The sequence below is a fragment of the Neolamprologus multifasciatus genome, chromosome 17, assembly GCF_963576455.1.
Source record: "Neolamprologus multifasciatus chromosome 17, fNeoMul1.2, whole genome shotgun sequence".
Lineage (NCBI taxonomy): Eukaryota > Metazoa > Chordata > Actinopteri > Cichliformes > Cichlidae > Neolamprologus > Neolamprologus multifasciatus.
The window spans coordinates 38,952,115-39,071,891 of record NC_140455.1 but is presented as its reverse complement, the minus strand read 5'-3'; the positions used below and the strand labels follow the sequence as shown (position 1 = coordinate 39,071,891).

General features: G+C 42.5%; 1 protein-coding gene across 3 annotated transcripts; it reads right to left on the bottom strand.

Annotated features, from left to right (window-relative positions):
• Positions 1-14,633: 14,633 nt before the first annotated feature.
• lmo3 (LIM domain only 3) lies at positions 14,634-62,169 on the bottom strand. Of its 3 annotated transcripts, none has more exons than XM_085138462.1 (4): positions 61,912-62,169; positions 57,593-57,806; positions 23,751-23,876; positions 14,634-16,109 (listed from the first exon to the last, which is right to left on the bottom strand). In XM_085138462.1, the coding sequence occupies exons 2-4, from the start codon at positions 57,796-57,798 to the stop codon at positions 16,004-16,006; spliced, it is 438 nt and encodes a 145-aa protein (XP_084994588.1). In that variant the 5' UTR covers positions 57,799-57,806; positions 61,912-62,169; the 3' UTR covers positions 14,634-16,003. The 3 variants fall into 3 exon arrangements, with proteins under 3 accessions (XP_084994588.1, XP_084994589.1, XP_084994587.1); XM_085138463.1 differs by lacking the exon at positions 61,912-62,169 and adding an exon at positions 60,436-60,554; XM_085138461.1 differs by lacking the exon at positions 61,912-62,169 and adding an exon at positions 59,947-60,278.
• Positions 62,170-119,777: the final 57,608 nt, after the last annotated feature.

Here is a 119,777-nt window from a genome sequence, read left to right as displayed (position 1 = left end):
CCTGAACCATCAGTAAAGTAAATAAAGGACAGGTGACCCTCAACCAATCAGAAACGTGTGATGTAGGCTGTAGATGATCAAAGTCCCAAAGAAAACCCAGAAAACTGGCAGTCAGCTCTGAAACATGGGGGCAGTTCAAAGCTCGTCTGCAGCGCAGTGAAACACTGATGTTGGGATGTTTACGGCAGACAACAGAGACCTAATGTTTGACTCTTCATGGCTGAGCATTTGCTCGGTGGGCCGATGGGTCAGTTGAAGAGCTTCTGCCTATCGGCCCTACAAGCACTGACCCACTCATTCGTTATCATTACCAACACTGTATTGCTCCAGAGCAGCGGCCCTCCCCTACCTTGGCTGTGTGCTCACTCAGTTTGGTGTGAAGAAGTGGACAAAGGTGGAGCTGTAAAAAGACAGTAACAACAGATGCAACAAAAAGGGTCAGTTTGCCTGACATGTAACAACCAGAACCAAGTCCTCGCAGTCACAGGAGGCTGCTGCTAGCATTAGCTGTGCAGAAATGCAGGGGCAGAATCTGCAGCACCAACACAGAGGAAGCTGAAATTTACACCATAAAGACTCGAGTGGAGGAAACTTACAGACGAGACGGAGTTGGTAACAAGTGTGAGTGTGTGCAGGGAGAGTGCTTTCCACTCCCGGGCTACGGAGTGAGTTATAGCAACGATGGTAATCACAGCTAAAGCAACATTAACTCAGCATCACTAACAATAACAATAATGACACTATTATAAGAAGAATATAGAAAATAACTCTCCGTCATGCTAAAGAACTGTTGGCATGTATTTGTTGTTTTATGCTGCACAGTTGGTTTGTCTCATGTTTGTGTTTCGTCCTTGCAGCACAGACGTGCACTGCAGCGTCGTTTTAGATTCACACTGCTGCACTCAGACACCAACATTAACAGAGAGAAGCCCGTCTCAGGAGCGACGATCTTCCTGGACCGCTGATGGTCCACGACGTCCAAAGCTCCTATAAGTTTAAATGCTTGATTATCTTATAAGATGATTCTGAAAAACGACCTCACTCGCCGCTGTCCTGCCAACCTGCTGCATGATCAGATGAGTAAAAGGTGAATTATAAGTTTGCAGCTCTCATATTCATGTAAACATCAATCACACGTTTTTCTGTTGCTGTAAAAACACAAAAACACAAGTTTAAACTTTTTATTCTACAATCTCATATTTTGCAGCATATTTCCATTCATAAACAAACAAAGCTATATAAACAGTGGAGAGCAGGAGTGATGCACCAATAATTAGTGTGGGATATTATTGTGACACATAATTGTGTAAATAGTTAAATAACATCAAAGCCTGAAGCATTGCTCGTAATGATTTCCATATAACATTGCAAAATTTGTGCACAAGTTTTTGAAATTTACAATTTCTATTTGATTTTAATGTTAGAAAATAGTTTTTAATACTCAGATGTTTTTTGTCTGTAATTTTTGGTTAATTGTGTGAATGCAGTGTGTAAATTCAGACATGTGAGGTTGAAAAGACACCAAAAAAGCAAGAAAAGCATTTTTAAAGGTGAAATAAAAGCATAAAATCAAACGTCGTTTCCAGCAGACTCCAGTGTGGTAAAGCCCTGAAGCACATCTAAGGATTAGAGCTGAATGTCTGGACTTCACTGTTGTTAACTGATGAACACAATAAATCCACGTGTAGTCAGGTTCAAATTTAGGAGATTTTAAACCATTCATTATAAAAACATAAAATCCCTCATTGTACTACAGCTTGCATTAAATGGAGCTGCTGGAGACGTTGAAAGGAAAATGTAAAGAGCAGAAGCTGCTGTGGTTCCACTAGAGGGAGGCATTTTAAAGTCAACCAGCTGCTCCGTGTTAGACGTCACGTGGAGCACATGTAGCTCATGAATGTGCTTCAGCTCAAGCAGCTTTCTTCATTAGATTTCGTGAACTGCCACAGTGCTCCTGCTGCATTGTGTCCTTCACTGTAAGTAAAAACTCGTTTGTTCCTCCAGGGTCTGTCGCTTCCCTCAGACCAGAACAGGCATGTTTATACCAACAGCCTCAGACACGCCCACTACAGCATAACTGGGACTGTGTTGACATCATCAGTTCAATTCCAGTTTTGTTTCCTGTAGCTCATCAGTAGAAATCCTAAAAGGTTGAAAACTTACAATAAAAAAAAGAAACATTAACACCAAAACAACGACAGCCATGAGCAGCACTTATAATTCCCAGTGTTCCCAGATAATATTTACCCATTTTACCCAGTGTGTGTGTGTGTGTGTGTGTGTGTGCGTATTGTATGTTTCTTTCTTTTTACTAACAAATGACTGAAGAGTATTTTACTTAAAAGCGCCTCAGCTGTCAGCCGTTGTGTTCATTCTGTGTGGAAAACAGTTAAAGTAAAAATCTCTTGACTAAGTTAATATTTTTAATTGCTGCCATATTTTCAAACTATCCCTGACAGAATCTGATGGATTATTAATTTAATATTTAAGACTAAAGTCAACAAGTAAATAAATAATAGATATTATTATTATTATTATAATTATTATAAAATATGTATAATTTTTATTATAATAATAATAATAGATATTATTATTGTTATAATAAAAATTATACATATTTTTTTAAAAATAAGTATTTATTGAATTCTGATTAAATAAACACTAATGTGGATGTTTCCCATCCATCTGTACGTCAGCACAATGTGAGGGTAACACAGACATACATGATCCACTTCATATGTTTTAGTTGACGGCAGCGCAGAGCCAATAGCTTGTGCTGATCCCAGTTATGGGACTATAGGTAATTACCATCGGTAATTTAAATATTATTGATTTGCCCTCCTGCATGATAGAATTGAACACTTCAGCCAAGCAACCAGTTTTAATCATCCATCTGTGAGTTAAATAGAGTGGCGGGTGGGAGATTGTGTGGGTGGCAGGCTGCAGACAAAACTGATTTTTTTCTTTTTTTAAGAGTAATTTTCTGATAAGTCCACTCTTCAAGAGGCCGTCATTACTAATCAATCAGTGTTAACATAAAAGCCCCATTTTTAACTTAATTACAATTTTGGTGTTTTTAGATAACGAGGACTTTGCGCATTGTGTGTTTCTGTGCACACAGTGGGATTGGCTAAAAAAAACGATACTGGCAATTCATTCATTAAAATATTTGCAAATCTCTTTCATATCTTCTTAATTATACTGAACCATAATGGAAGCCCAATTAATAAAAGCAGAAAACTCCACCTGGGAGACACGCTTGTGCATTCTTCACTTTTCATTAGGTCATTTCTCACAAAGGATCGCTATTTCTAGTTTTAATATTTTAGTGTTCTAACTTAAGTTTTAGAATTCTCTGCAGGTAGCGCACTACATCATTTTGACAGTTCAAAGTACTGAAACCTTTGGAGTAAAGTGTTTTTTATTAAATTCTATTAACATAATTTATGCTTGTCAGACACCCAGCCTTAGCAGAAGCTGTGTTGGAGCTGTGGTGAAATTCCAGCTCAATATTTCATCCGCTGGTTCCCTCAAATGAAAGAATGGGCTGCTAAGATACATGTGACAGAGCGGTGATGATTAGTGCCAGAGACAAACTGCCCAGCGCTCTGTGTCATCTTTCACTTATGGCATAAACCACAGAAAGTGTCTAAGATGAATATGTAACTCTTAATGTACCCATCACGTCAAAGAATTCATCAAATACATTGTGCTCTCCACGTTTGTCTTTTGTAGCAATATGATCGATATTTCAAAATTAAGAACCAAAATCCGTCCGTCCGTCCGTCCGTCCATCCGTCCATCCATCCATCCATTTGTCCGTCCGTCCATCCATCCATCTGTCCATCTGTCCGTCCATCCATCCATTTGTCCGTCCGTCCATCCATCCATCTGTCCATCTGTCCGTCCATCCATCCATCCATTTGTCCGTCCATCCATCCATCCATCTGTCCGTCCATCCATCCATCTGTCCGTCCATCCATCCATCTGTCCGTCCATCCATCCATCTGTCCGTCCGTCCATCCATCCATCTGTCCATCTGTCCGTCCATCCATCCATCTGTCCATCTGTCCGTCCATCCATCCATCCATTTGTCTGTCCGTCCATCCATCCATCCATCCATCCATCTGTCCGTCCGTCCGTCCGTCCGTCCGTCCATCCGTCCATCTGTCCGTCCGTCCATCCGTCCATCTGTCCGTCCGTCCATCCGTCCATCTGTCCGTCCGTCCGTCCATCTGTCTTTCCGTCCATCCATCCATCCGTCCATCCGTCCGTCCGTCCGTCCGTCCGTCCATCCATCTGTCCGTCCGTCCGTCCATCCATCTGTCCGTCCGTCCATCCATCCATCCGTCCGTCCGTCCATCCATCCATCTGTCCATCCGTCCGTCCGTCCATCCATCCATCCATCTGTCCATCCGTCCGTCCATCCGTCCATCCATCTATCCATCCGTCCATCTGTCCGTCCATCCATGTATAATACAATACAGATACATAAAAACTCTCCCAAAACAGAATAAATTATTACAAATAAAAATCTTTACTGCAGACACTAATTTTGTGTTGTAAGATTTATGAGTTTCATGCTTCCATAGTGGTACTTGGGTACTTCACAGGTGGTACACACTGTAAAAAGTTTAAGAAACACTGATAAGTGTCTGTGTGCTTTTGGAAAACATTTAAAGCTGCTGTACAGAATCTTTGAAACAAGCTTAAAACATTTGTAGAATATAAACAGAGCATCTGCTTCTCTTTACAGCTCCTCACTCCACCAGGGCTGTTTGGCTCTGATAGTGTGCAAATGTGATGTATGTACTGCAGCAGTCATACAGACAACTGGACGGTCCAAACGTTGGCCTACCTATGACTGGCTGAGGTTTCAGTAGAGTTGTGGCTGAACCACATAAACATATCTATACTTGTGTTGTTAAAATGTTATGTCTCAACCAACTACTGTATAATTGTTATATTTTTAGCAGTGTGTCATTAACAGCAAATATTGTCAAAAAAAGTAAGAAATCTTTGGGGGTGCTTTGGGTGCTGAAGCACCCAAAATGGGCTAAAATCGCCCCTGAGATAAGCATATATGCCTACATTGTATAACTCACAAACCTTCTGACAACATTCACACTTAAAGATAAACTCTCATCCATATCAGGCTGCTCATCAGCTGGCATAAATCAACAGTTCTGCCTCCGAATTGTAATTTTCAGAACGCATCCAGCAGTCGATTACAGTCAGGTATCATTAGATGCTTGATGTAACCCTAACCCTGAGTCTGGCGGTGTCCAAACCTTGGCCCTTGAGGAACATGGTCACAGCAATGACTAAAAGGGAGCTGTAGGGAGGGGAGAACCTTTGGTCATTGCTGCGGTTCTTCTTGCTAGAACTGCTGAAGAAGACAGCTTAAAAACAAAACACAGTGTCAACATTCATGCCTGTAAATTCTAAAGACCTCGAAGAATTATTCATCAGTTAAAGACTTGCACCTCTAAACTTCACCCAATCCCGACCAAACTATTCAAATCTGTAGCCCACACTGTGTATTTTGTCCCGTCTTTACCCCTCACCCCTAACTGGTTGCAGCTGATGGCTGTCCTTCCTTGAGTCTGGTTCTACTGGTGGTGTCTTCCTTTTAAATTAAGGGTAGATGAGGGTAATTAAAAGAGCTCCCTTGATCAGAATGATCTCGCTAACTTTAGACCCATTTCCAAACTCCTGTTTCTGTCTAAAATCCTAGAGAAGATTGTTCACTCCCAACTTCTTCTTATGTAGATGCAAATAACATTTGGGAAAATTTTCAGTCGGGTTTAAGCAACACCATAGCACAGAAACTGCATTACTGAGAGTCTTTAATGATCTTCTCTCAGTCGCTGACTCAGGGCGCCCTGTGGTCTTAATTTTGCTTGATTTGTCCTCTGCTTTTGATTTGGTGGACCATAATGTCCTTTTAATGAGGCTTAAGGTGGGCATCACGGGCAGTGCCCTTAGCTGGTTTAAATCTCTCAGAAAGGTCCTTTTCTGTCACCATGGGTACCTGCTCCTCCTCCATTGCCCCTGTTACCTCTGGTGTCCCCCAGGGCTCTGTGCTGGGTCCTATGCTGTTCTCTTTATACTTTTACCCTTGGTCCGAATCTTTGATAAATACAACATTTCTTTCCACTTCTATGCGGATGACATTCAAATATATTTTGAACTAGCTGAGGCTTTCTTCCCACTGGAACTGACTCTTTTTCTGCAGTCAGATTTATTCAATGACTAACAACATTTTAATTGTGCAGTTTATATTTAAAATCGATCAGTGCAATTATTCCTGCCAGATAATTGTCTGTACATGTTAGCTAGAATCAGGAGTTTATGTAACATGTAGATCAGGGGTGTCCAACCCCAGGCCTCGAGGGCCGGTGTCCTGCAGGTTTTAGACGTGTCGTTGATCCATCACAGCTGATTTAAATGACCTCCTCAACATGTCCTGAAGTTCTCCAGAGGCCTGGTAATGAACTAATCATGTGATTCAGGTGTGTTGACCCAGCGTGAGATCCTGCAGGACAGATCATAGCTATAACTTGTTCCCTGTATTGCAGTAACACTAAGTTCCCCTTGGATAAATGATAAATTATAGAAGACAGTTTGGCATCCATCCTGTCCCTGTAGGCTGTCCCAGGTAAGTCTGGGGCCTCATTTGTGCTGTTCCAGGTTGGGAGAACCTTTAGCGGAGCCTCAGTTAATCTCTTTGGCCGAGCTGCTCAGAGAGAGTCTTGCTCAAGTGGTCTGCTTCATCTTAAGACAAACACTTCAGCCTCCACCAGCAGCTCTGCTTTTCTCTGCTTTCTCTCAGATTCAGTCTCTTTCCTACACACAGATTTTAAAACCTACAAATACTGCAAGAGGTGCACGTGAGGTTAAAGGCTCGGTGTTGGAGGTCATAATCTCCTGTCACCAAATAAATGTTAGAGTGGAGGCACAGTCATGTCCTTCATCATGTTGCACATTTAACAGCAACACAGTGATCTTTCTTTATTACACTGCCCGGAGCATGCCTCGCTGTGACGCGGACAGGAATCACAAAAACAACATTATGCAACATACATGTTGTGTATTGAATAGTCTACAATACACAACAAGAAACAAGATGGTTAAATAGTTAAGTAAGGGCCATATACTATGATATAGTGCAAGAATTAGTATATTTACAACAGTGACAAAAAGAAAGAAAAGTAAAAGTGAAGATAGCGTGGAGCGTTTGCTCAGTGACTTCCTGTCCCCGACTCAGACGCCTCCAGATTCTGCAAAAGCAAAATAGCACTTTGTACCACAGGCTGAAAGCATGTGCACACATTAAAGCGTCTGAGCTTCCTTAGAAAGCATCACAGCATCACTCTTAGTCCTCCAGTTAGGTCTATTATTCAGGTGCATGCCCAAGTACCTGCAGCTGTCCACTCTTTCTTCACCTCTTCACCCATGATGTCTTCAACCACCATCTCCTTTTGTCTCGCTGACATTTAGACAGAGTGGATTTCTTCCTGACCACTCCACAGCCGAGAGTCAGGACGCTGCTGCAGCATCACCCTCACGAGAGGCTGATAAGCAAACTGAGGAAGAACCAGTCTCATCAGCACCTTCATGACATGTGACGTTAAGGCAACTGGTCTGAAATCATTAAGGTCAAAAGGGGGTGGCTTTCTTTGGTACTGACACTAAATGTGATGTCTTCCGTAGCGTTGGTACCTTTTCCTGCAGCAGACTCAGGCCACGCCCACACTGATGCGTTTTCGTTTGAAAACACATCGTTTTCTCTCCGTTTTGGCTCCCGTCCACACTGAGACGACGTTTTCCCGCCGCTCTCGAAAACAAATACATTTGAAGACGGTGTGTTTGTGTTGAAATGTGTGGACAGCGAAAACGGAGACTTTCGAAAACGATGACGTGTTTTAGTCATGTGATGCAGTCATGTGACCAATTAACCAAAGATAGCAGAGGGCGTTATACAGCTGTTGTTTTGTTTGACAGCCCAGTTAAAGATGAATATCAGTCTGTACATGCTTCTCACTCGCTTTTGCAACTTTGTACTTTGTGTCACTCGCAGCAACAACTCCACCTCATTGTTAGTCCATTTAAAATACTCGGTGTTTTCCTCTGCGTTTTGCCCCGACATTTCAACGAACCAGAAAGTAAATAAACGGCAGACAGAAATGAGGCAGGCCGAATCTTCTTGCGTTTCACGCATGCGCAGGACTGGAACATCAGCGTTTTTGGCTGTTTCAATGTGGACGCACAACTCCACTGTGAAAACGACTGAAAACAATAGTGTGGATGTAGCCTCAGATTGAAGGATGTGAGAAAGCTGGGCAGCACAGGACTTCAGGATGCTGGAAATGACATGATTAAGGCCTGCAGCTTTACCTTGGTGTAGTGGCCCCAGTTGTCTCCTCACAGTCATTTATAAAAGGGAAATTTGTGAGGAGGGTGTGGATGTATGGGGGAGGGAGCATGTAGTGGTGCATTGTTTGGTGGCCGAGGAGGTGTTAAGGTTGGCAATGTGTGAGGACGGCAACAGGAGGTACAGATTCAGCTCATTGGCTCTGTCCAGGCTACCCCCCCGACTGCTGATCTCTTCAGTTCAGTTCAATTTCAATTAAATTTTATTTATACACCAAATCACAACAACAGTCACCTCAATGCGCTTTATATTGTACAGTAGATCACACATTAACACATACAGAGAAAAACCCAACAATCATATGACCCCCTATGAGCAGCACTTTGGCGACAGTGGGAAGGAAAAACTCCCTTTTAACAGGAAGAAACCTCCAGCAGAACCAGGCTCAGGGAGGGGCGGGGCCATCTGCTGTGATTGGTTGGTGTGAGAGAAGGAAGACAGGATAAAGACATGCTGTGGAAGAGAGACAGAGGTTAATAACAGATATGATTCAATGCAGAGAGGTCTGTTAACACACAGGAAGAATGACAACCCGCAGGTTTATTTCGGAGGTCTTGAAGGCCACGGCAGAGGCCGATACTTCAGAGTATGAATGTATGTTAGTTAGAAAGCGCTGACAAAGCATAGACAACAGTGCTTGCATGAAAGCGTGTGTATGGGTGAATGTGGCGTGTTGTATAGAGCGCTTTGAGCACTCCAGGAGAGTAGAAAAGCGCTCTATAAGAATCAGTCCATTTACAAAACTTACAGTGTTCACAGGTACTCAATGTTTCCCCCTCTGGGCGCATAGCAAATGTCCACACGACAGTTGTCCCATAGTTTCTCAAGCATGTCTGGAGTCACGGCAGCCACTGATGTTGTTATGCTGCCAACTGGCAACCATGGGAAACTCATGGAAACTCATAAATCTCCTGTTTAACGATTGAAAACAAAGTAGGTGTTTTCAATGTCATTATCAGTGAACAACTGTAGAATTCAAACGCTTTGAAATCAGATTATTCTTTGGATACACACTGAACTGTATATTCTGCTGCCAGGACCTCAAGAGCTTTAAAAGTAAGAAATAAAATCTTAAAATCAACTCTAAAACAGATGGAAAACCACTGTAGAGTCATTAAACTGGTGTAATATATGGAGAAGTCCTGCTCCTGCATTTTGAACAGTGTGAAGTCTATTGATGGGTATTATTTGATATTGCGTTCAAATTATTTAAATCTTACTCTCAGCTGATTCGTCCATTGTAACCATCATCATCTGGCCTCTTTGAAGAATAGTGTGTGTGTGTGTGTGTGTGTGTGTGTGTGTGTGTGTGTGTGTGTGTGGGGCTTGCTGTAATTTTCCGTTCATGGTTGAATTGGTAGGCTGGGGCCTAAATGGACATCTGGTAGAAGTTACGCTGCTACATCAAAAGAAAGACCCTGAGACCCAACAGGCTGAAAGTCTGCACAGTCCTGCTTTCACTGATCGTTAGTTTGTTTCTATGTATCCTCATTGAAGCTACTGACAGTGGTAACTTGTGTAATGCTTTCCCTGAACACACACACACACACACACACACACACACAATGGTAGTAAATAGTGCAAAAGTTTGCTTATACAGAAATAATGTCTCCACAGATAGTTTGAGATTAGGATGTGAGATACTTCTTTAAAGCAGAGGAAATCAGACAGATACTACTTGGATACAAAGAATCAATTTTATGTTTGTCTTTTCTTTTTACGAAGCAAACATTGTGTTGTGTTTTGTGACCTACTGATTCTGCATTTTGTTGTCCGACAGCAGAGCTACGCTTTCGCTAGAAAACCCAAATCCCACACAAACAAAAGCACATTATGCCTACAATGAAGCGCTAATGATCCAACAACTGGGATATATTTTCCAGGATGCCTATCACAATGCAGGGGCCAAAGGATAAGGAGCCATTAAAGCTGTGTTATCTGTTCCAGATAGCGTTGGTATGTCTGTAAAGATCATTATTTTTGCCCCTGCAGCCACTTGGCAAAGGGAGCAGGGCTATCCACACACCCAGGATCAGCTGTAAACCGTGGATGAAGATGCTAACAATATGCAGGCTCGGAGCTAATCTGTTTTTGAAGGCTCCTAATAGCTGTTAAAGCTCACGAGTGAAGCGTTCTGCATCGTAGTTTCTCTTTGTAAGGTCAGTGAAAATGTCAAGGACATGTTTCTACTGCTCTCAAGGTTACATGTCTTCAGGAGGAGGGAGGGCAGTGCAGATCCCACTGAGCAGCGTCTCAGACTGTGATTAGAAAGGACAGCGTGGTTGTGTTTCACAGCTCAGTCTTCTCTGGAGTAAGACGAGCTGTTTCAACAGTCTCCAAAAAAGATGCTACCTAAAGTGTAAATAACAGAATGCAGACGATGGTACAGAAAACATCAGTCAGAAATTTTACTTTTTGAATTTGATAACAGCATCACTACAGTCTTATGGCACAATAATCAAGTAATAACTATCATTTATTTCTTTATCTTCAAACGCTTTTGTCTTTAAACTGCAACAACTCAATCCCTCACTTAGCGACACTGTTGTCAAAAGAACAGTTTTGCTCTAATATGTATACGTCGTCTTTAGGTTTAAAACAATTTGCAAATAACTTTAATTTATTTTATTTGGTTTAATCCAAACTTTTACGACCCCCTCTGCTAGGCGTCAGGGGAGGAGTAACATACACAAGCCCCCAGCACAAAACTGAGTAAAGAAAAAGGTTTTAATTACAAACTTTAAACAGAAAACCGACAGTTCTGTTCAACAAACAATTATTACATAATAATTAGAGATTTGAGCTAGCAGCTCAAATCTCTAATCAGGCTGAGTTCAAGCATGCACCAAGGTTTGACAAAGTTCAGCAATATGAACAAGTTCAACAAAGGTTGAAGAGGGAGGCACGAAGGGCAAACTGCATGTTCAGTCCTAAGCAGCAGCCGCTGACTGAAGGACCTCCAGCCTTTTGTAGCCACAGGTGGGCACGATCAGCCACTGATTGCCTCTTGGAGCATCACAGAAAATATGCAAAAGACACAAGTGACTTTATCAAGGTTAACCAAGGGGTTGTATCCACTCACAAAGAAGCTGCGTGTTGCACTGTGTTAGTGGTTACACTTTCCTTAGAGGGGCTGAAGCTAAGGAGAGAGAGCAGGTCACCTACTGATCGGTGGTTCGATCCCTGGCTCCTCCAGTCTGCATGTTAAGTACGGGCAAGATACCAACCCCAAGTTGCTCTGCAATGCGTCCATTGGAGTGTGAATGTAGTTAGAAAAGCACTACGTATAGAGAAAGGACTTGTGAGACTGAGTGTGACTGGGTGAATGTGGCATGTTGTATAGAGCGCTTTGGCTACGTTCACACTGCAGGCGAAAGCGCATCAAATCCGACTTTTCTGACCCTCTGCGACTCATCTATCCGATCATGGTGTGACAATGTGAACGGCACAAATCCGATATTTTCAAATCCGATCTGGGTCACTTTCGTATGTGGTGCTGAATCCGATACATATCTGATGTTTCAGAAAGCTGCTGTTTGATGGTCATGTCGCATTAAATCCGTCTTTTACGTCACTGACACAAGACAGACGCCGATTATCAGCGCCGGAGAAGACATCGTGAACGCTTCCTGACCATCCGGTGTAGATGTCAGTGAAACTGTTGGGAAGACAACGTTGGAGAAACGTGAACATTTTATTTGTACTGTATAATCTGCAGATTCTGACAGAAATCTGCAACTTAGAAGCTCCGCTCCTCTAAAACAGCAATAAGGATCATTATTAGGCCAAATGTAAATAACAAAATAACTTAAAGCAAAGTTGGGAAACGTGAAGTCCGAAGCAAGCTGTTATATTAAGGTCATCAGTCAAACATACTGTTGCTCTGGGTCTAAACAGAGCGCGTTGTGTGTGACGTCTTCTTTTGCGCATGCGGCCCTTTGAGCGTCACACTAGAGCGCGTTTGCTGTCACATTTTATTTGTAGTGTGAACGAGCAGACAAAAAAATCGGATTCGAGCATTCAGACCTGCAGAGTGAACCTTTGAGCGCTCCAGGAGAGCAGAAAAGCGCTTTATAAGAATCAGTCCATTTACCATTTAAGTTGTTGCTATTGGTAAGTGGTGATTGGTTGTTTAATTGTGGTTTTAAATGTTTTTATTTATAATGATGATTAGAGAACTCCACACCAAACCTTCCCTGAGTTAAGATATGACATCATCACAAAACCAGCATTCATCAACATTTGAATGGTGCAGACCATCACTGAGTTCCTCTTCATCATCACTGACACAAACAACATAGACAGTCCGATAATAATCAGCATCAAGATTCAGGGCTGAACATCTGACTTCAGATAATTTATTTATTTATTTATTAACCTTTATTTAACCAGGAAGATCCCATTGAGATTAAAAACCTCTTTTTCAAGGGAGACCTGGCCAAGATAGGCAGCAGGTGTCTCACAGTTACAGAAATGACTCAAACACAGGCAACTGACAACAGTTACAACAGTAACGTAACAGTTACAACAGTAACGTTACTGTTGTAACTGTTACGTTACTGTTGTAACTGTTGTCAGTTGTTGTTGAGTAACAACAGTAACGTTACTGTTGTAACAGTTACGTTACTGTTGTAACTGTTGTCAGTTGTTGTTGAGTAACAACAGTAACGTTACTGTTGTAACTGTTACGTTACTGTTGTAACTGTTGTCAGTTGTTGTTGAGTAACAACAGTAACGTTACTGTTGTAACTGTTACGTTACTGTTGTAACTGTTGTCAGTTGTTGTTGAGTAACAACAGTAACGTTACTGTTGTAACTGTTACGTTACTGTTGTAACTGTTGTCAGTTGTTGTTGAGTAACAACAGTAACGTTACTGTTGTAACAGTTACGTTACTGTTGTTACTCAACAACAACTGACAACAGTTACAACAGTAACGTAACAGTTACAACAGTAACGTTACTGTTGTAACTGTTACGTTACTGTTGTAACTGTTGTCAGTTGTTGTTGAGTAACAACAGTAACGTTACTGTTGTAACAGTTACGTTACTGTTGTAACTGTTGTCAGTTGTTGTTGAGTAACAACAGTAACGTTACTGTTGTAACTGTTACGTTACTGTTGTAACTGTTGTCAGTTGTTGTTGAGTAACAACAGTAACGTTACTGTTGTAACAGTTACGTTACTGTTGTTACTCAACAACAACTGACAACAGTTACAACAGTAACGTAACAGTTACAACAGTAACGTAACTGTTACAACAGTAACCTTAACCTCAATGGGATCTTCCTTTATTTAACCAGGAAGATCCCATTGAGATTAAAAACCTCTTTTTCAAGGGAGACCTGGCCAAGATAGGCAGCAGGTGTCTCACAGTTACAGAAATGACTCAAACACAGGCAACTGACAACAGTTACAACAGTAACGTAACAGTTACAACAGTAACGTTACTGTTGTAACTGTTACGTTACTGTTGTAACTGTTGTCAGTTGTTGTTGAGTAACAACAGTAACGTTACTGTTGTAACTGTTACGTTACTGATGTAACTGTTGTCAGTTGTTGTTGAGTAACAACAGTAACGTTACTGTTGTAACAGTTACGTTACTGTTGTAACTGTTGTCAGTTGTTGTTGAGTAACAACAGTAACGTTACTGTTGTAACAGTTACGTTACTGTTGTAACTGTTGTCAGTTGTTGTTGAGTAACAACAGTAACGTTACTGTTGTAACAGTTACGTTACTGATGTAACTGTTGTCAGTTGTTGTTGAGTAACAACAGTAACGTTACTGTTGTAACAGTTACGTTACTGTTGTAACTGTTGTCAGTTGTTGTTGAGTAACAACAGTAACATTACTGTTGTAACAGTAACGTGTAAAAGAAGCTTTGTTTTTTCTTTTGCTCCATAAAACATCATCAAAATAGAAATAATTGACACAAAACAAAACAAAAAATCTAAGTGGAAAAATGTAACTGTCAACCAAAGCTCTCTGCTCTCAGGTCATGTGACCCAAACATCAGAAGGAGCAAAGACAACAAACTGATAACTGCACCTTTGATGACTCATAAGCTGTAACACAGAGAACAGCTGCTTTACAACTAAAGCTGCGTCTTTGGGTTTGATACTGAAGCCTCACTGCTTCAACAAACACTGTAAACAATCAAATCAATAGGAAACAGAAGAAAAACACCACAACTGCTGGTTAGACAATAAAACTTTATTACATTTGTGTTTAAAATTATTACAATTATAGTATTTACAGGCATCGTCCTAAAAATAAGATTCTCATGCTGGATGACACATAAAAAGAAATCATTGTACAAGCAAGCAGAAATGAATGTACATCCACAATTTACAGATCAGAGAAGCTGCTTCCTGTCCTGCTAACATGAGCTCAGATGGGGTTCAGAAACACGAGACGTTTTCCTCTCAGCTGACGAGGACAGCGTCCCGCTGTGGGAGGACGGCGTTGTGGCCACGTGTGAGTGCAAATGACTGAAACTATCCATGTTCAAAATTCTACAAACCACTTAAATATCCTCGGTGACCGTGAGTTTTTCACTTTGACTGCAGGTTTTTAATAAAAGAGAAGCCGTCCCACCTAAAACAACATAACAACCATCACAGAATCATAGTGGCAGCGTCCCAGCCCAAAATACTGAAAAGACTGCATTTTTAACTCTCGTCAAACCATGGAAATATCTGACACGTATAATCCTGTAACACTTAGTTTCTTATAGAGTTTTTACACACTTGCGGGCTGCAGAAGCTGACATGCTGTACGATTCCCCAATAAATCTTTTGACTGAGGTGTTAGCAAACAATTGCTTATTTACACATGAGGCAACTTCAGCAGCTGGATGTTTGTCCACCTTATTCAAAATGTCCAATATCAATTTCATTTTTACCCTGGTTAAGTCTGACATATGTCCCTGTTTGCTGTTCATGCTGCAGGGGCAGCACAAAGTTTAGTGTTTCTGTTTGTCAGGTTTGGAGTTTCAGGTTTCTGGATCGCCCGAACCATGCAAAGCCTTAAAGTGTGACAGAAGTCTTTAGCCTGAAAGGACGTCCATGGACCGACACACGCACTCCCAACAGTATTATTTTGCCACATTTGAGACAAAACAGATGGATTTTATACTTTTATACTCAGGTCTTTAGCACAGTTTGAGTGATTGACAATATCCAGGTCGAGTTCAGACTCAATCACCGACTGTTGAACTGTGCAGTGCAGTTGGTAGGTGGGACGAGTCTTTTTTAAAAGAGCAAACAAAGCCAGCAGGTGGTTAAAAATTCCTTTTCAGGCCAGTATTTGTTGGTTGGGTGGGAAAAGGCAGCATCCACCGTTTGCAAACAAAGACAAATCCAAAAATGTTTTCACACGATACATTTTGTTGTAGGCTTCCAGGGCTCGTCCCTGCCACGTCGCCTTTATGGCTATTCTGTACAACAGTGTGTTTGCCCCCTCAGGGAGTCTTTCTTACGTATGTACATGTGGGGAACATGGACAGGAAGGCATTAGCACTTTTTCTGGAGTTTCTCTTCCTCTTCTTCCATGTTGGCCTGTGAAGGTCAGCGCACCTGGGGAGCATAGCCCTCCTTCATTAGCCCCTCTTCATAGTCTGTCTGGCACAGAATCATGTTGTTCTTCAGGAAGAACTTGTCTCCAACACAAAACCTGCACGAAGAGAAAAGAAGGAGAACGTTTACATCAGAGTATCAACGTTTCATTACCTGCAGTCAGCTGAGACTGAAGAAGTCACCTGATGATGACGAAACATTTTTAGGAGATGTACTTAATGACTGAGGATGCATCAAGATGCATATGTTTATATTTACTAATGGAGTGTTTAGTGTGTCCTAACTAAATCATCTGGGTTCCTTTACCCTTGCAGGAGAAACAAAACCCCACTGACACAGGCAGCCCCACCTTCCTGTGTCTTGTTGTTATTTTTGTGCCACTATTCTGAGCGCAGTAAAAACTATTTGCAGGTGCAAGTGTTGCATTCTGAGGAGAAATTTATTTTGAGCGAAGAAAAGCTGAATTTGAATGAACAAACTTTATTGCTGCGTGCAGAAAATGTATTTCAGTGTTTGCTATTATCCACACACACGCGCACACACACACACACACACACACACACACACACACACACACACACACACACACACACACACACACACACACACACACACACACACACACAACAGCCCCTCTCGCTCAGTTTTTGCATTTGCTCGCGCTCTCAACATTTCTCTACATCATTATATTTGTGCCACAAAACCAGCCAATCACAGACTTGATGCAAAAACATCTGTTTTGGTCTCCAATCAGCTCGAAATGACGAAATGCAATATCCCAGAATGCATTTGTCCAAAACTCAAACGAGGCAGTGGCGGAGGAACGCAGAGGGGCGGAGTTTGAAATATTACTCTGTCTGGGTCACAAATAAACTTTTAAGATATTTTCATGCGAGAATGTTTCTGTGTGAACAACACATGGCGAGCGAGTGTGTGTGTGTGTGTGTGTGTGTGTGTGTGTGTGTGTGTGCAGCAATGAATTTTGTTCTCTCAAATTCAGCTTTTCTTCGCTCAAAATAAATTTCTCCTCAGCATGCAACACTTGCACCTGCAAATAGTTTTTACGTTTTTCAGAATAGTGGCACAAGAATAACTCCATATGTTGTGAGAGGGAATGAAGGTTATGATGAACATGTAAGAGCAGCACGTTTGGTTGTGTTGTCCTGAGGGCTGCTCATCTCCCTCAGTGTGCAGGCTCACCAAAGCCAGCAAGCTGCAGTGCTGTCTTTACCAGGGGGGAGTGGAGCTGGGATGTGGGGGGGCTTCTTGACTTCCTTTAGTGTTAAGACTGCTGAGTTCATTGCTGGGACCTCCACACAGTGAGTGGAGCTCGGGTACCTGACGTGACCCACCTGTATGCAGGAGTTATTCAGGGCACAATTTCATCCACCTCAATGGTAACTTTAGTTACAGTGATTCAAACACACTGTACGAGCACAAACTACAACAACGACCCCCACTCCCCATCCAAAACTGCCTTTTTAAATCCACCCTGATCACCCTTCAAGCCAAATAAACACACGATGGTAAAATGAATAATATCGATTTTCAGAAAAACAAAATATTTTGGAATAGTTCAGTTCCATTCATACAGCACCAAATCACAACAACAGTCCTCGCTTTATACTGTAAGGTAGACCCTGCAATAATACATGCAGAGAAACCCAACAATCATATGACCCCCTATGAGCAGCACTTTGGCGACAGTGGGAAGGAAGAACTCCTCCTGAATGCTGCGGGGGGGCGGGGCCATCTGCTGCGGCCGGTTGCGGTGATTTCAGTTATAAATGGGAGGGCGGGTCTTCCAGGAAGCAGTCAAGTCACTAAGGCTGCAGCAGCTGGATCAAAAGAAACAACAACTGGGCAACGACCAGTGAGGGGTGACAGCTACGATGCCAGATGTTGCTGTTGAGACCTCAGCAGCTTGAAGACAGAAGACTAAAGATGGAGAGATGGACCTGACAGCAGCAGTGAAGTGGTTACCCACGTCTCGTTCAAGACAGCAGGTAGGAGAGCGGTGCTGATTACTCACCTGATTCAAACCCTACAAGCTCTAATTAAAAAAAATATTTTATGACGGTCAAACTGTTACCTTTCGTTACCTGTTACACTTGCAATTATTTCATTGTTACGGTCGTTTCAGGTTTTTCCTTCTGCCAGCATCGACATATTAAACACTGAATTGTTTTACACACTGGCTGCACATGCCCAGTTACCAGCACAGGCACAAAGTGACCTCTTATTGTCTGTTAGGCTGTCTCACATCAGAGTGGAGCCTCCCCCTTTATCAGCACTGGCTTCTCCCACACCGTCATCAGTCCTGCACTCCTACCACCTCGCTAACTGTAACCTTCCCGAGCCTCTCTGAGCTGTGGCCTTGACTTATTGGAGAAACTGGGCCAGCACAGGAGAGATGATGAGACTTGACAACAGCCCCATTGATTAGCTGTCCCCCAGGGCTGATCTGTGGCTAACTGCTTGCTGGATGAAGTCTCATATCTCCTTCCCTATTCTTCACACCAGTATTGCCAACATCTTTTCTCTCCTCAGAACCAGCTACGTGTCTTGTTAGCGCTAGGACAGTGCTATTGCTCTCTTTCCCAGCGAACAGGTCTGGCTGGTGGGAAGGCCTCAATCACAGATTTGTCCAGTGTAACAGAGTAAGTCCGCAGACATGAATCATCAGATCCACTGTGGGGATCCTTTGTTTAACTGATAGACCTCGTACTGGATCCCCTTCAGTCCCTCAGCTTAATGTCATTTTAAAGAAATTACTTTTCCTTGTGACAAACATGTTATTCCTGAAGTGGGTTCAGCTCCAGATCCTTTTTTCATGGAAAGTGTGGCTGTCAGTTTAATAATGGTGGCTGTTACCGCCCAGCAGGACCTCCTCCTGAATCTGCCTGTGTGGGCGTGTCTTTTTGCACAGCTGACTCCCATCAGCAATTAGAAGTATTTAAGGCCAGAGAAAGGTGTGCTAACGGGGCAGAGAGCTGTTGGTGGTTGCAGCTAGTGATCTGTGTGTTTGGTGGAAACAACAAGGAAATAAGATTAATATTAAATAAGTTCTCTACATGTTTGCTCTGCACTAACAGCCCATCACAAGCATGGCCCTTTAACAGTGAAACATGGCAGTGGCCATTAGAGTCCTGCAGTGAGATGTGTATGAAATCAGAATAATGACTGACTTTGAGTTTTCTGTCTTTAATCTGTGGGCTGGATGCACTCACAGACCTACTAATGGCATGAATACATGCCTGGATGACTGGATTTATCCAAACCCGGGTGCAGGAATTCAGCTTTAAAACTTCAGCTTAGCCTCTAACTAACCAGTCTGCAGGACTGGGAATAATTAGACTTCATAACCTGAAATGATGTCGGTGTCAGCGCATTTATTTATCAGATTTCACATGTTCTGATGCACCACTGAGACATTTCTGGGTCATTTATAAGATTAACTGCTTTATTGAAGGGTCCGTGGGTCGAGGGGGCTTTCATGTTTGATGGAGGCGATAAAATTGATATAAGTGAACATCAGATGAGTTTGTTAGACACACAACAGTAACATCTCCACGCTAACAATGCAACGAAACTGTTCAGAGAAACTTCAGTAAGATGTCAGGACAGATCTCAAGCTGAATAAATAAAAGGTCTCCCAGTTAATCCAGGTTTATGCTTCAGAGACCAGCTAAGACCAGACTTTAAAATGCGTTACCAGTTAGTGATGACCTCAGCATTGTTGCCTTATAGACAGAAATCACAACAACAGACAGGCAGGTGCTCTATATGTAAGGTAGACTCTAAAGTAACACTGCAGGATCTACAATGCATCTAAATTGTTGATGCTAAAATAACAGCCTACCTGCAGACGGGTAGAATATTTTTGCTTTATCTTTTTATTTGTTTTATTTTGGTAGTCTTTCGCCTTCAGTGTCTGTTTTTAGTTTTAATGACCTTTTTTCTCTTAATTAGTTTTAGCTGTGCTGCCACCTGTTTCCTCTTCTCTTGATTAGCCTCGTTGTGTCTCGTTGTGTTTTCATTCATCCTGTTTTACATCAAACTGTTTGTGTTTCTGTGCTTCTGTTACTTTTATGTTATTTTTTCTGTTATGTTTCAGCCAAATAAACGGGTCAACTCTTGTTTTATCAAGTCTGCCTCTGAAATTTGAATTTGGGTCCTTTATTCTACACACAACATGAGAAGTCTACAACATATATGAGACACACTACTTTTATTTGACAGTTTATGAACTGACTAATATAAAGAGGAGATATGTACGCTGGCTTAAATGTATTTTAATGTGAAGGGCTGACCTGCCCGGGTCTGCTGACGTCTGAATGATGTCCAGAAAGTAAATGATCAGGAAGCTTTCTGCAGAAAACCTGGTCTCAGATCAATCCCACTCATTTCTAAAGCATGTTAAATATCCAGAGTTGGGACCAGGATGCAGAGTCCTCCCTGCTGTCACCCCCCCCCCCCCCCCCCACAGAGACCATTAAAAGACAAACCTAAAAATCAGCAAAATAAAATAACTGTAAAAACAGAAATAACACTCAACTGCATTAAAAATTAAATTAAATGTTGTGTGCCGGGTTAGTGTCCTGTATTTATGGGAAAGCAATCGATTTTTAAAACGTGCTGGAGAGCGCCCCCACCACGAATGGTCCCATTCACACCACTATGAGTTTTTTCATCTCCACTGATCGTTAAGTTGCTGAGGTGCTTTTTCTGATTTGGAAATATTTTACAGCGTTTGACTTTTTGGGTCTGGTCGGTTATTATCGCTGTTTTTGTCGAAACTTCTCAACAGTGGTTGCTCCTCGGACTGATTTGTTGAAGGCCAAAGTAAATTTTTTTTGGTCTGCAGCATGCTAGCGAGCTTTTTGGGATGTAAAAGCTTTACTGTGCTCTGAACCTGTGCTCTTAGCACCCAGTCTGGATCAGCCCTTCAAGCTGTATGTGGACGCCACATTGGTGCAGGTGCTGTTCTAGTCCAAGCTGACAAGCAAGGTACTGAACATCCAGTTAGTTTCTATTCCAAGAGGTTCAACTCCCATCAGCTGAATTATTCAGTCATTGAAAAGGAAGCTTTGGCATTAATTTTGGCCTTGCAGCATTTTAGGATTTGGATTCTGCTCGGCCAATTGAGGTATTTTCTGACCATAACCCTCTCACTTTCTTGAACTCATTGCAGAACCCAAATCACAGGCTCTCTTTTTGCAGCCTTACACTTTGGATATCCAGCACATTAAGGGCAAAGATAATGTCTTTGCAGATGCTTTGTCCCGTGCCCCTTTGTAACCAGCAGCTTCACTCCTCATATGCTTTAAAGTATGTCCTCTCCAGTATCGTTTTCCTTCCTCTTAAATTTCTCCTAGGTACCAAGGTTGCTGAGGTTGGAGTTGAGCTGAAGATGACTTTTGAGCATACAAAAGGTGTTGAAAGTGAGGTTTCATGTGTGTGTGTGTATATGTTATGGATTTAAAATGTGCATGTTCTTCTAGTTGCAAATTCATAATGTAAATGTGTTTGCCAATTCAGGGTGAAACTGTTCTATGGGGGGGAGTGTGACAGCCAGTGGGCTGGCCTTGTGTTTTGCTTTTTCTGTTACCTGTTTCTTGCAGGTAGGTGGAGCTGACCCAATTATTGATGCAGCACACCTGAGTAGGCCAGTCCCAGTGTATATAAAGACACCTTGACTGAACCAGTGGGGAGTCTGGCACTCATCATGTTCATTTGGAAGTTTCAGTTATGGCTGTTATGTCCTTGTATTTAAGTTGCTTTACCTAATTTCATTAAATATGTCTTACAGCCTTTAAAAGCCTGTGTGTGGTCTCCCATTTGTTTGTCACTTCCTATGAGCCGGGTTGTGACACCGCCCTAAAGCACCAAATCAGTGTCTTCACTCCAAACTTTATTATTTTATTTACTGGAGGGGCTGTTTGAGGAGCTGCACTCAGAGGAACTAGAGCTGGGTTTGGGGCACAGCCTTCTCGTGTTGCTACAGGACGTTGACTGGACTTTGAAAGCACAGTCAAGAAGTTGTAGTTGTTAAAAAACAAACATGGCATCTGGGTGAGCAGTCTCGTGTTTGGTGATAACATCAGGCTACTGCAGGATGTAAACAGGAAGTATAGACACAGCGCTGAAGTCAGTAAATAAAAAGGTCTGCACTTCACCATCATTTTGATGTTTGCTCAACAATCTCCAGCACCTGAACATCCACACACCATCTCTCATTAACAAACTGATGCACCTTCACCTTTATTTGTACTCAAGTGTGTAGTCTCCACAGTGTGTGGAGTGGGTCTGTCGATGGCTGAGTCTGGCACACTTGCAGCAGGTTTTTGTAAAAACAGGACAACACTGATTCCTGTTGGCATCTTTCCCTGGTTCATCTTGTTTTTGAGAGAGCGGACATTAGCTAACAGAAGGCTACAGGCAGCGGTGGTCATGTGGCTCTCGTGTGGTTCAGCATGTAGCCCACCTGTTTGGCCACGCCTCTGTCTTGGGTGCTGTTATTGATGGCTGCTCTGTGTATTTGAGCTTGGAAGTGTTACGACCCGGAGACCGCTCCCTGAAGAGTTGTGATCGATTGTACGAGCGGCTTGTACTTTTGCTTGAGGAAGATTAAGTTGTGTTGAGATTTCTCCAGTGTGGGGGGAGCAGGCCCACGTTGAGATGTCTGGTCTGTGCTTTATGGGCTCCAGGCCCTTTGAGCCCCAACACTGGGAGTCATCTGCACACTCCAGACTCACCCTTTGTTGTGGGGGAGGTGTTAGGCTGCAGTGGGTAGGGCAATACACATGGCTTTGCTGGCTGTACTGCATGGTGACCTGCCTCTTTTTAATTACAACGGTGGTTCTACGGCCATGGAGGGTGGGGTTGGCCCTCCCCATCATTCCCTGTTGGATGCTGCTGTCCTCCCTGGGATGTTTGTTGGTTCCAGGGCACGTGGCTGGATGTTCTGATGTGGCTGTTGACCTTGGGGGTGGTGGCTTGGGCCTCTTCTGCGTTGGGGAGGGTTCTTGGGCACCTGGAGTCTACCCAGCTGTGGCTGAGGGTGGTGTGCAGGACGTGGGCGATGGCGTCCTCTGTGGATCTGTTGGGTCGGTAGGCGAACTGCAGCGGATCTGTGGTGTCTGGGATGGAGGAGGAGATGATGTTCTTCAGCAGCCTCTCAAACACCTTCATTACTACCGAGGTCAGTGCAACTGGCCGGTGATCGTTCAGGGATGATGGTGGATCTTTTGAAGCATGTGGGGACCACAGACTTCGCCAGGGACTCGTTGAAGATGGAAGTGAACACACCTGCTAGCTGGTCAGCGCAGCAGTGCAGCAGACGGCCGGCGATGCCGTCTGGCCCCGCCGCTTTCTTTGTGTTCACGCTCCTCAATGCCGCTCGGACGTCACGCTCTGCGATGCTGGTCACCAGTCTCTCGCTGATGACGTCACTGTCCTCGGTAGTCAGGCGGTAGATAGCATTAGCCGCCTGGCTAACCTCGAAACGGGCGTAGAACTGATTCAGCTCGTTGGTGAATGCAGAGTCGGCGTTGATCGGCGCAGTGTCCCTGGCTTTGTCCCTGGCAAATCTTGAGCATCATGATGTGTTGCTTTTGTTCCTTTTTGTGCATCTTGTACTGAACTGCAGCACATTGTTCTACAGTGCCTTGCTATCCTGACCAGCTATTTGTATGAGTACAGACATGAGAAAAGAGCAGAAGTTTGGTCCACTCACCTCTGATTGCAGAGCTGGCACGCGAAGCAGTCCAGGTGGTAGACGTTTTCCTTGGCCCTCATAACCATCTCGAAGGCTGGGATTAGCTTGCTGCAGGCTGCACAATTCCCCGTGACACCAAACAACCTGAGGCACAAATGAACAGATGCAAACAAAAATATGTGTGTAAGTTATCAAATTAAGGAATCAGTGGAAAACTCCTTATATATCTAACTTAGCACTTGGCCTCAAAACTGTTTTCTAATTCGTACCTGCTTTTATTTTTCATGCTTTGTGCATTAATTCAAGGATAATTATAGTGTGAGAGTGCTGTTGAGCCAAGCAAGTAGTAATGACTTCATGAACTTCTCACAAATAAACTTTTAATCATTACAGAAAAAAATTAACCGTCTCACTGACACATTATTACTCACAGCTACTTTCAATACCACTGACATTTATTTATTTCCTCCAAACCATCAATGTGTCTTTTAGACCCCATTCCTACAAAACTGCCCAAAGAAATCCTGCCATTAAACATGACAGTCTCTCTATTAATAGGCTACATATCAAATGCCTGGGAGCAAGAATAAAACCTTTACTCAAAAAGCATCTCTAGTCCCAGCAGTCTTAGCTAATTATAGGCCAATCTCCAACCTTCCTTTATATCAAACATCCTTGAAAGAGTAGTTGTCAAACAGCTAACAGATCATCTGCAGAGGAATGGTTTATTTGAAGAGTTTCAGTCAGGTTTCAGAGCTCATCACAGCACAGAAACAGCTTTAGTGAAGGTTACAAATGATCTTCTTATGGCCTCTGACAGTGGACTCATCTCTGTGCTTGTCCTTCTTGACCTTAGTGCAGCGTTCGATACTGTCGACCATAATATTCTATCCGGTCTTTAAATCTGATGTCAGTACTTGTCTGCGCCCAAACTCCGCTTCAGGTCCCAAAGTCAAACGAACACTGCAGCATCACTGAGAGTTAAAAACTGTCTAAATTCTTTCATCTTTAATAAAATGATCAGCGTTGCTGCTTTACCAGGTGTAACAATAAAATTTAACATCCATGAAAACAGAATTTATTACATTCAAAGTTAGCAGGAAGTTAGCTCGCTAGCTTCCACCTAAACATGATATAGCATGTTCTGACTGAGAGATTTCTGAAAAATTCAAACGTACAGCTCTGCTATCACTTCCAACATAAATGGAGACAGAAAACTAAACAGCAGTGATGTTTGTAGGGTTACTGAAGTTGGGCTAGCTGGTATATAATGATGTGCTACGTGATTGCTAGCAACACAGCTATGTTAGCATAACATAAACACAGTGAAGCTGGAGGATGAACGTGTCCCCGTTAGGTAGGTACTAAACAGTACCTGGTACTATCACCTAATTGAAAACTGTCAGGCTGGTACTAATGGAAAAGGGCTAAGTGCTTTACACAACATTCATCATTAGAAGACATAGCATACATTTACACTGCTATGCAGATGACACTCAGCTCTATCTGTCCATGAAGCCAGATAACACACACCAATTAGTTAAACTGCAGGAATGTCTTAAAGACATAAAGACCTGGATGGCCGCTAACTTTCTGCTTCTTAATTCAGATAAACAGATAAATTGTACTCGGCGCTGAAAAGCTTAGAAATATGGTATCTAACCAGATTCTTACTCTGGATGGCATTACCTTGGCCTCCAGTAACACTGTGAGGAACCTTGGAGTCATTTTTGACCAGGACATGTCCTTCAATGCACATATTAAACAAATATGTAAGACTGCTTTCTTCCATTTGTGCAACATCTCTAAAGTTAGAAATATCCTGTCTCAGAGTGACGCTGAAAAACTAGTTCATGCATTTATGACGTCTAGGCTCAAGTGTTATACCGACTCGCTCTGCTGGATAGTGGTATATCAGGATGTCCTAAAAACTCTTTGAAAAGTCTTCTGTTGATCCAAAATGCTGCAGCTGAAACACTGACAGGGACTAGAAAGAGAGCATGTTTCTCACAAACTGGGTTCTGTTCATTGGCTCTATGATTGTAGGCTCTTTGTCTTCAGGAGATCAGGGAAACTAACAGCTACAGTGATCCAACGACCTGCATCGGTTTGGAGAGGCCTACAGCTCATCACCCTCCACAGAAGTCAGTACCCCCTGATGAGAATTTCAGACTGGCTGATGGCCTCAACCACTCATACCTCCCATCTACTCACCCCAAACCCACAGAAAAGACTAATTGGAGTCCTCCTCCCCCTGCCCCTCTGACCCGCTTCCTGTGAGGAAGATGTGTCTGCTCTTCCAGAGACAAAGACCTGAAAGGGTCCAGGACCGGTTACTCTCATGCCTGTAAGCCTGTGTCGACCGACTGGCCCCTCATCTTCAACCGGACCTTTAACAGATCTCTGGAGCTGTGAGAAGTTCCTTCCTGCTTCAAACGCTCCACCTTCACAGGATTAAAGTCCTACAGGCCTGTCAGCCTTACGTCTGTGGTCACAAAGTCCATCGGAAGAATGGAAGCTACATCACAGAGCGCCTGCTGGGCCCCTGCAGTTTGCCTACTGGGCAAACAGGTTGGCTGAGGATGCACTCAGTATGGGATTGCATCACCTCAACCAGGATGCTGTTCGTGAACTTCAGCTCAGCCTTCAACGAAGTAATCCCAGACATCTCCATCGCTCCCCCAGCTTACAGTGCCCGCCTCCACCTGTGACTGTATCACGAGCTTCCTGACGGACAGGCAGCAGGTGAGGCTGAGGAACGTTACATCATCCCCACTGCTCTTCTCCCTCGACACTAACGTTGCACCTCAGGAGAGCCATCTGTGAAACTTCTGTTCGCAGACGACAACAACGCCATCGGTCTGATCCAGAACGATGGCGTTGACGAGGAGTCCACGTACAGAAGAAGGACCAGCTGAACTGCAGTCCAATCCTTCATTAGTGTGCACAAACTAAAGAGGATTCTGATATAGAGACGCCTTCAGGTGACTAATGTTGAAAGGTGGTACGATACAAATACGATTTAAGAATCGATATGTTTGTGAAGTGTGTTTGGAGGACACATGCATCACCTTATGTTTGTTCTGTGTTACAGTGGGAAACACAACTTCTTATATCACCACTAACAGTAGTATTCAGTTTAAAGACAGATTTTATTGTGACCCGAGGCTCTGAATGTGTTCAGTGCTGAACCATCTGGAGAACAGGAGGAGCTGCTCTTCATGAACTGCAGCTCATCACTCAACTCCATAATCCTCAACATCCTGACCACGAAACTGGACCACCTTCAGATCCCCCAGCTGGCCTCAGTCAGGCTCCACCCCCCGACTGTCACGCAGGACCGGATCCCCGCAGCGCTGTCCTCCTCCCCCCACTGTAGCCCCTGTTTACACATGACTGCACACCAACCCACTCAGCCACCGTCATCGTCAAGTAGGTCGCTGGCGCCATCGTGGTTGGGCTCATCTCTGACAGGGCAGTGGTAGAGAATTTGTCCCACTGGTCCTCCGAAAATAACCTGATGTTGAACGTTCTTGAAACAAAGGAACTCATCATGGACCTCCTCCGTGTCCTGACGAAGAATAACTAGAACAGGAGCTGCTGCTGGCCTCGTACCAGCGTCCACTCTTACTGCTTCGGTGTTTGTTATGCAGGGACAACTGCTGAGAAGCTGTGCAGAAGGTAAGAATGGCTGCCCTCTGCCAGCCCTGCAGGATATTGTAAGCCTCTTCTGCCTCAGGAACACCAGCGGCATCACAGTTGACCCGTTGCATCGCACCCATCCCCTGTTTGACTCGCTGCCCTCTGAACGGCGCCTCAGGTGAATCGGTCCACCTCCAGACTCACAGCTTCCTCCTCTGGGCCATTCAGATTAATAACAAACATCCACCCATCTGAGCCACGGTCGGAGTAACCTCATCGCTCGGGCCACTCACTCACTCTACTCAGACCAAATCATCTGCATACTTCCAAGATCTTTCCCACCTGCGCTCTAACACGGGCCTTCCTGTTGTTTTGTTTATTTATTCCTGCTGTCTTATTCGATTCGATTCTGGCAACAAATCACAAACTTGTACGTAAAATATTTGTATGCACAGTTCATGCTCAGATTTGTTCTTACACCCTGTTTATAAATGAGGCCTAATTATTTGTCTTCCCTTTATTTCCACATCGTTATACATCGTGTTTAGTCGTCTCATAGATGTTAGAATATCTGTGAAGGTTCTCAGTCATCCAGCTCATCGTCGTCTAAGGAGCTTGGAAAGCGTCTGGACTTCTTTAAAGTGCTTGAAGACGTTTCACCTCTGATCCGGATGAGATGACCATGGATGTTAAACCAGGTGCAGCTGAAGCGGTCGGTTCATTGGTGAACGTGTTCGGAAACTGAAATTTCTGCTTTGAGCTCAGGATTAACTTTCACCGTTGAACAAGTTTGACTCCATCTGTATCTCACATGTATTTTATTATTCTGGGAGATTCACTAAAGAGAATTATGGAGATGCAAATACTTCTGTTGCTGTTGGTGAACGAGAAGGAGAGTGGCAGGCGTCAGAGAGGATCTTTCCACTGAGACATACACGGCCCCTGCTTTAGTCACAAAAATACGCCACAGTGAAAAATAGCAGGGCCACAGCTTGTGCCATCGAAATAGACGGACGTGGCCAGCTCTGTTGCCCAGGGAGGACCTTATTATTGTTCCCTGCTCCAGGGACATTAATGTGAGGATTCGTTACCACACAGTGACCAGGACCAGGCCAGCAAGAGCAAACACGTATCTGATAACAAAATCATATCACAAAATAACCTATTAGGCGAGTTCTGGAGGCACTTTCAGCCTCCATTGTTAAAATGATAAACCAGCATGCCACTCAGTCTGTGAGAGACCATCTGATGAATGAACTCGTGCAGGGTTGTTTAACCTTCAGAAAGGATGTTTCCCAGAGGCAAAGAAGCAGATTGTGCTCATATGAATATCTGCAGGACTAAGGGCCACCGTCAACATACCTTCAGACAGTGAAGCATCTGTTTGTTACACAGCAATTGGGTGAAAAACAAATAGGACCTATTTGATGGATTAGTGTTGCCTTAATTAAAGGAATTTTGCCTTTCCATCGGAGAAATGAAAATTTGGTGGCATCTCTTCTGATTTGGTTTTTTTCCTTGCAGAAAACTGGATTCAGTGAAAGCTTTTGCTGATTTGTCCACTTGCAGAGACACTGAGTGTTTGTGGACAGCAGCTTTGCACAACAACTGTTTGAACCTTAAGTTACACTGTAGCTTCCTCACACTGCACATGCGAGGTCTTTGTCATTCAGCAGCTGAATCAGTATTTGGATAATAAATGATCGCCCTTCAAAATAAATCATTTAGGACTCTGTTTGAATCTAAATGGTATTCAGTTTGGCCATTTTCTGGGTCTCTCCACGCTCTCTTCTCACCTCCTGAGCAGCAGCCTGTGCAGAGGAACAGAGCTGACACCGGACTTTGCTTTAGAAAACTTGAGGTGAAAGTCCTCTGGTGGTTTGATATGAGGGACGGTTAAATCGGTAAATAAGCCGACGACTTTCCTCTGAGATTGAATTAAAATGTAACACGAGAGCACAAAACCTTCACATTAGTTTCATTTTATCTCACGTGATGCAGAAGTGATTGCAAACTGTGCACGATCGTATGCTACAACAAAGCCAAAAAACTCCCTCGTGATGTCTGCACAAACATTAACATGCTGCACAGACAAACCCAAATATGACCGGCTCTTGTCCAAGATGTGTGTTTTGAACAAAACTTTAACTATAATCACTCAAATTTCAATAAAAAAAAGGATTCATATAAAAAGTTGCACTCTTTGGGAATCTCTCCTTGTGCTTTACCTGGTAAACTGCACATTATAAACAATGAATTAACTATACTATAAATTAGCTTTCATTGACTTTTCAATCAGCCGAGTGCAACAACTCATTAACGTTTGTAGACGGTGTTATCACAACAAATGAAAATAAATAAATGTAATAATTAAATGTAAATTTAATAAATTTAACATAATTTTTTTCCAAATGGGAAAAAATCAAGTTAATCAGATTCGAGGAAAAAACAAAAGCGTAATATTCATCTATTAAACTAAAATATTTGTCTTATCAAAGATTTGTTTAAATTCTACAAAATATAACAAAAAACAAATCGTTAACGTTTGCCCGGGGCTGCACTTTAATCGGCAGCTCAGTGTTTTATAAGAGTATTAGTCTGAATGAAAACGGCTAATTTTTAAATAATGCATTAATTGATTTTCTACACAAAAAAATGTATTTAAAAAACTTAAATGTTTCAAAAATGATATGCAAACGTCATCGCCTACCTTTCTGTATGACTTCAACCTTCTAAAAACCTATACTGGGAACATATTCCCAGTTTGAACATATTCCTGGAGTCTCTTAAAAAGCTGAGTCTAAGCAGGGTTCAGTCTTTGTTGTACTGTTGGCTGTTCAAACAGTACACAGTAGATCTCGGCTCACCCAGTGAGGAAGGAAGATGGATGAAGTTTACCTGCTTGACCAGTTGTACCAGACCCCGGGCCTGATGGTACCAGACGGTCACTGGTAACAGATACAGCAGTAAAATAAGTCCTGAGGTGCTATTCACATAAAGTTCTCCTCACATGTCAATAACAACGAGTGCAAAGAAACCAAACCATTGATGTCCATAAATGATGGATAACAATGACAGAATGACGGGTAAAAGTGATTGAACACGTTTACTGGACTCTATTTAAGCCGTGATGAGCGCTTCACGACGCCTCCTGTTTGGTGAAGCTGGTCGCACAGATTATTCGAGTGATTTTGGATTTTCTTCCACACAAAGTCCCGAAGGTTCGTTGACATTTCAGCACCGAGTCTTGCACGGTGAGGGTTCATGCAGAACGTGGCGGTCAAATGCAGAACCTATCGTTTTGTTTGAAACAACCATACCTGCAGGTGCTCCTCGGCTCTTAGACAACTTCTGACCATTTTTCTGACTCTGTCTGAAATCTTGTGCTCGCTGGAACGACAGGAGATTATTGTGCGACCAATGCCACAGTATATTTGGCAACCACAGGTTTGTGACAGTCGTACGAGAGCTCACCATGACGTGCTTCTTGTGTGACACATTTTATAGGCCATCAGCTGTAAATGAACCAGCTGATCTTAATTTGCACTAAGTGGCAGGACTCTAATTACTGATACTGTCATGACTCTGCATGCCTTTAAGCATCTGCCTTTCTTCATGTGTTCAATACTTTCCCCTGTGTCATTACTTTTAACTTAATTATGGACATAAAAGGTTGGATTTCTTTGCATGTGTGGATCAGAAGGGTTATTACTGACATCTGGTGAGGACTGAATATAAAATTGGTGACGTGTTTATTTTACACACAGATTTGTCATCTTGTGCAGACTGTCGGTGGTACAGCGGTTGGACTTGTGCTTTAAGAGAACACCAGGCATCACATATGCTTCATACCCGAGAATAATAATGTATCTTTAAAGAGGTCAAATGTTTCTTTTTCTTGATAAAACACGTTTTTGCTCATTTATTCAGCTTCCATGACTTCACCATCCCTAGTCCCACAATGGTCGAGTGACACAGCGGCTGTAGTGACGGCTTCTCTGTCGGTCGCCATGTGTATTTCTCAACCTGCTCTAAAAGATATTAAGTAATTTAAGTCCATATTAAACCACAGGTCTCATCACAGTTTTCCCAGTGCTGCACTAGGTAGTCATAGATAAATAAATAGCATAAATACAGGTGAAGAACTTCTAATGCTTGTGTGCAAACATCTGTGGAGCAATAATGGAAAAGAATAATAATAGTTTCTACTAAGTGGTCGTTAAACATGGCTCCAAATATATCTGTCATCAGGTTGCTGTTGAATGTTGTCTTATTTTATTTGCACACTGGAGACAAATATAATATGTGACCAAATCTGATCTGCAGGCACAGTTAAATAAATAAAGAGACATCAGCTGACCCGTCTATCATTCATTTGTCTGAGTTTTCCAGCACAGGAGAACAACTGGATTAATCCAGCTTGGACAGCAGCTGCTGATAGCAGCAGAGCTTCAAGCAGCATCTGAAATGCTGATAGCAGTCTTGCTCTCCACTTCCTTCCCTCTTATCACATCAGTTGCTCCAGCCTCAGCAGGCATTCATCAGCTGCTGGATTAGAATTTGTTTCCTAACAAACCATTGATCATCAGCCTATTACTAGGCAAATGACAGTTAATTACCCACTACATTAACCACCGGGACCTGGGGACTGACTCCCCGTGCCATCAGTCAACATGATGAATGTGGCAAGTTCAGTAATGCACAACCATTCCCTCATCCGCCTGTCGCGCTGAGAACAACCCCTGGATCTCACTTCTAGGCACCCAGAGAGAAATCTATGGCAATCTGCATAATTACAGACCCCGGGTTAATAACAGCCAAAGGATTTCTAGCATCTCGCCACAGGATTGTTAATGGGGTTGTTCTTTGTCCAGTTTTGTCTGATTTGGAATTTAGTCACAAGTTTAAATGCTAAAATACAACAAAAACCAGCAAAACAAACGTTGAGAGGCAGAAGACGGAGAACGCAAACAGAAACATGGACCTGCTGCAGGTGCTGATGTGAAGGTTAAGATCTCATCAGACTCATGCAGTTTACATACCCTGCATGTACGACTACTGATTGTTATTAACACACTTTATTTCATTTACTGTGGGAATAATCTGGGATAAGACTCCTCCTGGAGTCCTGAGGAAGTCCTGAACCTGCAGCTCTATCAGTGCTCATCTGGACCTCCTAACGATGAGTTACTGCTTGCTTTCAGAGGCTGGAGCCACCTGGAGGAACACTGACCTGTATGTCCAGAAGAGAAGCCACATTATTACTTATTTACTGAAGAATTTGCTTAAAGAACCAATGAACTACTGGTGGCGTCAAGCTAAGTTACAATGAAACCCTTAAAAAAACAACTTGTGTTTATTTCTTGTTTTCTAACCTTAACCCAACTCACCTGGAGTTCAACCCAGCTCTTAGTTGGTAATGTTGTTTTCAGCGTTTGTACTGAGAGGCTGTCGCCTGCCACACACAGACGGTGGTTTTATTGAAGAAAGCTGAGAAAAAAGTTCAGAAAATACATTTCCAGTGCTGGAAGAGGGCGGCTGGTGCAGCAGCCATCAGCTAATCAGGTTTCCTCTAAAATAAAACCAGTAGTGTGCTGGAACCAGTATCTGTGTGTAGAGTAAGCTGGATCGAGAACTGAGCAACACTGTAAGCTGGGCGCAGAGTAAATAAACAGGCTCACAAGCTGAACCACAAACTGTGCACGACTACGTGCTGGGACCTGGTGGCAGCTCGGTGCTATACTGGTGCCTAACTTTACCTCATATACAGGACTATGTTGGACCCACAGCCAGTGCCAGCTGTGGTGCAGATGTTGGTGCAACTGGCTGCCATACACCAAGAGCCGAACCACCACCAAGAGCCGAACCACCACCAAGAGCGGTTCGTTGCAGCCAGTTGGAGGCACTGCAGGCTCCAGCCAAATGGTACGCGAGGGCGCCTGAAAGCCTCGTGGGCCAGTCTGGGGCCATGGCATAACAGCCGTCACTCCCCAGACGTCATAGTGGGGGGGCAGACGACCCACAGTCATTACTGGATATCTTTAAGGCCACGAAGCCACCGGGTGTTAACGTTCTAGGTAGCTCATTACAAGCCGATGACTGGTCACATGGGTACGATAAAACAATGGACTGAATTATGTCTCAATTCTTATTGGCTACACATCTGTGTGTGTCTGTGGAGTCAATCAGCCAGTTAGTGAAGCAGCCATTTACCATCAATGGAGGAACCATGAACACTTTTTCAGGACTGCCTCGGACACTTTCCCCAGATTGTCGGGATGTTGTTTATTTTAGTGGATTAAGCAACATTAGGCAGTGATGTGCAGCATCTCTGTGCACTCAGGAGCCTGATGAAAGACCGTTTAGATGTTTACTCTTTCACAGAATACTTGTTCTGGGTCCAGCCAAGGGCTGCCTGACAAACAGGGTGTAGGCCTTGATTGATCTGAGGCCCCGACCGGAGCGCAGCGGGTCAAAGAGGTGGTGGGCGGGGTACCAGGGGTCACCTGGTTTTCCTGAGGCAGGAGACGATGGGCTTCAGGGGTGCCAGAGGGCAGCCTTCATGTTCTCAGCTGTGGGCTCTCTGTACCACGCACTAGGGATGCACCGATACCGGTATCGGGTATCGGCCTCGATACCACATTTTCTAAAGTACTCGTACTTTAGAAAACAGGTCTCAGACCGATACCACGGTCTGAGACCTGTCTATGTTTGAGCGGCATGTAAGGGGTTAATCACAGGCCCCGAGTGCCCGCCCCCAGGCCCCGAGTGCCCGCCCCCAGGCCCCGAGTGCCCGCTCCCAGGCCCCGGCTGCAGCTCAGAGCTGAGAGAAGAGCAGGCGAGACAAGTCAGCCGTGTGGAACTATTTCAAAGTTAACGAAGACGACAAAACAAACGAAATTGTCCAGAGGAGGCTCAAAAGGTAGCGCATTTAACACAAGAAATTTAATCAAGCACCAAAAACACGACAACGAGTACAAAGAGTTTACCCACGCTTATTTACCCACGCTTATTAGCACAGAGCAGCATAGCTGATGCTATAGCAGTGGGGCAGAAAATAGTTGGGCATTTTAAACACTCCGCCTTAGCCTACTCCCGCCTCGAGGACATTCAGGGACAGCTCAACCAGCCAATAAAGAGACTGCAGCAGGACGTACAGACGCGCTGGAACAGCACGTATTACATGCTCCAGTCCCTCATTGAGCAAAAGCGAGTGCTGGGCGTGTCCGAGCACGAACTCCCTGACTATCTCACCGCTCACCAACGGGCTCTTATGGAGACGACTGTTGCCATCCTCGCCCCCTTTGAGGAACTAACTAAAAAAGTGAGCAGCTACGACGCACTAGCCTCTGATGTCATCCCAGCTGTGACTGTGCTAGTGAGACGTCTAAACAGAGAAACAGACGAACAAATGTAACATTAAATTTTGTTTTTTATGATTATTTATTCTGTAATATGTTGCATACAACATGCTTTTCATTTTAAATAAATGTTCTTAATTACAAACTAGTCCCTTGTTTCTTTGCTTTTTGTTAAATTATAGGACTAAAGCTGTTACCTGCAAATTTAAATCATGTTTTTATTAAGTACTCGGTATCGGCGAGTACTGAAATGCAAGTACTCGTACTCGTTTCCAAAAAAGTGGTATCGGTGCATCCCTACCACGCACCCATGCTCTCTACTGAGGAGTGCTACTCTGGTGTTGTTCTTTAGTTGTCACGATCCTGGGTCTTTTGACCCAGAGTTTTAAGTTTGAGTTTATTTTGATGTTTATGGTTTATTTTTAAGTTCATTTGTTTATTAGATTCCTCTTGTGTATCCTGTTAAGTCTCCATTGTCCTTCATGTGTTTCATGTCTGTGTTTCTTATGTTGTCATGTTTGCTTTTCATTATGTTTCCCATTTTATTTTGAAAGAGGTAGATGTTTCAGGTCCCTATGTTCTGTCTCCCCAGTCTGTTAAGTTTACATGTCTTGAGTTCAGTCAGTGTTTCCTGTTTTACTTTCACAGTCTGTCCTGTGTTAATGTTTCTAGTTTTGCTTCCCTTGTCTCGTCCTGTGTTATTACTCCCAGCTGTGCTCTCCTCCTGTGGCTCGTTCCCCCTCGTTATCCCTCAGTGTATTTAAGCCCCATGTTTCTCTTTCTCAGTGTTGCGTCCTCCCTCATAGCTGTGAGTGTCCCTGTGGCTCCTTGTGCTTTAGTTTCCCAGTTTAGTTTTGTATTGTTCTTCGTGTCCCCCTACACCAGCAGTAAAGCTGTTTTTGAGTTTGTGTTTGGGTCTTTCTCTTGCCCGCACACAGCCGTACTGTGACATCATTACTGATGTTTATCCTGTGGGCTCTGGCCATTTCTGAAGTTGGCTTAGTGAAAACTTTTTTTATTCTTATTTGTAACTGTAACTGGGGTTATAGTTAGTGAGACAGTCCGGAGCCTAGAAACGTTTGAACAACAGATAAATAAATTGTATTTGACGTGCACTTTGTACAGGTTCAGGTGTAAAAAGTCCAACGCTCCTCAGGAGGGTAACAAAGAGAAAAAGGTGTGGTGCATTCACATAGTCTGCTTTACCCTGCAGCTGATGTAGTCCGAGGCTTAAGTCTCAGGTCACCTCCTGTTGCCTATGTGCAGTTGCTGGATTCATCAACAGGACTTGTGTGATCCCGACAGTGATCCCAATGCTTTTGGGATCTTGAAAAAGCGGATAGCTAGTTTGGAAAGCCAGTTAGCCTCATTTGCATCACAGGGGAAGCTGAATGGACGTACCAAAAAGAAAACCTGTAAACTGAAGATGGACAGCACAAATCTAGACAAAAGCAAAGCCGACAGGCAGCCCTGGGCCTTGGTATTGCTTTCAGTGTGGAGAAGATGAGTATGTTGTCTCTTTTTGGGCAAATACTGCAAATTTTACTCTAGTATTTGAAAAGAAGCAACTGGAGTAAAAACAGCATGCATGGGAGAGGCAGAGCTATCCCAGCAACACCAGTGAACTAGATCCAGTCTCTGGTGCAATGTGTGCAAAGTCGCACAGACATAAAGATGAACAGCAAACACACAAACGTATGAATCTATGAAGCATGAATGATTGTTTTTACAACTGGAATGCTCTAAAGTCTCGACTGGTACCAGGAGCAAACTTGAAGTGTGTCCATTTGGCACCAGCTCACATGTGACTGCTATTCCCAACCTTTCTATGAGCAGCACATGTCAGGACATTAAGGCACACAGTGAGTGAATGGACAGACACGGACAACTTTCCCTTTTCCAAGAGTTTCTGTGTCTCTGAGGTTAACGTTCATAGTTCTTGATGTTTGGGCTGCCTCAGAGTGCCTCTTACTGATAGATACAAACAGACTATGATATTTACCCTGAAACGCCAAAGCCAACTGCCCATACCAATCACTCTAGCATCAGTTACTATAGTATTTGAGCTTTTAGCTGAGATTCTGATGTTTCTACCAGACCTGGAGGCACCACTCGTGAAACCAGATGTTCTCCTGCTGCCCCGGTACCGGGGGCGTTGGGGCTCAACAGGTTAACAACACCGTGCTTGTCCGATACAGCCTCAGCTCATCGAAGCTCTCTGCAGGCATGTTCAAGAGTTTCTTGATATTCAAGTAGTCAGAGAGTCAGTCTCCTTTCTCTTCACCTATTGTGGTAATCCGGTTGTGCAGACACTATAGGAAACTCAACTTTCAGACGATAAAGGTTCACACGTCCCAATCTAGAAGCCACTTTGGTTGGGTTTTTGGGCCAGTTTGGGTTTTTCTTGACCTAAAGTCTGTTTATTATCAGATTGAGGAAGCAGATAAGCTCAAGGCTTCCTTCATCTGCCCCCTGGACTTCTGTGAATTTAACTGCATGCCTCAAGACAAATGCACAAAGCAAACTGCAAAGGCTAACAGACCATGCATGGTGGATAGGCAGTTGAAAGAGGTACTAGTTTCCTCAATGACTTGTTGACTGTGTTCTCCAAAACCCTGAAGGAACATGAAGCAAGGTTGTTGGAGGTTGGACCTGTACCGGGCAGTGAGTCATTTGGTACCGGGCTGCGAGTCGTTTGGTACCGGGCCGCGAGTCGTTTGGTACTGGGCTGTGAGTCGTTTGGTACCGGGCCGTGAGTCGTTTGGTACCGGGCCGTGAGTCGTTTGGTACCGGGCTGCGAGTCGTTTGGTACTGGGCTGTGAGTCGTTTGGTACCGGGCCGTGAGTCGTTTGGTACTGAGCTGCGAGTGGTTTGGTACCGGGCTGCGAGTCGTTTGGTACTGGGCTGCGAGTCGTTTGGTACTGGGCTGCGAGTTGTTTGGTACCGGGCTGTGAGTCGTTTGGTACCGGGCTGTGAGTCATTTGGTACTGAGCTGCGAGTCGTTTGGTACCGGGCTGCGAGTCGTTTGGTACTGGGCTGCGAGTCGTTTGGTACCGGGCTGTGAGTCGTTTGGTACCGGGCCGTGAGTCGTTTGGTACTGGGCTGCGAGTTGTTTGGTACCGGGCTGTGAGTCGTTTGGTACCGGGCTGTGAGTCATTTGGTACCGGGCCGTGAGAGTTGAGGCTCAGGTGTGAAATTTATGGTTTTCAGGGTTTTTATTGTTAACTCAGTTCCCCTGGGTCTTTTCCCAGGTGTTATGAATAAATCTTCCGGTACTGGTTTTATTTTGTTGTATTTATCCGCGACACCTTAAAGGCCGGTCCCTGAAAAGACTGTCGGACATAAACCGGTTCATGGCGCAAAAAAGGTTGGGGACTGCTGGATTAAAACGATCACCTGCAAAGTGTGTATTTTTCCAGATCTCAGTGTGGTAGCTGGGGCATGTGGAGCCCCACAGTAGAGCTGGGATGGTTCCAGAGAAGATCTCTGCCCTTTGTACCTGCCCAGGTCATCAGAAGCTCAGAGAAACCCGCCCGACACAAGCCTGGATCGAAGCGTATAGATGCCACAGTTCCAGCTCACTGGATGCTGAGTCAACCCACAACTTTGATGTCCACACATCTCTGAATCCAGGCCTATTTGGTATAAATAAATAGATTTATTTGGGTTTCCTAAGGAGCCTACATTACATTTTACAGTGAAAAACTATAAACAAAAATTCACCACTTCATATATCATCTCTGCTTCAGGGCCATAAAACTCTAAAATCTTAACCTCTAAAAATGGGGAACAGGGTATAAACTGGCTTCCATCCTTAAAGAGTTCATGCAAGTTTTGGTAAAATGAATTAAAGCTTCAGTTTAGTCACATACTGACTGTTTGCACAGAGGAAAAACTACAAACGTGTCTTTGTCCCAAACATCACTGACGACACACAACGATCAAAAATCCAGTGGAAGGAAAAATGTCTTCCTCTTCCTAACTTTCCAACGTCTCCACGTGGGTCTCTCATGAAGACTCTTTAAAATATGATTGGTTACTAGTTTGAATACAGGCTGAATAATAACTGTCGTTGAAGGCGGCGCCATTTTCCCATCAAATTATACAAAACCAAAAAGCATCCCGCTCTCGACCTCTTCTTCAGTTAATGTGGCCCATCTCATCAGGATGTGAGACACACGTCCAGCACACGTGACCCTCCGTCAGAGTTATTCGCTTGTGATTAAGATCACCAATTTGATCCTTTAGCATTTTAGCTTACATGTGAAAAGCCCAATTTAATTACAGGAGCTCCAGAACACTCAGACTGAAGCATTACTGGGAAGGTAATTGCTAAATGTGTGAAGTGAATTGTGGTATTGGGAGGTTAATGGCAGCCAAGCTTCCCTTGACACAACAGAACAATTATATGGTGCTTTTAACATCTCTGTGCCACCTCACTGAGCTGCAACTGTTATGCTAAATCAACGTGACCCTCTAGCATATGACATAACATGACATAGTCACAGTATTTACAAACAAGTTACGAAACTACTTTTATGCTTAAAATATTAAATCTATATAATTTAACTTAAAAGCAAATTTGATGGAGAATGAAGCTGAAGCTTGTTGTGACCTCAAAATGATAAATATGTTGTTTATAAGGTTAAATATGATTGATTGACATGCCAACAAGCCATCAGAATGTCTTTTTATATTTATTCCTAAGTACGAACAGCCTTTATATCAGAATACTTTATTAATCCCAGAGGAAATTATATGGTAAATGGTAAATGGTAAATGGACTGGTTCTTATATAGCGCTTTTCTACTCATCTGAGCACTCAAAGCGCTTTACACAACTTAAATCTATATATCACAGTGAGGCATTATGCACAGGAACACCTACATTTGCTGGAGTGTCTCGGCTCCTTATTGGTTGAAAATGCGGCGATGAAGAACAATGTGTGACAAAGAAAGACAAATGAATTCTTGATAATGAATCTGAGTTCAGTTAAATAACTGAGTGCCTAAAAAAGCGCCGGCCTGGTCGAACCCAACGATGACAATCCTCTCAGAAGCTTTCTGTAGCACAGATGTGGATCATACTAGCGTTAGCATTGCTTTACTCAGCTGACTATGGTTATGAACTTGTGGCTCATGAATCGCTGCACAGAATATGTACATTATTGCATGATGTGAAAACATGGATTGTTGTAATATTTCATTATTGGCAGAGGCTGTGTTAAAAGAGCCGAACCTGATGCAAACAAGGAGACCCCAGCTTTACTTCAGTTCTTGCTGACTGTTGTTTGACTGTTTTAACAGCCAAACAGACGTTTTTGTAAAGTGAAACATGTTGAAATTAACGGCAATATTTTTCCACATTTAGCTCAAAACCGTACAAAAACGTCTTTTTCGAGTCATTTTTTACAACATTTAGTAAAATAATTGTAACTTTTTATATTTAAAAACAGTTTTAATGTTAAATCTAAATGTTATATTTAAATCTAAATGTTAAATCTAAAATAAATCTAAAATAAATAAAAGCTTTATGGAAACCTCCGGTGCAAAGGTTTGCTGGTAGTGGTCAGATTCTGGTATTACAAATAATTTGCTAAATGTTGTAAAGAATGACTTGAAAAAAACATGTTTTTGTTCGGTTTTGATCTAAAAGTGAAAAAATGTTGCCGTTAATTTCAGCATGTTTCACTCTACAAACGGTGTCCATGAGGATTAACAACGAGGTCTGATATCAATGTTGTGTTTAGTGAACACTGAGAAATGCATTGATTTCAATAGAAAATAGTGAGAATACATTTAGTGTCTTTGTCCTGTGAACAAATGAGCACTGTGATGATCACATCATCTACACAAAGAGAATGTATGTCATCATAAGTAATCTTATTTTAGCAAACAGGAAATAGAGCTGTGTGTGTGTGTGTGTGTGTGTGTGTGTGTGTGTGTGTGATCTGCCACCTTTGTCTCTGTGAAACAGGAAGCTCTCATTGATCAAGCACTCTTGAGTCATGGCAGCTGAGGAATCATCAGACTGACAGCGTGGCTGCAGATTGCTTTGACTGCCTCTTTAGCATTTCACAGATTTAAGTCCAATGGAAAACTGATACCTGCTATCAGCAATCAATACAGCAGCACCCCCTCAGCACTACTGTGTCTCCTGCTCACCACTTTGGGTGGCGATGCAGAAACACACTGATCATTTCATACCACCAGAACATCAGAAAACGCATCTTCGGTACCTTCTGTAGCAATAAGGCTTGCAACAGCCAGCACAGCACTGGACGTGCTGTCAGGTAACTTAATGAAGTGTTAATTCTTTCACTGAGTCACTTGTTTGTGTCCTGGCCAAGGGCACAGCAGTTTTGCAGTATTAGCATTCATCTCTTTGGCCTTTTCATGAATAAATCAGGCTGGTAAAATCGCCACATTTACATCTCATTTTACACGAGCACAGAAAGACGCCATAACTGCCGATAGTTAGCTTTGCAAGGCTCTTTCCTCACTGGAGTATCTGTTATCACAGATCCAGGTTTCAGATTTATCTCTTCGTTTATCATGATGCAGAGAACAACATCAAAAACACAACAGAATTTCAACTCTGACAACAGGGTTTAAAAATGATTGTACCAGTTCTTCCCAGGTCAGCACAGAGTACGTTTGAGCAGTGCTGATTATCTGAAACACCTCACTGGCATGTGCACTGGAAACAGCCTGGAGGTGTGGTAGGGCTACAGAGGTGTTTGACCAGCTAGTAACTGAGAACTCAGAGGTTCAGCACAGATCTCATAGCGATGCCTTTGCTACCCACATGCTGTCTGCAGGTGGGACTGCCACCAACCAAACCAACCTCCTCTAACACCTGCAGCCAGATCTGCTTCCACGTCTGTATCTCACGTTCAGTGTGATGCAAGTCAACATGTTTGTTCCATTTTTCCATAATAGACTCATATTCATTTGTAACACACGCAGATCTATTACCATGAGGTGATCGCTTTCATCAGACAGGCTATAGGATGAATCAGCAGCAGTGCTCATCACACTGAACCGAACCATCTCAAACCACAGCTCCCTGCTCGACATCTGCACAGATCCTCACTGAGCTGTCAGTCAAAACACTCCTGATACAGGTTGGCTGACTAACAGGGGTCAATCTTTGTCCTTAAACTCTCTACATCCCCAATCTGCTCCATAGTTCTTCAATCCTCCTGTTGCTGGGCATCCATGCGAGCCACATAAATCATGCAGATGTATTGATGTCACAATACAAAAGCTAAAGAGTGTGAGAAGTTTCTCTCTGTGACGCTTCACTTTCCAGAAGTGAGGGAAAACATTGGTGTGATGTGTGTAACGTACGAGTGTGCATGCAGGATGAAAACTGGATGATTCTCCACCACAGTACAAAACCACCTGTGCCAAAGCGTGAGGGGCTTGCAGTGGGGTCCATGCTGCATGTCATCATGTGTTAACCAGCAGTGTGTTATCGTACTCTCACATGCCTGCAGAGGAGAAACGGCAGCCAAATGTGCTGCAGCCAGCATTGACTGTCGCCAGGCAAGACATGGAGCCCGGCTCACACAGGCAGTGTCCACACAGGCCACTTTATTCATACACAACATTAAACCTGACAAAAACCCAACTAACAAAAACTGCTCTAAGCTACAGCTACAAGGCCTCCTGCAACGTAAAGCACAGCCCTTTGTGTCATTCTTCAATCAGTGTCAAACCAACGGGTGTTAAGACCAAGTCATCCTTGAATTTAATAAAAGATGTCAAGAAACAGTTTTGGAAAATCCATCACAGGTTACCAAGTTAATCCTGTAACATTGAGTCCATTAAGAAATTGATGGATGATGACTTGAGTTCAGTTTTGGTTTCTTTACTTCTCTGCAGTGGACGGATGCATCAGTGAGGGCGATGAGCTGGAGGACCGGGCTGTGGTTGGCTGCTGTGTCATGTGGTACACGCAGAATCATCTATAGATCAACGTGACAAACACCAACGATTTGATTGTGGACATCAGGAGGACGCCTGTTTCAATCGAGGGGGCGATGTGGAGGCGTATTAATACCTTAGAGCAGCGGTTCACAAACTTTTTTGGGAGTTTGTTTTACAGAAAAATGTTCGCGCCCCCCCCGCGCACACGCACACACACGCACCAACACGTCCTCCAACCACACACGCCCATATTTTGCTCCATTGCGGTTTATTTCACACCTCAAACATTTAGTAAACAATTAAGCAAATACAAGTAATCTGCAGGTAGTAAGAAAATAAACTACTAACTCTTTTACGTCCACACCTACACGGGTATTTTTGAAAACGCAGCTGTTTCGTCCACGTAAACGGCGTCTCGAATCACCGAGAACGGTGGAATGAATGAATACTAATGTGTGTGTGTGTGTCTGTGTGTGTGTGTGTGTGTGTGTGTGTGTGTCTCTGTATAATAATATAATATTAGTAGAATGAAGTTGGTTTGGAAACATATTCAGCGATGCTTCATCTCCTGCTTTGCGTTTCTGTAGGCGCCGTGCTCGCAGTGTCCAAGCTTGGTTTTTTTTTTGTTGTTGTTTTTTTTCCCTTTTCATGCCACGTCCTCCCTGCAATGGCTCTGCGCCCCCCCTAGGGGGCGGGCCCCACACTTTGGGAAGGTCTGCCTTAGAGTACACGTTGACAATGAACTGGACTGACCGCTGCCCCCTACAGGAAGGCCCAGACTCGTCTCTATTTTTGGAGGCGTTTGAGATCTTTGAACATCTGTCGGACGATGCTCAGGATCGTCTATAATCTGTTTCAGTTTGTTACTGTTCTCATTGTCTTGGAGCGATTGTAACCACATCTTTTCTTTGGGATTAATAAAATATTCTGATTCAACAAAGGAAAAAAAAAATCACAAATTTGTACATTGAGCACAGATAAATGTGTCTGTTTACACATTTACTCTCATACTAAACTGACCTGTATCTTTGTTTTTCTGTATTAATGCATAACATCAATTTTTCTTTTTGTTTCTATGAAAAGTTTTCCAGTGAATAACTGAACAAATCTTATTTTTGATTTTCTTATTTTACTGTAATAACTTTTACTGTAGGGTCTACCTTACAACATAAAGCAACTGCTGTTGTGATTTGCTTCTCTATAAATAAAATTGCATTGAATTGAATTAATAACTTGGACTTGGAAGCCAGTCAAGTCCTTCAGTCAGTGACTGACTTGACGAGGTGATTTGGATTCAGGCCTGCGGCACCAGAAAAGGCAGAGATCTGAAATATTTAATAATAATTTACTCTTTAAAAAACTCTATTGGCTCTGGTGGCTGCTGATGTTGATATTTTTTAAGCATTTTTATGTTACTATCATGACATTAAAAAAAAACCTCTCCCTAATTGTTTTAACTAAAGCCTTAAATATTTGAGCTCGCCTGCCTTAAAATACGCCCCACATAGCAGATTAAAAACAGGCTACACTTAAGACCCAAACCTGTCCTTAATCTGTGAAGCCTCGAGGATCATCAGGAGGAAAAGGGAGGCGGGTAAGCCAGTAATATATGCATAGAAATGACCTGTGGCATTCCCCATAAAGATAGGGCAGTAAAGGTCAAATAGCCTCCAAACTGCACTAGAGTTTAATTAAAAAGACAGAAGTGCATTTTGAATGAGAATCTCGTAGTGGACGGGCACATTCACTGTTCAGTGAAAAGGTGAGCTGAGCCTGTACCTGCCCATAAGCCACAGCACCATCTTTCCATTCCTTTAATGTCAATATAGACCATTTTATTAAGACCATAAAGGTCAGTCTGCAAGGACAGAGGATATCAAATAAATGGGATGAGAGTAAAAACCACATCAGCTACCACCGGCAACTTAGTTCAGCTGAGCTGGAGTCGTGTCAGAAGGTAGATGACAGTCTGGTGACAAGAGTGGGACCAGTTTCAGACACATGAATGGCTTCCCGGGTCTCATCTACATATGTTCCCCCCGTTCTACGAGCTGTTCGTTCTCGTGCCCCACCCTCCCTGCCTGCCAGCCCCCTTCGAGGCCTTCCCCAAAGTTCATGTCGAAGCCTTTGACCTTCATCTACTAAAACGCCTTCCAACCTAAAACGAGGACGTGGAAGCTTCTTCAGCTCTAAGAGCAACTGGTGGACAGCCCCAGATTTGAAGCCCTATGGGAGTGTCCCCAGGTGGGTCTTGGACCCCCTATTGACCCTCTACCTAATCACATGGTAGAGGTGTGAAACTGGGTGTGGGTCACAATCAGGGTTTCGGGTGAGCTCATTGTGAAACCTGGCCCCACCCTATCATGTGATTTCCTGAGGTCAGATGGCCCAGGATGTGAGTGGGCGTTAAGGCGTCTGGGGAGGAACTCAAAACTGGATTATAGATGGCAGAGAGTTGGTGTCGTAAACCACCGCCTCTCTTCAAAGATGGTCACTCCACTGACCTCTTTTCATCTACTGAACCAAAACTGTAAAACCTGCATCTATCCCTCCATCAGACCTGTTGCCACAGATTTTCAGTCCAGTTCTTGCACAGTTTGAAACACCTCAGCCTTTTCTTCTTGTTTCTGACAAACAGTAGAAACGACGACTGAGATGCAGCTCTCAACTCCTCCGTCAATTATTTGCTTGGTTTTTCCCCTTTTTCTTAACGACATGACGCTGAGATGCTGTTAATGTGCTATAAATGTCGAGCAGTTCAGGAAAACGGTGCATATTTACTACACATTTGTCATATTTGGTTCCTATTTACTCTTTTGCATTTGGGCCACTTAAGGCTTACATCCAGCTTGTGCAGGGCATCAGTGCCGACTCACTGCAACATGTGGCCTCCATCCACATGCTCGCATTAAGAAGGGAGACAGGATGGATGTAGATGGAGATGAATCAGTGCAGTTGGTCTAAAAAGACTGAATATTTCACTTGAATATCCTGTTCTTTAAAAACAAGTAATCACACACTAAGCTGCTTGTTAAATTATTATTATAAATGTAACGATGGAAACAATTTGATCCGAATGAGATTTAAAACACATGAATGTTGGAGGCGAGAGGCTTTTCTATTCGTCGTCTGCAGATAAAGCTTGACTTGATGTCACAGTCAGGCCTGACACTGATATGCAAACTGACAAAGCGTCATGAGCGAGATAAAAACATGATGCATTTGTATTTACACACAGGGTCACACAGCGACTGTAGAAAGTTGATCTCAGTGAGGAGAAAACGTGAATGATTAAACTGACCCATCATGTACATGCAGGCTTATCCCTCACTGATAGCCAGCTTTTCAAAACACTAATAAATCCAGCAGTGTTGATGGTGCTGTGCATTTGCTGGCAGTTACAATCTTACTAAAACCACTGTAGAGGAAAATTGAAGTTGGATTAAAAAATGAATGAACAGATAAATAAATGAGTGTTTTCCTGCTGCTGCCTTTAAAACGGATGCCTACGATTTACAGTTTCCATTAACAGATGCCCAATCGCCTTCCCACTCCTGCATCCAACCTCCGACTCCTCACATTAGCACCAACACGCACGCCACAGTCTTCATTTTTAAACTCAAATGTGTCAGTCTGTCTGCTCTCCATCCTCCTCCGAGCTTTCATCCCTCTGTACTGTGAAAGTCAGATATCAGCATGAACAGTGTTGTCATGCTATTACCAGTATCACCAGTGTAAGCTCTGGTTTCACTGGGGTCATAAAATAATCTTGTTGTATTTTCCCACATTCAGAGAGAGTGAAGCACAAAGATCATAGCTATGATTGTGTTTGCATTTGTGCTAGGGCTGCCACGATTAGTCAACTATCAAAATCATCGACGACTGATTTAATAGTCGACGCGTCGTTTGAAGCTTTGTAAGATCACAAAAGACGCAGGAATAAGTAGTAGGATTTAAGAGTGTAATAACGGACTGAAACAGAAGATGGCAGCACTGCATGTACAAGGATGCCAGCTGCCGTTAAACCCCGAAGAAGAAGAAGCTGTGTCCCAGAATTCATAGCGCAGCCCAGCTCAGTTTCCAACAATGGCGGCAGCTAGTTAGTTTTAATATTACTCTTATTATTCTTTGTGGGTCACAAAATAAACGTTTAACATATTTTCAGGCGAGAATGTAGCTGTGTAAACCTCAAATATCTGCTCAGTTTATCAAGACACCACATATTTTCAAAAGCGCTCCGACGTTTTCAGAGACGTCTGTTACCCACTAGCTCGATAGCTAGCCGGGGGCTAGGCTAACTAGCGCCGTGAGAACACCGGACTCCCGCTAATCGTTTTCAAACCCACCGCCGTCTTTTGCTACTCAGGTTAAACATGATATATAAGTCACTTAGATAACTTAAAAATGTTATTGTTTGGCTTTTTTTAGTATTTTATTTGTTCCTGAGTAAATCGGTTTGGCTGAGATTAAAGTTATAGTTTTTACACAGCTGAATAAACGTCAAGCAGACAGCTGATTATCAGAAGTGTGAGATGCTCGAGAATTTACTCCGGTGTCCTGTTATATTTTAGATAGCAAGGAGTTTATTAAACTTCACCAAAACAATCAGCAAATTTCATTAAAATTTAATAAACTATCATCTTGTCTTTATTTTTAGTTAGCACAGACCTTAAACACTTAAAGCTGTAAGCTAATGATAGTTATATAAGAGCAGATGCTGCTGGTGCAATAAGCTGTACGTTTTACGTCCAATGGATGATGATCTGATTAGTCGACTAATCGCAAAAATAATCGGTGACTAGTCGACTATCAAAATAATCGTTTGTGGCAGCCCTAATTTGTGCTGATTCTTGAGGTTTCCCCCTGGTGTAGTTTGTATTGCAGGTGTTGTGTTGGAGGATTACTATTCCTCTTTGGTGGGACTACATCGTTCCTGGTTTCAGACGCCTGAAGAAATCTATTAACCTTGATTATGTCAGGCTAATAACGTGTCACCCTGCTAAACAGAGTGGGGGTCACGTGGAGAAGGATGTGGGTGCATCGTGCACTCGAGAAAGCCAGCAGATTATAAAAATATAAAAATCTTCTTGTGATGTTGCTGACCTGAGTGGACAGATTGAGATAAACTAAATAAGCAGAAATAAAATAGTTGTTGTTGTGTGTGTGTGTGTGTGTGTGTGTGTGTGTGTGTGTGTGTGTTATTGCAGTCACTGATTGCCCTGTGTGTGTGGCCCTGGGTCTCTTTGTTGCTCTGCAGATCAAATGTGGAAGCTGCAGTTTGCTATATTTGCCGTTCATTAATCCAAAGGCAGCGACGTCACATGACACTCGACATCCAATCAATTCAGTCACCTTGAACTTTGAAGATGAAAGACTAACATGTTGAGACTGATCTCATTCTTCCTGCTCCAAAATACTCCCCGTGTTACAGTCTGGATCGGTGTTGATCACAAACCGCTCACATCAAGTCAGTCAAGGAATTTTGTTCTGACAGAGAAGCCGACACTCGTCAGCAGGATGGTGCTCAGCTTGAACAGTATTGTGTCAATGTCAGTCCTGATCCACGGTGACCTCTTGTGCTCCCAGTAATCCCCATAACCCGTCTTTGCTTTTCTCAGAAAATATAAATGCATCTTTAAGTAAACTAAGTGAGGAATTTAAAAAATTCCCATGCAGCAGTATATTAATGACTAACCTGATAATGTGGATGGATTATCTCAGTTGTTCTCCTGACTGAAGTTTGGTCCGTTTACAGCATCCTGCCATCATTCTAACCCTCAAACAGAAGTAACATACATGTCATACCTGCCACGGAGAGCTTAAACACGTGTTGTGGAGTAATGAGAATCGATCTTATCTTCATGTTACTCGGGGCTTCCTGACACTGTTCATGACTCGGGTATTATTCCAGTCTTGATGTACAAACTAATTCTGACCTTTCCACATAAATGCAGAGACAGAACGAATAAACCTCGCTCTGTACCAGCTACCTACAGCTCTGACCATCGGAGGCAATGTCCATGAAAATGGGAATTTATTCAGGTTGCTCCAGTTATTAATCTGATCTGATACTAGAGGCAAACAGTTAAACTCGCTGTTGCTCCTCGACGTGACCAACAATCTTCTTTGTTCCTCACTTTTTGTACTTTGCTGGAATTGAAAGAGCAAAGTTTATATTTCAATGATATTATATATGATATTTAAATAAACAGGAGGTTTGTCCTGTTTGCTCATTGAACTCATTACTGCACCGTTCACATAGTCGCCCGCCCTGGTGTCGAGTTTAACCCTCAAAGGCTGAGGGGGCATTGTCATCACGAGGCAGGCGACGTTTTGAAAGTGCCGTGTCTGTGTGGGTTCTCCCCGTGTCTGTGTGGGTTCTCTTTGTGTCTGTGTGGGTTCTCTTTGTGTCTGTGTGGGTTCTCCCCGTGTCTGTGTGGGTTCTCCCTGTGTCTGTGTGGGTTCTCTCTGGGTGCTATGGCTTCCTCCCACAGCTGGGTGTTAACTGGTGATTCTAAATTACCCGTAAGTGTCAATGTGAGTGTGACTGTCCCTGTTAGCCCTGTGATAGACTGGCGACCTGTCCAGGGTGTAACTTCAATCCTTCACACAAAAACTCATCATGACAAAAAAAGAAAAAAGTTTGCTTGAAATTCTCGTGAATTCTGTTAAATCCTGAACTATGAGTCTGACGGAGCTGCAGCTCTGTGGACAGGAGAACCTTCTAGAAGGGCAAACAGCACAACACCAATCAGGCCTGTGGGGGGGAACCACTCCTAAGGAAAAGGCAGGTGACACCTGGAGTTTTCCAAAAGGCCCCAAAGGACGAGAAACCAACTGATTCTGGAACAAGACCATAAACTGACAGGAATAATTTCCGGATGGGAACGACGCCTCTGCACGATCATAAGCATCAATAAATCCACACACTGGTACGAAGAACGTCCCGAACAGCAACAGCACAGTAACACTAACAATCAGTACATGAGTGTTGTTATTAACATGATGGTTGATTCATGCTGGCTAAGGGTGAAACACCAACTCACCGACAGGAAAAACATTTGAAAAACATTCGTGTGTCCTCGTTTTATGATCGACGGTCTGATGCATTTAAGTAACGCACATGTTTTGTACCTGAGTATATCTCACTACTTCATACTTCCACTCCACATGGAAATGTGCTTTAGTACTGCAGCTTTTAGGCTTTAGTTTTAATGTCATATTAAAAGATGAAACCAGTGGCTCCACCTAACCTGAAGCTGTGGTTTGGGAAATATTTCACTCATCAAAGTGGACATGAAACATCCACATATTCAGGGTCATTCACATCATGGAGCTCTGCTCTAAAATCTGTCATAGATTTAACTCCATCCATCTGCTTCTCCTTTTCAGGGTCGCGGGGGCGCTGGAGCCTATCCCAGCTGTCACAGGGCGAGAGGCGGGTCCACCCTGGACAGGTCGCCAGTCTGTCGCAGGGCCGACACACAGGGACATACAATCAATCACTCCCACATTCACACCTATGGGCAATTTAAATGTTCCAATTAACCTGTCCCCTCTTTAACTCTTTATGTGAAAATCTAATGAAGAAATGTGTTTAAACTGAGTTGTTAGAGCACGTGTGGCACCATCGCCTGTCAGTACAGACGTCACCGGGTTGGTTTCTGCTAACAGACTTATATTAGCTCATGTTAGCTAAGTAGTGACAGAGCCAATAACTCGGGTCTTTACTTGTAATGTGTCTGCAAACCTTCACATTGCAGCCAACAGGAGGATTTTCCAGTTTCAGCTACAGACACACAGTGACCAGCATATCTGTTTCAACATAAAGCTCATTGTTGCAGCCCGAGGATGTCGGCGTAGTGATAGAGGGGTGAAACCTCTGAGCTGAGGAGTGTTTCCTCGGATGTGCCAGGCATGTTGGACTGTTTTACATCCTCAGGAACTGAAACTCACATTTGAGTTCTTTCAGTGCTGATGAACCTGGACGGCAACAAACTGTCCCAAAGGTTTAACATAAAGATGCTTCAGTGATCTAACAAGTGCAACACTGAGCAGTTGGTCATGTGACACGTTGGTCTCTTGTTACATTTCGATGACGTCACTGGAGTTAACCTCCCTCACCAGTTCACCTCATTTTTGTGTCTTTCTTACTATTGTTCATTATTCTAATTATAATGTTACGTTTAATTCACATTTATAAAATCATATATTCAACATGAAACTGCTGCAGAACATGTCGGTACACCTCCGAGCTCGTTTGCAGCTCACAGAGAGCGAGGGAGGAGCAGCCATCAGGGCATCTTTGAACCAGTAACTGCTGCTGCACATCAATAAAATCAGAATATGTTGAACAAACTAAGATTTCTACTGCTGACGTGCACGCACAGCAACATTTTACAGTCTAGTCAACCAGCTGGGCAAGTCTCTAGCTCCTAAAGTGTTAATTTTAGACAGCTGTACTGTTTGCTTTCAGGATGGAATGTGCAATCATTTCTATATTTTACATTGTGAATAGTTTATATTTGCTTTTCATCAGAATGTCAGTGCAGTCGGGCCTCGTCCGTCTACCTGCCTAATGACTGACTGGATAAACGTAGGCCTCCTGTGAACATCTGGAGTTTATAAGGTTGACAGCTGTACTGTTTGCAGCAAATATAGTTTAAATATTGAGCTCAGTTTGTTTTTACTCAACGTTCCTAAAATCTGCAGTTTTACTTCGTCTTGTATTGAAACGTAACGTTTCTGCAGTTTTAAAATGGTCACCATTCATTTAAAGTTTTCAGAAACTGTATTTCCTGCTGTTTCTTTCAATAATTTAAATAAATTACTTTTACATGAAATATCACATGAAATGTTCCCATAAATTATACATATAAGTTTGTGTATGAGCTTATATAAATGTAACTTAAAGTTAATTAATGTATTCACACTGATTTAAAGTAATCAAAAAACAACATTTACATTGTGCTGTGTTAACAAGTGTTTTAGGCATAAATACTTTGAGTACAGTCGACCACTCCTGTGTTTTTTCCTTCATCATATTCTGAGTTACTTTTAACCCTTTAAGACCTACCGTAGAACCAAGTCCGCCAGAGCTTATATTATATGTTTACATGCTGTGGAGCCATTTTTGGGAGCATTTCAAGTTGCTATACATCAATACAACCATTACAGCCTAAATTTTAATAATATGTCTGCATTAAGTGCATAGTAATTACATAAATTGCAAAAAAGTGCAATAAACTACAAAAAAATTGAAAATCGTTTTTGTTTTTTTAACATATATTTCTAGTTAGAGAAATTTAAGAGGCTTATCCCTCAAAACTGTAAATACAAAAAAGTTGCACAAAATAGTTTCCCACCACAGGAAATTTATTTTGAGTGTCTTCATAGTTTTATTTTTGAAATACACCAATTTTTATACACTGCAGGAAAAACGAAAATAAATATTATAATGCAAATTTGCAAAAAAGCAGCATATGCATCAAAATAAACTATTTCCAGCAGTGCAATATGAGTCCTAAGCATCCCAGAAACAACACAGAAAGTCATAAAGTCAAACATAACTTTTAAAAACACCAGTATAGGCTCATGAGGCCCTGATGGGAAAAAAACTACATTTCCGCGAAATGACGTCACTTCCGGTTTCGGGCAGGTCATGGCGGACATGCGATAGTTCACGCTGATGGACGTAGGAAGTGTTATGAACAGCTGATCGGATCAGCAAAGCGTGTTTCTGGAATATTATGTTTTTGTTGCTGCAAGTGCTTTTTATGCAGTTTTTGCAAAGTTATATGTGGAAGGAAACTGTGACCGAGGACAAGCTGATGGCATAAGATGTAAGTACAACTCCTCCGGTTTCATATGCAAAAAAAAATTATTGCGCTAGCTCACGTGGTTGCAGAGCTACAGGGATTTAAAAATAGTTACGCAAAACAAAGTGTGCTGCTCTGACCGGCTTTAAAGGGTTAATAAGAAATAAATGTATTACAGTCCTCACTTTTCATGTGGTTGTTTTTCTGTGAGCTGCATTGTTTACACTGAACAGCTGATGGCACTGAATAAACCTCTGTGACTGGACTGAACCTGCTGTCCTGGATAATCGACAGAGGAAACAGCTGAGAGCTACAGAGCAAAAGGAGGAAATATGAACAGTCTCATCCTGGGCAATCGGACGTCTTTCAGCAATAAGGTGGGAATGCTGCTCAACACCAAGAGGGAATTCCTCTGCAGTCTGTCAGGTATCCCAGTAGAAACTACAGAGCACTGAAGCTGCTGTAAAGGTGATTCATTGTGTATCACAGCAGGCGGAGTAAGGCTGTAACTAAGCGGGTTTTCAGGGTCATGTGATCCACAAGTTTTAAGTCTAATGTTAAAAGTAGAAACTCTAGAAGCACGGGACTCGATGTGGACACAAAGGTAGAGCGGGAAAATAATACAGTGAGTTCAGACTAGTTTGACGCTGTGAACGCTGTTGAGAACATGTTTCCTGTTGGAGCTGCTGGTCGAATCTGACGAGCGGGACGAGTCCAACGTTTTGGAGCCCAAACAGAAACAAACGATCCTACAGGAGGAAGAAGAGTCGAGCTGAACCGCTCGGATGTTGCCCACTGCTATCAGAGAAGACGATTTGAATTTAAAGAAACTAAAATACTTTTTAAACTTTTGTTTCAATTACGAATAATAATCGAGTCCGATCTGACCAATCAATAGTGCTTTTCATAACACACTGTATCTATCTATATCTATACACGCACCAGGCACTTATTATTATTAGTATTAACTGCAATAACAAAACAATTCCCAAATCGGGTTTAATAAAACATCTCATCTCACTCTCTGGTCTGTTACTTTGCAACATCTACCAGTGCAGCACAGCAGACACACACTTGTTACTGTGCTGAATGCAACAAACATGACGCAAACAGTCAGAGGAACGCACTACGAGTAGATGAGCATGTTGTGTGTGCATCACCTTTCAGAGTTTGATTTTATAATATTGCAGCAGAGCAGGAGAAGCAAAGTTTACAAAGAACTTAGCATCCAAACATGAACTCTTACAGCAGGCGTAGACCCTGCAGGCCCATCCAGCTGTCACTCTCACTGCAAAGATGAAAATCTCTCCTTTCATAATTCATCCGACCAAACAGGTTTTATCTCAGCCAATAACACACAGACTAATTAATGTAATAGATTACTGCTTCATCAGCAAATTAGGAGCCATGGTCGTCTCTGTAGATGCAGAGAAAGCTTTTGAACAGGTGAACTGTGAGTCTTCATTACAATCTGATGGTTCAGTCAGTAAATGCCGTGTTGGGATAAATGATCTTCCCAAACCTTCAATGTCAGGAGGGCCACCAGACGGGGCTGCACACTCCCCCCCTCACGTTTTGGTGTTTGTATCGAAACACGTAGATATTAAAGAAATCCAAAATGAAACGACAGACCATAAGATAAGCCTGCATGCTGACGATGTGCTGCTTTTCCTTTGGGACAAATAAACTTCTTAAAACGATCACACTGATCGATAAGTTCTCATCAGTATCAGATTACTCTGTTAATACTCTGTTAATACTCTGTTAGCTGGAGCAAATCAACCGTTGTGATCACCTCCACCGCCCCACTGCAGTTACATTACAAATTTATGTTTACATTTTTCCACCGAGCTGTTGTTATGATCCAATGTTTGTTTATGTGTGACTCCTCCCACCAGAGGATGGCTGTGGGGTTTCCCCTCTCTCTTAGGAGGTGGACACCTGGGCGGAGTCTCTTCCTGTCCTGGGATTGGATAATTGGTTGATCACCTCAGTATTTAACTACCGGATGACAGCCACCTGCCCCCCCCCCCCCCCCCCCCCGCCCTCTACTAGCCTCCACCATCCAACAGAGAGCCTGTGTTTTGAGTCGTTGTGTCTTTGCCCATTGATGTGTGTGTGTGTGTCTTAATTTTGTAAATGGCTGTAATAGATTTGTAAAGCAGTAATCGTGTACATCCTTCACCGAGCAGCCTGGTAGATGTGAGCAGCCATTTTTGTTTCTCCTGTTTGTCATTTAGTTTGGTAAGTGAATTGTTTGGTTTTCGTTTGTGTAGGGAAGCACAGGGACCATCAGAGTGTGTTTGTTATTTTTGGCACTGCTCACTGCTGAAGCAAATAAATGCTGCTTAGCACTTTAAAAGATACTGTTTGTGTTCTTGCTTTGGTGGAGTGGGAGTGGGAGTGGGCCGATTTCTTGTTGCGTTCAATACACGCCCAGACAAAGAACGTAACACTATTGATATTCCTCTACTAAATATGGCAGAAGATGATCTCACAGGTTAAATCAACTAAAGTTTCTGTCATGGCATCAAAAGTGAACACAACATTTTCAAAATCAGGAACTCTGAACAACAGCAGCAGGTTTGTTGAACAGCAGCTGTCCACATCTGCATCCCAGCCTCAGCCAAGCTGTGCGTCGTAGCCGAAGCTAACATGGAAACACATACAGTCTCGCTGCCCTGTGCCCAGTTTGTTACTCAGTGGTTGGATGAGTGTATTTCTCACTGATCGCTTCCATCACGTGGCTGGTGGTGCTCAGCTGCAGCCCCAGCTCCCCGTGTCTCTTGCTGGGGGTGAACTCTGGGCCTCCTGGGGGCCCGGGATCTGTTCTGGAAGATTCTCCTTTTTCTGTTTCTTAGCTTATTGTTCACAGTCTGGTGTTCGCCCCCCGACTGATGCAGCATAACATCCACAAGACAATATGAATAATAAAGTAAATACATAAAACAAAAACGTTAACAAGAGCCTACAGAGAGGCTACGGTGCTGCTCCTGGGAGAGCAAATATGTTTGGCACAACAAAGGATTCAGACCATAATTCTGCTCGGACAGAAAAACCAAAACGCTGCATGAGGAACAAACTGTTTACTATTATTAATCAATTTGTCCATAACTGTGAGAGCATGCTCACAGTGCAGCATGCTGCAGCCACTTCTCTCTGCAAACAAAACCTGCTAACATCAGGTTTTGTGGGACATGATGCTGATTCGGTCGGGGCATGCACTCTCAGGTCCAAACACTCTCCAGGTGACTCAGGTGTTAAACTCTAACACTACTGGGTCAACACCCTCAACATGCTCACTTTACCCGTGTGATGCTACGACAGCATGAACTCTGCTACAACTTCCTGTTTATTGTCCCAAAGTTGAATGTTCATCTGAAACCAGCACCACTGATTAACAATGACCATTGATCAGTGTGGCTGTTGATCAATGGTTGTGATAATTTGCGTATTAATGACCATGAAACTGACGTTGCGGCTCACCGTTAGTCAGAGGTGCTTTCAGTCATTATGCAAATGTGCTGTTTATGAACCTGCAGTCAGCTGAGACTCATTCAGTCACTTTGATGGAAAAGCCACGAAGAAGAAACGTAACGCTGTCAGAAACCTTCCTGTGACCTCCTACTCGAACTCCATTTAACATTTAGCTAAAACAGAAGAGTGACCTCATCACAGCGCTGAGGATCGATGTGAAATTACAAAACTTCTCACAAATCCAAAAACAATTTCACAAACCGAACGCAGATTAAATTTAAAGGTTGTAACGGCGGCTTGTCGTAAACTACAAGCTGATTTAACATGAAAGTAACTTCAAAAACAACAGCAGCTGTTTGCTGACATCAGCCCACAGAAAGTTTCAGTATCTTCAAAATCGTCTTTGTGATGACGGAAAGTCAGAAATGGATATATTTGACATTTTAATAATAATAATAGTTACATTCTTTAAAAAGATTTTAATTGGAAATAATTCATTTACGACCCTGATGGATAATTAATGTTTGATTCATTCAAAAGCTACAAAGATGATTGTTAGAAGGGAAACAATGTTGCTAATGTTTACTGCATTACAATGGATGAAAAAACAATTAATTGCAGTGTTAAAAAAATAAATAATTAAAATCTGTCTGTAAAATTAAAAAATGATTAGTTCCAGATTTTATTCCCATTTAAAGAAGTTTTATGATCCAGTGGTTTATTATCAGTTATACTTACAAATATACCAGCGATTGTGTTTCTATACAGGAGCACAGAAACACTCGACTTCTGTTTGTACGCATCCAAACTCTGTTCCAGTGAATATGCAGACCACGTGATCACACTTGGTTACACAGTGCTGCTGAAACGCACACACTGATAAATAGATAAAATATTACACAATGTTGCTGTGCATCAATTATGTTGGAGAGATAATGAATTACTGTGACGAGGTTTGTTTTCGGTGCTTTGACTCTTTGTGACGTTGTTACAGAATCACTAACTTATTGATTTTCTGCTGTTTTTATCACACACAGAGAGTCTGAAAGGGTCACAAATGAAAATAAAATATTCACATTTTTAGTTACAAACTAATAAGTTTCCTTTTTTAAATTTAGTAACAACAGTTCTTGTGTTGCCGTCACAGTAGAGAAATACTCCATCATGTCCCAGTTTGTAGGCGAGAGAAGCTATAAAGGATGCGTCACTGCTACTGTGAAATAACATTTCTATTTCTGGGTCGGACTGTTTCTGCGCGGAAAATCAAGTAAAAGTTCTTCAGGCACCTTTTAACTTTATTAATCATGATAATGTTTCAAATCATAGTCGCTGCCATTTCCAATAAAATCCTCACATTTCAGTGAGTAGTTACATTAATATTGTAACATCATGCTGTCGTCTTTCATGTACATAATGCTTTAAACTGAGCCTTGTTATTCTGATACAACGATGCAGTTACTACCTGGAACCAGTTTAGATTGGCTCACACTGCTGTGGTTACTAATGCCTGTTTAAAAAGATTATATATGAAACAAAATACTAAGAAGATAAAAATAAAATACAATTAAACATTTAACACTCGGTGTGCTGCGTTTGCTTACTGCCAAAACGTCAGCGGCCTCTCTTACCGTAGGTAGTCTCTCCGACACAGGATGAGATTGGCTTTGGTGTACAGAGTGGATCCCACCTCACCCAGTCTGCAATCACAGCAGGCACACTTGAGGCAGTCCTCGTGCCAGTACTTATCGAGAGCCTTCAGCAGGTAGCGGTCCTTGATCTTCCGGTTACAGCCGGCACAGCCTTTAGGCTTGGTGTCCGGCTGGACGGAAAGCATTTGTATACCTGGGAGAAGCAGAAACAAAGCTTTAAAGTCATCGAGCAGGTAAACACACAAAGGATCACAGAAAATCAAAACCTGGATAAACAGAACTCGTTACATACATGTAATGTACTGTTTAAAATCATGGCAATTAAAAACATTGACAAGCAAAATAAGACATAAAATCAGATAATGTGCTTTGATTTTAATGCAGCCCTCAGTCTTACACTGTCGTGTTTGTACAGTCAGTATTATCACAAAATGAATTACAGATTTGTTTTTAACTGTGAACTGTGATGACATTTACTACATGTATGTATGTTGCAGGCATGTGTGTGTGGTGTTTTCCTTTATTTGGGAATATTTACAACAAGAGCTCCGTAGTGTAGTGGTTTACAGATCGGCCCGTCCAGAGAAGACATAAATACCTTTGGGCTTTTGCACCTGTTGTAAGAAAAATCTGGCAAATCAAACATGCAAAGCTGTGAATAAGGAGCAGTTCATCCAGCAGGAGGTTTAGCAAAGACTACAGCAGCTTCCATAAAGGAGTCACAGATATTCCCAGTAAAGACGAGCTGTGCAACATTTCTAATTCAGACTGAAACATCAGTTTCTCTGATCAGCACGTCGGTCCGAGCAGGACGTGGTGCATTGTTCGATTAAAGAAACACTTCTTACAGGACCCGACACTTTTCTGACCTTAGCACACGTTTGCCTTACATTTGATTGTGTCCAGGCAGAGCGATGAATGAAAACAGTTTCAGTGCATGCCCACACAGACCCCACAGTGTCCCAGCTCTTTTGCACCTCAGTCTTCGGGGGTGTGGTTGGAGCCCAGGAGGTTTGCAGTGGCCTGTATTGTTTGGCCTGAGCTAACTATGGGAAGCCTTTGTTGGGCCGTTGAGGCGGTGGGGGTCATTGAGTTTTTGCATGAGGCTGAATTAGTATTCTCCTGCCATTCTCTGAGGAGTGGCACAGTCCCACTCCCCTTTGTCCCCCCACCCCCGCCCACACACACACAGTGTTTGAGCTGTGTGTTTAGCTCGGGTCATCTTTAAATATTAAACCTGTCAGAGTTTGGCTGCACCGTCGCTGTGGTCTTACTAACATCTGTTTATTATGTTAGTTGGCTTAGTAAGTGCAGACTGATCAGCATTTACTACCAGATAACTTGGACCTGCTGTTCACTGTAACATCCTCCATCTGTTTAATGTTACATTAAATGTGTTGAGCAGCAGGAAACGATGCAGTTTGAATGACGTGTTTATAAACTATTAATAATCTGTAAAAGCAGATATGCTTCTTCTAATCTCCCACAAACAAAGTTTGTTTTTCTCGTGGCGGTGCGGGAGGCGGCTCAGCTCGCGTGTTTTGTGTTGAGCTGCCGATTTGTTAATTGGCTGGATTTAGAGGACGGAGCGCATGGCTGCTCCCCCGCGCCTGTTCAGCCGCACTGATCCGTCCGGCCTCGTTAACACTACAAAGTCCCCGCGACTCATTACCAAACCAAAAGAAGCAAGAGTTTCCACAGCCTTTTTACTGTGCCATAAACTCGGCAGAGAGGGGGGGAGCACGGCAGGAATGTGGCCGCTTCGCTTCTTCGATTGCCGGGGAAGTGCTGAACAAAAGCTCCCAAAGAAAGCTCGGAGTACTAATCATATCTGTTTACTTGCTGCTGGCTCGTAGCCTCCCTTTCCCCCGTTCATCGTGGGCTTGTACGCTGCTGCGCGTCCGCAGCATCATCGTGTATCATCGTGTGAATCCCGAACGAATGGAGGACAGAACAGAGACAACAACGGTGCTCCAGAGCGAGCTGATGCTCGCGTTTTCACCCCGAGTTTAATCACTGTTGTCGTGGGAGCGCATTATCGTTAGAGGCCAATGACGGATTTCACAGATTTCCACGCACCACGCACAAACACATGGAACAGCACCGTGTGGACCCGTCTGCCGTTTAATTACTGACTAACCGCTCTCACGCATTCGTGAGGTGCTCTCGGTAAAACGAGGCAAGTTAGATAATGGATCGTTTCTAGCAAAAGCAGGTCAGATGTGAACGCGTCGCCTTCGACGCAGAGATGCTGTAAGTTGCCGTCGCAGAACAGTCCAAACACACAGAAAACGTTCCGTTCATACAAGCCGAAGCCAAAGAAAGCGTCTTACCGAAACTTTTCTCCCTTTTCTGCATTTGTTGAGCCGCTGGAGCAGCCGAAGCACCACCATGCAACCCGGAACCGCCTGGACCGGAGATCAGCTGTCTGCAGGCAGACTGAGATCAGGCTTTGTTAGAGAGGAACAATCCAGCACGGCGGCCAAAGTGGAATGAAGAGAAGGAGAAACGCCGGCTAATAAAACGCAGCGTTTGCTCCCGTCGGGCGTCGCACCGTGTGAGAGCACGTTTATCGGTGCGCAGAGAGGCAGGCAGCGAATGACAGAACGACAAAGAGATGCTTCCCCTCCACGACACTGGCAACCTCATCACAGCGGCTCCTGCTGCATGCTGCTTGGCTCATCAGCAGGCAGAGCAGAGGTTACGCACAGCGGCTCCCTCACCGAGCAGTGAGCGCGCTCTTCCCAAACTTACACGTACGAAGCCTCGTTTTATTTCTGTCACCTTTGTTTTCAGTAAGGCTCATTCTTCTCATCACTCACCTCTCAGCAAGTTTCAACCGAAGCCTAAACTAAAGCAGCGAATTGAAGCAGCGACAGATTGCCAGAGTTGGAGCAACTGGCGGCGCAGGTCGCCACATTGACCCGGAGCTTGGAAACAAAGACTTCCGAGAGCTGCTTGGTGTCAGCAGCTGCTACAGGTGGAAGCTGCAGGGAGCTCGGGTCTGTCAGAGACGGAAGTTTCTCTTATTATTCTCCCACCTGCAGTCTTCTCAGCAGTGACACGATACGATCAGTTATTAGCAGCTGTTTGGTTAAAGGATGCCTCTCGTGCACGCCCACTTTCTTTGATTTTGGAGCCACGGTGCGTGGAGAGGGGTCTGCATTATAGACAGAAGCAAATGCAATAGTCCAGGTGTAGGTAGAGCAGTTTACTCCCAACACTGATACTAATATTGAGATGAGAAGCTCTCAGAGAGTCACAGAGGGAACTCCTTTGTTTATTTCAGCCTACAGAACATCTGCACAGGGTTCTAATTATTAACATTTAAAAAGTCCGAGTTTAAGCCCCCAAAAGAGAAAAAGAGTACTGCCTTCTGCACGTTTGTGTGAGAAAATGCAAACATCACAGTGCATTTAATGGCTCTGTGATTACAGCAGCCTGTGGCAAAGGGAGGTCTCCAGCTGGGTCAACAACTCTGATGATCATCATAGTTGCTTTTAATCATTCTTGTATTAAAGGACAAATGCATTCGCCAGGTTTTCCTGTCAAGTCGTGCATCAATTAGCGACCTAGTTTAGATGAGACGAGGCAGTGAGGAGGCCCGAGTGTCACGGTACGCTTACCCCATACCTCCCTATCACACACATGTGTCATATAAATATGATGATAGACAAATGAAAGTGTGGAAGGCACTGAAGGAGGAGACACAAGTCAATAGTTGGCATGCGACTCCAGCCAAAAATGCAGCAATAATGAGTTGGGTCATAAAATGCTCTCCGCGCCATTATGAGTGATGAGATGCATTAAAGCTGACAGGGTATTACCTGCCAGTAATTAGGTTTTGTCATGGATTGAATTATTTCAAGGAGGCCTATCTCGGTAATCATGCAATCTGCTGCAGTGTGTGTGAGGCTTCCACCCCTCTCCCGGTGCCCTTCCACCCTCCTTTCACTCGCTGTGTTCAGCCAATTATTCATTCTCCGTATGAATATAAGATGAAGACAGAAAGCAGGAGTGTATGTGGAGAGCGGGGGGAGCATCGCGCGGCTAGCCGGGTCTTCTCATGCACCATACAGTACTCTGCAAAACCGGAGAGAGGGGCTTCTGCTACACGCTATGACCCCAACCATCAGACACAAACGAGCGTGCACCCAAAGCCAGACATGCTCTGAGCAGCCTTGCATAAATGACATCTCCATCCCATCTCTTCCCTGGAAGCTCAACCAGCCCTTTACACGCAGCCCTCGCTGGGGCTAAGCTTTAACTTAACCAAGAAAAGCGCTGATAACACATACCTTGAAGGAGCTACAGCCAGGGACGCCCAAAACAAACACTGCCGTGGTTTCGTCTTCTGTTCTCTCGACTTTGAAGGAAAATCTCCAGAAGGTAACTTTGTGAGAGCTCGGCCAGCTCCCGATTCTCTAAAGAAAACTTTGCCGCCAAACTTTCCTGGTTTGCTAACTGTTAATAGTTGAGCTTTGACCCTAAACTCTGCTGCCCTCGCTGCTCTGTGGCTCCTCTCTCACAGAGCATCCCTTCCCTGCTTGTATCTCTGTGTGTCTCTCTGTTTCTCTGACAGGGAAAAGCAGCACAGTCGAGCCTCCTCTCCTATTTAAGCCCCTCCACCAGGTCCCCAGTCAGCAGCACACTCCAGCTCATCCAAGAAGCTGACAAGCACCGTTAGGGAAGGCAGCGCATGTTGCTCTAATGGACCTCATTAAGCTCTACTTACAGATGTTCTCTTAACATAATTGATCTGCAGCGAGTTGAGAGGACGGCAACCTATTCCCCAGCCCCCAATTATGGCCCGGTAATTAGATCCCCAACCTCCAGTTCTCCACATTCACCCTTCTAACATTCCGAAATATCAAAGTATCTCTTTCTCTCAAAGCGACCACCCCTCCCTGCACCACCTCACCTCCGTGTCTCCTCCCTCCTCCCCACAAGACACTATTGACAGTCAGATCTGCTAACCTTTGTAGTGTAGCCAGATTAGCAGTGAACTCGCTGCTATTGACAGCGCTCACTCAGTTTTCTATTCCTCCTTTCTCTCTCCTCGCCTTTTCATCCCCGTTGGGAGACACAGAGAGAAAGTGAGTGGCACAGATGGGGAAAAGAGAGAGCGAGCGAGGGGGGAAACTGAGTCGGCATACGCCATAAAACATCCTAATGGTAATATTTGTCTTCATCTTTTACCTCAAATAATTCCTCTGATGCCAACTTTGAATAGAAAAGGTGTTGGGTGGAGCTGCCAGGAGCTACAGAGTCGTGATAATGGAGCTTAATAGTGCCAGTCAGTGTCACTCCTGCATGTTGAAACAGAAAGCGGTCGTCCTACTTTTGCATCACGTAAAAAACTCTTTATGATGAAAAGTAATAAAATATTGTTCAAAGATCTTTAAGTTTTCACAAATGTAACAAAATTGTTTTTCAGGATGTCAGGAAACGGGACACATGCTGCTGCCATGTGAGATGTTTTCATAACAGGAGATATCAGCATGGTGTGCACCTGCAGGCCTCAGGACGAGTTCAAGGCCGGTGGCTAAGTGGCAGCGTTTGTTCTGTCCTGATCGTCTGCTTCAGGTTTTACGTCGAGTCCACTTTGGTCCTCACTGATCTCAACGTAGGATAAAGAAGTGCAGTTTCAAACACATGCATTAATTTTTCTACATGATAAATGTGTCTAAGTACAGAAAAACGTTGTTGTTTATTGTTTTATATATGAAATTGAAAAACTAACATTTCTATTTCCAGCCACCAGGCTGAAGAAAGAGTCCTGCTGGGCTTGGTTAGCCTGTGGGGCTCCGGAGGCAGCTGATAGGTATCGACAGGCCAAGCAGAACGCGGCGTGGGCGGTGGAGGAAGCAAAGATTCGGGTGTGGGAGGAGTTTGGAAAAAGACTTTCGGACTGCCTCGAAGAGATTCTGGCAAACCGTCAGGTGACTCAGGAGGGGAAAGCGGTGCTCTACCTGCACTGTGTGTAGTGCTGGTGGAGCGCTGCTGTCAGGCGGTGGAAGGAATACTTCAAGGACCTCCTCAATCCCACTGGCACGTCTTCTTCGTCTGGGGACGAAGGGGATGACCCACCAATTTCTGGGGGCGAGGTCACTGAGGCAGTTAAACAACTCCTTGGTGGCAGAGCCCCTGGTGTTGATGAGGTCCGCCCCGAGTTCCTGAAGGCTCTGGACGTTGTAGGGCTGTCCTGGTTGACACGCCTCTGCAATGTTGCGTGGAGATCAGGGGCAGTACCCCTGGACTGGCAGACCGGGGTGGTGGTCTCCATCTTTAAGAAGGGGACCGGAGGGTGTGTTCCAACTACAGGGGGATCACACGATGCCAGGGTGCTGGAGAGGAGAGTCCGCCTGTTAGTCGAACCTCGGATACAGGCTCTTCCAGCCCTTTGTCACCGATTCTGTTCATATTTTTTTGGACAGAATTTCCAGGCGTAGCCAAGCGGCGGAGGGCGTCCACCTGGGTGGTCTCAGGATCTCATCTCTGCTTTTTGCAGATGATGTGGTTCTGTTGGCTTCATCAGGTGATGGCCTCCAGCTCGCCTTGGAACGGTTCGCAGCCGAGTGTGAAGCGGCGGGAATGAGGATCAGCACCTCCAAATCTGAGGCCATGGTCCTCAGCCGGAAAAGGGTGGAGTGCCCACTCCGTCAGGGACGAGACCCTGCCCCAAGTGGAGGAGTTTAAGCATCTCGGAGTGATGGGAGAAGAGAGCCGGAGATTGACAGATGGATTGTTGCTGCGGCTGCAGTGATGCGGACGCTGCACCGGTCTGTTGTGGTGAAGAGAGAGCTGAACGTAAAAGCGAAGCTCTCAATTTACCGGTCGATGGTGGTTCGGGCATCTGACAAGGATGCCCCCTGGGCGCCTCCTGGGTGAGGTTTTTGGGGCATGTCCCACCGGGAGGAGGCCCCGGGGCAGACCCAGGACACGCTGGAGAGATTATATCTCTCGGCTGGCCTGGGAAAGCCTTGGTGTTCCCCGGATAAGCTGGAGGAGGTGGCTGGGGAGAGGGAGGTCTGGGCTTCTCTGCTTAGGCTGCTGCCCCCGCGACCCGGCCTCGGATAAAACAGAAGAAAATGGATGGACGGACATTTCTATAGACAGTGAGAAACAGAACCTTTAATTCTTTATCTATTAATTGTAATGAATTAATGTAACGGCTGTGGAGGAGCTCGCTATCAGCAGGAAAAGCTGCTAAAATTTATAAAGAAAACCAATTAAAAGCATGGCTGCCTTCATATTTTTCAAAGCCATGCAGGGGCCATATCCCAATCCTTGCTGGCCGATTCTGGCCCCGGGGCCTTATGTTGGACACCCCTGGTCAAGTTCAAGTTGAGAAAATTTGGTAACCTGACACTCAGCACATGTTATTCTGTGTCAGTGTTCATGTTAGACACACACACACACACACACGTTTGTTTCTAACTGTCCTGTAAGTAGAAATACTCTGAACACGCTACATATGGACGGATTTGCAAATATAAAATGAATTTAAATTTTACAATAAAACAAACATCAGGTTAAAAAAACTTCTCATCCCAATATTTTTGTACATTAATGGTTTTTCTTCAAATATTAAACCGAAAATATTTGTTTATTGTTGTGTAAACCTGTTTACACTGGCGCCACCGGGCCAGTGTCCGGACGTCTGTGACGACTGTGCCTCGCCTGCAAATTTTGCTTGCTGATATAAATTAAGACTAAACACTAAAGGAGGCAGCGGTTAAAATCAGGCAAAAGCCAAAGTTAATACACTTAAAAACATTATGTTGGAGTCATTTGTCCAAAGGACCATGTAAAGTAGATTCAGACCAGCTGATTTATTTTTGATCTTATTATGAGACTGAAGGACGATTTATAATTCTTTTTGTTATCTGTTTGAATGTTGTTTTCTTATGCAAAAATAAAGATTGTGTGAATTATAGAAATGTGGATGCAATTGTGCATAACCCTCCAAAAACCCAACACCCCCCGGCATCCAAAGTGGGACTGAATCATGTGGTGAGTAGAGCAGGTCAGTTCACTGGAAACCAGAACAACAAACACTGAGTCGCTGGGCAAAACGGGCAGATTCTCAGGCATAGCTGCAGGTAAATACACAGCTGATGATCACAGTGTATGCAAAGAGCCAGCTGGAGGTCTGGCTCCACCCAGGGCGTGGTTACCTGCTTCACCTGCAGCAGAAGAGAGAAAAACAAGCCCAGAGCCTGACAATATTTCAGTAATCTGTGCTCATTTATTCATTTATTTAAGATTCTGATGTTTAATTATTACAGATAAGGACGTTTCCAGTAGCCCATGTCCTGTATCTCAAATATTACACCAGAAATAATTTGTTTGTTCTTGTTCAACCAAGTTATTAGAAAAACATGCTAATACAAAACTACAAAACGACACCTATCATTTATTTATTGTGGAACATGTAGCTCAACATTTGTGTGCATAGCTTGTGTATGAACAAACTGCCTGGTCATGTGAATAATAATAGCAATAATAATTAGTATTATTCTTAACAATATTACTGAAAATATGAATAGAGAGGGTCTGTGTGGGAACTGGGAAGAATAATCATGCTGGGGATGACACAGGGTAAAGTCGCACTGTGTTATTTCAGACAGGGGTGGGTGTCATTGGTCAGGTCAATAGTGTTTTTGTTCTTTTCTCAATTTCTGTTGTTCTGTTCGATCCCAAACACACCAGCAGACAACAGAATCAAGGTTGCAGCAGCCCAGTAAGAGTCCTCAGCCTGAAACGCTGTGATGGGACTCTGCATAAACACAAGCCTGCAAACGTCAGTGATCTGAAGCAATGTTGGAAAGTTTCAGTTTTTCACACATTGCTTTTGCATTGCATCAATGATGACATGGTCTAACTGTCCCGTGTTGTTGTGTTGTTATTATGAGCAAATCCTGCTGTAACTACGCGCACATCAGCAGCACATAAAGCACTAGAGACGTTTAACTGGCTACAACAAACAAGACCGGCTAGTTTTGTTTGTTGTAGTTAGTATTTAGATACAATACTAAGAATTATATGTACTCTTTAATTTTCAGTATGTACCCTTGTTGCCCTTGAAAATGATTTTTTTTAGCATCACTAGTTAGAAAACTCAAACAGGAACTAAAAATAAATGTTTGTCTCTGTGCAGGATGAGCCGTTACAAGCCAACAGAGACACGCGTCCTGTAAACTCTTCTTTCACTTTTTCATCTTTACTTCAAAGGCTAATTGTTGCTAAAGGTTATAAGACTCGAGTTTATTTTTTAAAGCAGTCTTGAGTTGTATTGTTTAAAGCAGTGTTGGAGACATTACTCAAAAACATCATGTATTACACATTATTTCTTATTTTTCTTAAAAGTAAAGGAGTATGTTTGGTAAATACCAGTTAACAATAAAACTTTAGGCTCACACAACAACACAAATCTCTATGCTATCAAAGACACAAACAATCTTTCTTTTGTGTTCACATATGAACACAAAAGTTAACAATGAGCTGCGCAGTGATTGGACTTTAGAAAGGAAACGGGTAGAAACTGAAACTGCTAGTTTGAATGCTCATCAGCTCGTTACCTGTTGATCAGGTAGCTGCTGAGCTGGGGTTATCATCACTCTGGCTGCTTTGCTAGGTTTGTGTTGGTGCTCTCTGTGCAGATGGTTGCAAAGAGTCGACGTTGTGTTCGCAGAAACTGTCCTGGATGCAGTTTGCACTTATGCTTTTGCATTTTTGCTCCTGAAAAGCTGTATCGCTGGTCCTCTCCACCACTGTCATCCTTCCACATGCAACCTAAAGGTGTGCAGGAAGAAAAAGCTTGTTTTTGGATGATGTTTCTCTCTCACCATTATGCAGATCATTGAAGAACCGCTGTAATACAAATAATGACATAATTGTAACTGTAATGTTTCCGAGTTTAGTACAGATGACTATATACATCACACTGTTACAGCCAACACTGTTTATAACACACGTTTAATTTAGGTGTGCTGTACTTGAGGCCACAGTATCTACTTAGACTTAACAGTGTGTAATTCTTCAGAACCATCTGATACGTCACAGAATAAACAATATTTCAGCTGTGCTGTCGTCATTTAAAAAAAAAAATTCAGCTTAAATACAATTACAGGAACATGCATAAAGTTTAAAGCTATAAAGATGGAGAGCTCTACAGCAAACTGATCAGGAAGAGGAACAAAAGGCAAACTGCAGTCATAAAGCCAAAGCAGATGAATATGCAGATTCAATTTATATAGCGCCAAATCACAGCAACAGTCACCTCAAGGCGCTTTATATTGTACAGTAGATCCTACAATAATAGATACAGAGAAAAACCCAACAATCATATGAGGAAGCACTTTGGCGACAGTGGGAAGGAAAAACTCCCTTTTAACAGGAAGAAACCTCCGGCAGAACCAGGCTCAGGGAGGGGCGGGGCCATCTGCTGTGATTGGTTGGGGTGAGAGAAGGAAGACAGGATAAAGACATGCTGTGGAAGAGAGACAGAGGTTAATAACAGATATGATTCAATACAGAGAGGTCTGTTAATACATAGTGAATGAGAAAGGTGACTGGAAAGGAAAAACTCAATGCATCATGGGAATCCCCCGGCAGCCTACGTCTATTGCAGCATAACTAAGGGAGGATTCAGGGTCACCTGGTCCAGCCCTAACTATATGCTTTAGCAAAAAGGAAAGTTTTAAGCCTAATCTTAAAAGTAGAGATAGTGTCTGTCTCCTGAATCCAAACTGGAAGCTGGTTCCACAGAAGAGGGGCCTGAAAACTGAAGGCTCTCCCTCCCATTCTACTTTTAAATACTCTAGGAACAACAAGTAGGCCTGCAGAGCGAGAGCGAAGTGCTCTAATAGGGTGATATGGTACTACAAGGTCATTAAGATAAGATGGGGCCTGATTATTTAAGACCTTGTATGTGAGGAGCAGGATTTTGAATTCTGGATTTAACAGGAAGCCAAAACAGGAGAAATCTGCTCTCTCTTTCTAGTCCCTGTCAGGACTCTTGCTGCAGCATTTTGGATTAACTGAAGGCTTTTCAGGGAGTTTTTAGGAATTCCTGATAATAATGAATTGCAGTCGTCCAGCCTGGAAGTAATAAATGCATGAACTAGTTTTTCAGCGTTACTCTGAGACAGGATATTTCTAACTTTAGAGATGTTGCACAAATGGAAGAAAGCAGTCTTACATATTTGTTTAATATGTGCGTTGAAGGACATGTCCTGGTCAAACATGACTCCAAGGTTCCTCACAGTGTTACTGGAGGCCAAGGTAATGCCATCCAGAGTAAGAATCTGCTTAGATACCATATTTCTAAGCTTTTCAGCGCCGAGTACAATGACCTCAGTTTGATCTGAATTAAGAAGCAGAAAGTTAGCGGCCATCCAAGTCTTTATGTCTTTAAGACATTCCTGACATTCCACCATCTTTTTCCAGTTTAATGATCAGGGTTGAATAGATGTCTTCATCCAGCTTATGTAGGAAACTGATCACACCATTACTCATAGGTGGGTTAATCAGCCCGGGTGCATGAACTGAGAGGTGGGAGCAGGAGAAGGGCTCACTTCTATAACACAAAGCATTAATTAACACAAGAAAAGATAGAGAATACTAGAGCTGGAGAAAGGCAGGGAAATTAGTGGGTCAAACATATTAAAGTCCCTGACCTCTTATCAAGGATGGCTGGCCTAGGGATACAGCAATGCTCCATACCCCTCCCAGTCCAAGTATTTGGCCCCTCTTCCACAGTGTCTGGCATCCAGAATGTGCCAAACCATATAGGCCAGGAGATCAGCAGGTGGGCACAGAGCACTGGAGAGAGGGTCTTTGTAATGTGATACTTTAAGAGATATCTTCAACTGGCCAGATTCAGGGTTGATCGGCGTTTAACTGGGAGTGAATTTTTTAGTAGAGCCAAATCCTTTGACCGGGCAGGTAGTTTGGAGCAGGAGTGAGACAACAGTTCACAACCTCTTTGTTTGCTCCTTGGTCCGTAACAGAGCAGTCCAGATAGTCCCTCAAATCCCACGGCGAACGTGATGTTGACAGACAATACAGGAATCTCACCTTCAGTGCCGGAGAAAAGAGGCAAAGAGATAACCAAGGGGCGCTTCAAATGGTGAAAGAGGATGTCACAGCACAGTAGTGTGCTCCACATGGACTGGTTTGAGGAAGTGACACACGGGACGGTTGCTTCCAATTCCTAGTTTGCTGTTTCCGCTTGGCTGTTAGTCTGGGGGTGGAAACCCGAGGAGAGGCTCATGAGGGCACCAAGACCTGAGCAGAACACCTTCCACACTCAAGATGTAAACTGCGGTTCTTGGTTAGAGATGATGCTCAGGGGGATATGAAGGTATAAAAGTGCCTGAACCGTAACGTTTCAGGAACTTTCTCCAGACACTTCCAGCAGAATCAAACGAACTCGAGTCTCGAGGTTATCCGTGTTCCCAAATGTTATTGTCCATCCAGAGACACATGGATACCAACAAGTCTAGTGAGTCAGGTAATTTATTTGCCAAAGCAGATAAAAAAGCGGATAAACTAGAGCCAACTCCACTAACTTTTTCCAGTTTAATGATTAGGCATTGAATGGATGTCTTCATCCAGCTTAACTAGGAAGCAATTATAATTATTCATAGGTGGGTTAATCATATCAGGTCCATAAACTGACAGGCAGGAGCAGGTGAAAGAGGTGTGGTTAATTCACACACCCATTGTTTCCAGCAGGGATGATTCACAATTCTCCATTTGGCAATCTGATGGATGCATCTGGGTCTGGAGATTTCCAGGAGAATGGTACTTGTCGGACTGCATTGTGCCAAGTGTAAAGTTTGGTGGAGGGAGGATTATGGTGTGCAGCGGTTTTTCAGACTTACCGACACATTTTGGACAGTTTCATGCTCCTAACATTGTGGGAGCAGTTTGGACCAGGAGGTCCACAATGTGTGCATCAGTGTATAAGTGCACAAAGCAAAGTCCATAGAGACATGGATGAGTGAGTTTGGAGTGGAAGAACTTAACTGATGTGCACAGACCCCTGACTGCAACTCCACACAACACTTTTAGGGTTTATTAGAGTGGAGACGGCCTGCCAGGCCTTCTCGTCCAACATCAGTATGTAACCTCTCGAATCTGGTTCTAGAGGAGTAGTCTGTAGTAGGGGTGGCTGTAGCTCAGGAGGTAGAGCAGGTCACCTACTGATCGGAAGGTTGGAGGTTCGATCCCAGGCTACTCCAGTCTGCATGCCAAGTATCCTTGGGCAAGATACTAACCCCAAGTTGCTCTCCGATGCATCCATCGGAGTATGAATGTGTGTGAGTGTAGTTAGAAAGCAGTATAGAGGTAGTGCTTGTGAGAATGGGTGTGACTGGGTGAATGTGGCGTGTTGTGTAGAGCGCTTTGAGTACTCCGGGAGAGTAGAAAAGCGCTATATAAGAACCATTTACCATTTCGTCAAAGATTATCGGCTAGCATCGTATTAAACCCTGTAGATGATCAATAAAAGCTCAATGAGTAGCTTGGAAGAGCTTCACAAACAGGGGAAGACCTCGAGCTCATGGAGGTTGTGCTTGAGGATGACCCAGGTGTCGGATCCATAGCAAAGAATGGGCAATACCAGTGTGCCGTTTGTCTTCTTCCAGACGCACTATCGGAGGGAGGCGGAAGCCGATGACGCTTGACTGATTCTTGAGTGTATTCCCGCCGTTGATGTCACTTTCTTTGAGTTCCCGCACTTGTTCGATTTGCACGCCTTCGAGATGCACGGAGGCTGCCGACCCATCAGTAGTAAGGACTTTGGGCTTCTGAGCACTGATCTTGAAGCCATATGGTTGAGTAAACTGGGCGACGTCGTATAGGATGTCTGTAGCCTCGGCGTCATCTTCGGCAACGATGGCTCTGTCATCTGTGAACATCAAGTCGGTTGCAGATTGGCAGCCGTTGAAGGTCCTGCGCATAACTGCAAAGTTGAAGAGCCGGGGGGATACCACGTCAACGTGCCTGATGCCAGGACTTGAAGTCGATGAAGCCAATCACTGTCCGCTGTCCACATCGAACCCTTCGCTCGATCAGGGGGTGAAGAACAAAGACCTGATCGCACATGCTGCGAGACTGCTCGCAAGCTTTTGTAGGCTTGACTGAATGATTTTCATGAAGACCTTACCTGTGATGGAAATTCCACGATAGTCCTTGCACTTGCAGGTGTTGTCTTTCTTGTGAAGTGGGATACTGTCTGTATCGGTACCCTTTTGGCTAAGATTAGCCAAGTTGCTGATCAGCTCTGCAAAGACAAGCTTTGAGACAAACAACGTCTGTGTCGCACTCTTTGCAGAAGTGGTGCACAGCAGCACTGTTTCGGGATACCGCGTTGCATAATCTACCAGAAACTATACAGAGCAATATCCATGTGTGCTTGGAAACAACGTTTCATACAACAGTGCATTTAGATCAACATTTTGATTGCAAAAGCTGGCAGACAGGTTTAAAATGAACATAAATACATAAGCATGTTTTATTTAAATTATGTGACATCCCTCAATGTCATCTTCTCATGCGTCTCACCAACATTAATGCTGAGTTTCATCACTGGGCTTGAGCGCTAGGACTCCAACTATAATCAGGAGACCAATCAACATTTTTCAGTTTCAAAGTCCACATTTTCCAAGCCTCAAAGCAGTGTCCTTTAAGACTTTCACAAGGTTGTGAATTCATCCCCAGAGTCAGACTGGTAATGAAGAGTTTCACAGTCCTGAGGTGTCTGAGGAAGCACGCTCAGAGGGAATGACCTGAGCTTTGGTGGACAACATCCAGCATTGCAAAGGCACAAAAGAGCAAAAAGTGTTAGAATTCTGACAAACAGACTGTTTTAAATAGAATATCAATCAAATTTGTTCCTATATTTATGGGTGAAGCCCTGATACAGCTCACCGTTAAAATCCTTTCTGACACTAAGACGAAAACAATCTGTAGCCAACGTGACATAAAAACATGAATAGACGATGACTAATATGTCCATTCGCTTCCGCTTATCCTTTTCAGGGTCATGGGGGGGCGCTGGAGCCTATCCCAGCTGGCGGGGTACACCCTGGACAGGGGGTGTAACTCTTGCTGTGCGGCAACAGTGCTAACCACCGTGCCACCGTGCTGCCCGGTGCAGCAGTGAAAGCAGCATCTATTTTTACATAGCTTGTGTTTAAGGTTAGATTTATCGCCCTCTATCATGGTTTGGTGAAGCAGTCCTGAGTTTGTCTGACTTCAGGTAGCAGCGAAAGGACAGTTGGTAGAACCTTCACTGAAGTTTTAAACTGCAAGTTTTTTTATGTAATATTCTGAAAACAGATTCTATAAATCAAGTTCAAAAGTTGTATTTGCTGATATAAGATATATCGATGAAATCAGATTCTAGTTTCTGCAGAGAAATGATTTAAAGTCTTTGATGATGCTGATATTAATTTAACATTATCCTGAGTAGGGATGGTATCACAGTATCAGCTTAAAGCACTTGTTGCAGCTGCTGAGTTTGCATCTTTTGCTGTGAAGTACAGCCAGACTTTGACCGCTTCGCCTTGGGCATTTTTAATCTGTAGCTCTGCTCTAAAAGAACGTACGTACCTGGACCCGCCTACTATCCTCGGAAACTTAAAATGATTGGCTAGAATCTAAAGTGTATCACAGCTCAGGAAAAAAAAGCACTGAAATAAAGCACCGAAATGTGCGCTGCTTTTCGGTCTGGTTACGGTGCCATAATGGCACCAGATACTGGTACCCATCCCTAATCCTGAGCCTGGGACTGTTAGCAATGAAAACACAACTAATGTCCTGTACAACAGTGGCAGAAGAACTTATTGTCACGTTTCAGGAGTAAGATATTAAATAAACTGTCATGTTTAGTATTGTGTGAAATTCTGTAAAATACAGAGTTGAAAATGAATTTGATGATGATCTTAAAGTGGATGATAAATAAAACTTTACTGAGATTTAAAAATTCTAAAAACAACAAAACAGGCTTTAAACAGAAATAATAATTAGAAATACAGGAACACCAGGTTAATGAGACACAGCTCCAATCAAATCCAAGAAGACAAGACAGCGAAAGCAGAACTGGAAACAAGGCAAATGAGATGATGCTACCAAAATAAAACAGGATATAACAAAATAAGAGAACACTTAACACAGAAACAGACACTTGACAAACAGACACAGAGCACACGGGGGAGGCAGGATAATGAAATCAGGACGGGAACCAAAACAAAGGAGCGAGAAAGTCGAAAGAACAGTGACGGCAGTTCAGGAGGTCAGCCAGGAGGCAAAACAGAGGAGCGGCCAGAGGCCAGTGTAGGTGGAGGGGGCAGGATGCCCCAGGAGGCTCAGGCTTAAAGCTGCCCATAGAACGTCGTAGAAAGCCTCAGCTACTCTGTGATGTGATGAATATTTAGAGCAGAGTAGTTAGATAAAAAGATGAAGTCAATTCAATTTTATCTATTTATCACAAGAACCCTCAGCGCAAGGTGCTGTTTATTTTAAGACCATAAAATAATACAGTGAAAACAATCTGATGACCTTCTATGAGCTGGCACTTGGTGACAGCAGGAAGGAAAAACATCCTTTTAACAGGAAGCAGCCTCTGCATTAAGCTTAGGAGAACCTTCACTGAAATGAGAATAGTCCAGAGTGTGGAGGCTTCAGGCTGTAGGTGAATGCATGCAGACTGGGCCAGGGTGAAGAGGAGAGACGAAGGTAGACGGTGTGATAAGCCTTCACCGTTCTACCTTTACAGTAAACAGTTTATTATTATTATTATTATTAGTGGGCAGCTGTGTGAGGAGTTTGAAAAGCCAATGATTGATTCAGAGTGTTACACAATCAGTACTGATTTTATTGCTTCTTTAGTCGCATCTATTCCCCTGCTTTAGTATTACTAATACAATGCAATATTTACATGTTACATATTGTGCTATCTGTAATAAGAACATTATGTGAGATCTTCCTTATTATAGGAAAAATGGATGAATATAAACAAGAAATATCAAGAAAGTAGGGCAGCACTTTCTATTAAAGCTGAAGTGGTAATAGCAGGGTAACAAGGCAGAAACAAGAGCATAATAATGGGGGTAATTTCTAAATTATTACCACACAGTTACCAAACTGATAACTACTTAATATCCAAGAAATATGATGGGAGCAACAGTGGCTAACATGTCTCAGGCTTTGGTGTTAGACACCAACAAATAACTGCACTTCAGAAATGAACGATATGACATGTTAAAAAGCACCAGCAGTTAACTAATTACAGTTTATTTATCTTCGTATGGTGCGAGTGTGTGAGGATGATTAGTTTTTCAGTCATTGCAGCCACCATTCACCCACATAAAGGTGATTAATAAAGTTACCTCTGCTTTGATGTAAAGGTATTTGGAGAGCATGTCGTCTTCTAATGGGACAAATGCAAATTTGCAGACAAATCACAGCCACATAAGCAAAACACACCAACAATCGAATGATATAAAAGAGACATTTTAAAAAGCTTGTGTGCCTCTGTGCCGTCTACATGGATCATTACTGAAGGAACCTCCACAATGTCAGCTGAGTCAAACAGAGTTTATTCCATTGGTAGGGATGAGACATGTTAGATAATAGCCAAATGGCACTCATTCTCCAAGAAAAATATCAGCAGTCAATCAATAATGCATTCAAGGTTCACTTTGAAAGTGATCTTCTGCTTGCAGTTAATATCATGTGGCTGCCCAGCTGCAGCCCTCTGTCTCTAAATGAATTACCTGGCTAAATAATCAGCTGCTATAGTGTCACTGGCTGCTGCACAGCAGATATTTATCTCCAGGGAGGACAGCTTAATATTGCCGGAAACATTCATATGAGAGGAAGATAAGCAACTACGTGTGAAGATAAGATGACTGCTATCAAGCAGCCTAATGATTTTCAACTACCACATGTCAATAATAGGAAAGCTTATGCATTTGTAGAAGTTCTGCTTTATTGCCGATTTGCATAGAAATTGCCTTATTTTAGACTAAATAAGGACTTTTTATTCACTTAATATGGTTCTTTATCCAAGGTCTATTATAAGATATGGTGTGTCTGTGCTGGTGTGGAGCCCACTGACCGATACACAACACTTAGGAATCACCTACTCGTTCAGTTATACTTTATGCTTATTGTGACTTTTTCATGCCTTTCCATTCACTGTACACTACTGGAACCTGAATATACTAAAATATTCAAATATTTATTCAGTATAAGCTTTAACTTTAGGCTGGTGTAATGGGTATAACTAGTCCTTGCTGCAGTACTGATGTGTGTAATGTGTAAAGTGTAATGTTGATGTTGATTTCTAGATTTTTAAAATATTTAATCTCAAACAAAAATAATATTTTAAATGTTTTTGACCAAATATAAAATGAAGGGTATAACTAGTCCTTGCTGCAGTACTGATGTGTGTAATGTGTAAAGTGTAATGTTGATGATGATTTCTAGATTTTTTAAATATTTAATCTCAAACAAAAAGAATATTTTAATTGTTTTTGACCAAATATAAAATGAAGGGTATAACTAGTATAACTAGTCCTTGCTGCAGTACTGATGTGTGTAATGTGTAAAGTGTAATGTTGATGATGATTTTTAGATTTTTTAAATATTTAATCTCAAACAAAAAGAATATTTTAATTGTTTTTGACCAAATATAAAATGAAGGGTATAACTAGTATAACTAGTCCTTGCTGCAGTACTGATGTGTGTAATGTGTAAAGTGTAATGTTGATGATGATTTCTAGATTTTTTAAATATTTAATCTCAAACAAAAATAATATTTTAATTGTTTTTGACCAAATATAAAATGAAGGGTATAACTAGTCCTTGCTGCAGTACTGAACAGGGACAGTTCACTGAATGCTCTAAAAGCCCCTCAGATATATTTAGGTATAGATATTGCAATGATAGAATCTGTATTGTATCACATCCTGATAAACTGTAGAGGAACTCTGTTATCCACGGCGCGGCTGCTGACATGCATGAATTACAGCTGCCTCCACAGACCCTACAAATGGTTACTGATGAAAATATAATGGTGGACTGCGCTCTCCCTCTGTGGTGCAGCGTTGGCACATGAAGACCAGAGGAATAATTATTATTTCAGGAGAACAAATATTACCCCTTGGGCTCCAATTATTTTCATGCATTGGCTTGTTTGGTGTCTGACTAGGTTCTTTTTTAATGGTAAAAAAATACTTTTGAATCCACCCCGTGTGTGAACATTGAGCTGCTACTGATGCATATGATATTGACTTGATATTCTCACTGTATCTGACCTCTGCACAGCTAATACCACCGTCTGAGTGTCAGTTTATCTTTCAGTATTTTCTAAAACTTTATGTTGGACATGTCTAAGGTAATCTGTACATCTACGTAGTTCTCAGCATTGTGGAGCCTCCCCGTCTGTGGTAATAGTGTAGATGTAGTTTATATAATAGATATAACTCGTAAATGACACACATCAGATCCCTCAAACTGTTCCCTGTAGCTACATGATGCTAACGCAGATGCAGAACTATTAGTGATTAAGCTAACATGCTTTGGGACGTCACTCAGTGTTATTAGTACGGTGTGCATACGAGTAGGTGTTAGCTATGGTGAGTGATTTGTTTAACACCAATGAGAAATGCAATAGAAGAGTAACGTAGGCCTTAAAGCCTTCAGCTGCTTCCTCTGTACAATCTCTACTTTTAAGATGTCGTTTAACATTTTCCTATTTAATAAAGCTTTTAATAAATGCTGCAGGTGACCCTGATGCAGCTCAAGTAACCATCCCTTACTTGAGCAGTTGGGCATATATCTATCTATCTATCTATCTATCTATCTATCTATCGATCTGTATCCAGTAAGGGTCCTAAGGCTAGACCCACTATGGCATAGTAGGGGTGGGGGAAAAATGGATACTGTGTAGCATGGTGATATTTTGTTTGCTAATAATGTATGGATACAGGGACAGCAGAAATCGATACTTTGTTACAAAAAGGTTTTTGTGCTCTGACTTCAGAGCATGTTGATCCTTTTTCTGAGCAAGAATCCTGACATTCCTTCACTGTCCAAATGTGTTTAACTTGTTTTTGGCAGCAATAAACATGACAGTTTACTTATTTTAATTTAAGACATGTTTTATTTTAATCAAGTTTAAAACTTTTTTATTTCATGTAAAATTATATTTTGTTTTAATTTATTTTCAAATTCTTCAGTTGCTGAAGGGGCTGCATAGTTTTCATAAACTGCATAGTTCAGAATAGCTATAATTGTACCAGATGGTTGATTCAGTTAAGTTGGACTAGACTGTAATACAAACCGTTCAGTTTGTCAACAATCAAACTGAAATGAGAGAAAGACTGAGTGTGAGACTTTGATATTAGAGAAAATGATGATTGATAAAGTTTACCTTTATGTACAGAATCTGAATATCGCAAAATATTTTAAAAAATTGCAATAATATCGTATCGTGCGTTAAGTATTGTGATAATATCGTATCGTGGGATGTATGTGATTCCCACCTCTATGGCATAGGTGTCAAACTCTGGCCCACAGCCTAATTACATTTGGCCCGTGAAGCCATACCAAATTACTATCAGAGCTGGCCTACTGGTTTATACAGCTAATATATATATTGTTTAGTATTAAGCTTTGCTTGTTCCATATTCAGTTTTTCAGCAAAACTTGTTTGAGTCCATAAGAAAAGATTCATTCTTATATCAAGAGGAAGATTTTCTTCAATAAATATTAATGTTAGCCCGCGACCTTGTTCCAGTTTTGAATTTTGGCCCACTGTGTATTTGAGTTTGACACCTCTGCCCTATGCTAAGCGAGCCTACCACAGACATGAGCGAGACAGGTAAATATGAAGGCATGCCGGCTCGGACGCCCGGATCAACAAGGCCCGCGTCAGCTGTTGAGGAACCAGGGCACCCTGACGAGAAGTGGGCTACTTCGATCATCGGATAACCAAGGTCCAGTAAACTCCGGAGTTGAGAGTACAGTTGTCTCTACAGTTCTGCCTGGAGCTGATTGTTGGTGTGATTATCCAATCCAACTGTATTTATAGAGCACTTTAAAAACAACACGGCTGACCAAAGTGCTTTCCAGTAAAAAAACAGAGATTAGTTAAAAACCAAACAGTAAACAGACTAAGAAATAAATATAAATAACAATAAAAGATTATAATCATCTTTGAGTTCATCACAATCACAAAAAATTGATATTATATATAATCTGTTATGTATCAAATGAAATATATTAATATATAACATATAAAAGGTTACACAATAATCTTTTATATATTATGTTATCACCATTACTCACAAAGCTGTTGTTGTTTATTGTTTTATACTGAAATATTAAAGTATGACAATAGATATGCATAAGTTAAAGCTATTCTTTACCATGTTGTGTCCACGTGGTTTCATGTAGCCACGTATGACTTAAACTCTGCTGCTTGTTCTGTTTAAGAGGTCATTTAAACAAATCAGCTGACCCGTGAACATTAATGGATAAGATATAAAATGATATCTATAATTACCTGTTACAGTTTATTCCAGTTATTTGGGAACAACAAAAACAAGACTGAACACTGAAGAATAAAAAGCCGAATATTTTTCTTGCTCCTCTTTTGTTTGTTTTTAAATGTGTCTGTTTTCTTTGCTCGTTAATACATTTGCTCATTAATGATAAAAGAGCTCCATAAGTCCCACGTTGATTGACGATCACTGAGATGTATGACACCTCTCAACTTGTCATAGAGGAGTTATTTGTACTCCGCTGCAATCCATTCTGTGCGGAAAGACCAGATGTCTCGTCTTAATTAGGCCGGCAGTGATGTTTTTAATGACATCTAGCCCATTACAGACAACAGAGGAGTTTTCAGATCTTCCTCCTGTCACTCCTGTGGGCCTGCTGCTCTTTGTCTCAGACTCAAATGTGAGTTTTGACACATTTAAATCCTCCTAAGACATTCATAGAGAGCACACAAACACATGAATGACAGCAGGAAACAAAGCTTTGTTGAAGAACAACTAATGTGTCCACTGTTCATTTATCATGTATACTTCATTATGGGAATTTGAGCACGCATTGTAAAATATGTTGAGTTCCTATAAAGTAGAAAAACTAGGTCATCATAGTTGAGGATTTGCTGTGCGCTCCTGAAATAGTGGAACAGAAGTTAAAAAAGAAGAAGAAAAAGCAACCTCTTAGGAATCGGTGCGCTGCTCTCTCTAAGGTTTTGAGTCAGACAGCACCTTCTTCCCCTTTCTTCCCTCCCCCTCTGCTTCGCTTTCTTTTGTTTGGTTATTCTGTTGCTCCTCTTCCTGATGTTTCTCTAGTTTTGTTTCTCTCTTTGCTTTTCTGGCACCAAAATATTGACAGTGAAAGTCTTTCCTCTGATTAATTTTGTCTGGATTGCTCGTGATGAACCCATCTGAAGATGCAGGAGCTTTTGCAGATGAAATATGAATGTAACCTATTTGCAGTCGTGTCCTGTGATGAGGCGTGGCGGCGTGTAACATCTGCAGACTCATGTTAGCGTTAGCGCCCGCACCACCTTTCTATTGTATCTGCAGCACACGAACCACCTAAAGGTAAAAGAAGTTTCTGAACAAATGTTATTGCTTGCTGTAATGAGGGTATAAAATGTTATTAATATTTTAGAACAAGCCCTATTTTTCATTTCTGAAACCCACTGTGGGGCCTCTTTTCAAAGGGTTCAGTCAAAACCCAATGGGAGATTCAATTGACTTTAATCTTGCATTCGTTTGAAAATTTGAGCCCATTAGTTAACTTTGCCTTCTCTGTGCAGTTTTCATTGCATTTCAATGAATCCGCTTTCCTGTGGTGTTAAAACACTAATAGTTGCTTCAAATAAAGGAGAGAGAGAGGATGTGAGTCTGAGAGGGAATAAAAAAGGAGGCAAAGACGAAATGGTTCAAACTGCAAAAAAATAAATCCAAAAATAAATCATAAAATAAAAAAATAACTGCACAAATACTCTCTCTCTCTGTTGGTTATACATATATGTATGCATATACAGGTTTCACATTTCTGAGTATGAACGATGATATCTCCCTTTCACTAAGTAATAAGGGTCTCAGAAAAGCACCTTAATGCTGTCATTTGGTGCAACATAAATACAGCTGAGCTGAATTTGCAGAGCAACTCTCCCAGCAATGTTTTCACCAAAGAAAATCCATCTTGCTTTTTAGTGAGCCGCCCGGTCAAACCTGCGGTTTCGCTCCAACATGATGGAAAAGACACCAAAGGGCAGCGGTGGACGGGACCGGCAACTGTCTGGCCATCGCCTTTAACCAAATGTCATTATGCTTTTCATCACAGGCTAACCAGCTCTCTTTCCCACTCTGAATCCCCATTAATGAAAAGTAGGTCAAGAGCAGCGCTCCAAAAGAAACGCCAAAATCTCCCACCCCTGCACTACTCCTTCTGCTCACCAGACCCGTGGAAAAAACGTACACAGAAGAAACTCCCCGGCGATTCGTCATGCTCCTCAGCCTGCTTTGGCTCACATAAATGTACGTACACATCAAAGGAGGGAGAATGGCTATTTCACCACCGCTCTCTGCATTGTTACACCACCTAAATGTTGTGCTGCGAGCAAGGCGGTGTCAAAGCGAAGCGAGTCAACAGATCTCATAGAAATGGATTTTATAGAATCGGCCTCGTCGTTGGATTGCTCCCATCTCATTGTATGCGCTCCTCGAATGAAAGCCCATGTTGCTGTTTCCGCTGCTGTGATCGAGCAGCCCCCATCCCCCTCCCCAACATCATCACCAGCTTCTGACACAATGCCTAACTAAGCCTGCACCCAGCTTTGGGATATGGAGCCCACACAGTCAAATGAGCAAACAAAGAAGCTTAGAAGTCGTCCATGATGGATTAAGAAGGTGTAGGAGTAACGGTGGGCCGCAGACACCCAGCCAGTGAGCATGAGAGGAACCCCAGCCCCCGTTACAAACAGCCAAGTGTCTCAGACTGTCTGAGCCTGGTCTGGCCGTGTCCATCTGTCAAGTCTCGGTCACGTTGTGATCATCATCAACCTCGCGTTCGTCGTCTTAGCAAAGACGTCTTCTCAAGCACCGTTACCATAGCTGTTCAATGACTGTCAGTGATGTGGACAAACATGGAAGCTTTAATAAAAAGTAATTCTGATCAAATCTGCAATAATATTTTATAATATTATCATTTATTTAGAAAATTATTGTCTGAAAAACAGAGCCAACAGCTGGCTGCGTTATTACAGCTGTGTCTCGTACCCCGGTGTTTCCATTATTATGTCATGTGTCTATTTAAAGCCTGTGTTCCTGTAGCGCTCCCTTGTGTGTTAACCCTGTAAATGTATTCAGATTACCTGCTTTGGCTGTGACTCTGGAATTTTGGAATAATCAGTAACAATAATAATATGTGATGTGTGGTTTCCATGGGAAAGGGTGGGCCATTTATATGGATACATGGTAACAACATGGGAATGGTTGGTGATATTAAAGTCCTGTTTGTGGCACATTAGTATATGTGAGGGGCAAACTCCTCAAGATGGGTGGTGACCAGAGATGGGCAGTAAAGCGTTACTGTAATCTGATTACTTTTTCAAGTAACGAGTAAAGTAAGGGATTACTATTGCAAAAACGGTAATTAGATTACCGTTACTTTCCCGTAGGAACGCTGCGTTACTGCGTTACTAAAACCGTGATTTTTTGCGAGTGGCTCATGACAGTGACGTAAGCGAGTGCGACGTTCGTGACAACAGCTGTGTGCAGATCAACAATGGATCATATATCGAGTGCAGAGAGAGTATGAGCGTGCAGCGTTTAAAGCGTGGAAGTACTGACCTTACTTTGAGTTTGATTCCATAAAAAGTGACAAAAACATTAGTGTCCGTTGTGCGTGGGAAGAAAACTTCTTTTTACAGCGAAAAAAAACCCTAAACTTCCGAGCAAGCACCGAGTAGCTACGACGTAATGGGAAACTCACAGAGAAACTCACGGATTCTTCCACTGACCGCGGCACACCTGCACCAGGGTAACCCTCCGCCTACCCCACTCCTGCTTTACAGGTGAAAATAGAGCAACAGGACCGCTAGTCTTTGACTTTATTTATTTTCTGCTGTGTTTTACTTGCATCTATTTCAAAGACTGAGTGTAAACACAAAAAATATTTTATTTTATGTGCTGGAATGTGCAGAAAATAGGTTTAAATGTTAAACTAATTTCTTCCAGTCAGAGAATGTTGCAGATAATTAAATGTTTGCTTGATGCATAAAGTTAAAAGATTAAAACTAATAAAACAAGTTTTAAAAAGAGACTTTTCCATTTGATTACATTTTGTATGATGATTATGTAGAAAAAGTAGACTTGGGCTGAAAGATCTATCACTTTATCACCTATTCAGGTTGTAAATCGTGTTTTTAAAAAGTAACTAAGTAATTAATTACCTTTGAAAATAAGTAATCAGTAAAGTAACAGGATTACTTTTTTGGGGAAGTAATCAGTAATTAGTTACTGATTACTTTTTTCAAGTAACTTGACCAACACTGGTGGTGACCATGGTGGCCATTTAGAAGTCGGCCATCTTGGATACAACTTTTGTTTTTTCAACAGGAAGAGGGTCATGTGACACATCAAACTTATTGGTAATGTCACAAGAAGAACAATGGTGTGCTTGGTTTCAACGTAACTTTATTCTTTCATGAGTTATTTACAAGTTTCTCTTTGTTCACAGCCATTGACATGTCGAAGTTAACACGTGAGGAGCGAAATCGTGTTGATATCTGGTGAACGCAGTAACCGGGTCATTGCAGCAGGTTTCAATGCAAGACCCCCTACGAGACCACCCATCTCCCATGCTACAGTCAGCAAACTGCTGGCTAAGTTTGGTGAAACTGGTTCAGTTAATGTGCCACAAACAGGACTTTAATATCACCAACCATTCCCGTGTTATTCCGGTGTATCGGTATAAATGGCCCACCCTGGACTGTCACTATTTTCTTCAGTTAGCACTGTGTAATGTCAGAGCGATCGTTCCTCCTCAGGGCAGGTGAGCTCTCGTTGCTTCAGCGTTCACTCTTCTTGCCAACAGTTGATGAGATGCTTGAACTTCCTGAGGAGCCTTTAATGAAAACAGCTGCACGTGACTGTTGTTCCTGGATTTTGCCAGCGTGCAGTACGTTATCTTTCGTCTCGGAAACATCCAGTTTTACTGCAACTCGACAGTCGGATAAAGAATTCCCAACACAACAGCTGATTCCTGGCCCACCGGTTTATTGGCTGAACAGAAATGAAAATGAAAGAACGGCATCGGTTCTTGTTTTTACGTGAACACGTTCAGTTTGTTGTTTGAACCAAATATGTTCTCAGCTTTACCGAACGTAGAAAATAAAGTTCAGAAGCAGCAAATAACAATAAAACCATCTTTACTTACACAGAAGGGGAAAAGATGTTTGTAGAGGAAGTCCACATTTGCTTTAGATTAGGAAGCGAGTGCAATTTAATGCTCAGCAGGACTGTTCAAAGCAGCTGATGTGGAGCGACGCCTGTATTCCTGGCTGTGTGTGTGTGTGTGTCGAGGCTGTATATGTGTGCCACGTACCATTTAAAGACTCGGTCACTGGACCCAAAGGGAAAGGAAATGAATGGACAGGCACAGGGCAAAGTTGCAGTGTGGGGGTCTGTATCGAAGCGGGGCCATCTACCCACGATCCCTGCTGCATCCAATTTCAGCACCAACGCTTCCTGTTAAACCCCATCAAACAGTCACACTGTGGCACAAAGGAAAACCTCATCTCCACGGGAAACTAATCCACCGGTGTGCGCTGTAAGCCTGTCAGAGGTTTTTTTTTTTTTTATTGAAAGAAGTCATCACTCATTTTGCCAAAGATTAAAAGTATGGCTAAATTGAGAAAATCCGCTTAGGAATTCTGAATTTAAATAGTGACTTGCGGTGGCAGCTAGGAGAGATGCCAAGCGTGTGGGGAGCAGGCAGGTATGGGAGGTGAGATAAATTGAAAATATACATATTTGTTTTTGTAGTTGGATTTTCATAACAGTCAGACTGTTTTTCATTTTTTTAGAGGGAGCAGAGGGTGGAGGGGAACCGGAGGCCTAACCAGCAGCACATAAAAGCTGCAGGAAATAAGTGAACCTCGCCGCTCCTGATTGGATATTTCAGCCGTAGATACGCACACATGCAAAATGACTTCCTGTAACTTTAATTGCCTTGTGTTGGCAAGAAGTTTTTTCCACAGCGACATGCTGATTTCTCACCAGCTTGGCCATCGATCAGATATCTCTGTAACACGCAGCCATGAGGTTTCACCAGTTTAGCAGCGATGAAGAGAAGCATCGTTCTTCTGTATCCAGCTTTCACCTCATAGGAACGTTTACATTTCTGCATATAGATCTTAATGAGGCGACAGAATCAATCCTTTAATGTCTGGAGCCTCGGGTCTTACTAATGAAGGCTACTTTTTCAATCCCACACTCATCGGCTGTGATTCTTCACTGTGGGAATACTCGCATCCCTCTCTGTTAGATATTTCAAGCCCTGACCAGAGAGCCTGTGTGTAAGGTGATAATTATGTCAGCTCCTAGACCAAATGATGTATTATTTATTTTGGTGTAACTTCTGCTCCCCTCTCCCTCTAACGGCTGGCTGAGACGTGAGCCCCTGGAGTGGTCATTAATCTGATATCTGGCTGGCCTGGGTGCAGCCCCTGTGATCCTGACCCAATCTCAGATCCTAATCCAAGGAGGAAGAGGGCTGCAGGCCAGGATTTGGAGGCCTCAGCTATCTCCCCCTCTATAATTGATAGGTTTTAGGCTATTAAACATTTCACATGATTACAATCTATAACAATGTATTGATTGTCCTGTACTGGGATCCAGCCAGGCGGGTTTTGCACTAGCCCAACATCCAGGATCTGGATGCTGCAAATTCAGTTTGGAGTTATTTTTGGACAAATGATTGCAAGAAGTTATTAGCTTGAACAGGATTAATGAATAATACAAGGCTGCTGTGATCTTGCTCTATTATTCTCTCTGACGTGCACCTGAGTTATCATGTTTCACTGATAATGATAAAAGGTGTTTGCTGTGTGGACTGTGTGGCTATATGATTCGTAATGTAAGGAAAAATGTTTGAACTTGTTTGTGTCTCATTAAATTTACTCACTGACATTTGGGTCCTAATATAATAAAAAGAAAGATAAGAAGTCCTGTTCAGTTCTCAGTCACGTCGCATCACGGTTGTTGATTTGTGTGTTTTTCCTCTTTGTTCCTGTCTCAGCTCTGACATGATGATCAATAATATTCTATATTACACATTTACTGTGAGCAAAAACAGAAACAACAATAATAGAAATAAAACACAAGAATCGGGAATAAACGGGAAAACAGGCTTTTTATCGTTTCCCCACCTGGAAGCAACGTGAGGGAGCTTATAGGACCAAAGAAGGCGTCCAGCCTGGATAGCAGCTGTGAGACGAGCTGATGTGACCCTTCTGGATAAGATGGCGAAGGTTTGCTGCGTTTTGGTGAACATGTGGCCCAGAGTGGCAGGAAAAGCAGGGAAAAATGCTCTTGTTAAATACTGTAAAGGTCTTGTCCTGTATATGTAGAGACAGTAAATTACAGAATGCTATAGTGGGTGATATTATTTAAATCGTGATTTTATGTGAACATTTTGTCCTTTTAAACTATAAACAACATGGATTCCACTTTGTAGAACATCATTAGTAACAAAGTGCTTTTACTAATAAAAAAGAGGCAAACATTTGTTTCTTTATTCAACTTTTGAACTGTGGTACTTAGCATTTACATGGCAGTGCACTACAGGCACAAATGTAGACCCTCTAAATACAACATTGTGGGTTATTCAGAACAGAACTATGCTTGGAGGAATATTTTCCCATCAGTTGATCCAACTCCTCCACAGCAGCAGGTGGGATCTTTCCTGAGGACGGCTCCTTTTCCCTGTCACTACAGACGGTCTGTTTATGTTTTGATCGAGAGCCTTTTTTGGGGCAGCTGAAGAGGAGAAGTGTATTTTATGGCCTCTGGCTGTATCTTGGTCACATTACCCAGCAAAACCCAGCATGCAGGTTCATGTGTAACAGTCCTTGTGCCACAGATCAACACTGTTGCTTCTACATTAAACAGAAGAGCAGTGACGTGGCTGCAGGTCTCCACGACTCCGGCCTTACAGGTGCAGCGGGCGGCTTCAACCTCCCTGCATGGCTGCAATGCTGGTTCATTCAGTCTTTGAGAGTGCAGGACCTGAAACATACAAAGTTAATTTAAAGACAAGAACTTTAATGAGCCAAGGCTGACACAAATGTGTTTGATCTACTTTCAAATCCATTTATCATAAATGTAACAAAGTGTTGAGAAAGTTAGCACATACATGTAATTTTTATCTTTTTATGTATCCATCTATAGAACGCTGCTGTTATAGTGTAAATCTGCCTGCTCTCTTTGTTTTGTGCCTCAGAAAATGAACCTAAAGCATGTAATGCAAGGATGTCATCACTTCAAGAGGGAGAAAGCATAAAGTGACAATTATGAATCACCTAATATGATCAGGAGATTCTGCAGGTCATTGATCGATGTACAAAACTAAAATAGAATATTTTTAGTGACAGCACACAAACAAGGAAGCAACGTGATTATTTATAATAAATATGAATTAACTTGTGCAGTTTCTTTAACCATAGAGAATGACTAAATGCTTCAGGACAATGTCTCATCAGTGCACTGAACTCACTCTAACAGCCTCCACATGTTCTCACTGTAGTTTCCCCTCATGATTGAATTCATGCTACACTAATCTGACTGTTCGGAGGGAAATCAAACGCATTTTACTCGCAGTACTCGAGCTGACTTACCTTTGTTTGGATGACGTATTCACGACGTAGAGGCTTGAAAATAGCCAAACCTTGTACCCATCCTTGGTGAACTGGATGTGCGCCTCCAGACATTTATAATTGCCATGTACGCGCCGACCCCACAGACAAGGTACGAGAATATATCAGGCTAAGTCAATAGCAGTTGGTCTTCAGGGTTTCTACTCCACGGCTGTTATTTCACACGGGTCCACATTTCTAATGCATTCTATTTTTTGCAAGTACCGTCTCTTTGCATCCAGACGCAGTCTGTCTCTGTACCGTCCTTTTCTTTTGAGCTGCTTTTAACTATGGTTCGTAGCACTCTTCCTTCCAACACAGTGTGTGTGTTTTGATTCGTGGCGTGCTACAATGGTGCCGCGCTCCCACAATGATTATTGGCACTCCTGGATGTTTTGGGTCGCTGGAAGGATCGTGACCCCGGAAGTCCTCCTGCACTGGAGACGGACACACCTGCTGCTCGTTACCCACAGCCAGCTGTACGCTCCATGCACGTTCCATGTGACAGACCTCAGTGTGCCCATAGCTGTGTGTGTGTAGCTAATGTTGTACGCTGATGCTCAAACGAGTGAGCAAAATGGAAATATGGGGGTCGAGTGTAAAAGAGGGAAAATACAAAGTATGGCGAGAGTTTCCTTAAGTCTGATTATGTGTGTAAATGTTAACTTACTGATGGTTTTTATTTATTATGATACCATGTTGAATTAATAATAATAATGATAAAAATAATAAAAATAATAAAATAATAATAATGATAATAATAATAATTATTATTATTATAAATAATAATATAATAATAATAAATAATAATATAAAAATAATAATAAAATAATACTACAGAGTCTTATCTGGAATGGCTTTAATACAACCAGGGAGTGGTGCTGGCTGCAGACAAAGAAGGAAACGGCTCCAAAGATGCTGCCGCGGTCCCTGAGTGTGACGAAAAGCCACCGACCAAGCAGCAGGTATATCCTTGCATTGACGTCCATTTTTCCTGTAGCGTTTGTATTGCATACTAATTACATCATGGGATGCTCAGCCACGTTGCTATAACGACAGCCATGTGCAGGGGGTGGTACTCGATTGTAATGGAAAACCAGTCGAGTCGTGGAGAGTCGACCCAAGAAGGTATTAATGTTAAAGAGGCTGATGTGTCAGCCCTGCGACAGACTGGTGACCTGTCCGGGGAGCAGCCGGCCTCTCGTGGTAGCTGGGATGTGCTCCGGTCGCCCCGGATAAGGATGAGTGGGAAAGAACAGCTGGACAGATTTCCAAGATGCAACACCGACTTAAAGATGGGAGACAAACATCTCATTCACCTCCATGATGCTGCTGATATTCCAAGTTGCTCATGTTTCCATATTAATGGAAAATGTATAAATACTGGTTATACTGGAAACCATATTTATTAATGCATTTCAAAGTAATACCGCACAGACACAAAGCCGTCTCTGTTTCCTCCCACAGTGCATTTCTCTCAGCAGCACGATCACCGTCTCATTCCAACATTATGGCACATTTTTATCCTGCTCTGTCTTAATCTCTATTGAGTGACTGTCATTACCCTCTGGCAGTAATTAGACACGTACTCCAGACAACAGCTGAGCCAGCCTAGCTCGTCTTGAAAAGCAAATTACCTTTAGCTTATGGTGAGCAATATTCCATGCCAGACAACTTTAACTGCTGATTAGCAATTAGCCAAAACTAGCAGCAGCCAAAGCGCTAATGTTTAATTTGCTCCTCTAATGGAATAAAGTGTAGAAGTGAAGGCAACTAGAAAAGCAGAGTAAATGATTCTAACTAATTCCTTTGCATTTATGACCTGACAGGCCACCAGGTAGGAACGGGAGCGTTTTTGTGATTAGTGATGGCTGCTCCTCAAAGAGGAGGCAGACGAATGCTAAGAGGCCCCCACAGACGAGGCCCCTCCCAGCACAGGCAGCAGCTCAATTATTTACTGTTTGAATAATGGCTTGTTTTATTAGTGCACACATCTGCTTCTGTAGGAGACGCAGTTGTTGGGAAGATGAGCTAAACGGAGCCCAAAAGGTATTTCAGAGACCCCCCCCGAGTACTTGGATTCTGCCTCACTGTCAGTGTAGCGTTGATTCTGCCTCCTATGGCCTTCAGGAGTATCCAGGGGAACTAATAAAGCTTTTAATGGAATTATGTGGAGCTCTGCATTTGTGTGATAAAAAGAATTTTATTATAAAATGTCACTACTTACACAGAAGCATCGTTGCTCTGTGTAGCTGTGGCTGGTTTGCTGCTTGCAAATCCAAGCTTTCAGTATTATAGAGTAACTCTCAGAGGACGCCCATAATGTGGGGTTGATTCTCGTCTAAACTAAAACGCATCACTGGGCTGGACTTGACAAATCAGGTGGTCTGGACAAACCTCCGGTGGGCTGTGTCTGGAACAGGGGCTTGTTAAAAAGTGCAACGGGCACCGTGGGAGTAGACCTTTCCTTCCCGGGGGTTAGGGACTCCTCCTCTCTAATGAAGCTGGAGGACGAGGCTTGTTATGTGCTGCTGCCTGTTATTCTCCAGGCCATGACTTCCTCACTGTCGCTCTCTTCCACTAGATTTCGAGCAGCAACCACAGCGTGAAACCAATCGGGCGGACGAGTTTAGGTCCTCCTTTGTTTTCTTTGCTCTGATAGCTGCTTTAATGTTGTAAACATTTCAGGGGGGAGTGATTTAGACACGTGGCCCTGAAGACGTGGAGACAAATGGAGGCAGCACTGAACATCCACTCTATGAACAGCTGTAGAGCTTCCAGTGTGATGATGATGATAAGATTAGTATAGCAGGTCATTAAAGCTGTAACTGTGACACTCGCTGGATCTCAAACAGAAACAGCCAGTTGCAGTTTTCTGTTCTTTATGCCCACATAGTGGGTGCACAGGAGCGAGTGTACGATCAATGTAGGATTATTGTTCACAGACTTTTAGCAGGAAACTTCCAGCTAACAGCACAGACAGCAGAATATTCTAGTTCTGTAATCATGGTCTCTCCTTCCTGTCTGGATGCATGCAGGCATGAGAGACAGTGGTGGGGAAAGTGTTTGGCCTCTTCCTGATGTCATAGTGTTTCGTTTTGTCACACTGAAATGTTTCAGATTCAAACAAATTTTACTATCAGACAAAGATAAATAAATACGAGTCAATTTAAAAATGTAGCTTTTAGAGACTAAGACAGAAAAGTTTTCCTTATGAAAAGGTCATTGCCCCTCTTGTTAAATCATAAATTAACCACATTAACCACCAGCTTTATTGCTGGGAAGAAACTGAACAGAAAACAAACTAAACTGGGAGTACGGAACAAATTAAACAGGCTGGCAAACACAACACACAGTGGGAGAGATGGTAACCTAACCCTTTTTTTTTCTTGTTTTTTTTCTTTTTTTGTAGTTGAAACAAAGAGTGTTTTTCACATTACTAACATGTTGCTTTTGTGGAAAGGGAAGCTTTTTAAAGTTAACCCTTTAAAGCCGGTCAGAGCAGCACGTAACTATTTTTAAATCCCGGTAGCTCTGCAACCACGTGAGTTAGCTCAATAATTTTTTTTGCATATGAAACCGGAGGAGTTGTACTTACATCTTCTGCCATCAGCTTGTCCTCGGTCACAGTTTCCTTCCACATAAAGTTTTGCAAAAACTGCATAAAAAGCACTTGCAGCAACAAAAACATAATATTCCAGAAACACGCTTTGCTGATCCGATCAGCTGTTTGTAACACTTCCTACGTCCATCAGCGCGAACTTTCACATGTCCGCCATGACCTGCCCGAAACCGGAAGTGACGTCATTTTGCGGAAATGTAGTTTTTTACCGTCCGGGCCTCAATGGGCCTATACTGGTGTTTTTAAAAGTTATCTTTGACTTTATGACTTTCTGTGTGGTTTCTGGGATGCTTAGGACTCATATTGCACTGCTGGAAATAGTTTATTTTGATGCATATGCTGCTTTTTTGCAAATTTGCATTATAATATTTATTTTAGTTTTTCCTGCAGTGTATAAAAATTGGTGTATTTCAAAAATAAAACTATGAAGACACTCAAAATAAATTTCCTGTGGTGGGAAACTATTTTGTGCAACTTTTTTGTATTTACAGTTTTGAGGGATAAGCCTCTTAAATTTCTCTAACTAGAAATATATGTTTTTTGTTTTTTTTTTATTTTATTTTTATTTATTTATTTAATTTTTATTATTTATTTTATTTTCAGTTGTTACAGACGGGACAGACATGAGGGGTAACCTAACCCTAACCCTACACTGAGGAAGTCATCAAGGAATTAGAGACCGAAGGGGGACACAGCTGGGAGGAATGAGACCTAACGAGACAGCAAAGCTGGAAACACTGACGTCACATATGAGCATGAACCTTCAAAGTAAAACAGAAAACAGGACACACTTTACGAAGACACGACAGAGTGACACTGAACTAAACCTGCAATAATAACAAAATACAACCAGAACATAAATCATAATACAGAAATTTACCAGAATCACTGAAACAGATTTATCATAAAAATCAGCAAAGCCAGAGAAACAGAAAATAATCCATCATTCAAAAATAAACCAAAATGACCCAGAACTGTGACACAATCTGAAGAAACAAAGTCTCTGATGACCCCGGGGATAAATATAGCCGCTCGAAATAAAAGCCTGATGGTTTTCCAAGAATCCAGGAAGAGTGGCAGTCTGCTGATGAGCTCATCAGAGTCAGACGGCTGATTTCCTTACGTGTGCAGAGCACAGACAGCAACAAACGATCTCAGATAGAAGAGAGGAGAGATGAAACTGAAGCAGAGAGAACGAGAAGAGTCCGATATGACATAACGCTGAATACGTTTGTTTTGTATCTCTCTGAACTGTAACTGCCTGAAACACGTGACCAGAATTAGCCCCATTATGTGAGGTCTGCATCCACAACATGTCTTTCACATCAGTGACAACATGCATGTGTCTTAATATCATTACTTTGATGCAGATTTGTGTTATTCCTCTGCTCCAGTCAAGCTTGAACATTCAGATCAGTTCAGTTTTATTTATATACCAAATCACAACAACAGTCGCCTCGAAGTGCTTTGTATCGTAAGGTAGACCCTACAATAATACAGAGAAAAACCCAACAATCATATGACCCCCTATGAGCAGCACTTTGGCGACAGTGGGAAGGAAAAACTCCCTTTTAACAGGAAGAAACCTCCAGCAGAACCAGGCTCAGGGAGGGGCGGGGCCATCTGCTGTGATTGGTTGGGCTGAGAGAAGGAAGACAGGATAAAGACATGCTGTGGAAGAGAGACAGAGGTTAATAACAGGTGAATGAAGAAGAAACACCCAGTGAATCATGGGTGCAGCAGCATACTGTGAACCCTCACAGTGTTTTCAGGTCTCCCATTGTCACCCTTTAGTTTTCACGTTTCCTGTCTTATTGTGTTAGACATCTGTGTGTGTATTACGTCTAGTTCTACTTCCTGTGTTATTAGTTAGATTAGGTTCAGCTGTCTCTTATCATCTATCGTCCACCTGGGCCTTACAGAGGTTCTCTCTGATTTCTCAGACTTTTATCTGATTCTCAGCTCAGATAAAATAATTATTGTGGGTGATTTTAACATCCATGTGGGGTGGAGTGCTGGTTATGGAGATAAGACTGGACAGTCTACTGAAACAGGTCACTGAAATTCCCTGTTGTGAAAGGGGAGAGCCTGTGAAACCTCCAGATCAACCAGCAAATTATCACAAAGATGAAAGAATTTGGTGAAAAGTATGAATGATTGTTGTATCATGCAGTGAAGAAATGGTCTCTGTTGATTCTGAGGGCTGGTGTGTGAGGTGGTAAAAGCAGCTGTTGCAGTGTCAGACACAGTGGAATAACTTACTGCACGATACAATTCTTCATAAATCTCCATGAGCTTTATAAACGCTTTAAATCTGGCGTCAGAGCACACCACAGCACAGAGACTGCTTTCATCAATGACCTCACTGGTCATCCGGCCTCATTCTCCTGAACCTTTTAGCAACTTTCGACAGATTCCCTTTGATCGCTCGTGTAAGGAAGCGGCCTCACCGGTGCAGCTCTCTCTTGGTTTCAGTCGTACCTTGTTGATAATAGAAACAGAGAAACAGAGAAATAAGCCCAAACACGCTGCCCTCCTTCATCAGCTGCTGCACACCCAGGTTACTTGACTTTATTTTTTATTCTCATGCACACTGCAGAGCAATGCCTGTTGTGTATGTTGGTGTTGTGAGAGTTCAAAAGCGAGGTAGCTTCCCCCCCGCTCTCCTTTTAAAGTCCACAACCTCAAACTTTTTCCAACCTGTGCTGCAGGTTTGCCCGGGCTCAGGGGAGTCGTAGTGTGGAGGAGGAACAGGGAACTCGCTCTCATCTCCTCACACAAAAACACACAAAAAGGCTGACAGGCAGCGGGTTCAAAGCTCGCTCCCCTCTCCCTTCGCTCTGTGCAGAATTTCAATCTTCCATTTTTTTCTCCTGAAAACTTTTTCCAGTGAATATCTTTAAGCCCCTGAAAGCTCACAGAAGAATTTACATAAACATCAAAATCTTGGCAACATTGTTGCTGCAATTACATTTCAAATGCAAATGCAAGACATTTCCTGTGTTTTGTCTTAATGTGCAAAATAGGAATTTTCTACACACCAGGGAATTACATCCTCATTACAGGAGAAGATTGTGTTTATCAGCAGGTTACGTGGTGTCACCAGTACGCTCAGCAAGAAGAACATCAGCTGTGGCGGCGTTCCCAAACATTTCTACACAATCGATTTCTACACTTCTTTTTTCAGCCTTGGGAGTTAAACGATAAAGTTTTACATTTGAACTCATGAAATGACATTTTGTTTATAGTCTGTAGTTATTTCAGGCAGAGTGGACGATGTGTGCGTTCAGCTTAAATCTGAAACATAGATTAGGGTAATACGGTTAAGTGTAAGTGTAACCATCGCTTTTAAACAACGACACCAATGTTAATGTTTTACTCTTTCACTCAGTTTTGTGATTCTTCTTTAACCCTTTAAAGCCGGTTGGAGCGGACACAACTATTTTTAAATCCCGGTAGCTCTGCAACCACGTGAGCTAGCGCAATAATTTTTTTTGCATATGAAACCGGAGGAGTTGTACTTACATCTTATGCCATCAGCTTGTCCTCGGTCACAGTTTCCTTCCACATATAGTTTTGCAAAAACTGCATAAAAGCACTTGCAGCAACAAAAACATAATATTCCAGAAACACGCTTTGCCGATCCGATCAGCTGTTTGTAACACTTCCTACGTCCATCAGCGCGAACTATCGCATGTCCGCCATGACCTGCCCGAAACCAGAAGTGACGTCATTTTGCGGAAATGTAGTTTTTTACCATCAGGGCCTCAAGAGCCTATACTGGTGTTTTTAAAAGTTATCTTTGACTTTCTGTGTGGTTTCTGGGATGCTTAGGACTCATATTGCACTGCTGGAAATAGTTTATTTTGATGCAGATGCTGCTTTTTTGCAAATTTGCATCATAATATTTATTTTTGTTTTTCCTGCAGTGTATAAAAATTGGTGTATTTCAAAAATAAAACTATGAAGACACTCAAAATAAATTTCCTGTGGTGGGAAACTATTTTGTGCAACTTTTTTGTATTTACAGTTTTGAGGGATAAGCCTCTTAAATTTCTCTAACTAGAAATATATGTTAAAAAAACAAAAACGATTTTCAATTTTTTTGTAGTTTATTGCACTTTTTTGCAATTTATGTAATTACTATGCACTTAATGCAGACATATTAAAATTTGGACTGTAATGGTTGTATTGATGTATAGCAACTTGAAATGCTCCCAAAAATGGCTCCACAGCATGTAAACATATAATATAAGCTCTGGCAGACTTGGTTCTATGGTAGGTCTTAAAGGGTTAATATTTCTGAGAAAACAAACAAATAATCTGTCAGTCCTTTTTACTAATGTTACTCTGCTCTTGATTAACCCTATAACACACTTATTGATTATTATTATTATTAATTATATATATTAATTATTGGTACTTTGCTTTCATTTTTGTAGCATTTCTAGATACAAGACTTCCTTTAATCACAATCTTTCAGCAGTACACTGTAAAAAATAAAGATAGAATAATCGAATAATATAATAATAATAATAGTATAATATATATAATAGTTATAATAAGCCATTAAGCAACAAGCCATGAACTATATTCATGAAATCAATCATCCCCATTGTTTCCATTTTACTTGAAATAATTTGTAACAATAGTTTATAGTTTTAAATATATAACAGATTATAAATTCTACACATCACAATCAACATTTTATAGAAATTATAGTAATATCATTTGCTTCATGTAAAATACAGTAAAATATCATTAATGTTAATACTAATAATGGGAGGTAACAGTGCCGTTCACAGTAGAAACATCTTCATCCTGCTGTAAATGAATCCGTCAAATGAACTGCGTCACATGACTCCATCACATGACTCTATCAGCTGACGCAGAAAGACAATAACTTCCAAAAAGACGTCTGTGAACCACAGAGAAGGTCATTACTGCAAATACTGAACAAAACCAGAAGAAACATCTTACTAATAATAGAATTAAGGCAATTAAAATTTCCATATTTTTGGGACAATGCATGTACGTGCAGTAGTTTTAGCTTCATATTTACATGACATCTTGTGTATTTTGTATGTTAAATTAAATGTAATTGCATGTGTAAAAACAATGAAACAATATAACTCTGTCCTGTTATTAGTTGTGCTTTATTATTTAATTTTATGTGAAAAGTCATGTACTTCTATTCCAATATTAGTGTAATAATGTGATGTGCCGTTAAACAGAAGTGAAAATATTTTTATTAAACTAATAAATGGGTTTAAAAATTAGAGCAGTTTACGGTTCATTATGTCAACTGTATAACAGATCTTATCAAGCGCATACTGACGGGTATGGATGTTGAAGTGAGTTGTGCTCAATAAAACATGAGCTTTACTTTGTGTAGCTGTAATACGACATTAATACATTTCACTTTCCTGTATTTATTCTTGACAAATTTCCATACTTGAAATGTGCAATTCACTTGTATTTTTATTTTTATTCCTATTTATTCTATTTATCCCCTTTGTATATTTTATCTATATATGTCTTTGTATTTATATATGTGTATATATATATATATATATATATATATATATATAATATTCTGTAACTCTGTAACTTCTGTCGGTGCTGTGCTTTTTTTGGAAACCGAATTTCCCAGAGGAACCCACCTGAGGGTTTAATAAAGTTTTATCTTATCTTATTTTAGTAGTAAAAAAAATCTACAGCTGTTGTCAGACCACTTTGACCTCGTTTCTTACTGACGAACACTTTTAACTTTTAACATTTTTGTTATAAAAAACAAAAGCGCTCTGTTCAAGCGGCTTTTAATGATCAATAAAAAACTAACAAAATTCAAATCACAACGAGCATAGCAAGTTTCCCTCCTGCACCGAAAGATATTTGGACACGTTTCAGTGTGCGTGCAGTTAACAACAGGTGCAGCTTCCAACTGCAATCAGTAATCAGTGACTAAAACATTATATCGTTTGCATATGTGTTTGTAACCTGTCATAAAGTGTGGAACAGGAGCTCTGAAACTGTAGCACTAAATTAAGAAGCCAAATATCCACAGGGGGGGAATAAAACGGCAAAATCCAAACTGTAAAACTGTAAAATGTACTTTAGTCTGAACCAGGCTTTATTGATCACTACTGATACTCTTCATCCATAGAATTGTATTAACTGTTGCTTTGGATATTTTTCTTCAGAATAACCAGTTGGAGAAAATGACTCTGCAAAAGTTACCCAGCCTCTGGGAGTACCCGACTTTGTACTTAGAAATGAGATTAAGAGACAGTGTCAGGTGTTGGGAGACTTTAGGCTACAATACATGACACTGGTTTTGATGACTTTACAAACCTGACATCCACTCCGACATTCAAAACAAGGCTACAATTAAAGTAGGGTACTGTCAAGGAGTGCAGTGTGGCAGGCAGGAGTAGGACCCAAAATGCAGGCGCTCAGACTCAAGGTGTTAACTCAAAGTCACAGCTTTATTGGCAGGAAAAAACATACAAACTAAACTAAACTAAACTAGGAAACAACAAACTAAAACTCACAGGGAGACACAGGGCAATCCACACAGCAAGAGGGACGACGCGACACTGACTTAGAGAAACAGGGTTTAAATACACTGGGAAGTAACGAGGGGAATGAGACACAGAAGGAGGGCACAGCTGGGAGACATCAGGACTGACGAGACAAGGAAAGCAGGACGCATTCACATAAGACACAGACCTTCAAAGTAAAACAGGAAGTACGACATAGAGACGCGAACTTGACACGGTGGAGACAGCACTAAGAAACACAGAGACAAACCATAAGGTAGAGGACTCTAAGAACCAAAAGACACAGAGGGAAACTCAAACATGCAGACACAGACTTACACAGAGAAACATGAAGGGCAAGGGATCGAAACTAGAAACCATAGAATAACTCACACAAGTACAATAATACAAAAAGCACAAAGAACTAAACATGCTGGGTCAGGGACCCAGGACCCTGACAGGTGCTCCCCAAGTGCTTCATCCACAAGCATGGTTCCCATTTGCCTGTGGAGGTACTTGTAGCCGTCCTCTGTGTCTGCAATGTTGCCTCCTGGTAGTTCGACCCCCTCCTCTGGTGTTGCTGCCAAATTCCTCTCTGTGCCCCGCTCATGTATTGACCCATGTGCCTGTTCATCTCAGCCGCTATGATGCCTGACAGGAGCTTCCACGTGGTGCTGAGGCAGGTTATTGGTCGGTAGTTGGATGGGACCGGTCTCTTTTGGCAGTCCTTGAGGATCAGGACCGTCCGGCCTTCGGTTGGTCATTCCGGGTTACTCTCATCGACTAGCAGCTGGTTCATTGGTGCTGCCAGACGCTCGTTGAGCTCAGTCAGCTTCTTCAGCCAGCAGGCGTGAACCATGTCGGGGCCTGGTGCTGTCCAACTCTTCATACTGGAGACCCTTTCTTGGATGTCTGCCACTGTGATGGTTGCTGGACCCTGTTCAGGGAGGTTGCTGTGGCCTGCCCTCAGATCCACTAGCCACTGAGCATTGCTGTTATGGGTTGTGTCCATCTCCCACATGCTCTTTCAGTATTGCTCCGTCTGCAGCCTTGGTGGTGCTGTTCTTGTTCACCTGCCACGGAGAGGACACCTTGGCTGAGTTATCCTTCTGGCTTCTCAGGTGAACCTCTTCAAGCGGGAGGCCAAGGCTGTGAGTCTTTGTTTGGCAGTTTCCAAGGCCTCAGGTATGGACAGCTTATTAGACATATATATATGTATACATATATACCACATATATACATAGAAATATACTGCAGCCACTTATTTTCTGGGTTTAATCGTGGGTGCAGCTATCTGAGCAGAGAAGCACAGACTTCCCCATTCTGGCCACCTATTCAAGCTCATCTGGGTTGTTCCCAATCCCAATTTCCGCAGGTTCAAATGAGTTGATGAGCTTGTAAACTTATAGCTTTCCCCCCATTTTTGGTTTCTTATCACACATCGAAGACAATACATAGCTACAGGACGTTTTTTAGCTCGGCGTACAGCCTGGTAGTTGGTTTGGAACAAGATCAGATTGTGTTCACACCATAAGCAGACTGCTCTGGACTGCGCACTCTTTTGAGAAGGTGGTCTTCGGCTACGTCCACATCTGGATAAATTTGAAAATGGTGTTTTCGTCTAAAAGCCCTCCGCGTCCACTATCGTTTCCGAACAGTTGTTCATCCACACTGAAACGATCGAAAATGCTGCTATGCTTCCTGTGCTGCACAAACGTAAGAAGATTCGACCTGCCTCATTTCTGTCTGAGGTTTATTTACTTTCCGGCTCTTTGGAACGTCGCATCTTCATGCCAGTTTACAGAGAGCTCACTCTTTATGGTAACCACCCCCACAATAAGTGCAGATACTGCCTGTTAGCCTAGGGCGCTAAATGTTGAAGAAAAGCACTGAGTTTTTTAAATGGACTAACAATGAGAAGTTGTTGCTGCGAGTAACACAAAAGTACAAAGTTGCCAAAGCGAGTGAGAGTTAAAGAATTTGAAGAAAAGCTCTCTGGAGCGCGTACAGACTGATGTTAATCTTTAACAGGGCTGTCAAACAAAACAACAGCTGTGTAACGCCCTTTAATTGGTCACATGACTGCATGACATGACTAGAATACGCCATCGTTTTCAAAAAGGCTCACAGTCCACACTGCAACACAAAAACGTTATTTTCAAAGCGTTTTCAAAAAGCTCCGTTTTCTTTGACTGAAGACTCGTCTCAGTGTGGACGGAGAGAAAAAGATGCACTTTCACAGGAAAACGTGTCAGTGTGGACACGACCTCTGTGCAGTTCGTTGTTTTTTTGGTTCAAACACAAGTGTGTTACTGTGTTCACATCTGCAGAAACGATCCACACAGTGGGAAACAAACCAGTGATTGGATGAACAGTGCAGGTGTGAAAATGCCAAAGTTTACAGAGAGCTCACTCTTCATGGTAACCATCCCCACACAGTGTTGGGAAGGTTACTTTTAAAATGTATCCCATTACAGATTACAGATTACATGCCCTAAAATGTATTCTGTAACGTATTCTGTTACGTTACTCAATGAGAGTAACGTATTCTGAATACTTTGGATTACTTAATATATTATCATGCTGTTTACAACTACATGAATGTACTATTGCTGTGATTTATTACTGTTACTGAAGGTCCGCGGCTCCGAACCGTAGTAAAGGGACCTCTGGCTAATACGGTGGGTTCTGTGTCGGCTCGTAGCTGAAAACTAGCTTTACTTTGTTGTCTGGGTCAACTTTGCTAGCAGAGACAGAGAGAGGCGTTGAAAGGCTGCTCCAACAGAACTTATTGTTTCAGAGGAAAACACGAACACGGTGTACAGTCGAGTCTTAATAGCTTACTTACAGCTGGGCTCGTCAGGCTCTCTTCTTGGCTGCAGTGGTTATTATTATATTTACATGCTTCCAGCTCCCGTTTCTGCTCGATGACAGCTCGTACTTTTCCTTTTTCTCCCTCCCTCGCTCACAGACACATAACGTGTATGGCAGTCCATTCTCCCTGCAGCACGGACTACACTGCCCATGATGCTACATTCTTTAGAGCTATACCTGTAGCATTCTACCTGTTAGCTTAGCACAACAACAACAGGCGCTCTCTCACCCAGGAAACACGCAGAGAGAGAGCGTCACCCTGTAACCATGGCAACCGTAACGCTGCCTGGAACAACAGAACGTAGCTGTCAAACAAAACCCAAACAGTCCTGACCCGCCACAATATGAAACAGGGAAGTACCGCCGTGTAATCCATTTATTTCAACAAAGTAACTGTATTCTAAATACCACCTTTTTAAACGGTAACTGTAACGGAATACAGTTACTCATATTTTGTATTTTAAACGGCAGTACATGTTACTCCCCACTTACTTCCGTTACTCCCCAACACTGTCCCCACAATAATGACACAATTACTAGTGCAGACACTGACTGTTAGCCTACGGCGCTAAACAGGAAACATAACATGACATGAGCGCAAGAGCGATGAAGACTGGTTTGCTATCAATCGTGAATTTTGATTGATTGGTGATTAGCGCATTATCAAACATCATAATGGGAAACTGCACTGATGGAAATCCCACCATCATCATCATCTTGTTCACTTCCACGACCTCTCTTTGCCCCCACAGCTCACACAGATGCCCTACCCACGTTTGCCTGCAGATGTTACTGTTGGGTCATTTTCATCTGAATTTCAATTATGAATTTTTTTTTTAAAGAATTTTTTAAAATAAATTGTGATAAGATTTTCATAAAGATTTATTTCAGCCAGTTACTTTTCTTTTTAACAAGCTTTTACTTCCTTCCTCTCATTCACAAAAGGTCACTGCAGTGGATGAATCCATACACAACTGATTTGTACACCAGATGCACAAATGCAACGCTCTCAGGTGTTTGCACCTCTCTGTTGATCTTTCATATATTAGGGGAACGTGTTAGCCACTATTGCTCTTCCTCAGCTCCAAAAACAGAGGATGAGCGACCACAGTGGTCTCTGACCACAGCACGTCACGAGAATAGAGCCCTGATGTCATAAACATCTGCATGGATGGACTGCATCCTAATGGAACATCCAAGCATCATCAAGCTAAGCTGGAAATGTACTTTTACTCGTAGACTTATAGCTGTGCTTAGTATGAACAGCTTATTGAATTTAAAGCTCATTGGAGACAGATTGGAGATTGGAGTCAATCTGCTTTATGGAAACAATTTAATTTAGAAATTTAAATTTATAAAGTTCAAATTTTCAAATGACAGTGAGGTACGGGTTCGAGGCCCCCCCCATTGTGGCTGCTCCCGACTTTAACTAACACCCACACATGCAAACGGATGTTTCTTCCATCCTACACTGCCTTCCCCGATCGTTGTGCTGTTCCTGATTAACCATAAACGAGCAAATATTTTCCCAGTGTTCGCCAGGTTAGATCCCCATTTAATTAAACTGGCTCATTATGTCGGTCTCTGATGAGTGGAGGAGAATCAATTATTCAATTCACAAACACAGGCCGCAGGAGCTGGAGGTGCACAACGAACTGCTCATTTAATTCCAAGGACACTAATTAGCTACAAAGCAAGCACTAACTTTCCCTCTCTGTTTTCCCCCCTCCCCTGCCTTTTTTTCCAATTACCGGACACGCAGGACACTTAAAGTTTGCAAACAGAGGAGGAAGAATCGCAGGCCTGCCAGTGGGTGGTGTTTTAAGGAGGTGTTTTGGGAGAAGTAATGGGAGAGGGGTGTGGTAGGTCAGTGTTTTCTGTGTCCACCCGGATTCTCGTCTAGTTAGTGAGGTTAAGGAGAAGCACAGGCGGGGGAGCTGATATGTAGATCACTGAGTCTAAGCATTCAGGAAAACCCCGGAGATTTGAGGATGTGTTGAGTTTGTTACTCCGACTTTTGTTGTCTGCAGTCAAAGAGCAGGCAATTATCCAAATTATTGACAGCAGATTTCTCATTTTGACTGCAAATTAAGCCTATCAATAAAGCTTTCTGATGCAAAAGTGACTAATTAACCAACGAAGTGGAGCTCTGGAGCCTTGATATAAATAAAAAAAAATCCAGTCGGCTGCACGTTGTGGAAACACAGGGGAACTAATTAGTTTAATTATCAAAACAGCTAATTAAAATTACACAGTTGCCTAATTAGTTCTGTGCTTCTTGCTGTCTCCTTCTCCCCCTCTTGCTTTTTTCTTTGCTACCCTCTCACTATTTAATTGACAGGTTGAAATTAAATATGAAATTATAGGAGGAAAGAGAGAAGAGTGTGAATGTGTTTGAGGAGAGGAAGAGGAGCTGCAGCGAACAGACGACTGTCATCCTGTCGATGAGACGATTCAGTTTCCCAATAATCTGTCACTGACTGAGCAGGAAGCAGGAACACATACGTGACCAAATACTGCTGTACTATTGTACACGTAAACCATAATTGTCATATACCCATAAATACAGTTGTAGACATCGTTGTGCTGTAATATAGGTTTTTGCACGTAACATTACTACAAATCTTGTATATTTAATAAATAAAATAAATAAATTTAATAAATTTACTGTTAAAAAGTCATTTTGACCTATGAAGCTATGATATCTTTTTAAACATCCAGAAAGTGATATTGTTGCATCAGGTACAAATGAGATATGATGCACTCAGGTGTATTTATGGATAGAAATGTGAAAGACTTGCACGTAATATTAGCTTTACATTATTTAACATGGTCATAATGATTAATGAATTATTGTCGGGCTCGGCCTCTGAGCCAGCGCTCTGAGTATATTTTTGTCTCATGATTTGTGGTTAGATGTCATGTGTTATTCCTGTTTCACTCTTAGTTGAAGTCAGACATTATTTATCATTTTCTTCCTGGTTTCTGTGTTTGTGTTCTTGTCTAGTCTGCATGTTTCCTGTTTTACTTTGAAAGGCCTTGTTTCTTGGTACTAATGTTTTCTTACTCTCGCTTTGTCAGCTGTGTCCTCGTGTGTCTCCACCTCCTCTCATCACCTCGTGTGTGTCCTCAGTCTTCCTGTGTTCAGCGTTGCATCATCTGTGTTATCTTATCCCAGTTTCCCCAGTCAAGTCATAGTTTCCCAGTTTGTGTTCAGGTTTTCCCTCAGTTTAGCCTTCTTGTGTTTTCGGGAGTTTTCAGCCCTAAATCATCCAGTTTTGTCTCCTCGCCTCTGTCTGCACTTGGGTCCTCTGCTCGCTCCACACAGCCCGTGACAATTATGTTGTCTTTAAAATATTAAAACAATCTACTGTTGTTGTAAATCCACTATATGACTTCATATAGACATGTTTATTAAAATTACTGGAAACATAAAACAGCACAAAGTCCATTCATGGTGAACATCTGCACCAGGATGGTGCTTCCTGAAGTGCAGCTGCAAGATGTTTGCTGTGTCTCCCGAGTGGAGCAGAGATCTGGTGTTAAAGACGGGACTGAATAAGGACCAGTTGCAAATCAAATTCAGATTTTATTTGTCACATACACGATATGATATGCAGTGAAATGCTTACACAACTGCTCGTGACCTAAAGAAGAAAAAGGCTATGAATAAGAGAGGAAATAAATATGAAAATTAAAAAGGGTCAATTTAACTAGGAAGGAATAAAATATATAAATTAAAGTTGAAAATGAAATAACTGTACAACAAAATACACAAATACACAGTATAGAAATATATAAATGAAGAAATATGAGGAGTATTTGCTTATTTGTTCCAGGAGGAACAAAACAAAACATGGCTGGTTCGTTTGACGCTCGTACACAGAAGATGAAAATTGGTGTTGATGGTAATCAAGACATTTGAAAGCATCATTTCTGAAGCTCACTAACATGCCTGCTGGTAATGTGCCGACCTTGGTAATGTCCACTGATCAGTATTTACTTTTAAAGTCCTCATGCTTTAAATGAGATGTTGGGTCTGTACATGTGACATCATTTTTCTCTCATATTGTGAAATGTGCTTCGAAGCAAAGCAGACGGTCTTTGAAAGGCTGAATGAAAATCACTCAATAAATTTTATATGTATGAAGGAAAATTCCATCTGAAATTGAAATTCCCTTTCCTCAGCACATATTATAAATCAAGGTGTGTACATTTATTAGAGTTTGAATAAAACACAGTTTGTATTCTGATCTGCTCAAAGTATTTTATTATTACATTATTATAGAACAAGGTTCAGTTTATTTTGCAGGGAAATAGCTGGTAGAAAGTAAAAACATTTTACTTTCTCATAGTGGTAAATGGCCTGTATTTATATAGCGCTTTGCACTACATCCTGTCATCCACACATTCACACACTGGTGATGGCAGCTACATTGTAGCCACAGCCACCCTGGGGCGCACTGACAGAGGCGAGGCTGCCGGACACTGGCGCCACCGGGCCCTCTGACCACCACCAGTAGGCAACGGGTGAAGTGTCTTGCCCAAGGACACAACGACCGAGACTGTCCAAGCCGGGGCTCGAACCGGCAACCTTCTGATTACAAGACGAACTCCCAACTCTTGAACCACGATTGAAGGAGTCGATGTCAGAGTCAGTATGTTTTGTCTTTTACTTGAATACATTGAATCAGTACTTTATCTTCTACTGGAGTATGTTTTTGCTATGTTATGTCTTTGACTTAAATATAGCATGCCTGCACTTTTTTCACGTCTGATGAATAAAAAGAGAACAAACCCTGAGGAACAACCACACTCAACTACAAAGAGCAGCTAACTAAGCTCTAGAGATAAAGACAAAGGAAAAACAAAGATAAAAACTAAATATACAATAAATCAAACAGACCAGACATTTAATAATAAGTCCAAGAACTCAACTCTAAGATCCAGGACCAGGATCGTGCTGAGCTGGTGTAGCAACAATGGAAGCTAATGTTACTGGGCTTTTAGAGTCGAGACAAAAACATTTTAAAATTGCTTTGTGTATTTACTAGGGATGATATTTTCTTTTTTTAGTGAACTTGGTGATGTGTCATAGATGCTGCATACCTGAAATCTGCTGAGCTTCAGGGCTCGCAGTGATGGCTGGACGTTCAGCTTCAGCCTTTTCTGGCTCCATCAATTACAGCAACTGGTCACAGTCCTGGAACAGCAACCAGACCATCACATCTCCAACACGGTTTAACTGGTTGCATTATGTTGGTTTTTGTTATGTCTTTTTAAAATGGGATGTAAGCCTTCTGGAAGTTCAGCTTTTGTCTCATGAGTCCACAGGATATTTCCTCAGTCTCAAAAGTCTAAAGTCTTTAGTTCAACACAGGAAGAGGTGGCAGAGCCAAAGCCACGACTGAATCAGAGGAAACGTTTCTGAGAGTTAACAGCTGTGTGATGGCGGCTCGCAGGACAACAGCTTCAAGCAGCTTAGCCCTCTGGGCTCTATCCTGGCCATTTGGGGCCACTTCACTTTTCTTTTTTCAACCTGTTCTGTTAATGCAATGAAACTTTCCAAAGGTGTGTATTTTTTTCATATTTTTAATTTTCAACATCAGCTCCTTAATAATGTCAATAATATTCACTATACACCAAACTGTTCCTCTTGGCTCTATCGTGGCCATTTTTGGCCAATTGAAACCCATTATAACCACCTTTTTTGATTCCTTGTTATTGACAGTACTATATCATGCGATTTAGGTAAAATTGCTTTCATTCTAAACTCAACACATGAAAATTGTCGTTTTTAATTTTTTTTTTTACCAAATTACATCATTTACCCATTTTTGGCCAATCAAGCAATTTCATGTAATATTCCTCGTTTCTAGTAGCGGCCTTTGATGGCTTACCACACTCCAATGGACCAAAATAATGAAACAATTTTGACACAGGTTTAGTCTTAAGGATCTGATAGTTTGTGTTTGTGCATGACATTGCAGCACAAACATGTATTTGCAAGATAGACTGGAATAAATAATGACGCATCAAACATTACACAGGCTGCAGTGAATTTCTGTGGATGCAGGTTATTGAGCTTTGAGCTTCCCAGTCAAACTCAGCTTTGAAGCACATGATAAAAGCACTTTTACTCTTGTATTTTTCATAAAAGAGACCAAACCCAAAATATTAACTCTAGAAACAAAAACAAAAAAACCCAATCAGAGGCCATTTTGCAGAACAACAGCTTCAAGCAGCTTCATAGTGGTCGTAGTCTCAGTTTCACCTGTGAAGACTTCGAGCTGCAGGTTTGACAGGACGAGCTGCAGCAAGAAAGCCAGACGTCAGAATCAGAGGCTTGAAACGCCACCACGGGACTGCTGCAGACTGGAAGAAGGTGTTATGGACTGATGGATCACAATTGGAAATCACGCAGGATCTTTGTACGCCGTCGATGGTCCGCAGTGCGTGGCATCAGCTGTCAAACATGGAGGAGGAAGTGTGATGGGCTGTTTGCTGGATCCTCTGATTTCTGTTGTAGAAAGAACGGCACAGGTGTGTTCAGCTGTTACAGCTGCCAGAGGCGGTGAGTGGCAGAGTGCAGCCAGACACTAAGCTGCATCATTATTAACAAATGGGGCGTTCTAAAACTTTAGGACGGTAGTGTCGACGGGCAAGAGACAGAAACTGGTGGATTAGTGTGAGAGGACAGAAGGACCATGTTGTGGTTTACCTTTGTTTCCCCATTTCAACCAAACACTGTAGATTTGACCAAGAAACGTTTCTATGAGGTTTTTAATGCTGCGGAGTCATTTTTATTAACCACCATGAGCCGAGATGTTGTCTTTTTTTAATTTAACCTTTATTTATACAGGTGGTCCCATTGAGACCTAATGTCTCATTTGCAAGAAAGACCTGCTCCAGACAAACATATTAAAATTAAATAGTTATTAATAGAACAAAAAAGGCCAATGTACACAATCAAAGACAAGAACAAGTTCCCAGAGATAATTTCACAAAAACATTTGTCTGGAAATCAGCTGAGAGAGCTTCAAATCCTTCTGCAATGTTTTCCATGAAGACGAGGCAGAAAAGGAGGAACCGTCTTCCCAGGATGTCCTGATGTCCTGAGACCACAGTCTGTGCCTAAACTGTTTGTGTAACATGTACTGTGACAAATAAGAAGGCAATAAATCAGAAACAGATTTATAGTTAAAATGATACCAATGAGCCGTCCTGTGTAAGACCAATGAGGACCAGTGTACAGTGGTGTGTTAAAGGTTTACAGCCAGTTTTAGATGACAGACAGAATCCAAAGATGAGTAAAGTGAACAGAGGCTCTCTTATAAATGAAGTCACCATAACCCAGGGTGGTAAAGTGGCAGCAGCCTTTTCCTCGCTATGAAAGAAAAACATGATCTGTTCATGAACAAACCCAACTTCAGCATCAATGTGTGGTTTAAAGGAAAGATTCTCATCAATCACAATACTGAGGGATTTGTATGAGCAGATACAAGAGAAGGACGTGCTGCCGGCACCAGGACCCTGCGGTACTCCATCAGTGACCTTTTAAGAAACTTGGAGATCATTGAGCTGCAGGTACAAGATGATTAGAGAACCAGCTGCTTGGTCTCTATGGGCCTGTGATTATTAATCATTGAAGAATCACCTTCTACTGTGGAAGTTGTAAAAGAAAAGCTTTTAGTAAACGGGGCGTCACGATCCACAGCAGCTGGGTGTGGTCCACTGTGGATCCTTCCTCTGGGCGGAGCTGCCATTCTCTCACCTGAACTAATCCATGGCGATCATCAGAGGGCATCATCAAATTAACCGTGTTGGTAACAGGCTCTCATCTCGCTCTGAATCCTCGTCCTTATACGTACTTACCTTTCTTTATGTGCGTTAGTGTGTTTGAGTGCGCTGGGTTTTCTCGTCACGACCTCCACAGCAAGTGTAACTCTGTGTTGTTGTTGTCAAATAACATTTTGTGTAAAGTTACCTCACGTAGTCCTGCACTGTGCTAAACAAAGTGTTTGTTAAAACAACTGAGCGTTCGAGTTTTGTCTGACACAGGAGTGGAGTCGATAATTACGTGAGGAGTCAGCGCTGAGGAATGAGAACCGGCAGAGACTTTATCGTTTGCCTAAACCTTCTGGAGTCGTTTAGACTCTTTTAGTCAAAAACTAGTCACATTTGGTCTCCTGATGGAGGCAGTAACATGATTACGCAGCTGATGGAAACATAGCCAATCAGCTGTTGCTCGCGGTCGCTCAGGGTGCAGAGAAAAGTTACAAACCCGAACTATAAGAGGATGAACTGTTTACCAAAATGTTAAATGCAAAGCAGAATCACTGCCAGCACCACTAAGCTGAAGCTTCTTACTTCTCGGGTTCTCGTTAACGTTTGGTTCTCATGGCTGAAGATTTCATGAAGCAGCCGTTGGGCTGAAGAGGTCAGAGGTCGGTGTCATCCTTGAGTTACAGGAAAAAACTAATTGCACGTATTACTTTTACATTAATATAAGAGATTGTGGGAGATACTGATAGATTATTTTGAGGCATATTAAATGATACTGCACATCCAGGTGTGGATGTCACCTGCTTCATTTAATTCAAACAACACAAATCTCAGGATTTTACATTTTTATATATATATGTGGAAATAAACTTGAATATTATCAAACATTTCCATTTAAAGTAAACTCTAGAAAGCTCCCATGTAAATCATGTTGGATGTACTTGTACATTTCTTGACCTCAACATACAATGAAAAAATGAATTTGCTGTATAAATTGCGATCCAGCTGAGGTTAACTAGTGAAGGAAGCATGTAGCCTACAGGGTGAACTGCCTACAAACCACTGTTGGATTAAATGGTCCCATTTGACTCATATGAGACTATTTTGGCTTGGACAAAAGTCAGATTTCATCAGGTCCTTTTCTGTTACAAGTTGCATTGCTTGCAGTTGGTTTCAATAGAAAATAATAATAGTGTTATTTTTTTAAACATTAGGGTCCCTGGGTTTTCTGTGCTGGTCAGCAGTAACCTGTATGAGTATGAAAAAAGTATATAACATGTCCTCTTCCTGCTCTCCAATATCATGAATGGTGCATTATTTTTGTCCTTCTGATTTTCGGATGGAAAAAGTAATTTTCATCTTGTAAGAGATTGCATTTGTTGCACCTCCCGTCCCCGGCTGGTGTGTATTGTTGTGGAATGAAAAAGGCTTCCTTCTCCATTGATGCATCATTGCAGCCACAATCACACACACCACAATCGCTGTCTGCACGCTGTCAGCAGAGACGACTGTGGGCCGACTGACACTTACAAAAAGCTTATCTCATGTTAAGTCTTCAGTGAGAATTGTTGTTACAAAGAGAATTAATGCTGCCGCAAAAAACTATCGCCAACACATACAGAGAGCTGGTGTGTGTGTGTGTGTGTGGGGGGGGGGGGCTACAGTCCTCCTTTGGTAAGCAAGGAAAGTGTGTTTCACAGCTTTAATGCTAGCCAGCTAAATGGATGACACCAGCAGAAGCATCTCTCTCTCTGATATCTCAGATATCTCTGATATCTGAGATATCAGATATTTCTGATATCAGAGATATCTGAGATATCAGAAATATCTCTGATATCAGATATATCAGAGATATCTCAGATATCAGAGATATCTGAGATATATCAGAAATATCTCAGATATCAGAAATATTTGAGATATTTCTGATATTTCAGATGGCCTGTAAATGGTAAATGGCCTGTATTTATATAGCGCTTTACCAGTGTTGGGTAAGTTACTTTAAAATAGTAACTTAGTTACATTACTAGTTACTTCTATCAAAAGTAACTCAGTTACTTCAAGTTACTCGTTACTTTCAAAGTAACTAGTTACTAGGGAAAGTAACTTTGGTTTTACTCAGAATTCTCTTGTTAATGTGTTGCTTCCATAACTTTGCCAGTCTTCTAGCTTGCTTACTTGCCACAAGTGCACTGTGCCACCTACCAATAGAAAGGAAAAGATAATGTGCATATTTCCACGAGAGAAATCCCACGCCTGGACCGTCATTGACCGCTGCCATGATTCTAGCCTACGTCACAGCGTCATGTGCGCCTTTTACATCCAACACAAAAACTGCAGTCGTGGTGCTTTGATTGTACTCAGAACTCGGAAATTCTGCCTTCTGAATAGGAAGATGTAGGCAACACCAGACTGCAGATGAGCTGCATACAGAGCTGGACTGGGACAGAAAATTGGCCCGGGCATTTTGACTTGAGACTGGCCCGCCATTATAGGAAAAATCATAAAGCCTTTGAATGAAAACAAACGCTGTTGTGAAAGTGATGTTCACTGTCTTGATGGTATATATGCATCAATCTATCAAGTGTTTGTTGTAAGATTCAGATAATTATTTTTTAAAAGCTAGACATTTTAAATGAGAATAAGAAAGAAAAGTATTTCCTTGTGCCCCCCTCTCCCTGTTAATGCCCTACTTGGCCCCCCTGGCAAACCTTTGCTAGACCCGCTCCTGCACAGTTACCAGCTGTCAGCTACCTAAAAAGGATCCTGGTGTTATTTGTCTCTCAGAAACAGTTCATAACTTCCCTTCAACTCATTCATGTCACCTAAAAGGTAAACCTGTTTCTCCATCATCTGTTCAGCTCTGATGATTCAGTAAGGACATCTCCTGGTTTCATCTTCATGTTTCCCTCTCACCAGATAACCAAACCGATATTATGACCAGCAGCTTTTTTGCAGCTGTGGCTCCAGCAAACATCAGCTGATACTAGAAATTAATATTAAATAAATTCTAACAACGGCTGCTCAAGCTTAAACGTGCTGCTGTTGTTTAGCGCGACATCGGCTGGTTTCCTCTTTCTGGCGCAAAGTGGGCGATAAACAAACAAGAGAGCCGATCAGCTGATCATTGATCAGTTTTCATGATTGAAGTAGAAACAGGAGAGGGAGGGAAATGAAAGAAGAAGAGGCAGCTGTGCAGCAAAGACACAGAATAACTCCAGCTTTGTGCCTTTTTCATTGTAGCTGAATTACGGGACAAATTGTTCCTTTTCACGTCAATAAGAAACGCGTAATATTTTCTCTGAATACCAGACGGGACGGTTGGCAACTCTAATAACTTATGAACAAAATAAAGTTCAACATCATTAACTTCATAGCACCCACCCAGCTGTATAGAAACTCCGTCATGCTAGCTAGTACGCAGTACGGAAAAAGTCAGAATAACGAAAATAAACTCCACCTAAACTTGGTTTATATCTGACCCAGATAGACTGCAGGTCATAACTTCTTACCTGAAGTTCAGTTCACAGTTCACCTGACGGTCACACCGGCAGCCGCCTCGGGTCTCTTTTCCTCCTGCCTCCCCTTTCCCTCATCCACCTGCTGGCCTCCACCACTTGCTAATGTTACAGAATCTGTGGAAGCTCCGCGATAGCCACCACACGAAGTAACGAGTAACGACCCTATCTAAATCCCAGTAACGACTAACGCGTTCCTGATTTTGGCATAATAACTAGTTACCGTGCTCGTTACCACAATAATAACGAGTTACTGTAACGCGTTACTTAATAACGCGTTAGTCCCAACACTGCGCTTTACTAGTCCCTAAGGACCCCAAAGCGCTTTACGTATCCAGTCATCCACCCATTCACACATCTCTGATATCTGAGATGTCAGAGATATCAGAGATATCAGAGATATCTGAGATAGAGATATCTCAGATATCTGAGATATCTCAGATATCTCTGATATCTCTGATATCTGAGATATCTCTGATATATCTGATATCAGAAATATCTGAGATATCAGAAATGTCTGAGATATCAGAAATATCTGAGATATTAGAGATATCTCTGATATCAGATATCTCTGATATATCTGATATCAGAGATATCTGAGATATCAGAAATATCTCAGATATCAGAGATATCTGAGATATTTCTGATATCTCAGATGGCCTGTAAATGGTAAATGGCCTGTATTTATATAGCGCTTTACTAGTCCCTAAGGACCCCAAAGCGCTTTACGTATCCAGTCATCCACCCATTCACACATCTCTGATATCTCAGATATCTCTATCTCAGATATCTCTGATATCTGAGATATCTCTGATATATCTGATATCAGAGATATCTGAGATATTTCTGATATCTCAGATATCTCAGATATCTCAAAAGTTTGAACTAAATGATGGATTGAGTGTCAAGTATGAAATTATGAGTAACTTAGGAAGTCGTCAATTACACCACATGACTGTTTTCTGCTTCTTGTGACATCAAAGCAGCAGCGAATTGTGCAGCGTGTGAACAGCAGTGAAGGTGCAGCATTCAAAGAAGAAGAACTGTGGAGCTCGGAACAAACGACACATTACAGCCGAAGCGTTTGGATCATAGAAACACCGTTTCCCCATTAAAACAGTGGCAACACTCAAAGATATACTATCACAACGTGGCGATCGTGGCTCAAGAGTTGGAAGTTCGTCTTGTAATTGGAAAGTTGCCGGTTCGAGCTCCGGCTCCAACAGTCTCGGTCGTTGTGCCCAGTGGCGCCAGTGTCCGGCAGCCTCGCCTCTGTCAGTGCACCCCAGGGTGGCTGTGGCTACAATGTAGCTGCCATCACCAGTGTGTGAATGTGTGTGTGAACATAAGTAAAGCGCTACACAAATACAGGCCATTTACCATTTTTATCCAACTTATTTGTAGGTCTGAGCAATCACCAACATGATTATGAGATACAACATTTCACTCACAAGTATAAATCATCATATTCTGTGTCAGAGAGGAAAAAGCATACGCTCACTCATCAACATCCAAAGGATCTCTTTAACAGTTCCTCATATGTTGGTTTCAAAATGGCACATTTCTGTGAATGCAAGGATGTGTCCGTCTGTTTCCTGACACTGAATAAGGCCAGTGTATCATGTAAAGTTCCTTTGATTAGCCTTGCATGTGTTTTTGCATCCAAAAACAATAAGCTGCATAATCCACCTCACTTCTGTTTCCATGTTCATAGCTGGTCTGTTCAAGACTGGACAGAAAGCAGGAAATGCACAGGAAAAACACGAGTTCCAGGACCAAGGTGCCTGTTTTTAAGTTTTTTAAGTGGAACATTTTGTGACGGGGAGAAGAGAAGGTGATAATGAGAGCAGAACTCCTTTCCAAGACAGCCACATTGTTTTAATTGTTCCGAGCGGAGAACAGAGGGAGAAAAAAGCAGCCTGTTTTCTCCAGCCAGTGCTAAAAAAAAGAACAAACCTGGCTTTCGCTGGCAACGTGTTGGAGCAATTATGTACAAACCCTGTAATTATGCGTATCTTTTGGAAACATGTAAAAGCTGTATGGAAATGAGACCGGGCTGTTTAAACAGCACCCCCCACGGCTGTGCATTGTTTGATATTTTAGGCAATTTTAGCCAAGTAATGAGGAGTTTAAGACATGGTGCTGTTTGGCTGCACGTGTTTATTCATGAAACGGTGCCTGTGTGAAGGAGGTGAGCTGCTTCCGTGTACACGGTAGCTGCTGAGCAGAAATGCAGCACAAACATTTTCTTCGTAGAGCTCCACATCCCCCACTCCAGCACGATTTCCATACATTTTGTCCTCCACAAATTCAATGCTTCTCTTCACTCATCTCTGCATGTACTGGGTCCCACCCTTAATTAAGTCTGCTGGGGTTTAAAGCGTTGAATCTTGTTTAAAGCGCATCTCAGCACATTTAACAGGACTGGTAGAGTGCGCGTGCTAATCAGGGCATCCGTAGCTGCTTGGCAAGGAGCGTTAGCCAATAACAGCCTGATTTCAGACGTATTCCTGAATGTATTCTTTAGAGAGAGGGAGTCATTATTTCCAGCTTTCATACACTATGTATCTTTTGTAAAGACTCAAGGCTCCAGCTGCTCCACAAGTTCTTATCAGAGCAAGAATTAAATTACTTTTATCAAGGTTATTTCTCGGGCTACATAGGTAACCAAGGTAAAACCTATTCTGCTCACCATTGTGTCCCTTTGCATGTGTCTCTGTGCCAATAATTGAGCTGCACTTTTACCAGAATATTGTGTCCTGAGCTGCAACAATGTAGCAGCGCTATGAGAAACCAATAATGGCACCATTGCTGCAGCTCACCTTGGGCTGCGCACCTGTTACTGTGTTTCTATTCTGTGCTCACAGTGACATTTAAAATGGACATTTTCAGCCTTGATAACAGGTCGGTGGCACGGCTGCAGCCAGGAATCTGATGAAGCCGATTTAAATGCCTGCAAAGTGGTGAGATTAACATTGAATAGGTGCAGCTTTGTCACTGCCTTTTTCTGCTCGAGTTATCTGGATTTGCTCACCTCGACCCGGGGCGTCAAACTCAAGGCACACTTTAGGTCGCGGCCAAACAAGATGAACATTTACTGAACACTAAAACAATGTTTTTTAAACATAAATATGAATAAGCTTCACTTTGTGATTTTGCTCTGGTGACAAACGTCTGCTGAAATGTCAGATTCTTCTTTAGCTCGTCTACTTCCTGTAGTTTCTGCGTTTAGGTTTTTCAGCTATCCTGACGTTTTGTCTCGTAGTGCCGTCTTAATGAAATTCCTTCATTACAGCCACATTAGCTCCACTAATAAGACACACGGCTTTACCAGCATGTCTGTAAACATATGTTCAGTCTCTGCTTTCAGAATCAACTTCTCTCTCTCCACCATTGTGAGCGGCGAGCTTCAATAACAGAAGTTTGACTTGATTGACGCGGGAATGTTTCCAGTTAGCCTAGCCAAGGAGGCTGCAGCGCTGCATTATGGGATCTGTAGTTTGTATATTATTAGCGCCTCATATAATATGCCATGCATAACAATAATAGGACATCTGTATAAAAGGATCTCGCGGGCCGGATATAAATGTGCGCCGGGCCGGATGTGGCCCGCGGGCCTTGACTTTGACACATGTGATCTAAAATAACAAGCAAATCCTTGAACTTTAGGGGCGTAGGTATTGACTATGTGCACGTTAGCATATGCTACTTCCGGTGCGGAAACTCCTGTGAGGAGCTTTGTTTCCGGTGTCCTATTCGCGCCTGGTTTACGGTCCAAAACAAGTTAAGCAAATGAATGAATCAAGCGGCGATTTACATTTCTATAGATGTCTCGGGCATTTACCCAATATATCTGTAAATGATGTTCATCGACTTGTCGATATTTATCCCAGCGCCTCAGAGCAAAAGAGAAAATGGATTCAAATGTTAGATTTCTCAGCTGTCCCTCGTTTATCACGGGTGTTATGTTCTAAAAATAACCAGCGATAGGTGAAATCAAGTAGCCAATTTTATTTTTTGACGGTGCAAAACGTTTGGTGGACATCGTGGACATACAGCACTGCACTTCAGAGTCACACTGCTGCATCGATGCAGCGATTCTGTACAGGAGAGACGGAGGAGATCGTCTGCAGCGATCAGGACACAATGTGCCGTAAAAAAAAGCATGCAAACTTGCACTAAAAAAAACTGTGAAACAGCGAGGTGAAAGGTGAACCGCGTTATAGCGAGGGACCGCTGTAAGTTTGAAGGTAGGTCACAACATACCCTTCGTAAATACTAATGTATAGAAACCGTTACCAGCAATCGTTCATTGTTTGTGTGGCTTTTTTTTCACGGTTTGTTAACATGCTGTGTAGGTGTGTACTTGACTAGCTGATCTGACATAACAGGAAACATCTGGTTTGACTATTGTTCACCTGTAGTGTGAATGCTGAACATTTGCCTGTTTAAATCATGAGACCAGTCACTATACAGAGATGTGCTTCTGGATGTGGACGATGTGTCTTCTGCTGCAGTTCTGCTTGTGTTTAGTGATGTAAACAACTGATCGATTTAAACTCTTTAAACGTCAAAATTGATCATTAGATTTTTATGACACAACAGTGGTGAGTGTTCCCACCTCCTGCTCTTTGTAACTTAACGCCATCTTTCCATTTTCGAGTTGTGGACATGATTGTGGAGTATATCTTCGCAGTAGCGATTGACCGCAAAGTAAAGCTACCGGAAATGTACAACCCCACATCCGGTCTCAAACCAGGAAGTTAGCATTTTCTTGTGCACAGGGTCAATTCACGTCCACTCATGTGATCACATTCATCACATGTGAATTCATCAAACCATGTGCGTAGACCTCAGCAGCCATGCACACAGAGAAGCAACCGCACACATGAGTGTTTGTGTTTCCAGTGCTGCAGCAGATTCATGCTCCCGAGGGTAACGCTGTGCTCGGAGCTGAATCCTGCTCCCGTTAGTTAACTGACTTTTGACTCTTTGGAAGGCAAAGCCCAAAGGAATGGGTCCTATTGTAATTAGTCCCTTTCAAAGCTGTGACCCCACAGCCACTGGGATAAAGAGGTCCAGGTTACTGGGCTAAGTGGGACTCATAGTCCAGCAGAGGTTTCCCCTCCACTCCAGGGATGATCTCTGCTGACAGTGGAGGCCGTCTACAGCTGCTCTGTGTGTAGTGCCTGTGCTTTTCATGCTTTAATTCATGTTGTTGAATTTTCACATTGCTCCCGTTGCCCATGAACGCTGCTGCCACTCATGTTCCAACCCAGTGGTCAACCAATCAAGACTCAGCAAACTGGTACGTCATCCACTTCCAGCGATGCGCAGTCGAGGTCTTGGAAGGCTGCACGAGAGCGACCTGTCCAGGGTGGACCCCGCCTCTCGCCCTGTGACAGCTGGGATAGGCTCCAGCGCCCCCGCGACCCTGCAAAGGATAAGCGGAAGCGAATAGATGGATGCAGAACATTTGTACTTTTACTTCAGAAAAGGTTTTTTACAGAATGTACATGTATACTGTAGTATTAGTACTTTTATATGAGGAGGAGGCGCCCAGGAACGAACCACCTTCTCGATGTGGAGTAGTTACTCCGAGCCCCTCCCAGATGCCTGAACGCTTCACCCTGTCTCTAAGGAAGAGGCTTGTTCTTTCCTCGCCACCACCCGGAGCTCAGGACCATAGCTGAGGTTGGGACCCCAAAACCCTTAAACTCCTCCACTTGGGGCAGTAACTCGTCCTTGACCCCGAGTGGGCACTCCGCCCTTTTCTGCCTGAGGACCTTAGCATCAGATTTGGAGGTGTTTGTTCTCATGCCGATTCACACCTAGCTGTGAGCCGCTCCACATCTGGCTGTGAGCCGCTCCACATCTGGCTGTGAGCCGCTCCACATCTGGCTGTGAGCCGCTCCACATCTGGCTGTGAGCCGCTCCACATCTGGCTGTGAGCCGCTCCAGTGTGAGCTGGAGGCCACCTCATGCTGTTGAAGCAGAGGAGCGTCACCTTTACACCTGTGGCGTTTCTGCTTTGAGTCACCGATTACGTTCCAGATGTGTCGGAGCTCGGATGTCAGAATTCTTACTGTGTTCCAGGAAAAGAACTGAAGAACAGGATTTACTTTGGTTCTTAGTAAGGTAGAGAAATCCAGGTAGTACCAGTAACACAACACAATACTTATTCTTCTGCATCTAAAACCACCTGCAGCACCTTCATGCATAGAGCCTTAATGAGGTCTATGCATGGTAACTTGTTGAGCCACAAATACACAATAAACAGTTGACTACTGTTTATGATCACTGCCACCATCTTGGGTTGTGACTTGGAGGGGCTGCTCTGACTTTGAGATTCACAATCTGATCTAAAATATTTAGGATTTCGATTCACTCAGGAACCATTATGACTGTGACTGATCACATTCATTAGGACTCTTGTTTATGTCTACAAATTGAACAACGTCGTTTCCCTGGCTGGGCCCACATCATTTCAGCTTTGACAGCGTTTTAGTAGATAAAGGTGAAAGGCGTGAACTGAGCTGCGGTTTGGGGAAGGCCTCGCGGGGCACTGGCAGGTCCCCATGTACTGAAGAGACGAGGTTAAAGAATAGAAAAGGGGAGGGAGGGACGTAAACGAGAACAAACAGCTTGTAGAACCGGGGGAACCTGTATAGATGAGAACCAGAAGCAGCGTGTTTGAAGGTCCCGCTCATGAAATTCTGATATTTATCTCCAATTATTGTGACACGTTGGTCACTTTGGCCTGTAGCCTCGATTAATAATTCAGGGGCATCGTTTGAAGGGGGAACACATCATCACTCACTGGAACAACATCAGATTATTCAGGATTAGAGGATCTTTGTGTTACAACATCATTAATGTATTATTGTAACTTTCAGTACATTTATTTTGTTTGTTCATTCTCAGATGATAAAGAAACAAGTGATTCATGGAGCCTTAAAGCAGAAGCTGGATGAGTGTTTGTAACTGAAAATTTAACTTTTCATTTTGTTTCATAAGCTCTAATTTTATTCACATATATTTTACGTCCTTTTGAACCTTTCAGTTTCATTTCCCAAAGCCTGTCAGTGAGTTTGACATTTTGTTCTGAAGCCAGAGCCTCCAAATCCTTGATTTCAGTTTTCTTCATTAGCCTCGCTCACACAGACTTTATCAAAACTCACAGTTCAGCTCATGTATTATGTGGATTCAGTCCACACTGTGATCGACTGAGCAGTGAAGGACATTCAGGCACAGGTTAAAGTCCAAAAAAAGGATTTTTATTCAACTCACAAACCTAATTTGGGTAAATTATATAAAAAAAATCAAGATCTTGGGCCAATAAAAGAGGTCAAAGTAACAGAACTCGACTCAAAAACAGGCAACAAACAGACGGGAAGGCGAATAAGAAAGATCACAAACTGTCAGAGTCTCCCTCATAGGTAAAATCCAGAATTCAAAATCCTGCTCCTCACATACAAGGTCTTAAATAATCAGGCCCCATCTTGTCTTAATGACCTTGTAGTACCATATCACCCTATTAGAGCACTTCGCTCTCGCTCTGCAGGCCTACTTGTTGTTCCTAGAGTATTTAAAAGTAGAATGGGAGGCAGAGCCTTCAGTTTTCAGGCCCCTCATGTTCATTTTGATGAACGGACGAGATCACAGTTGAGTCTGCATGGTTTTCATTGGTTTTCGAGCAGACTTGCTGGTTCTTCAGCAGGAGGAGTCGGTCCTGAGGAGATGGACACAGCTGTCCCATGAGTGATGTCTGCCATCGCAGCCAGCTCAGCACTGAGACTTGGGGCTGAATATCGAATACAGAGAAAAACGACGCTGAACTCTGAACTCATTGCAA

Bases quoted from the DNA above. Each gene is read 5' to 3' on its own strand.
- lmo3 (XM_085138461.1), bottom strand. From the start codon at position 59,971: ATGCAGAAAAGGGAGAAAAGTTTCG. The intron at 23,877-57,592 runs GTAAGAGAGGCC...TTTGTGCCTCAG, and splicing joins TGTCGGAGAGACTACCTACG to GTTGTTTGGTGTCACGGGGA. The intron at 16,110-23,750 runs GTGAGTGGACCA...CTCTTCGTGCAG, and splicing joins TGCCAGCTCTGCAATCAGAG to GTTTTGTGTTGGAGACAAGT.